At 44.5% G+C, this 144,179-nt stretch overlaps 3 protein-coding genes and 1 non-coding gene across 5 annotated transcripts in view; 1 reads left to right on the top strand and 3 right to left on the bottom strand.

The window, feature by feature from the left end:
* FKBP1A (FKBP prolyl isomerase 1A) overlaps nucleotides 1-23,309 on the bottom strand; it is a 23,731-nt gene extending 422 nt beyond the window's left edge. The window contains exons 1-5 of one of the 2 annotated variants that reach the window (XM_063101241.1): nucleotides 23,145-23,309; nucleotides 23,019-23,066; nucleotides 5,198-5,310; nucleotides 1,922-2,086; nucleotides 1-700 (exon numbers count right to left, since the gene is read on the bottom strand). The exon at nucleotides 1-700 is cut by the window's left edge and continues 422 nt beyond it. In XM_063101241.1, the coding sequence (XP_062957311.1) occupies nucleotides 1,958-2,086; nucleotides 5,198-5,310; nucleotides 23,019-23,066; nucleotides 23,145-23,181 (327 nt within the window). In that variant the 5' untranslated portion in view covers nucleotides 23,182-23,309 and the 3' untranslated portion in view covers nucleotides 1-700; nucleotides 1,922-1,957. The remainder of the gene's footprint in view (nucleotides 701-1,921; nucleotides 2,087-5,197; nucleotides 5,311-23,018; nucleotides 23,067-23,144) is intronic. The other variant, XM_063101252.1, reaches the window with a different exon arrangement.
* Nucleotides 23,310-90,524: 67,215 nt separating this feature from the next.
* On the bottom strand, nucleotides 90,525-111,660 carry NSFL1C (NSFL1 cofactor). The gene is made up of 9 exons (XM_063093397.1): nucleotides 111,520-111,660; nucleotides 108,945-109,042; nucleotides 103,368-103,442; nucleotides 99,837-100,002; nucleotides 99,099-99,191; nucleotides 97,920-98,029; nucleotides 97,316-97,453; nucleotides 92,715-92,879; nucleotides 90,525-90,935 (listed from the first exon to the last, which is right to left on the bottom strand). The coding sequence occupies exons 1-9, from the start codon at nucleotides 111,622-111,624 to the stop codon at nucleotides 90,773-90,775; spliced, it is 1,113 nt and encodes a 370-aa protein (XP_062949467.1). The 5' UTR covers nucleotides 111,625-111,660; the 3' UTR covers nucleotides 90,525-90,772.
* Nucleotides 97,747-97,807, top strand: LOC134365652 (U7 small nuclear RNA). The gene has a single exon (XR_010022138.1). It is a non-coding gene; the product is annotated as a U7 small nuclear RNA (small nuclear RNA).
* An 8,512-nt stretch (nucleotides 111,661-120,172) lies between the features above and the next one.
* On the bottom strand, nucleotides 120,173-131,929 carry LOC134371069 (signal-regulatory protein beta-2-like). Its single transcript, XM_063088108.1, has 5 exons — nucleotides 131,857-131,929; nucleotides 123,512-123,880; nucleotides 122,082-122,423; nucleotides 121,351-121,416; nucleotides 120,173-120,318 (listed from the first exon to the last, which is right to left on the bottom strand). Exons 1-5 carry the CDS (start codon nucleotides 131,927-131,929, stop codon nucleotides 120,173-120,175), a joined length of 996 nt encoding a protein of 331 aa, XP_062944178.1.
* Nucleotides 131,930-144,179: the final 12,250 nt, after the last annotated feature.

The raw sequence follows: 144,179 nt of genomic DNA, 5'->3' as shown, positions 1-144,179 counted from the left end.
AAATAAGCCAGGCCACAAAGAAGGCTTCAGAGGTCCCTGCTGGCCCAGGGACAAATACCTGTAGTGTCCAACATCGCAATGGAAATAATCTGCTTTCTAAAGGCAGAGGGTTGGGAGGGAGGGGGACTGGTGGAGGCAAAGGCTCTCTGCCTCCCCACTTCAGTTTTAGGTAGGGCTTTTAATTTAACCCAAGGACATCTCTCAACTTGGAGAATAATTCAGCCCTCACAGCGCCTCAAATCTGCTATGGCTTTGCAGCGCAGCAGCAAGAATTCTTAATATACAATAGATAAAAATTTCATCCAAAAAAACATAAAATAAAATAAAGATTCTTGCACCCCACCCCCCAAACACCAATTCCTATTCTAAAGTTAACCCATCATTTGTGCTGTTAATACTTGACCATATATTTAATTGGAAACCTAGATCCAAAAGACTGAAACTGAATCTTCACCCCCAAACGAAAACAAAATAAAATGAGTAACTTGAGGTTTATGGCATATAGTTTAGGTAAACACTCACACGAGGAGAAAGGGGAAGAGGAAGTGGATGTGTGGAAGCAAAGCTGAGTGACAGAACACATTCAGTCGGGGCAGATGTTTATACAGAGAGTGTAGTGGAACATCAGGAAAAGCTCCAACAAGCTCCGTATGGATTCATGTGCACGCGTCTGGAGGCACCAGATCCCTCCATGGCAGATCTGTTGGGGACAGAAAATATGTGAGTTTCAGCAGCTCCGTGTTCTCTGTATGCAGTGGGGACAGCCACAGTGCCATCAACCATGCCAAGTCACTTCCCTAACCGCTGAGAGGTCTGAGACCAAGCCACTTGTGTTCCAGCTAGAGAAAGCCAGATGGGCTCGGGCTGGGTTCCCAGGTGAGCAACCTTCTTCCTGCTTAAATTGGTCCACATGTTTTGTTTTGCTTTTTTGTTTTTAACCTAAGATTAAGTTTACTTTGCTAAGGACGGCAGGAGGGCTGTCCACCCACGCTGCTGACAATATGGGTCCCATTATAACTGGGTCTGCAACTTGGCCACATATTGGAATCACCTGGGGGCTTTCAAAAAACTCTTTCTGCCTGAATCCCACCCCATGATTGTGATTAACTGGATTAGGGTGTGGCCTGGATATCAGGAAAGTCTTAAAAGCTTCCCTGGTGATTCTCATATGCAGTCCAGACTGAGAATCACAGCCCCAAGCTGGTATTTGTCATGCTGAATAGACTTGGGAAATGTCTCCAGTATTCATTTATTCACTCAAACATAACTTTCTGGGTTTGCCCTTGGGCTTTCCTTCAAGACCTGTGCAAGATGCTCTGAGATGTTCTTTGGCAGTCAGCGGAGAGATTTAGGTCAGGGTCGCTGGTAGCCCTTCATCGTTCTCTCCCTTCCCTCCCCTCCCCCTACCCCATCAGGTTCACAGGTGGACCAAGGTGGTAACACGTTCCTCATGTCATCTAACAGACAGTAACCACAAACTGTGTGGCTAAGAGAGCTGCATAAGCTAGGACATGATGTTTCTGTTCAGAGGTGCTTTTCTCACTAGCTTCTAGAAACACAGGGTTGAGCAGAGTCACTTCAAGGGTCTTATTTAGTTCTAAAGAACTAAAATGTTGGCCCTAAAAATTGGGCCTATGTTTCTACAATGCCACAAATCAGCTTTAGTTTACAGCTACATATAAACACTTGCTTAAACAGCTACCATCCCCATGAATTCGTGCAGAGCATATGCTGTCCCTTTCCTTAGGTGGTCAAAACTTTTACATTCAAGATATAAACTAATTACTAACACTGAAAGGATATCCAGTAGAGGAAAAAAGGCCCCTGAGGCTTTTTTGTTCTCTTCCTACCCACCAAAGACTGGGCACAGCATAGGAGGAGCACAGGTAGTTAAAGGGCCTTCAGCATTAAGTTTCCTTACCCAAGAACAGGGAGCTAAGGGAGGAGGCCATTCCTGTCATTCCAGTTTTAGAAGCTCCACATCGAAGACCAGAGTGGCGTGTGGTGGGATGATGCCTGGGTGCCCAGTGGCACCATAGGCATAGTCTGGGGAGATAGTCAGCTTCGCTCTCTGACCCACACTCATCTGTGAAAAGAACAAAGAAGAAAGACTCAGCTGGGCACACTCCCCAAGTGTGTTTGCAAGAAGCGGAGCTGTTTACCTGGTGGTTCCTTGGCCAGCAGTGTTAATCAGGACATTTCAGTGACTTTGCATTTGCCCAAGTGTCAGGCACTCCCCGTGCAGGACTTGGAGACTGGCAGTCCACCTCCATGATCCCTGCATGTTGCTATAAGGGGCCCAATGGCCTTCCTGACTCCCAGGAGGGTCAGGCCGTCAACCTTTCCACCCAGGTCTTCAGCACCCCAGAAGTCTCACCATCTAGTCCTTCAGAGGCCCATCACTCAAAGGACATATTGTAAAGTTGCATCTATGCTCTTCTTGAAAAAGGAATACTTTGACCAAAACATTGCTTTAAAAAAACACACACACATACAGAAAGTAATATTTGGGGTAGTCTATTTTTCTGTACTCTCTAAATTTATATGCATACTCATATAGAAAAACTTCAAAAAAGACAACATGATTTTCTGGGGTACAAATAGCATGTATAGTATGCTATCATTTGTGACAATATTTGTTTGTTCCCACTGAATAAAAAGAAAACATCTTTGTAAGGACATTAATAATACCAGCATTCTTCTATGGGGCAAATAGCGTGGATAGGGACCAGTGTAGAGGGAAGTTTCACTTTAAAAAATGTATTTGCATATTTTTTCAGTTTCTAATCAAATACACAAATAAGCATAAATATCTATTTTCTGAACAGTGAGCAGGTTCTCTGCTGTATTTCCGTCCTTCTACCTATCTCTACTTTTACTTTCTGTGTGTGCATTCCTGGCTGTCTGACTCAGCCTCAGAGATGGTGACCAAAGAAGAAGCCACAGGCCGTAAGGAAGTTTCTAAAGCAACTTAGAATCCTTGCTTCCTATAGCTCCCCTCAGAAACTGGGACATGTTGGACCATGGTGGTAAGGACAATGAAAAGCATATGGCTTTATCTAAAAACATTCAAAACAATCATATCCTTTGACTCAGCAATTCTATTTCTAGAATATTCTGCTAACAACCCAAATATCCATCACAAGGGGAATGGTTTCACAGGCATATCCATACCATGGAGTAGCCATTAGAAAGAATATAGTGGCTTTAAATGTACTAACATGGAAAGATGTCCGAGATAAACGATTAGATGCAAAAAGGAAGATGCCAAAACAGTACTTGTGGTAGGACTCCATACCTGTGAACATGTAAAACCAAAACAGCAGCATCAAAAGAAAACAAGAAGGGGGTACAAGACAATCCCCCCACTTCCTGTGCTTTTTAACTCACTTGCTGGAGAAACACTCTGTGGAGGAGAGTTTAAAAGATGTTCTACATAAGTCTCAAACTATCCAGACTTCTCACAAGTGACAGGGCTGTGACTGACCCCAAAGCACTGGGTCAAGGGGGAGTGTGGGCATCCCTCACCAAGCCTGGCCAAGCCTGGGATGTGAAGTAGGCTGGTAACACTATCTCGACGGCAGCTAGAGCCCTTGGGACATACAACACAGTTATTGTGACAGTGCTGCATCAGTCCCAGCAGATGGGTTGTGCTGTGGACAATGGTTGGCACGGGAGATGGGGGATGGGCTATAGACCAAAGAGCCAGCCAGACTGAGGAGACAGGGGCAAAAAGGTATGGTTGGCAAGGTTTCCCAAGGGAAGCAGACTACAGAGATCTTCCTTGTACTGCCAACCCTCTGCCCCCGCACAAACAGAAACACAGACACCTGGGAGTGGAACACTTAAAGTTTCCAAAAGTGAAGCAGTTGATCTGGAGAGATAAATCAGTGAAAATAGAGGAAGTGAAACAATGTGTATTCTGGAAAAGACACAGAGAGATAGAAATCTTTCTTTTTGTCTTGGTTAAATTTCCACTTCTCCTCGGTGGGAAGGGAAGAAACTAATTACCATCATGCAGAGCCTAATCATAAAGCCCCTGGGTCTCAGGCCACTGTAAACATCCCTTTACCTGGTTAGGGCCAAGAATAAATTCCTGGGCTTATGGAAGAATAGAATCCAACTGAAATTTGGCAATCCTGGGTCCCCTACTGTCCCCTGGGAATTTCACAGTATTGGCAGAATAAGAGCAGTTTCCACAAATGCGGAGGGAAGAGGTGAGGAAACAGACATGAAATGACTTTCTTCATGAGTGGGACCTCTCAGAAGTGGCCTGATGCCACATGGTCAATAATAAGACCCACACAAATCAAAACTACACCAAAATATCACTTTCCACTCATCATACTGTCATGAGACCAAGATTTAACACCACACTGTGCTGGTGGGGCTGGGTGGGGTTAGTACCTTGGTGGCTGCCAGTGGCAGTTCAAAGAGTACAGTCCTCCTGGCTGGCGGCTTGGTGAGACCTGTCAGAACACAGTGCCCACCACCTTTGAACCACTCACCCTGCTTTCCAGAACTTGTCCCATGGCAACACTTGCACACATCACACAAGATTGTTTATGACAGCAAAATGCCAGGAACGACCCAAATGCCCGTCAACAGGGCACTGGTCAAATAAATTATAGCACACTCACCTGAGAGAATACGATGCAGCTGCACGAGGGAATGTCAAAAGCTCACGGAAAAATTGAATTAAAAAATAATGTGAATCTTTCCACAAACTTTTTGAAGACCCCTCATAAGAGAGTTTCCTCCTCTTTTATGAACTGGTATGGAAAATGTCAAAAATAGATTTAGTGGAAAAGTAAAGTGCGGAACAACATGTGTGTGTGAAGGCAAGAGAAAGAGGAGTGTATGGTCAGTGGAATATATGTTTAAAGAAACTCTAAATACAGGGAACATTCATAACAGGAGTTACTTGTTGGGTACAGGGCAGATGGGATGGGATGAGAGTGAGACTTCCCACTTAAACCTTTTTTTGATTTTTGAACCATATGAATGAGCTACCTATACAATTCTGTTTATTTATTTTTATTTATTTATTTATTTTTGTGGCTGGCAGGTACAGGGATCTGAACCTGTGACCTTGGTGTTATAAGGATGCACTCTAACCAAGCCAACCAGCCAGCCCCTATAAAAATAATTTAAAAGGTAGATACTAGGAAACAAAACAAAACAAACAAGAGCATACCTGGGCAACCCCTTCTTCCCAGCCTCGGATCACCTCCTGTTTGCCTAGCATAAACTTAAAGGGCTTGTTTCTGTCCCGGGAGGAATCAAATTTCTTTCCATCTTCAAGCATCCCTGTGAAAAAGGGCAGTTGTAACATGAGCAACAAGGAGTAACAGCACAAGGCAAGCCAGAAGCCAGCAGCAGAGCTCTCACTACAGCCGCCAGCGCGTAAGGGGCTGGCGGGGTGCTCTAGGCCTGGGAGGAGCCGCAGAGTCTAGGGAGGATTTCCTGTGACCTCACTGGGCATCTAAGAAGTTGGGACAGTCCCTCTACCCCAGATCTATGGGTGCTCTTCCCTGACTCCAAGCAGTAAGTTGACCATGAAGGGACCTTACCTACCAGAGGTGGGCAGCAGTCTACCTTGTCCCGGAGATGGGGAATCCCTCCTGCGTGACTTTCCCAGCACCCTGTGGGTTTCCTCCCAGACTAAGAACTGGGGTCCCTTTAGGCTCACTCAACAGCTGAAAGTCACATAGGGTGCAAGAAGCCACACTCATTCCCCAAACACCTCCATTACCTTTTACACACAAAACATAGGCATGCTGTGCTTCCACTTTTCAGCTGAGGCAAATCCCTCCACCCTCTGCCACCCCAGGATCTCCTTTCTTGTTCACTGACTGTGAGCCACACACATGGCTGCTTTCCAGGCCGTGAGTGACTGGGTGGTCATCAGAGGAGGGGAGAACTTGCTCAGCATCATGGGCGTGGAAAGAGAGAGTTTTCATTAGACTGGGGGCACTGGGGGTCTCGTACCAATAGGGAACCTGGGACACAAAGTTGAGCCCTTGCAGGCTGGCTCCTGAGTTGTCATAATCTTCCTGCGAAAAGTAAAAACTGACCTGGCCTGAAACCAGAGAAATGCCAGACAGAACCTGTGCAGCATTTCATCCCACTTACTTTATCCAGTGGTGCCCCAGACCTCTGAAGTACATTTTTGCACAGTTAACGCTTCCTATCAGAGATGGCTGGAGAGAACAGGGATAGTAATAAGGAGGGTTTAGCACCCTCAGAGAATTTTACTCAGCAAACTGCTAACGACTCTGCTGGCAGAGTTTCCACTGAGTCAGGGACTGGGCTAGGCGCCTTCCACACAATTGTGATAGGTGACCCTGAGAAAACTCTCACACTAGAATACCAGACTGGAAGGGGCCAGCCAGTCGTTGACATATAATTGACACAAAACTGATTTCATTGGAGGCTGAGGGTGGGTACCCACCATGGAGCTAAGCCTCACTGAGAAGACCCATCAAAACATAATTCTGTTGTGTGTGTGTCTGTGTATGTTTAGGGCAGGAGGGAAATCCTGACAAAATCCCAACCTAAAAAACAATGTCAACACTTGTAAGTAGGACAGGGAAGCTGGGATGAATTGGCAGTGTTATCACAGCCACCAGACTACGTGGACTTTAGCAAAATAGGAAATGGGGGTGGGGGGGTTTAGGGTGGGTGCTTCTGTCCTAACAGAGCAGGCGGGGAGACGGATGTCCTGGGGCAGAATGGGCACTGATACTGCCTGGGGTCTGGAGCTGGGAGCTAAGGACTAAGAGGGAGACAGGAAGGTGGGAAGTGGGAACTCGGCCCGGTTCCAAGTCAGTGCATAACCAGAACCGGCAAGTTGGTGTACACATTTAGGTCATTCCTTTACCAGAATACAATCATTACCTGATAAAAGAAATGACAAATGGCAGGATTTGAACAGTTTTCTATAAATGAGTAACTGGGAGAGGCACAGGTCTCCACACTCCACAATACCCACTATACACATTCCCTTTAGCCCACTTCCAGCTCTGCTTTATACACTGAACACAACCAACTGGACTCAAAGTCAAGGGTGACAGCAGGCGACAAATGGCTATGATTCTCAAAATCCTTTCCCTGGCCAGGCCGGGAGCCTTTCCATCCACCCTCATGTGACTGCTTGTAACAGAAACAAGAAAATCAACTCCACAGCTCAGTAACCTGCAGAATGTCAGAGCCAATGAGTGGTGGGGACTGGCTCTAGCAAAAGGCTTTATTTAGCCCAATGGGAACTGTAGGGCACAGAGGAGACTGATAACCAGAAATATCCTGGTCTGCGTTCTTTTGAGCAGACCTTGAGTCGGGGTCCAGGGCTTCCTGAGTAGCCATTGTAGACAAGACACTAGGTAAGGAAGCACCCTGGGAAAGGGCCAAGAATGGCAGCGTGGTCCCTGGCCACTGAGCCCTGTCTGCAAAGGGTGGCTGGACAAAACCCACAGAGAAAAACATGACCGGAGGGGCACCTGGAACCAAGGCTGTGGCACAATCCAGACCCAGCACCTCTACCCGTTTCTCACCGAACATCAACTTTCCAGGAGCAGCAATAGGCCAGACCAGGAGAAGTACTGGAATCAACCTAAGCCTTTCCTCTATGCCAGGGTTGGTGTGGGGCAGGCCTACTGGCAGTTTGGGCACTAAGACCTACTTAGTTTGGGCACTACTTCACCTACAATGAAGTCTACTGAAATCTGCCTCACGGTAAAAAGAAAAAGAGAGCCACTCAGGAAGAAAGCTCCTGCCCTTTCTTCTGTTGAATGCTGTCATGTGAGGACGTGATGTCTGGAACCTCAGCAGCCACAATGTGACCATGAGAAAGGCAACAGCACCACAGGATAGTCAGTCATTCCAGTTCTCTGAACCAGCCCCCAAGCACCTTCCTCAAGACTTGTGTTCTGCGGTGATTAAAAGTCTGCTTTGAAGGCAAAACTATAAAAACAGTAAAAAGACTGGTGGTTGCCAGGAGTTAGGGGTGGACAGAGGGATGGGCAGATGGAGCACAGAGGATTTTTTAGGGAAGTGAAAATCTCTTTATGATACTCTGGTGGTGGACACGTCATTATACATTTGTCCAAACCCATAGAATATACAAGACCAAGAGCAAATGCTAACATAAACTACGGGCTTTAGGTGATTATAATGTGTCAGTGTAAGTTCATCAATTGAAACACATGTACCACTCTGGTGGGGGATGGTAATAATGGGGGAGGCTGTGCATGTGTGGGGCCAGCAGATGTATGGGCAATCCCTATACCTCCCTGTCAATTTTGCTGAGAATATAAACAGCTCTGAAAAAATTAAGTCTTACTAAAAAAGAAAAGTCTGCTTTGTGTTAAGTCAGGTTTTCAGTTACTTGCAGCAGAATGTGATCTAATTGGTACAAGGAAAACCTTTATCTGACATTTACTTAGTGCACCCCTATGTAGTGCTGCCATGAGAGGAGTAACGAAGACATGGAACTCAACACCCAAGACCACAAAGAGCCTGACCGGTGTTCTGTGTCAGGACCCAGTACACACCATCCACATGCTGTGTAGAAACAAGACAATATTTACATGTAACAGTTACTACAAGGGATACTTTTCATTTTTAAAAGAATGCTGATTGTGACCCACTAAATTTCATGATACACTAATGGGTTTTAACCTGTTTAAAAAATACAATGTACATACAAAACAATTTTCCTATTTTTTTTTTTTTTTTTTTTGGTAACAGACTTTATTTTTATAGCAGTTTTAAGTTTACAGAAATAGTGGCAGAAAGTACCACCCCCCCACCCTGTTTCTCCTATTATTAACATCTTACATCAGTGTGGTACATTTGTTACAACTAGGAACCAATATTTATACATTATTGTTAAATTAAATTTACACTGGGGTCCCTCTTTGTGTTGTACAATTCTACGGGTTTTGACAAATATATAATGTCATGTATTCACAATTATATTATTCTACAGCTTCACTGCCCTAAAAATCCTGTGCTCTACCTATTCATCCCTCCTTCCCTGAAACCCTGGCAACCACTGATTTAAAAAAAATTTTATTACCTCAAACATTTGTCATTTTTTTGTGTTGGAACATTCAAAATCCTCAGTTCTGGCTAACTGAATGTATACAATAAATTGTTAGTAATCACAGTCACCCTACAGTGCTACAGAACACTACATCTTATTCCCACTGTCAAGCTGTACTTTGTATCTGTTAACCAACCTCTCACTATCTTTGCTCTTCTCAACCCTTCCCAGGCTCTGGTAACCACCATTCTACTATCTATTTCTATGCAATCAACAACTTTCTTAGCTTCCACATATGAGTGAGAACATGTGGTATTTCTCTTTCTGTTCCTGGCTTATTTCACTTACTATAATGTCATCCAAGCTCATCCATGTTGCCACGAATGATAGTATCTCATTCTTTTATATGGCTGAATAGTTTTCTATTGTGCACAGATACCACATATTCTTTATGGATTCATCTGTTGATGGACACTTAGGCTGATTCCACATCTTGTATTTCTTGTCACATTTGAACATGGCCCCAACCTGGACAAGATCATATTTTGATTGCAATGAAAAACTACAGGGTACTGAGACAGACTCCCTACACTTTCCTCTTATTTCCAATCAAATGCAATGCCGAGCAACCTCCAGATGTTATAGGCATCAACGCTACTTTGCCTAAGGTGAGATGCTTCAACTAGCTGCCTAGTACCTGGCCGGGAACACAAGGTGGGGCACAGCCTCTATTTGCCACTGAGCCAGCCTGGAGGCTCTTCAGTGCAGAGACTGTGAGTCTGTGACGATGTCTGTCTAATAACCCCAGCTCTTTAATCTTATCTGGGACATTGAAGGGTAAAGCCTCTCCCCACCATCTTATGAAAGTATACAAGCTAGGAAGTAGGATTTCTAAGTAAAGGCGCTTTATGCAGGATCTTTGCCTACACTGTTTATCTTATTCTCCTACACTATTTCAGATGATCTGTTGTCCCCGGGAAAGGGACATGAGCCATGCTCCAGAACTTCAGACCATAGTCACCATCTGTCGATCTCATCTACTTCCTCAGAAGGAGAAATCTTCACAGGGAAGGTTGAGTGGTGGTGGTGGTGGTGTTCCTTAGGCCTGAGGAGGGGATTTCTCATAATTTAAGTCCAAAAGCTAAACAATATCCCCAAAGATGAGCAGAGCAGTATGTGATTAAGTGGGTGTCAAACAATGGTATAAGCTATAGGACAAGGAGATGTCAGCAGGCTGAGAGAGGAGGTGATGCAGGAGGGGAGCCACTGTCTATTAAGCAGCAGGCATGAGAGTGCATGTAGTGTTTTCTGCAGTGGGGATTATGCTGGTCAGTGTTGAATGCAGAACATAAGAGAAGCGGTGATGGAGGAATAGGGATCAGCTTGTTCCTGAAACAACCAAAAAAAAAAAAAAAACCCACACAAAAAATAAGAGTAACGCAAGCAAAATAGCTAAAACAACAGTTTTCAAGACACTAGACATGGGTAACAGGACAGTAATCCCTGAGGGACAGGAAACCAACAAGGCGAGCCCTACAATTGCTCCAGTTTATATCCTTGGAAGATTCCAGGGAGAGGGAACTGGGATGTAACTCCAGCTAGCTAGAGTCCATAGGACACAGCACCAGGCAGGAGAAAGCTGTATAGACAGAGGGCCCCAGAGGTTTGCAGAGGACCCTCCTTGAGTATTCAGCAGAGTATTAATCAGTGTTTGACGAAAAGACTCAAACCTAGAAGAACTACTCACACGGGACTGGGAGCAGTGCCTGTTTCCACCAGCCAGACTGGAGTGCCAATCATGAGGCACCGGGTAGAATACTCAGGAAGATCTCACCTCAGTAGTGGCAAACAGCCCTAAAGTAAGCACTGCTCCAAACCTACCTAATAAATCTTACAAAAGCAAGATCCACAACAATCAAACTGTTACCAAGTAACTTAAATGTTTCTCAGTACAAGCTCAAGAAAATTTATAAGAATAAAAATACCCAGCATCCCAAACTTAAAATTCATAATGTCTTGCCTCCAAAAAGGCAAAAAGACATGGCCCACAATGAGGAGACTTATAAATCAATTGAAACCAACACAGAACTGACACAAATGTTAGAATTAGTAAAGAAGGACATTAAGACTCAAATCAAACTTCCAGAGATGAAGACTACAATGTCTGAAATGAAAAATACATTGGGCTGGAACAACTAGGTATTCATATATAAAAAAGCAAAAAACTGGATCCATACTTCACACTATTATCAAATATTAACTCGAAACGGACTATAGACCTAAACGTAAATGCTAAACCTATAGAACTTCTAGAAGAAAACACAGGAAAGAAATCTTTTTGACCTTGGGTAAGGCAAAGGTTTCTTAGATACATCAAAAACCACAATCCATAGTAAGTTGAACTTCATCAAAATTAAAAACTTCTGTAGTTAAAAAAAACACTGTTAAGAGAATGAAAAGACAAGCAGCCACAGACTAGAAGAAAATTTTTGTACACCATAAAAACCATCAAAATTCTACAATAAGAAAACAAACCACCCAACAAAAAAAGGCAAGTATACCTTATTGAAAAAGATATATGAATGGCAAGTAAGCACATGAAAAGATGCTCAACATTCTTAGTCATTACAAAAATGCAAATTAAAACCATGAGGAGATATGCCTTCTACTACTGATTAAAATGAGTAAAACTGAAAAGACTGACCATGTCAGGTATTAGTGAGAAAATGAAGGAACTGGAATTCTCACACTGCTAGCGGGAATATAAAATGCAGCAACCACTCTGGAAAACAGCTTGATAGTTTAAGTTAAACACACACCTCCCACAGACCCGGCCATTTTACCCCTGGGTATATTATTCAAGAAAAATGTCAGGCTGCATCCACACAAAGACTTGTACACAAATGTTCAAAGTAGATTTATCTATAATGGCCAAAAACTAAGAACCAACCCAAACATCCATCAACTGGTGAACAAATCAGTATACCAATAGAAAATTATTCAGCAATAAAAAGGAATAAACTACTGATACATGGAACGACACAGATAAATCTCAAATTAATTATGCCGAGCAAAAAGAAGCCAGACAAAAGAATACATACAGCATGATTTCATTTACATAAACCTTCAGAAAATGCAAATCTATGCTGACAGACAAGCACACCAGTAGTTGTTAGGGGAGAGTAAGGACAGGATTTCAAAGGGGAACAAAGAAACATCAAAACTTAAGAAATTGTAGACTTTAAATACATGCAGTTTATGCTTCAATAAAACTTTAAAAAAAAAATAAAGAGGAAAAAAAGTAGGGAGTGCCATTTACAAAAATCCTGCATTTGTTTAGCTCCTACATCCATTCTGGCAATGGATAAAAAGTGCTTCCTCTGTTTGGGGAAGGAACAGGTAAAGCAGGCAGCAAGTCAAGTCTCAGCAGCTGCTCCAATTTTAACTCTGGAAATCTGTGCCAGGACCTGGAGTCCCTGAACAGTGAAACCACCTGCCAAGTTAGTGCCATAATTTCCTAGAGAAAGCATGCTCTCCTGAGAGGAGGCAACTGAGGTAACAGTTCAGACCTGACAGGTGACATTCTTCAAGTTCTAAAGGCCATTCTTAGCATAAATCATCATCAGCATTACACTCCAGTTGCAGAACTAACCAATTTCTGACTATACACAAATCTATACCTCATGACTGAAAAACTGCCTGGAATAGCTCCATATTCTTGATTCCAAGTACTGAGGCTTGACTCTGACTGAATGCAGCTCGAGGTCACAGACCTGGACTCAGAGTTCCACAGCTCCGTGCACTCAGCTCACACCTGGGCACTCGTGACACTGGCACTCAAGAGTGCTTCTGCATTTGACTTATTTCCATGATTTTTAAGAACCAGTAGGCTTTAAAAAAATATGGGGGGAGGCATGGGGAAGAGTCTCAAGTCTGTCCCCCTCCTTGCAGCCTGCCCTTTCCTGCTGCCTACCTGTGTGAGAGAGTTCTTGTTCAGAAGGAATCAGCAGAGGCAGACTTGGCCAGCTGCTGCTGGGCAGACAATGCCCCTGGACTGTATTCCTGGTGCTCGACCCACACCACACAGGCAGTGATTAAGATCCAAGACCAGGACTTGGAGATTCACAAGGACCACTGGGTTATTATTTCACTACAGATTGAGTATTCCTCATCCATAATACTTGGGACCAGAAGTGCTTTGGATTTTGGATTATTGAATATTTGCAGAATATATATATATATACATATACTGGTTTAGCATCCCTAATCTGAAAATCAGAAATCCAAAATGCTCCAATGAGCATTTCCTTTGAGCATCATGTCAGTGCTCAAAAAGTTTCAAATTTTGGAGCACTGAGCATTAGGGATGCTCAACCTGTAATAACACAACAGAAACAGAGTCACTGCTAGTGCACGCTGCTCTGCAGAAGGCAGGGCACTCACATACCCTCTGCTGGGTAAGGTAAGGTGACTAAGAAAGCACCTCTACAGACTGTGGCTTCAGCGCTTGTAGTTAACGGTCATGACTCACAATGCGGTTTACAGTGTTCATGAATCTTTGCAGGAGGTTTTCAGAGGCAGCATTACACAGGGATCAAAATATGGAAAGTTTTAAGATTAATAAACAAAAAACTTAATCGTAAACCAGTAACAACAAAATAACAAAACATCTCAAGCCCCAGACCTTCAAAACAGAATAAAGTTCTCACCATTTACAGTTGGGAGAGGGAGAAAGGATTTCTATTTTCAATACACAGGTGAGTTTCTGAAGTACAAAAAGTGCCAATGACTCAGTGGAAGTAGAGGGAACCAAACTGAAAGACATTTTTTTGCAGATGTGCATTCAAAGCCTCTTAGAATATTCCCAGATGGGTGTCCTGCCTGTAGTCTGATGGCTCAGCTGTTTCCCTTCCTTCTTCTTCTTAGATACAGAAGCTCTCTTAGCCTAACTGCCTTGCCAGAGACCCCTATAAACCCACAGCCTGCATAGCCTGGAGTGGAGAAGAGCTCCCTCGTGCCTTGTTCTCCAGCTCATCCTCACTCCTTCATTTCCATGTCAATTTTCTGCTTACCAAGGGCAGTCAACAGCTGAGTTTGTCCCCTAACCCATTTATGGCAGTTATACTTAGTGTATACAGATAACGTTAACTAAACAGTATGTAAATCAATGAAATATGAGTGTGAACAGAAACAGTGGTCCTAGATGACTGCTTAGAGAGACTCAATAAAGGCAAGTTGCTAAGAAGCACTGCTAGTGGGACGAAGACTACTATATATGTGGAGAAAGAAATCTTAAAAATCTGGACAGGTTTGGTATTTAGATGATCTCATGACAGTCCTCACTCTACTTTTAAAAAAAGCCCAAATTGGTTTTCACAAAAACTCTGACAGGAAACTCCACCAGCAGAGCCACACTCAAAGAAAAAGACACGGCCCTTTAGCACATGATTTATGTTTGTGTTTCAAATAAAAATGTTTAGAGACATGATGTCACTTTTATGATTAACATGTCAGCTACCTACTTGTCCCAATCCTGATGGGTGAAAAGGGACTCCACTTACGTAGGTAAGAGGTATTAAATCAAAGCTTACGTTTTTGTTCCATTTCTGGGGCACTGTGGCTGCATTCCATTGCAACCTTCCTGAACTGGGGTTTTGAGAACCCCCGAGTGTGGTATGACCAAAAGTCAAGTGCCTTCGCAAGGAGGGAACCAGCTCCCTCCCCCCAGCATTTTCCTGAGTTCATAAACCGAGAGCAAGCACATTTCCCATAAGTAGTATGAAAATGCCTCTAACCTTTGGCTAAATCTCTTTAGAGTCCATGACCAAAAGTGTATTTTCAAAGGCAGGGCCCACAGTGAGAAAAACACACAGGATCCCAGCAGCAATACAAAGAACACAGACCAGAAGGTATGCCCTTGTGGGCAATCTTTCCATTTTCCATTTTAATCACAATATAAATAAGAGGATTGCCTCGTTGCATACAATATAAATAAGAAGATCGTCACGTTACATTACGTGGGGAAAGGGAGAAGAAACACTATTTCACAGCAGCCAGCTGGAAATGGTAGAAATATACATTTTCTGTGCAGTATAATGGTGAAAGGCATGAGCTGATTCTGGACCGCTGCTCTAGATTATTATTACAATTCCCTGCCTGGTCTCCTTGCTTCTGCCCTTACTCTCCTATAGACTTAACCTGGCATGGCAGCCAGATGGATATCCTTTTAAAATACCAGGCCCTATTACTCCTCTGCTAAAACCCTCCCATGGCTCCCCACCTCACTCAGAAAAGAAAGTGAAGTGCTTAAAACAGCCTACGAGACGAGACCCCGTAAGAGCTGCCACTCCCACCAGCATCTCTCTGACCTCCCCTCTGATTACACTCAAATTTCTCCACTCCAAGAACACTGCTTCCTTACGTTCTACATATACACCTGGGGCACTCCCACCCCAGGGCCTTTGCACTTGCTTTCCCGTGCCTAAAATAATCTTGCCCAAAGAGTTGCATGGATTACTCCCTTACCTGTTTCAGGTCTTTGCTCAAAAGTCACTTTCTTATTGAGGACTTTACCAGTCTATCCAATAGCTCATCCTTTTCCTGCCTCCTCCTTAGCACTCACTGGCTAATGTATTTTTGCTTATTAATCATATTTATTATCTGTGTTTTTCTCTACAGTGTAAGATCTATGAGGGCAGGTGCTGAGTCTTCACTTGTAAGCTCCTGGTACGTAGAATAGTGCTTTGCACATAGCAGATGGTTGATAAGTACTTGTGGAAAAATCAAAGGCACTTTTTCCCACTCCAGGCCTTTGTGCATACTTGGAAAACCCTTTCCTGCCGTCTGACTGAGCAATATACATCCAAGACCAGTTGGTGCTTCTTCCAGAAAGTTCTACCCTATAGGTGCCAAGTTCCAGCCTAAAACTGACCACTCCCTACAGGGCAAGCAAGCACCTTGAGAGCAAGGCTGAGGCTTTCCCCAGCTCCTATCACATTCGTTGAATGACAAGGAGAAGGTTTTGGTGTGCTGACCTAAGTGCAGTGAGTGCAAAAGGAAGGAGTGGTCACAATTTAATTATTCTACAGGGACTGCGCCAAGTCCAAAATGTTGTCAATATTTCCTTTTTCATTCTAACCTAGAGGAAGTAGAAATAGTATACCAGTCATAACAGGAACGTGGGCTTTGTCCACTCCAGCTAGAGTCTAATGCTAGGGCCTAACTCGCCACTCATTCAGTCACTGAATACCCACTCAACACCAAGTATTGATGGAGAGACCCTAGAGAACAACGCTGGTGTGGTTCTGATCTCCTGGAGCCTGCAAGCTGCTGGGGAAAGAGGAGATGTAACTACACACAGCCTGACTGTGATTAGGGCTTAGAAGAAAATGGACAGGTGCCTTGTCAAAGAATTAGGGCCATGTGTGTACACATGTGAAGAACCTCTTAACCCACTAAGGGGGTGTTGCTTACGTTACAACCCCTATAAAGACTAGGAAAGAGCCTGCCATGCGGTGGGAAGTGGGAGTAGAGACCCTCACGTGGGAAAGTCTTGGTGTGTTCAAGGAACTGTGAGCTCCTGGGAGGGAAGAGTAAATATAATAACAGAAGAAACAGCAGCATTCAGGAGCTGATTATTTCCCCTCCCCTTCCCTTTCCTCCTCCCAGTTTTTATACTGCTAGAATTTACCTGGTCACAATTAAAGGGGGCCGGGGAACGAATGGAGGGACTTGACTAAGCTCCTCAATAGGTAAACAAACAAACAAAACAGGAGAGAAGACAATACAGAAATAAAAACAAATAAACAAACGAACATTGCCATAAGCACCAAAGTGAGAACTGGATGGTACATGTCTAAATTATTCATGATACCCTGGCCTTTTCCATGGGAAACGCCAGGTGACAATATTTTTAGAGGAAAAAATGGGTGAATTTTATGATATGTAAATTATATTCAATAAAGTGTTTTAAAAAAAGTCTATGGGCCCCACTGAAGGGAACCAGAGCTCTGTGGACAGATACCAGGACTCAAAACCAAGGAATTGATTAAGGAACAGTAGGAGCATGCCAAAAAGGCAATGGAGCCCACTTGAAGGGGCTCCTACTAGCCAAACTTAGGACAATATTATCATCAAAAAGAATAATGAGTATCACTGATGTTTAGGTCCTGCGTAAAATTTATAATTCCATAACACACTAAGAAGGGATAAACAGAAAGAAGTCACTTGCCACCACAGGGGATGACTTTAACACCTATTCCTCACTTTAAAAACTGGTAATTGAAGGGAAAATTTTAGCTTTACTCTAGCATTATAGAATGGCAGCTAATAAATTTAGAAGGAATGAAAGAACTTTAAAAATTCCCACTTTGTGAATGCCAATAAAAACATTTCTTCAGGTAAGAATGATCAATAATTGGGGTAAATACCAGTGAAAGGTGAAAGGCTGACGAAGAACATGGAATCTGTGGGATATCCAAGCACTGCACAGATCACTGCCAACTGCAAAGGAAAAAATGGACCTTTACAAAAAAAATCAAATTTAGCAGCACAAAGAGTGATGTCCCCCTTGTGTGCTGAGGATGAAGTCTTCACACTAAAATATTAAACCAGAATCTATTCAGACATTTAAAACTGAATGTCCAGTTTACAGGAAATTAAGGCAAGGGAACAAGTTAAACACTATCATGAGAAAATGAGACAGCTATGGGGTATTCTATAAGATAATCAGCCTCTTTCTTCTAAAAATCAGGGTTGTTAAGAAAAAACAATGTGAGGACTCTAAATTGAGACTATGGATATTACCAATGAGTGAAGCTCAACTGAATTGTGGTTAAAAAGCAGAATAAAAAGCATTTTGGAGAAAACTGGGGTAGTTTCAATATGAATTTGGTTTTAGACACTATTAAACCATTTTATTTCTTAAATGTGCCAAGTAGGATGATAAGGAAAGTATTCTTCTTCTCAGGGTATGCTCAAGTATTCAGAAATAAAATGCCATGATGTTTGCAACTTAAAACGGTTCAGCAAAAAAATTATAGATCAATGTATATGCATATTATGTAAGTAGACAGAAATGGCAATATGACAAAATGTCACACATCCTGGAATCTAGGTGGTAGTACATGGGTATTCATTCTTCTTTTTTGATTTTTCTTTGTTTGAAAACTTCCCAATGAAGAGTTACACACACACATAAGAATGCTGTGGAGCCTCTGGTTCATTTAAGGCAGAGAACTGCCTTCTGCTCTTACCTGTGGAAGAGCAGGACGATAGCACCTGTGTGATTCTGTATTTTGGTAATCACAATCCCAGAGAAAACAAAGTAATGTTTCCATAACAAGGCCTGTTTTCAAAGTGTTAACATCTCATTGTGTTAAAGGAAACTGATACCTGAACCTGCTCACATAGCCAAGCCGGTACAGCCCACCCCTGCTCCTATCATACCCACCAAAACAAACCACTAAAAACTACTCTTGGTCCCCAAGTTGAAGAGAACAGCTGCAGTTTTCTCAGCCAACATATCCTGCAGGCAATGTGCAGACCTGTTGTAAGGTGAGTCCTCATTCAGTCAGCTCCATTCTCCTTTCCAGGCACCTATTTCCCCACATGGAAAAAAGGAGGAAGACAAGGCCTTAAGCCCCATCCAACTCTGCGAATCCTCGATTGCATCGAAGTTTGGGCCACTACACAGAGCTTGAGAGCCAAGACCAGGGCTCTGCCTTCTCCCACTCTAGACATCACAAAGGACAAGGGATACATCACCTGGTGCCTGGGACAGAGGGAACCTGAGTGACAGTATGTGTACTAATACCATCACTGTCACTGCCCTCCCAAAATGCACTTGCTCCCAGCTCTAAGGCCCCCAGCCACTCCCACAGCAGTGCTGTTATGCTCCCATTTTACTGACAGCACATGAAAGCTGAGAAAAGTGGGATGATGTGCTCAAGCTCTCACAGCCTGTCATATGACAGAGACAAGATCTGAACCCAGCAAAGGACCCACATCCTCTTTGGGGATCACTATCCACTTGGCACCATTCCTGCCCACTGCCTGGGCTGGCACACATTTCAAAACCAGCTTATAACCAGGGTCCTGTTTCTGCTTTTGTCCCCAACAGTCCACTGTCCACACAGTAGTCAGAAAGGAAGAGGTCCTGTTAAAATCCAAGTCAGCCAATGGCTCCCACCTGACTCAACATTCTCCTAACAACCTATAAGGCTCCACCACCCCCTCATCTCCTACCACATTTTCCCTCACAGTCCACTCCAGCCACGAGGTCTCCTTGCTATTCCTCTAAGGCTTACTAAGCATGGTCTTGCTCCAGGGCCTTGCACGAGCTCTTCCCCCCACCTACCTGGAGTCTTCTTCCCCTAGCTCCCCCAGAGCTCACCTCCAACTTCCTCTGAGTGAATGCTAACATGCCATTTCTTAGACAATAGAGCACCACTCCCCTTCCCATCTCTCACTCTGCTTTAATCTCTGCATAGCACCTCTGACTACCTGATGTTAGTCTCCTCACCATGAGCCCAACCAGATGAGGTTTTTGTCTATTCTGTTCACTGGTCATATCCCCAGTGCCTGCCTTGTTGCTGTTGCTCCATAAGCGTCTGCTGTAGGAAGGAAAAAGGGTCCTGTCGCAGCCCTGCACAGAGTTACAGCCTGTCTGCCTCACCACAGTACACACCAGGGGAAGCCATCAGAGGTGTCTCTTAGGGGTGAGCCTTCCTCCAGACGTCAGACCATCAACCAAGAAAGACCCCTCTGGGAAAGACGGTGGGGGAGGGGGATAAAGCAGGGGGGGCACAGAGGCTAAAGAAAAGCAAGGGGCTTCAGGGGGGCTGCAGCAAAGTGGTCACCCTTGTCCTGGGAGCCTCGGTGGCCCTCCAAGTGGACTCCTAAGGAGATGAGGGACTCTGGGTTTCTCTCAGTCAGAAGCCTGAAGGCTACGGATGACTTAAACCCAATTCCAAAGACAAGATGTGCAGCTACTTTTAAAAGAATTAAAAAAAGAATTCTTTCAGTCCACCTGCGGTTGCTCTCACAATGACAGGCACAAGGCCTTCTGATGTAAGAGGGAGATACACTTAGATTGCCAGGACAAGCTCATCAGTAACAATGAGGGAGCTACCTGGAGGCAGGGAAGGGCCATGAGAATCCACTTGATCCTCAAGGCACTTACTCAGCAGTCACCTTTCTCCCTCCTCCCACCCACCTCACTGCCTGCCACGCTCCCAGGAGATGCTTAACTGGTGCTGCTAGAGTCAGTCCGTGCTATGCATATCTCTGGTGGCAGAGGGGGGATTCTGGCCACCTTACTTCCACCACTCTTTCTTTGGATCTGCCCCCAAATCAGCAGTAGTGGACACCTGGCCAGAGCTGACTGGATCAGAACTGTTCACCTGACCCAAATCTGGGTCAATAAGATCCTCTCTCTTAGGAACTGTAATTACCAGAGTCACACAGCCAAGCAATCTGAGCCAGATATTCAAAAGAAGACAGAGAAAGTGGGCATGCGGAGCGGTGGGGGATGGGCATGAAGGGGACTTCCCCCATCCACCAGTTGGGAGAAACAGAAAAATGCAAATCTTTAACAAGAGACCATTGAGGCAGCCAGGTAGAGAAAAGCATGAGAATTTCTTCTCCCTTTTGGAGGACCAGTGAACTTCCTGCCTTTGAGGACCCCCCACCCCAAATCTTTATGATAAGCCTCCTTTTGATCATGTTCCCTCAAGATGGATTCTGTTCCCAGTGATTTAAAAGCCTTAACTGCTACAGATGAGATCTCACAATGCCTACCCCCTCCTCTCACGCCCCCACAGGTCTCAAACAGGTTCTTCCTGGGAAGCTGGAGGCAAAGACCCACGGGAACAAAGCCGCCTGCCTGCTTGAGAACAGCCTGTTCTGGGAGCATGAGGCAGAGCTGGCTTCTCACTAAGGCGTCTTTGTAGGGCTTATCAAAATGAAATAAAAAAGAAAGCTTTTGTCCCAATGCATGCCAGGGTCCTGCTGCTGTTCTGGGAACATGTGGGTGGGTGCCACCCGCGAGGAAAACACAGACTTGAAGAGGCACTGAGAGCCTTGATGGTGTTCTGGGTCCCACAACCATCTGTTCTCTTAGGAAAAGGCTCCAGACACGCTGTGGGGACATTCTACCAAGAGGCACAGTGCAATGCGGTCCAGGCTACATGCTGGTGTTCAGTCCTGACAGCAGCACCAGAACATGGGCGAGCAAAGGATGAAGGGCACAGACTTGGAAATGGGACAGATGTACCCAAATGCTCTAGTGTCCCAGTGTGGCTACTCACAAACCAGGGTGGGGAGGGGGTGCAACAGAGGGCAGCTTCTCACCTCTGAAGTCCATTATCTGCCCCAGTTGACTACAGACACTGAATGAACTGCCCACTCACCCCAGCACTGTAAATAAAAAGCACTGGTCACTCTCCTCATCCCTCCCATCAAAACCCACCAAACTGATGAGCTTTCATCTTCTAGACCTCTCTGGCTCAGGTGCTGACCACCGCCTACAAGGACAGCTATTTAAAACGTCAAAACCACTTTCCAGTTTTGTTCACAAACATGACACTGTTCCCTACAAAGATGGGTTTCAATACCTCCTCCTTCAGCAGCCTTTCTCAGGTTCTAGTCCTTAACTCCTTCCACATCCTACCCCCATTTCTACCAGTGGAGAAGGACCAGAGAAATAAAAGGGTATGGGAGGCAAGATGTTAGTTGCTTTTTTCCCCCTTCCCAGTGAAAGTCATTTCTCTCAACAGAGGTCTCCCCCCACGATCTGGGAGAGAAGCGTAGAGCTTATCCCTCAGTAGCTTGGTCAGAACTGCCCACAGCCCATGAGGAGGAGGAGGAGGAAAGGGGAGGGGGAGGAGAAGAAACAGAGGAAGGAAGAAGAACAGAGGAAAGGGTGGGAAGGGGGAGAAAGGGGAAGGAGGAGGGGGAGGGAAGGTTATTCCAACCAACAACTGTGCTTAGAGCAATCATTCTGCCCCTTCTAGAACCAACAGCCCACAGTCATGGAGTCTCCCTCGGCTAGCTCAGCGCCCCCCCACCCCGCGCCTCCCCGCCCCCTACAACCCAGGAGGACCTTGTAAGGGCATGGAGTAAAAGATGGTTCCAAGGCGCGACTTTGATGTTTGAATTCTGGCCGGGGGTCTAAAATTTCCTCTGGCTTACATCACTGTTTATTACCCTCACTGAACCCCCAGTTTCCTTATTTTTGAAACGGAGAGGAGAAGAATCTCTCATCCTAGAAGGGATGGGGGGCTAAATCACATAGGCAGCTTCCGGTCAGCCTGGGCCATCGCTGCCACTGAGGCTTGGATTTGTAAGTGACTCAGAAGTAAGAAGAGGAAAAAGTCCGTGCAGATCTACTTCCTCCAAGGCCAGACCAGCCAAAGCAATGACTTAGGAAGTGGGACGTTTCCCCACCCGCGGCCGACGGGGAAACTCCCAGTTGCCCGGGAGAAGGGACAACTCTGCAGACTCAGAACTACCTTGCCTTTCTTATCTCCACTGAAGGGAGGGCCAGAAGCGAGGACAGGGTGTCAATCCGGGCACGGAAATGGCACAAATCCTTCCTAATGGTCCTTGGCCAGGGCTCTGCCCATTCCTGAGCGTGACCTTGGGCAAGTGACTTCGCCTCGCCAAGCCTCAGTTTCCTCATCTGTACAGCGGGCATATGGCAGCATCTAAGGCCCAGAATTACTTTTGATGTACTAAGTAACGCCTAGCCCACAACGAACGCTCATGACCGCCGGCTCGGACCGTCCCGGGCTCAGCAGGCCCGAGGCTGCCCCCTCCGGGGCTCAGTCACTACTAAGGCCTCAGCCTTGGGCCACGCGGGCCTCGCTGCTGCCACGCCCTAGGTCCTGAGCCCCCAGTCCGCGGCAGTCAGCCGCACACGGGCCGGGGGCCGCGGCCCGGTCCCCCCACCCTGCGGGCCCGGCCCACTCACCGGTGTAGTGCACCACGCAGGTCTGGCCGCGCTTCGGAAAGGTGCGCCCTGCGGAGACAGACCGGCACGGTGAGCGGATGCGCGCGGCGGTGGAAGCACCCCGGACCGCCGGGCGCCGCTACTCACCGTCTCCTGGCGAGATAGTCTCCACCTGCACTCCCATGGCGGCGGCGGACGCTAGGCGGGCGGGCGGCGCGACTGGCGGCGTGGACCAAGAGCGGACCTGGCGGCAACTCAACGGGTCTGTTTCGTCCCTCCGCGCCTCGCCTGCGCACGCGCGCGCCCCCGCACTCCCCGCCCTGCGTGCGCGCCCCCGCACAGCGCGCACGTCCCGGAAGCCCAGGCCGCGGGGCAGAGGGACCGGAAGCCCCGAAAGCCGGAAGCCGCGAGTCCTCCGATGTAACCGTGTTGCGGGGGCCATCGTGCTCCCCCTCCTTACCTTCCTATGTTCTTCCAGCCAGGCAGGCATCTCCTTAACCAAAGAAATGGGAACAATAATAGGCGGTCTGCCGTTACTGACTGGGAGCCTTTGAGCAGGTTCACACTTCTAAGCGCACAGTTATTCATTCTTCCTGTAAGAGGATGGTTGTGAGAAGTCAGCACATGAGTTTCCATGTTAGTATCCAGTCTGGCTCAAGATTTTGAACTCTGGTTTTCTTTATTGGAAGAAGAGTCGGTATTTACAGTGCCCTGCATGAATCCTGTCCTGTCCAAATTCATTCGTTTACCCCTAGCTTAAATATATATATTATTTTTGAGCACCTACTATATGCTAGCACTGTGCTGGGGACTGGGGATACAGCAGCGACGGGAACAGACTCAGTCCCTGACCTCACAGAACTTACAGTCTGTGTGGAAGAGACAATCAAATAACCATACAGATAAATGTAAAGTTTCAAATCTGTAAGTATGTGAGAGATTGATACATGGTGTCATGCTATGAGGGAAATGTAACAGAGATGCATGTCTCAGCCTGGAGTATGGTGAAATCCTTCCCTGAATTAGCCAAGTTTAGCCAGGATCCGAAGGTGTTGACCATCTATGTGTGCGTGTTAGGGTGAAGGAACAGTACATACAGAGGCACTGTGACTCAAGGGAGCATTGTGAAACAGTCTAGGACCTAGCAAGGCAGATGTGGACTAAACCTTCTCTGGTCTCCCTGTGTGTGCTCTAGTAGTGTTTTAAACATGACCTCAAAGTTTGACACTCTTCCCCCCATCTATGTCCCCTTCCCTTGGATCTCAATGAGCTTGTGACAGTTTTGGTAATTTTTACATTTGTTAGGATACAGGCTGTAACAGAAACCAAATTAACAGTGGCTGAAATGAGACAAAAGTTGCTGTCTCTCTCATTTAACAGTCCAGAGGCAGATGGTGCAGTGCAGGTAGGACTTCACAGGCGTCCAGGCACCTGTGCTTCTTCTGCTTGTGCCTCTCTATCCATAGAATCCTACCCTCAGGCATGACCCAAGATGGCTCTCCAGCCACATTTTCATTCCAACCAGTGGGAAGTGGGAAAGAAGGAATGTGAGGGTACATCCCCTTCGCTTTAAGGGCATGACCTAGAACTTGCACACATCTCTTCTCCTCATACCTCCCTGACTACAACTTAGTGGTATGGCCGAATTTAGCTGCATGGGAGGCTGGGAAATATAGTCTTCATTCTGGGCAGACAAATGCCCAACTAAAAATCAGGAGTTCTGTGCCTACAGAAGAGAAGAATGGATACTGAGAGACAAAATTAAAAAGGGAGAGCCCCAGCACTTGCCAGGACATTGCCTCCTCACTAAAATCACCACCTAGAGAAAATAAGACTGCAGAGAAGATTAATGATGGAGAAAGAGAGCATGCAGTGGGTGAGAGAGTTCCTGGATCTAGTTTTCCCTGAAGGATGAGGCTTGCCTCACATTAATCCTGTGATCTGATGGTTCTCTCATTTTTCTGGCTTAGGTATCTGTTCGAAACATAGACCTGCCTTTGAGACAATGGCCATCCCAATCCACAGATATGAGACTTTGTTTACCTTTTCCTATAGGGATTCCTTAAGAACCTCGTGTTCACACCACCTCTTCCGCACTGCTTTGGGGAAAGGAAGGAAAGCGTGTAGGTACCATTTCAGTCACCAGTGGTTATATGCAGCACAGACCTGAGATGAATTGGACCCCAGGACTGATGTGTGTTATGCAATACAAGGGGCACTTATTTCACATTTATGTGCTTTTTGAAATGACTGGAAGAGATATTTTACAAATTGGTTTTGATTCTATGTTCATATACAGTGTAGTTATTAATCATTAGCTATGTTAAGTCTTTAAATCTTTTGAAATCATTCTTTAGCAACTAGAAGAACTAAAAACAGAAATAGTGAGTGACCCTAAGAGGTACAACTGAAAGGGCAGGAAATTCTGAATTTTCATTTCATACCACTCTGAACTGATTTAATTTAGTTTTACTCTCTACATTTATTATTTTTATGGTTCATAACAGGAGACAGTCTCAAGATCTCAAGGTGTAAGTATCTCTAATGACAAGGGTAATGACTCCTTCTTTGCAGTTCCAAAATATAAAAAGTGGGGCTTGGATTTCTTTGGGTTTATCCTGTTTGTGGTTCACTCAGCTTTTTGAACCTGTAGGTTTATGTCTTTCACCAAATTTGGGTGGTTTTTAGTCATTATTTCCTCAAATATCTTCTCTTGCACCACTCTATTTCTCTTGTTCTTCTTGGATTCTGCTGACACAAAAATTAGCTCTTTTGGAATTGTCCCACATGTCCCTGCAGTTTCTGTTTATTTTTTCTCAATCATTTTTCTCTCTGTTGTTCATATTGGATAATTTCTATTTTTCTGTTTTCAAGACAATGGCTTGTTTCTTTGCCATCTCCATTCTGCTATTGCACCCACCCAAGGAGTTTTTGTTGTTGTTATTTTATTTTTTAGTTCTAACATTTCCATTTTGTCCTTCTTTATATGTTCTATTTGTTTGCTTAAACATTCTATCTTTGCATTTGTTTCTAGATTATTTGTCTTACTTGTTGAAAGATTTTTCTAAAAGCTTCTTTGAAAACTTTGTCAGATAATTCCAACATCTGTGTTATTTCAGCATTGATATCTGTTGATTGTGTTTTCCCATGTGAGTTGAGATTTTCATGTTTCTTCATATGTCAAGTAGTTTTGGATTATATCCTGGACATTTAAAATATCATGTTATAATATTCAGAGTTTTTTTTTAAACCCTGTGGAGAGTGTTGGCATATTTGTTTTTAGTAGGCAATTGACCAGATTTGGCTCAGGCCGCAAGTTCCAACCAGGCTTCTGTGGGTTGGGACTTCAATGTCAGTTCTATTTTGAAAGGATTTCCAATGCCATTTGGATCTATCTTGTATCTGCAGCACTCATAGATCTAGCTGGGATCTGGGCAATGATATATCCTTTCATTAAGTTCTCAAAGTCTTTGCAAGATGTTTAGTGTTTAATTCACACATGCAAAACAAGGGGATAAGCCCGGAAGTTCATAACAACTTTATTAGGCTGCTTTCCCAAGCTCTGTCTTCTCTGTGATCTCCTCAATACATTTTGGTTGTTGGGTGCTCCTCCTTTTTGGTCGTTAAATTGGAAATCTGGGGCCTTTTTTACCCTGTTAGGCCAGCCACTTCCCATACTATACTAGTGTTCAGCACTAAGCACTGAGTGAACAGAGAGAAAGAAAAAGTAAGAGAAGTTTGCCCTACCTTCTTGGGACCATGGCTCCTCTGACTGGAGCCATGGACTCCATTTCTCAGTTTTAGGCTCTGCCAATGCAGGACATCGTTGCTGTTGCTGTTGCTGCCACCTAACAAGGATTTCTTGGGGGCTGGGGCACAAGTGAATGGGGGAAAAACATACTTAGGAGATTTTCCCTGCTCTGGGCATTAGGAGACCTTTTACTTCTCCTCAAACCAAAATTGGAGGACTTCTCCAGGTGCTTTCTCTGTCTGCCCTGTTATGTACGTCCAGGTTTCAAGCTGCATTGATTCCATACTGGGAAACTCTAGAGGAAAAATATGGTAAACTCACTGTTGGGTTGGTGGGACTTCAAATTCTGGCTTTGTTCCCCAATCTATCTGCTACTATTTATTTTTCAGAGTTCTTAAATAGCTACTCTGTGCATTTTGTCCAGGTTTTACCATCACATCCATTTTGAGAAACAGGGTGCAGTGTGCTTACTCCATCTCCCTGAGCAAGACCCTGTCCCCTTTGATTTTATAAAACATCTTTATAAAAGTGTAAAATACTAACAATTGGGAATCAGAGTGAAGGCTATAATGGGAAGTTTTCTTACTATCTTTTGTAACATTTTTGTAAGTTTGAAAATATTTTTTAAAAAACTCTGGGGAGGGCTGGCCCATGGCTCACTTAGGAGAGTGTGGTGCTGATAATACCAAGGCCAAGGGTTCGGTTCCCTATATAGGGATGGCCGGTTCGCTCACTTGGGAGAACGTGGTGTTGACATCACCAAGTTAAGGGTTAAGATCCCCTTACCAGTCATCTTTAAAAAAAAGAAAACCTCTGGGGATAAAAATTATGACTGGTGTAGAAAGTCTTTATTTAAAAAAAACAATAAAAAAATTTTAAAAAGAACAAAGCTGTTGCTTGCTTCCCAATCCCCCTCCACAAGATGGCATCTGAGGCAGGTAAAGGTTTAAGGTCCCTTTGGAGTTGGGGGTGGGAGATGCTGCCCTGGGTGTTCACGTGAGATACCCATGGAGGGGTGGTCAGTCTAATATTCCTCCAGGCATCTGTGGCTAAAGATGTTTCTGGTTATCTGTAGCCCCAAATTTAGTGCCTTGAAACAACAACTATAATTTTGCTCATAAGTTTTCAATTCGAGCAGGCTTGGTGGGGAAAGCTAGTCTGAACTCCATGCAGTGTCACCTGGGGTGGCTCAGAGGCTGGGTGTGACTCAGCAGCTGGGGGCTGAAATCAACTGAGGTTTCACTCACACACATGTCTGGTAGTTGATGTGAACTGTTGCTAAGATCTCAGCTGGGACAGTCAGCCAGGGTCTTAGTCAGTTCCACTTGCTATAATAAAATATCATAGACTGGGTGGCTTAAACAACAGACATTTATTTCTCACAATTCCAGAGGCTGGGAAGTACAAGTTCAAGGTGCTGTAGAGACTCTTGGTGGGTGTTCTTTTCCTGGCTTACAGATGGATGCCTTCTCACTGCATCCTCACATGGTAAAGAAAGGAAACACTGCTTTTCCTCTTCTTATAAAGGCACTAAACCCATCACAGGGACTCTACCATCATGGCCTCATCTAAACATGTAATTACCTCCAAAAGGCCCCACCTCCTACTACCATCACATTGAGGGTTAGGGCTTCAGCATAAGAATCAGTGTTGGGGGTGGGGGCGAGACATGAATATTAAGTTCATAATAGCCAGATACCTATATGTGGCTTCTCCGTGTGGCTGGGTGGCTTCCTCACAGCATGGCAGCTGTGTTCCAATAGGGAATGTCCCAAGGGAACCAGGTGGAAGCTATATTACATCTTACAATCTAATCTTGGTAGTCATTATCGCATTACTTTTTCCATAGTCAATCACACTATCCTCCCTCCCAGATTAAAGGAAAGGGAATTAGACCCTATTTTTCAATGGGAGGAGTGTCAAAGTCACATCATTGAGAAGAGCAGGTGGAATGGGGGATATTGTTATGGCCATTTCTGGAACATACAATCTGCCACAAAGATCTTAATTATTATTAAAACACTGAAATACCTCCAAAACATTTACTGCATAGTAGTGCCCTGAGTCCCCCATTACCCTTCTCCATATTCTCCCTTTGGACACCCCCTCCTCAAACCTTCCTATGATCCAACAATTAAAGAATTGATAACATGACACAGTAGGGACCCCCAAGAACTTGCTTCAGCCTAGAACCAAAGTCTTATGATTGGCATTGTCTTGCTAGTTAAACTTTCCGAGTATCACCTCTGGTATTGAGGCATCCTCCTCTGGTAGGCTCCTCAGCCTGACCTAAGGGCTTGGTGAAAACTTGTATGCCTCATCTAAGATGTAGAGCTTTATCTCCTAGTGTGATTCCCATTCCCAGTGCTTTTGACTTTCCCCTTATCCTATTATAACCCTGCCTTCTCCAGTATTTATACCCTCAGTAGGGGAGCCAGGACATGTGAACATCTACCTACCTGCCCCTATCCCTTTGTGACCTCCTCCCTTCTCCCATGGCAGATTTTTTTTTTTTTTTTTTTTTTTGTGGCTGGCCAGTATGGGGATTTGGACTCTTGACCTTGGTGTTATCAGCTGTGGTGGAATCTTTTCCATCACATGCCCCCTTCCCTGTGACCATAACAGCAGCCAGAGGAGAGACTGGCAGGTGCCTGGGGAAGAATTCCAAAAATATTATCCCTATTATGTGGGCAAGGTAGGAAGAGGTGAGCTGAAATAAGACAAAAAGACTCAGGTGACCTTCATGATAATGTGCTTATTAGAGAAGGGAGAGAAGAGACAATGGGGGAACATTGAATAGGGCAGACATAGGACTGGGAGGTCCTGGAGTGAGAGCAACATGAAAAGAAGATTTTTACAATAATTTTCTGTGTCTTTTGAAAGTACACTCCCCTTGGTACTACTATGGAATACCCAGAAATACTTAAACTACCTTTCAGTTATTTGGGGTTTTATTTTGTCTTATTCTTTGTGGTTATGATTTGCATTTCTCTATTAAATAATGATGTTAAGCATCTTTTCATTATTGGCAATTTGTATATCTTCTTTGGAGAAATGCCTGTTCAAATCCTTTGTCTATTTAAAAATTGGTTTATTCATCTGTTTACTGTTGTGTTGTAAGAGTTCTTTATGTATTTCAGATACAAGTCCCTTATCAGATATATGATTTATAAATATTTTCTCCCATTCTGTGGGTTGTGTTTTCATTTTCTTGATGGTATCTTTGATGCACAAAAGTTTTAGTTTTGTCGTAGTTCAATTTATCTATTTTTTTGTGACTTGTGCATTTGCTCTTATATCTAAAAAAACATCGCCTAACCCAAGTTTACAAAGACTTATTCCTATGTTTTCTTTTAATTTTCATAGTTTTAGCTCTTATGATTGACGATTTTGAGTTAATTATTGCGTATGATGTGAGGAAAGGGTCCAAATTAATGACTTTGCATGTGGATATTCAGTTTACCCATCACCATTTATTGAAAATGTCTTGAATCTTGACCCAGGGCGTTTGCCATTACTTCACCAAATCCTCCAGCAGAGATTAGGTGGGCAAGGTGGAGAGATGGCTCCAGACCTGAGCTGAGTCCCAGGCTTATTTATTGACTGAGGCATATAATCTGGTCATGTCTGATTTGGAGCCCTTGTGCACTGTTGGTGGGAATATAAAATAGTACAGCGCTGTGAAAAAGAATATGGTGGCTCCTCAAAATGTTAAAAATAGAATTACCCTGCGATTCAGCAATTCCACTTCTGAGTATACTCAAAAGGATTGCAAGCAGGGTCTCAAAGAGATATTTGGATGGTCGTGGCAGCATTTTTCACAATTGCTAAAACACGGAAGCAAGCCAAGTGTCCATCAACAGGTGAACGGATAAGCAAAATGTGGTATATACATGCAATAGAATATTATTCATCCTTAAAAAGAGAGGAAATTCCAAGATATGTCACAACAAGAATGAACCTTGAAGACATTATGTTAAGTGAAATAATCCAGTCATAAAAGGACAAATACTGTATAATTCCATTATATGAGGTTCCTAGAGTTGTCAAATTCATAGAGATGTAGGGTGGCGGTTGCCAAGGGCTGGAGGGAGGGAGTATAAGGAATCATTTAATGGGTACAGTTTTAGTTTTGCAGGATTTAAAAAATTCTGGAGATGATGGTTGTATAATAACACGAATATACTTAACACCACTGAACTGTACACTTTTAAATGGTTAGGATAATAAATTTTATGTTATGTGTTTTTTACCACAATAAAAAAGGAGGCAGGGTAATTCAGATACAAGACTACCAGTCCAAGGAAATAAGGTATCACTTTCGCATCCCAACATGAGAAATTATGTTTCTGTGATCTCTAAGGAGCCATCATGCTGACCTAGCCGCGCTGCTCACTGGTGACAAGGTTTGGCAGGGCACATGCTGGACAAAACTTTGCTAATGTAGAAATGCATGAGCAGCAAGGGAGGATGCTCACCTCCAGTCCCTCTGCCCAATAATGAGCCAAGAGCTCCAAATCTGGGCCTTCTTGCCATTGTAGCAACTGGGTCAACCTGTTGTGACTGCCACGCAGAATTGCAACACTCAGTTTCACATACGCAGCAGTGAGGCTGTGTTTCTAAGCCAAGAGACAGAACCCACAGCCCCTGAAAGCAGAATGTGCATTCTTTTGTCCTTTTTTGTGACCGTGCTCAGCTGGTGAGTGAACTGGCCATCCCTATATAGGATCCGAACCCGCGACGGGAGCGCTGCTGTGCTCCCAGTGCCGCACTCTCCCGAGTGAGCCACCGGGTCGGCAGAATGTGCATTCTGAAAGGCTCTGCAAGTGTGAAGTTTTGGAAACATACCTGAGGTGGATGGGGTCTGAGACCCACTCCCAAGGCAGAATTGCCCAAATTCCCAAACTCTTTTTCCCCTTGAGCTTCCATAGCCCTCTTCTCCACTCACTGGAGAACCTTCTGGATTTTTAAAGTATCAAATTTATAAGTGACTGATGGTATCTTAACTCTATATTTTAAGGGTTTATACAGCTGGTCCTCCGTATCTGTGGGTTGTGCATCTGTGGATTCAACAAGCTGTGGATCGAAAAAACTAAAAAAAAAAAAAAAAAAAAAAAAAAAAATTGCATCTGTATTGAACATGTACAGACTTTTTTCTCTTGTTGTTGTTCCCTACACAATACACTGTAACAACTATTTACACAGCATTTACATTGTATAATGTATTATAGATAATTTAAAGTATACGGGAGGATGTGTGTAGTTTATATGCAAATAGTACAGCATTTTATATAAGCGACTTAAGCATCCACAGATTTTGGTAGTTGAGGGGGGTCCTGGAACCAATCTGAGGGTCCACCGTATTTTAAAGGTTTTGAGATCTCAGGTTAAGGAATAGTTTCTAATGGTGAACTTTCAGGCCTCTGCCAGTAGATGGAGTTCATACATTTGAACCTTCTTGAAGTCTTGGAGGCTTGGGGAATCTTGGAGACATGGCCTCCACTCTGCTCAAATGCTTGAATCTCCTCAAACAAACATCCAAGAGACTGGCAAGGTTCTGCTTGAATACTCCCACTCACAGGGAACCCACTACCTCCAGGAGTCGAAACTTTCACCTTCTGGAGAGCTCTGTGTATTGAGTGAGAGACCCTGAAATGGGAAGAAGAATTGAACTGGCTTTTCTGCTTGTGGAAGTGGGTGCAGGAGCCCAACTCTGAAGGTGCTAAACGTGATGGGAAGCAGGACAGCGAGGTGAGATGCTTTGCTATATCAGAGAATGACTGGGACTGAGCTTTGTACTGCACAAAACAGCAGGCTCAGGTGAAACTAGTCGAACAGAGATGCTTAATTAAAAATCTTCTGCTTTGCTATGGTGGACATTTGGGAGTGTTTGTCTTTTCTGGTAACAGCACTTTGGTTTTCATTTGGGGGACCAGTCCTCCTCCACTCTTCAGTTGTAATGTTCGAATGGGACTAAGGCCACTCTCACCTCCAGGGGTTGGGCATGTGACTGAGGCCTGGCCAGCTAGAGCCGAGTATCTCTTTGGATACAGTGATTGATTTAGGGATGGGTATGTGTCTTAGTCCATTTGGGCTGATATAACTAAAGACCATAGGCTGGGTGGCTTATAAACAACAGAAATTTATTTCTTGAGTTCTGGAGGCTGAGAAGTCCTAGATCAAGGCAGATTCTGTGTCTAGGGTGGGCCTGCTTTCTGGCTCATAGATGGTACCTTCTTGCTGTGTCCTGATATGGCGGAAGGGATGAGAGGTCTCTCTTGAGCCTCTTTTATAAGGGCACTGATCCCATTCAAGAGGGCTCCAACTCCATGACTTAATTACCTCCCAAAGGCCCCACCTCCTAATACTATCACTTTGGGAGTCAGGATTTCAACATATGAATTTTAAGAGGGACACAAACATTCAGACCATAACGATATATGATCTAAATGAGTGTCTTAGCTTGATCTGCCATAACAAAATACCATAAACTGGGTGGCTTAAAAAACAGAAATTTATTTTCTCACAGTTCTGGAGGCTGGAAGTCTGAGATCAGGGTGCCAGCAGTTTTTTGTTCTGTTGAGGGCTCTCTTCCTAGCTCACAGAGGCTGCTTTCTTGCTGTGCCCTCATATGGGGAGGGGGGTGGAGGGAGGAGAGAGAGAGAGAACATAAGCAGCCCTCTGGTGTCTCTTCTCATAAGTGCACGAATCCCATCGTGAGGACCCCACTCTCATGACTTCATCTAAACCTAATTACCTCCCAAAGACTCCATCTCCAAATACCATGACATTGGGGGTTAGGGCTTCAACATATGAATTTTAGGGAGACACAGTTCAGTTCATAGCACAGAGTTAATCCTGGAATCTTGTGGGTGCAGTGACTGATTAAAACAGAGCCCTAATTGTAGTAGATCCAGTGGTGTCTGAATCTAGATGACCCTTAAGCTTTCTATTACATGGGCCAATAAATTCTTCCTTTTGACACTTTGAATCAGACTTTCTACCACTTGCAACTAAATGATTCTTGAGTAATATGATCCCCAAACTCACAGATCACTTGATCTCCAAAGGCTGCACTTGCTGGTTAATCAGTTGCCTTGTGTGTGTGTGTGTGTGTGTGTGTAATGACTGTAGTGTGTTCTTAAACTTAAGCTGCATCAGAATCACTTGGAAGACTTGGTAGAGAGTGGATTGCTGGACTTCACCCCGAGAGTTTTTCATTCTGTACGTCTGAGGTGTGACCTGAGAATTTGCATTTCTAATGAGTTCCCAACAGAAGCCCCTGATTCCTGAAATGAGGACACCTGGAATCTTAGTGATCCAAGCTTGGGACAAGAGGGAAAGTGGAGCTTCAATGGGAGAGAAACATTTTGGTATGTCCCAGGAGTCCATGGGAAGTTTAATCCCACTTTTAGCTCCCAAAGGGAAGGTATGACAGTTCCAGAACAGACTTTCTTAGAAAACCTTTAAAAATGTCTGTTATGAGTTTCATGTCAAGATGGTGGTGGTGCAAAGATTCCAACCTGTAACCTCACAAGAGGCCCCCGGTCCTTACAGGTCCTTAGAACAGTCAGCGAGAGATGTTTGTGCCTCTGGAACATAGGCAAGGCCAACATCCATGCATGGTAGGAAGTAGTTTCAGAAGAATGAGACCTCCGGCCCCTTTCTCCTTAAGATTAAGGAGGATAAAATCTCTCAGGGGGGAATGAGACAGAATAGGGACTGGACTCAGACCCCTTACCCATGACTACAAAGGGAGGAGACAAATAGTTTCCCAGCCACAGGAATCCAACCCATACCCAGTTAAGGGACGGTTAAGCCATATATCTCTGAAGCAGTATCTTGCAGGAATGCTGGAGCAGGGTATTTACCTAAAACAGAAGACCCCGCTGCAGGAACCGGACCAAACTGGACTGTCAAGATGGACTCCAGTGCTGAACTTTCACTGACTTTTTCCTTCATTGTAACATTAAAAATCATGCTCAGGAGCAGATATTTAACATGGTAATGAGACATGTGATACATGAAGAAGCATGATCTTCAAATGCACAAGTGCCATGAAATCCCCACTTCCGCATACTTAGACATAACCCTTTTCCTGCCTAAGCCCCTTTAAGATTCTCCCCAATCTCCCTCTCTGGGAGCCAGGCAAAGGACCTCCCTTCTGTACTGTCTCCTTTGTGCCTAGGCACAAGCTCTAATAAAGCCTTGCTTGCTCAGGAAAAAAAAAAAAAATGCCTGCAGGGCTTTTCTATTGCACTCAGTAAAATTCAGGTGCCTTACAAGGCCCTGCATGATCTGGCTTTCTTGAAAAATGTGGAAGAGAACAGAATCTTCTGTTCCCTTGACTCTCCTCTCTGTGCTATTTCGACAGCTACGTGCTCACACAAGCTGAGATTTCCTGGGTCACCCTGACAGCAAACTTTCTGTTCTGTTGTCCTCCTCAGCTCTCTAAATGTCTAGGAAATTCCTATTCTGTGTGGATCTAAGCTAAGCTATATCTCTCAGATGGCTTTGGTGAGCAAAAATTGTCCTTAGACTCGTGTGCTCTCATATATTTGGACTGGGAATTGTGATCAGTAGATCATGATGGCCACAAACAGTGACCTACGGTTCTAGGAGTAGTCATAAAGCAGTATGTACCGAGGGCCAGGACAGGGGTCTCACCCTCCCCTGGGGGTCAGGGAAAGGGCTCTTCATCATCTGTCAAGGTCACGGGTAGCTGACTCAAGTGCAAGCACTGCAGTGGTAGGTGTTTTGCATACGTGGTTTATATAATCTTCATCCCAACATCACTGTCATTAAACCCCTTTTACAGAAGGGAAAGCTGAGGCTTCGTGACAATGGGTAATTTGCTTGAAAAATAGCCTTCCAAAGAAATCAGGTCCTAATTCCTGGAGGCTGTTAACATTACCTTACATGGAAACAAGGCCTTTGTAGGTGTGATTAAGTTAAGGATCTTGAGATGGGGAGATTACCCCGGATTATCAAGGTGGGCCCTAAATGCAATTGTATGTGTATAAGAGGGAAGCAGAGGGAGATTTCACTCCCTTACCCGCCCTGCTACACACACACAGAAAAGAAGGGGATGTGACCATGGAACCGAGAGACTTGAAGATGCTGGCCTTGAATATTGCAGTGCTGCCAAGGAAAGATGACAGCCGCCCAATGCTGGAAGAGTCAAGAAACAGATTTCTCCACAGAGCCTCTAGGGGGAACATGGCCTGCCAACACCTTGGTTTTACCCCAGTGATACTGATCTCAGACTTCTGTCCTCCAGAACTGTGAGACAATCCATTTTTATTGTTGTAAGCTACCGTGTTTGAGGTAATTTCCTACAACAGCCTCAGGAAACTAATAAATCCAGGTCTGTCTGGCTCCAGTGGCTCTGCTATTTCCTCTGCCTGCTGGAGCCACAGCAGGAGAAAACAAATGCTACTCCCCATAGTCTGCTCTCATGGAGGCAGTGTGGGCAAGAGGACCCACCTGGACCATTATTTGGTTTGGTGAGCATGGTGTGCTTTTTAAAAAATTATTATTATAAGATTGTCTTTGCTACATGTGGTAGCCTGAAAAAGGCTCCTTGGTTCAGGCTTCTGAGTAATCAACCCTGGATCCTATGGGCCCCCAGTGGCTGGATACTGAGGAGGGGTGGTGGGCAGGGACAACTCAGGATGAGGGAAAGTGCCACAGGTGGCCCTCATTAGGGACAACCATGCTGAGAGAAAAGTAACACTGCCAGACCGACTGGCAGATTCTAAGTATCAGAAGCTGCTGGGTTAGCTTGCCACTTTGCCATAGATGTAGCTGGCAGGAACACATCAAGCCCAAAGGGATGGAGACCATTTATTACTTACATAGACAGCAATTACTTAAGTAATTACTTACATTATTACTTAAGTACAAGATAGTAGTGGTGTCAGCTCCTCATGTCCCTTGAGCACAGGATGACACTGACACGGAAGGTGCCAGATGACATGTGACAGGAGTGATGGGGTGCCCTTGCTGAGGATCCAATGCCATGCTGCAGCTGCGAGGTTTTATAGCCTGCAGCTGTACCCTAAGGGGAAGAGGCGAAGTGGGAAGCCCCATCTCATCAGAGCCAGTGAGGCAGATGAGAGACGGCCAGCGACAGTCTCCTTGGAGGTAGGGAGGTTGGGGAGAAACAGCTTTGTGGCAGCCCCTCACAAGCCCCCCTGACTTCCCGTGGACAGGTGGTCACAGGGCATTCCACCAAGGAGTAGGTCAGCTGTGGTTAAGCCTTGCCCCGTGGCCTCAGTGGATATGTGCAAGGTCGTCCGGGCACCAGCAGTTCTCCCCCAAATGTGAGCCCTTCACATCAGGAGGAAACACAAAAGATCCTTTGAAAGTTTCTGGGTGAGGTGGGAGATGTAGTGGGAAGAGTCGTGGGCAGGAAGACAGGAGTCCTGGGCTTTGGATCTGGTGTTGCCAATATTGCCAAGTGATTCAAGAAGCTCCATTTCCTTCCCTCCACAGAAGAGAAGGGGCTTGTCCAGGGTACTGGAAAGGGCCTGCCAAGGCTGCAATGATTGACTCTAGAACAGTGCCCGGCACATTGTATAGGCTCAAACGGGGGCTGGTGAATGAAGTACAAGGGAGGGATCTATGCAGGGGTGGGAGATGGTATGCACTGGGGCCTCCTCCCTACTGGTGGTGAGGTGGGGTCAAAGGAGATAGGGACTGGGATGTGCTACCCCCTCTATAAAGCCCCGTGTGCCCGAGAGGCTCTTGGGAAGGGCTTGGAGACATTTCTCAGTCATTCTGGACCACTGTCAATTACAGAGGAGCTGGAATCTATCCCAGGGGTCAATTTCCAAACTCACTGTGAAAGGCATCAATTCAGAATGACTGTGTTACTCTTGACAGGTCTTCAGAAGGTTCCATGATGGAGACCCTGTGCCTCCTGTGAGTTCAACAGAACCGGTTTGTCCCTCCACCTTGTCCTCAGGCAAGCAGCAGGGGAGTCTGTGGTGTGTGTGTGATATGTAAACCCACAGTTCTCCTCCATGAATAAAATGTTTTCATTCTGAGGGGCAAGGGACGGAGTCCCGGGGGAAGCAGACTTTTGCCTCTCCCCTGATGCCCAGTGTGGAAATTGACTACTCTCCCAATGGTCAGGAACTGCAGTGGGCCATTGCCAGAAAGTGTGACAGGGAGGTGGGAGAATGAACATCTTCCAATTTAGAGAACTCAATAACTAAATGGCTAAGATCATGATTAAGGTGGCCTAAACAACCGTAAGAAATAGACCCATAATGTAAGCACTTAAACACAACAGAATGTTTATTTCTCTCTCATGGAACATTCCAGGGCAAATGCTCCAGCAGGGAGGGGTGGAGGCTCTGCTCCACATGGCCATTCAAGGGCTCAGGCTGCTTCGAGTCTGCCATCTTCAGCATGTGGCAGCCAAGTACACTCTATCATTGCCACTTCAGCTCGAGGGGAGGGGGAAAGAGTGTGGAAGAGTCAGCGTGGAGGCTTTCTGGCCAGGTCTGGAGTGGTACTAATCATTCCCACTGGAGAGAATACAGTCACATGGCTACACCCAACTGCAAGGGAGGCTGGGGAGTGCACCTGGCAAGGAGAGTTAGTGGCCTCTGTCACACCAGGTATGTTTCTCAACAATACATTTTTGTAGGGACCTTCAAAATTCTGCAAAAGATTTTCACCTTTACTTTTATTTTTTAGTGGCTGGCTAGTACAGGGATTGAACCTGGGGCCTTGGTGTTAACAGCACCATAATTTTCACCTTTAAACCTTGCTTCCTGAGTCAGAAGCAGTGACACAGACATAGACACACACGATAAGCACACCATAACCACCTACTGTCACTGTTTTTAGCTGACTCCCTGGTTCTGAATCAAAATTTATTAAGAAATCTCATAAGTTATCTCCCCATCTAGATTCATCCACTGGGAGGGAATGCCTTAAAACCAGTGAACAAGCATATTTGGTTTACTGGATAGTTAGATTTTGTGCTAGATGTTGCCATCTACCCAAGTCCCTCCCTTCTTCCTCACAAATATACCAGATTTTGTGCAGAGCAAAGAAGCACTTGTAAAACTCCAACTCACAACTCCTCCTACTCCCACACCCTTGTGCAGGCTCTCTTGCAGCTAGGGGTTGCCATGTAAACAGCTCTGGCTAATGAGATGTAAGCAGAAGTCTCCTGGCTGGGGCTTCTGGAAAAGCCATTGTATTCCAGCTTTAAAAAAGGAAAAAAAAGTAGACTTGGCTGGTATTCTGCTCAGTTTTTCACCCATTGCCCTTCTTTCTGCCTAGTGTACTGCTTTCTTGGAGTGCAGTAGCCACCTTGTATCCCTGAGGATGAACATCCCATGCCAGGAAGTTGGAAGGAGCCTGGGTCTTTACGATGTTGGTTTCACTCCCCTGAACCTGGAGTGCCTACTTCCAGACTTGTGTGAGAAAAGTAAACCCCTTATTTGATTATGCCACATACTCAGATTTTGTTACATTCAGCTGAATGGAATTTTAACCAATGCAAGTTTCTTATTGAAAACTATATATCTGTGCCTGATTTTTACATTGGTCTCTGCTAAGTTTATTATCAGTCTTTCTCTCTACAACTCTCAGAACCCAGCAATTGGATTCTGAACCACCAAAGCTGATAAATCATAGATCTTCAATGGTGGGTTCCTCGAGCAGGTACTGCTGCCCTGGGAGAATGGACCACTCGTGGAGGGGCTGGACTTGGAGGCTCCTGCAAAGATGTGTTGTTATCCCCACGGGACCTCAAGATCCAAGGTTTGGATTTCCCACTGTCGTGTCCCAGGCTCCCCTCCGAGGGCATTTCCTCCTTTGAGTCTGCTCTGGTCAGGATCCTCGGGGAATGAGGCAGTTTGTCTGCTCATTAGTAGGGTCTGAGGGAAACATGATGCCTCCTGTTCTTGGTTCCTCAACTCTTCCCCGTCCTCAAGGTTTCGGTGACTGGAACTTTGGCTTCACTTGGTCAGACAAAATCTGGCATCACAGCTGATGGCAGAGCAAGTCCCTGGAGAAAAAGTATGAGAGGTGGGTTGATCTCAAGGGCTGGGGCCAACTCCCTTGAGCGAGGGGACACCCTGATGGTATGAACTGGAGAGCCTTTCCCTTCTGGGCTGAGGGCTTCTCCCACACCAAATGTGGTCCCACCTCAGAGCCTTTGTACCTGCTGTTCCTCCTGCCTAGAACACTCTTCCCCCAGATCTTGGCATGGCTGGTTTCTCATCATTCAATGCTCAATTCCAATGTCACCTCCTCAGGGAACCATCCCTGACCATCCTGTCTAGAGTAGTGCCCCCTACCTGCCCACCTAGTCCCTCTCAGCCCGTTTCATGTTTTCTGAGCACTTACAACTCTCTGGTCCATTCTCATATATAGAGTTGTTTATTTTGAGTTTTCCTTGGCCAGAATAAAACCTCCAAGAGATCTGCTCTTTGTTTTGTTCTTCTGCTATATCCCAAGGACAGAGCCTGGTATATAGTTGATGTCCAGGAAGACGGTGTGTTGAAGGGAATTAGATTCTGCTCATAAAGCTGGCTGCAGTGGGATGCTCCTCAGATAAGTTCCTGCCTCTACTGGCCAACCAGACTGACTCCTCTTGCTTTCTGCCCAGTTGGGGAGGATGAATATGCCCTGTGTGGTGTGGCTTTGTTCCTGGGATCTATAAGGAGGTGGTGTTGCTTCTTTAAGTTAGGGAATGATTGGGAATGATTCAGAAAAGATGTCCTAGAAGCAGCAGGGCAGGTGATACTTCCTCCCCATGGAGGCTGCACTGACTAGAAACTGGTTTAGCCCTTCCAGCAGCCCTCTAGCCCTCTCACCATCACACACGTGTCTGTCTTGAAGGTCCCTGCAGACCACTGACATCCAACACATGCTACATCCAGGGAAATTGAGGAAGAGGGAGAAAAGGGGCTTTACCCAAGGTCACACAGCAAATCAGTGACCAGCAGCCAGTCACAGAGCATGGAAGGAGGGGGCGGGCACGAATGTGGAGTCTGGGGTGGGCTCATTGCCCCAGGCATTGCCCCTACCCCAGACAACCTTTAGGCCTCCAGGTTCACTTTGCCTCCTCCATCCTGGCCTTGATCTCCCTCCTGCACTCCTCACTGATGGGGTAGAAGCAGAAGATGGTCAGACCGAGGAGAAGCAGGCCAATGGACACAGGCACCAGGAGCACCTGCAGCATGAGGAGCACGGCAAGGTTTGGCCTGCAGTCCCTGGGATGGTACCCAGCAAAGCTGGGGGGCACAAGCATGTGCAGCCTCAGCTTGGAGCTGGGAGTCTTCAGTCCCCACTGACTCCCCTGCCCTGACTGGCCCTATCTTGGGGCATTCTCGGGCCTTTGGGGAGGTGGGGATGCTTGAGCAGCCAGGTTTGAAGCTCATAGTCATACAACCATGGCTCCCCTCTAACACCTCCCACTCCTCCCTGAGTCTTCCATCTCAATAAATGATCCCATCAGCAGTCCAGGAGCTCAGCCCCCAAAACCAGACGCCCTGTTTCCCACATGCAGCTCATTGCTAAGTTTCTGTAGTCTCACTCCATAAAACACATATCCACCCTTCCCCCTCAGGGTAGCCACCATCATCTCTTGGGCTGACACTCAGGCCTTCCCGTGCTCCTTCTCCTCCAGCATCCACTGGGAGCTGTTAGAAATCTAGACCAGATTGTGTCTTTCCTCTGCTTAAAACCCTCCAAAGGCTATCCACTGATCTTAGAATACAATCCAAACCCTTTGTGTGGCCTGCATGGTTGTGCACAGCCTGGCCTCTGCCTTCTCCCCACCTCCTCTCCTACCTTCTCCCTTCCCCCTTGTATTTCCAGCCACCCTGGCCTCCTGTGGTTACTGAAACTCCCGTCCTGTCTTTGCTTCAGGGTTTTTGTGTTTGCTCTCCTCTCTGCCTGGAACATTATTCCCATATATCTTGCATGGCTGGGGGCTTCTCACCATTTAGTCTCAGCTCAAAAGGCCCCTTCCCAGTGAAGCTTTTCCTGACCACTCTGGTTAAAGAGTTCCCCACCCCAACCACCCTCAGGTCACTTCTAAGCATCTTACTATACCTATTCTCCCCTTGCTCTTGTGGCTCATATATACTTAAATTCTTTGGTTAGGATGGTCTCCCCTGGCTAGAATATAAGCTCCATGACAGCAAGGATCTACTTTGTCTTGCTCACTGCTGTATGGCCTTTCACTGTGTTCAGCACACAGTAGGTGCTCAATAATTTCTTGTTAGTTGAATTAGTAAATATTCCACCTGTAAGCCACCCACTTCTCCCTCTAGACATGGCCATCTCCATTCTTGAGAAATGCAGAATGGACTGGGGTTAGTGACCCTTTCCAAGCCTCCCTCCATAGGCCTCTGTCTGGAAAGGTCAAAGCTATCTTCCATTCTGATTCACTATGACTGTGGTAGTGGGGAATGAGGTGAAGGATAATGAGATGGGAGAGTTCCGTGTGTCCATCCTGGCCTGGTACCCACTTCAGGGACAGATGTGACATCTCATACCAAAAATCTACCAAAAGGTCCTTCAAATTCTTAATAGAGCTCCCCAGTTCTTATCCAAATGGAAATTTATTTATGCCCCAATAAAGCCCTTTTCTCTTCTTCTCTGCAGGAATATGTGCAGCAGGAAGCCCCAATGGTCCTCACCAAACCAGGCAGAAAAAGGCAGGAGATGCCCACACACTGTCCATAGTGGAGATCCTGAGGGACACGAACCCCCCCTTCCCCCAGCAAACTTGCTGGAGAAGATGGAGAAGGAACAGAAGAAGGCTTCCAGGCTGAGGCAGTTGAGGTTCTTCAGCTGGAAGTCCTCCATAGTGGCCGGCAGCATAGATCTGCAGAGATAACTCCAGGAATGATGGCAGCTGGATGCTGCCCACCCACTTCTGGGGGCCTGAGGCAGGACAGGCCCACCTCCAGCAGGCAGCCCAGCAGGAGGTGAGGAGGAAGACAGGAAGAAGGAAGGAGGACATTCTGGAAGAGAGGCATGCAGGCTGGGGGACGAGAGCACTGAGCTCTAGCTGCATCTCTCCCCGACTTATTTTGTCACAGTGGGTATGTCCCTCAACCTGTCTGGGCCCAGTTTTCTCATCAAAAAATGGGACAATAGGTTTCTACCTCACAGTCTGTGGGGAGATGAAGCTATTCTATTCATGTGAAAGCACGAAGGAAAGGTGGGAGCTTCAAACAGATGTAATGTAATGACACTCATCCCATTTGGCACTAGACTGCACAGCAGGCCACATGATGTTTGCAGATGTGGCAACTGAAGCCCAGAGAGGGGAAGGGGCTTTCTAAGCAAACTGCTGGTTTTCTACCAAATCCATGAGGCTGAGCGTGTGCCCCCTTCATCTAGATTTATTCTATATTACATACCTAGCTAGATTACATTCATCAGCCATGTTAGATGTGGCCATGTGACTAAGTTCCGGCAATGGAACTGGAGCAGAAGTGATATAAGCCACTCCTGGGACTCAATCTTAAGACAATAGGCTAGTGTCTTCCACTATTTCCTCCTCCCACTAGCTGGAACCTTGACACAGAAGCCCAATTTTTATTATGGGGATGACAGCAAGGCCCTTGAGGATCACTGGGCTACCTTGCCAGCCTGGGGTCCTGGATGACTTCATGGAACATGCCCGCCTACTTGCCCTGGACTGTTAACATGAGAGAAAGATAATGCTCTATCTTGTTTAAGCCACTTCATTAGGGAGCTGGCCTTTACCCTAACTAATATAGTCACAGACAAGGATGGAAATAGAACCCAGGCCTCCTGACTCCCCAGGCCATCCCCACACCATAGCACAAATGGTAGTGGAATGCAGGAGAAAGAGGAGTGAGTGTGGCAAAGCCAACTTTAGTGGTAACAACAGAAATGCCTACATTCTTGCTTTCAGGCTCGTTCTGTTGCTGAGGTTTGGGCCTCAGCATCTCACTCCTGAATGTCTGCAGTGGCCTCCTACCCGGTCTTTGTACCTCCAGCCTTTCTTATGCCGACCCACTCTCCACACCAAAATTAGAATGGTCTTTCTGATGCCTATGTGTCCTCTGGGAAAGACACTTTATCCAACAGCTATTCTCTTCCTACTTCTCCCTTCCTCACAGAGCTTATCTTTTAAGATAGAGGCTAAAATGCCAGTTACTTATTCTCCCAATCTCCCTTGCAGTAAGGATCGTTCATGTGACGAGGGAAAATCTTCCAGGGGGCTTTGGAGAAAGAGTTTTCTTCCTAGCAAAAAATAAATGAGACAAAGACATTACAAGAAAAGAAAACTACAGACAAATATCCCTATGAATAAAGATGCAACAACCTTCAACAAAATAGCAAACTGAATCCAGCAGTATGTCAAGGCTGTACACCATGACCAAGTAGGATTTATACCAGGAATGCAAGGATGGTTTAAATATCCAAAAAACCAATGTAACACACAACATCAATAGAATAATGGGGAAAAAAATCACATGATCATCTCAATAGACACAGAAAAAGTATTTGACAAAATCTAATATTCTTTTATGATAAAAATGCTCAACAAACTAGGAATAAAAAAACTTCCTCAATTTGAATAAGGGCATTTATGAAAAACCTACAGCTAACATCACAGTTAATGATTAAAGACTGAATGCTTTCCTCCCAAGATCAGGAACTAGACAAGGGTGCATATTATTACCACTTCTATTCAACATTATTCTGAAAGTGCTGGCTGGTGCAATTAGGTAATAAAAGGAAATAAAAGGCATCCAGATTGGAAAAGAATGGGTAAAACTATCTCTATTTGCATATGACATGATACTGTATATTAAAAATCCTAAGGAATCCACACACACACACAAACTATAAGGGCTAATTAACAAGCTCAGTAAAGTTGCAGATACAATATGAATGTACAAAAATAAATTGTATATCTATATACCAGCAATGAACAACCTGAAAATAAAATTAAAAAACAATTCTTTTTATAATAGCATCAAAAAGAATAAAATAATGAGATATAAATTTAACAAAAGAAGTTCAAGACTTGTACACTGAAAACTACTAAACATTGTTGAAAGAAATGAAAAGATAAAACCAAACTGAAAGACATCCCATGTTCACGGATCAGAAGACTTAATATTGTTAAAAAGTAATACTCCCCAAATTGACACAATGTTTATCAAAATCCTAATAGTTTTATTGGCAGAAATGGAAAAACTGACTCTAAAATTCACATAGAAATTCAAGAAACCCAGAATAGCCAACACAATCTTGACAAAAAAAAGAAAAAACAAACAAACAAACAAAAAATCCCACCAAGTTGGAGGACCCATACTTCTTGATTTCGAAACCTGCTATAAAGCTACAGTAATCTAGGTAGTGAGGTACTGGCTCAAGAACAGATATATAAATCAGTGTGATAGAAATGCGACTATGAAAAATAAACCTTGTATTTAAAGTAAATTGATTTTTTGAAAAGAGTGGCATGATGGCTCAGTGAGAGAAAGGAAAAAAACTTTTCAACAAATAATGCCAGGACAACTAAATACCCACATGTATAATTGTAAAGTTAATTACAAAAAAATTAATTAAAAACAGATCATAGATCCCCAATGTAAGAACAAAAGGCCATTGAAGTCTTAGAAGAAAATATAGCAGTAAATCTTCCTGACCTCAGGTTGAGCAATAGTTTTTTAGATATGACACCAAAAACACAAGCAAAAATAAAATTAGTTTCATCAAAATTAAAAATTGTGCACCCAGAATGGGGAGAAAATATTCATAAACTGCATGTCCGATAAGGTTCTAGTATGCAAAGTTTATAAAGAACTCTTAGGACTCAATAATAAAAAGACCAATGGCCCAACTGAAAAATGGGCAAAGGATCTGAACAGACATTTTTCCAAAGAAAATTTTCAAATGGCCAATGAGCACATAAAAATATGGTCAATATCACAGTGATTAGAAATATAGAAATTAAAACCACAATGAAATATGAGACACATCCATTAGGATTGTTATAATAAAAAAGACAGGCCCTGGGCTGGCCCGTGGCTCACTTGGGAGAGTGCGGTGCTGATAACACCAAGTCAAGGGATAAGATCCCCTTACCGGTCATCTTTTTAAAAAAATGAAATAAAATAAAAAAGTAAAAAAGACAGGCCCTTCTCTGCCTGCCCTCTTAGGTTCGTTCTCACCATCCTGCTCTTCCTGCACCTAGGCATGGCAGTACTTTACAACTACTGTGCTATCTCTCGTCCCCCCAAACTGTCTTATGTCCCCTTCAAGTCTTATGCTAGATATATCAGTTTGTAAATATTTTCTCCCTGTCTGTAATTTATGCCTTCCCTTTAAAAGAAAACTGTTCTTTCTGACCTAAGAAAACTTTGCTTAGCTCAAGGCTGAAGGCCATAAATATTTTATTCTGAGATTTTTATAGCTTAACCTTTTAAATTTATTTATGTGACACATTTTGTATTGATTTTTATATATGGTGCAAGGTATAGGTAGAGGTTCAATTTTTTGCATTTGTTTGTTGAAAAGACTACCCCATTGAATTTCCTACACACATTTATGGAAAAACAATTGTTTATATATTTGTGGCCCAATGTGGATTCTCTCTTCTGTTCCACCGATCTCTGTGTCTACACTAAGCCTATAACACACTGTCTTGAGGCTACAGCATTATCCTAAGTCTTGAAATCAGGTAGTGTGATTTATTCAACTTTGTCCCTCTTTTTCAAAATTATTTTCTTATAAACAGTGATTTATCATAGAGCTTTATAACAAACCACCCTTCTCAAAATAACTGTTTCCTCATAAATAATTCATATATGCTAAAACCTCTCTATGCTGTCTGTTCTAATGGGTAATTGCATCTAGCCAGGTCTGCTGATCCTCCAAGACTCAGCTCAGGTGCCTTCCCCTCCACAAAGCATTCTGCCCATTACAGGTATGGATGCTGTGCCTCTGTGGCTCCTACACTCCCTTGGGCTAAAGCCTTCACAGCCCTCGCTACCTGGCCTTGTGACTGCCTCGGGTACTTGTCTTCTCCGCCACTAGACTGTGAGCTCCCAGAGGGCATGGCCTGACTTGACTGATTTCTGGGATCCCAGCATCGCTCTTCACAGGGCATGGCAAAACTAAGGAACTTAGGAAAGAAGACGGGAAAGTAAGAAAGAAGGAGGGAGGAAAGGTGGCTGGAAGGAAGGTGGGAAGGAAGGAAAGAAGAAAAGTTAGAAGGAAGAAAGGAAGACATGAAAGCAAGGGAGAAAAGGTTAGAGGAAGGAAAGAAGGAGAAAGGCAGGCAGGCTGGAGGGAAGGACTATTGGAAGGAAAGGAAGGCAAGCAGGCTGAGGGCAGCCTTCCTCCCCGGTCCTGCAAGATCTCGCATTCTTCCTCCCCTACCAGTGGGACCTCACCTACCGAGGCAGCAGGAAGACCACTGCTCGACTTCAGCCCACCAGGATCATGGTCAGGGCAAAGACCCAGAAATTTCATTTCACTTGGACGAGGAAGATGACAGCTGGAATTGTGATCTGTACAGCAGGAACGGGAGGTGGAGAGGAAGAGTGATGTGTCAGAAACACAAAGGGGATGCCTACAGTGGGGACAGTGGGTGTGGACTGGGGGAGCCCTGCAGCCAGTTCCTTTCTCTGAGGCCAGACAGACCTCAAGGTGTCTCTGCGCCTTAACTTCCCCCACCTGTGAAATGGGGCTAAGCATACATGGCTGGCACCTGCATAGACCAGTCATCACAGAAGAATCACAGATGATCAACCGGCATTCTGAAATGAACTCAGACTTCCCAGGAATCATAGAAACCTCACTAAACCACACTGAGATGCCACCGTTACTCGTCAAGTGCTGGTAGGGAATCGGCGTTCCTGCAGCGGTAGTCAGGGGGTGTCAAAGGCAGGGAACTTGCTGAGGGCAAGCTGACATATCACATATCAAAAGCCTTAAAAATGTGTGAAGGACTTAGCTCAGCAAAGCCACTTCTAGGAGGGAATCGAAGGAAGTAATTTAAGTTGTCTACAAAGATGTTCATCACAGGAGCATTTTTTTTTTTTTTTTAGTGTAAAAAATTTTTTTTTTTTTAATTTTATTTTGTCGATATACATTGTGGCTGATTATTGCTCCTCATCACCAAAACCTCCCTCCCTTTTCCCTCCCCCCCCCAACAATGTCCTTTCTGTTTGCTTGTTGTATCAACTTCAAGTAATTGTGGTTGTTATATCTTCTTCCCCCCCCCCCCCGGTTTGTGTGTGTGTGTGTGTGTGTGTGTGTGTGTGTGTGTGAATTTATATATTAATTTTTAGCTCCCACCAATAAGTGAGAACATGTGGTATTTCTCTTTCTGTGCCTGACTTGTGTCACAGGAGCATTTGAAAACAACCTGAATGTCCCCATTAGGAAAATAGATGGAGAAATCAGACTGAAAAAAGCTCAGAAAATAAACACTAAATGGCATGGGGAATGCTCTTCCTATCTTAATTGAGAAAAAAAGGACATGCTGGACTCTATATAATGTAGCTATCCATCCATCCATCCATCCATCTACCTCCCTACTGTTTTCCTAACAGAGACTCTCCAGAATAAAGCTTGACCAAGTTTTCCTGGCTGGAGGGAAAGTGCAAAAGAGACCCTGATTCTCCACGGGGCTCTACAGACAGTGGAATCGCGCTGTTGGTCAAGGCAGACAAAGGACTGGGCTAGCAGGGAAACTGACGTGTGCTAAAACCCTAACAGAGGACGCATATGGGGGCAAGACAAGGGTAGCTTTTTAAAAAATCTTTTCTATATTTTCCAAATTTTATCTTATTTTATGATTGTTTTTATACTTAGTAGAAAAGCAACCTCAAAAATAGTGGTCATTGTTGTTTTAAACACTGGATAAGGGCTGACTGGTTAGCTCAGTTGGTGAGAGCTCAGCGTTATAACACCAAGATCTAGAGTTCGTATCCCTGTACTGGTCAGCCACCAAAAAATAAAAAAGTAATGAAATACGAAATAAACATCATAAGGCTTATTTCCTGGAGCTGCCTGCGGGTGGGTTGGCAAATAAAAGCCCTCCTGAGATACTGTTTTTCATATGCCAGATTGGCAAAAATCCAAAAGTTTGATAATGCTGTCCCCAATCCCCCATTGGCGAAGCTGAGCAGAAAAAGGCAGTTTCATAAACTAGAGGTATACAGATTGGTGCAACTGTAGGATATGGAAAGGCTTAAAGAAATTAGTATATGCAGAGCACTTAGGACACTGCCTGGCCCAGACTGAGGAGTGGGTAATGTTAGCCAGTATTGTTACTGTTGTTACTGCAGTATTACCTAACAGATGGAAGTGCCGATGCTCAGTTACTAGATGATCAGTTACTAGTTACAAAGCGCTGTGCTTGGTTACTAGACAGTGCAGTCAGGACTTGATCCCGGTTTGATTCCAAATATAGGCTTCTTCCAGCTGAAGGGCTGAGGTTCACTGACCTTCCACATGGCCCTGGGCAGGTTTAAGAGGGACAGCCATGAAAGAGCCCTGCAGTACGCACTGGTCCTTCACCCCTGGAGGAGCAGAGGAAGCCAGCCCACCCGGGGACCCCGGCGGGAGCACTCACCAAGAAGCCCACCAAGGTGGAGGTTTTTTTGTTTTTGTTTTTCTTTTCCCAAACTTGACCAGGAACCACTGCCAGAGAGGATGTAGAGAGAGGCCATGATCTGGAGAGGAAAGAGGGACAGACCCTGGTCCAGGTGTCCTGGAGGAGGCAGCTCTGTCAAGGTCTGGGTGCAAATCCCCTGCTGCTGCCGACATGCTGGGTGGCCTTGGCTGTGATGTCCCGAGCCTCGCCTCTTCAGCTCACACTGGTGGTTTGTGGTTGCAGAACACATGCTTCCCTCCTTGAGGTGAGATTTAGACTTCAGCACGTAAAGGGCTAGATTAGTTCCCAGCCCCCATCACACTCCCTCAGTCCATCTCCTCATGCAGCCTGTTTAAAACATGAGCTGGATCATGTCACTCCTCTGCTCAACCCTTCAGGGGCTGCCATTTCATTCACAGTAAAGACAAAGTCTTCACTGTAGCCCACAGGCCCATCATAGCTAGCCCCTGCCTATGCTCCCCACCAGCACACTTGGACCTCAGGGCCTTTGCACCTGCTATTCCCATTGCCTGAAAGGCTCTTCCCCTATGTATGCACACGACTCACCCAGAACTTATTTACTGATGGTCCTCTGCATGCCTGATGGTGTTCTAGGCTCTGGGGATGGAGCAGTGAATGGAGTGGAAACAGTTCTTGCTTACATGGAGCTTCTGAAAAGAGACAGAAATTAACATAAATGTATGTAATACATCAAATGATTTAAAGTCTAGGAGGAAAAATAGGGCATGGCAAAGGAAAGCCAGGGATGGAGAGTATTATTTTAGGTGGTCAGGGAAGGTCTCTCCAAGGAGATGGCATTTGAGCAGCAACCTGAATGGAGTTAGGGGATGACGCCGTGCAATGATCTGGTGGAAAACCATTCATGGCAGAGGGAATGGCAGGTGCGAATGCCCTGGGGTGTGAGCTTGCTGGGTTAATACAAAGAGCAGCCCTGATTGGAGAGCAGAAATGGGGGTGGGGGTGTAAAATTAAAACACCTCAATTAAAACTAGAATTAGTTTTCATTCTAATGTGATAGGAGCCATTGAATGGTATTTTGAGCCAGAGAGAGCCAAGATTTGAGTTGTTTTTAAAAAAGATTTCATAGCTATTTCTCACATTTTAACCAAACTTGCAATCTATCAAATTTGTTAAAAACATGGGTTCTCTGAATGATCGGGATTGTTACTCCCGTTTTACAGGGAAGGAAACTGAAGTCCAAAAAGGGGCAGTGGTTTTCCCAGTGGGATCGGCTCAGCTGGGATTGGACCTGGTCCTCCAAGCTCTCCTGGGTCAGTGCCTATTTGGCCACAAGGTGCCTGGATCAGTCCCCCAACCCCCACCCCAAGGACAGGTGGCAGCAATCACCAGCAACATGCAGGAGTCCTCATGCTTGGGGAACTTGAAGCCACACTTGCAGTGGTCACAGTGGCCTGGAGCTTGAAGTTTTCTAACACAGACACTAGTGGGCTGGAAGCGGCAGGAGCAAGGGCTCAGGGCAGGACATGGTGCCAAGGGCCAGGACATGGACGTCCAGATCAGAGACATCCCCTCTAGCAGCTCTGCTCAATGTCAGGTCCAGGTCTCCTCCCACTCCCAGTTCTCCCAGAGCAAGAACTCCCAGGTCTGCTCTCCCGGCCAGGCTGAGAGCTTCCTGGAGCACTAGGAAACGGTGCTGAGCATGGCTGCAGCAGGTGGGATGTCAGGGGGAAGAACACAGGATTTGGGCAGGACCCCACATTGTCAACTTGCCCCTGTGCGGCACTGGGCAGGTGACCTGATTCTGGGTGTGAGTTTCCTCATCTGTAAAATGGGAATGAAAGGCATCCTCATGCACTGTTTGTGGGAATATATATTAGAACAGCTTTTCAAGAATGCAGTGTGGCAAAACAAATCAAAAGCCTTAAAAATGTGCTGGTCTGGATGAGATGACATAGACCCACTGCTCCCTGCTCCTGCCTGTTAAGCACAACTATAAGGCAAGAGGCAACCCCAGAACTCTGAAAGGTGGTAAGAAGAAGGCGAGCTGGTTTGGGACCCCAGGACTGGAGAAACAGCACAGTAGCAGGGCAGCATATGTCTCCTCATCCAACAGAAGAAGGGACCTAGACCCAGCACTTGCTGACCCCCACCCTGGCAACAGAAGGCAGCCCGGGGAGGCTTCCCTGGATTGAGTGGAGCTCTTCTGACAGTGTCAGGTGAGGCCAACACTGCTGGCAACGTAGACTGACGGGGGCCCCTCTAAGGATAAGCATCTAGTGGAAGCTTCATCGCAGGCAGATGATGGGGTGGGCAGGTGGAGCTGGCAGGAGGGACCCAGCTACAACACCCAGCCTGGTCCAGAAAGCCTCTTCAATACTGCAAGATACCAAAATATGTGGGATGCAGCTAAGGTGGGGCTTCAAAATTTACAGCACTAAATGCTTAATTAGAAACGATGAATGGTCTCAAATTAAAAATCTAAGTTCTCACCTCAAGAAACTATTAAAGCAAAGCAAGCCAAAGGAAAGAAACTGTAAGGATCAGAAAAGATATCAATAAAACTGAAAATAGAAAAATGATAGAGAAAATCAATGCAAAAACTGGATTTATCAAATAAATAAAATTGAGATAAACCTCTAGCAAGACTGACAATAAAAAGAGATAAAACACAAATCGCCAATATCACAAGTGAAGTGGGACATGTCAATATAGATCCTGCTGCCATTAAAAAGATAGTAAGAAAACACTGTGGACAACTTTAGGCTCATAAATTTGGCAACTTAGAAGAAATGGACAAATTCCTCAAAAATCAAAAACTTCCAAAACTCAACAAAAACCTGTACATCAATGTCCACAGCAGCTTCACTCATAGTAACCAATAATTAGAAACAACCCACAAGTCTTACAGGAGGAGCCTGAAGCTCTGAGAGGATAAGCCACTTGCCGAGATCACAGAGCTGAGAAGGGCTGAGCCAGCATTGACCCTGGGCTGTTCTGGCTGCAAGGCTGGTGGGCCCCGGCAGAGTGGCTGTACGTTGGAGCCACCTCTCACATCCTGGACGTACAAGCATGATGATTGCTGGGTACTGGAAGCTTCCAGCTAGGCCCACAGTGTGAGTGCAGAGGAGGCAAAGATCCCTTGAGGCATCTGGGTGAGGAAGGGCAGAGAACGACAGGCACAGTGACATGTGCTGGCCATGGCCAATGCACAGAAAGGTCTGAGCTGGGACCTTTTGGGGGGGTGGGCTCTGGAGATAACTGAATCTGGAGAAAATATGGGGGATGTGGAGGAAATTACCAGCAGCCCAGCACAGGGCTCCAGGGGTTCCTGCCTTCCTGAGGTGGAAGCAGCCAGAGAAAGCTTGAGGCCTGCCTCAGTTTCCCCATCTATAAAATAGGAGAAGTTACCCTTTGCCCTTCCAGAGATCCTGCTGAGACTGCAAGATTGGTCTGAAGGAAGAAGTCATCAGGCCTTTGCCAACGGGTTCCTGGGGCCCAGAGAGGGGCAGGAACTAGCCCCAGGTCACACAGGGATGCTTGGCTGAGCCAGGGTTGTGTCAAGGCTTTGGACTCCCAGCCCAGTGCTCTTTCTGCTGCCCCGGGCTGCACTCATGTGCCTCCTTCTCACCTGGAAAGCCAAGGAGATGAAGAAGCCACTAAGCAGCAGGGGGTAGGGTCGATGGAGGAGGATGTGCTGTAGGCTGGGAAAAAAGAGCAGCCAGGATGCCACCAGGGAGCTGAGGGATCCTGGGAGTGGAGGGTGTCTCAGTCACATCAGGTCTGGTGTGCCAGGCACCTGTGGTCTCAGTCTCATTGTCTCATCTTGTAGGAACAGCACCCAGATTGTCCTTTGGGGAGCCCTCCCCCACCCCCTGTGTTCACTCCGCACTCCCAGCTTCAAGGTCCAGCCAGTGAGCTTCATCCCCTTGGCCACAGTGATAGGTGCAGAAAAGGTCACATGATTCCATTTGAGCAGTGAGAGCCAGCTCCGGGATTCCTGCTGGAACCTCTGTGAAAGAGGACCTGGGCTGGAAGGATGCAAGACTGTAGCTGCCAGTGGGCATCTTGTCACCACAGAAAAAGCCTGCGAAGAGGCCAACACAGTGACAGCAAGGCTGAGAGCCTGAGGGAAGGACAGATTCCTGAGGACATTGTCTGGACACCTGGATCCAACCATACCTGAACACCAGTGGGATTTTCAGTTATGTGAACCAAAATACTCTCCTTTTAGTTAAGGCAGTTGGAGCTGTTTCCATCATTTGCAACTGGAAGCTTCCTGCCACAAAGCCCTCTCGGATCTGTATTTTTTCTTTCAAGTGTCTTCCACCGTTAGAGTTCTAGGTTTTTCTAGAGGGTAAGGGGGTAAGAATGCTACTCAAAATTCATTTCTTCATTTAATAAGTATTTATTGATAACTTCCTGTGCTTCCCATGCTCTGTTTTCTCAGTGGGGAGCAAAAGAGAAGTTCCCATCTTTGCTTCTGTTAAAAAAAAAAAAAAAAGAACAAGATACAAACAAATGAACAAGCTCATGCACAATGATTACAAAATTGTGTTATGCGAAGGAAAAAAATGCTAAGAACGAATGATGAGGTGGTAGAAGGCTGCTTGAGCCTGGGTGGTCAGGCTGAGCGTTGAGAAAGGGAAGGAGCAGCCAGGAGGGTGTCTGGGAGGAGCGTGTTCTAGAAGGCAGAAAGAGCATGAACAACCAGAGGAACAGGAGGAAGGCCAGGGAGGCTGGAGAGGGACAGGGAGGGAGAGGCTGGGGAAGACCTGGCGGCAATTCAGTCAGGGAAGCCACCGTTCTGGCCTCCTCTCCCATAGTGAAAGACCTCCTGGTTTCTGTCCAGGCACACGAGGCCTCTGATTATGGACATTATTTCCCAGACTTCTGTGTAGCTGGTTGTGTCCATATGACTAATTCTAGCCATTGGGATGGGAACAAGTGTGATGTGTGTAATGTCTGGGTCCTTCCTCTAAAGGGCAGAGAAGTGCCCTCCGTGTCCCCTGTTCTCCCTGGAGGGGCTGGCATGTGGCATGGTGCAGAGTCATCTTGAACCACAGCAGGAGGGTAGCACCTTAGGGACAGCTGAGTGATGAGCCGGGCGGAGCCTGAGCTCCAGACACTTCCTGGAAGAGCTGCTTTACAGGCTGGCTTGTTTTTGAGAGAGAGACACAGAGAGAAATAAACCATCTTCTCTAATCCACTGTTAGTATTGGGCCCCTCTGTTAATGAAGCTGAACTTGTACAGAGGTGCTTAAGGCCATGAGTTAGGATGAGACTCCTAGGACGGTGGGTGGTCTTTCACATGTGGTTTGGAGAGCCCTGGGGCACTTCAGGGGTCTTGAGATGCTTTCAGAGGGTCTGTGAGGTCAAAACTCTTCTCATAACAATACTAAGATGCTCTTTACCGTTTTCACTCTCGTTCCGTCCCCAGGTGTGGTGGAGCTTTCCAGGAGCTACGTGCGTGGGATAGAGCAACAGAGTGCATGTAGAGCAGACATGAAACTCCACGTGTCTTCTAGTTAGCCAGGCAGTGCAGGAATCACAAAAACTTACAATGTCACTCTTCTCACTAAATGCTTTATGTTTTGGAAATACAGTTGGTTTTTAGAAAAGATTATGTTAATATGTAATGCATTTACTATTATTTTTAAATTAATAAGTATTTAAAAATTTTCTCCATTTTAATTTCTAACATGTAAATATTAATAGATATAAAGCCACATAACCGAGTGTTCTTTGGGGTCTTCAATAATATTTAAGCCTGAAAAGGGATCCTGAGATCAAAAAGTTTGTGAACCACTATCTCCTCTGTCTGGATGTTTCCACAGCCTGGGCTCCCCAAGGAACACAGGCCCTCCCCAGAGCATGAGGCCGCTCCTGTCCCTCTCAGTCCCATCAGCCCCCTTACCTGGCTGTTCCTTGACCCGCCCCCAGAACCAGCAGCAGGCAGGAGAGGCAGAAGGGACGACCCAGGATCGAGGCGGCCATCACGTACGCCCTCTGCTGGGCAACACGAAGAAGTGCGTTAGGCTGGCGCGCTCTGTCCTGCCTCCACCCGTCTGTGCAGTGACTCCCGCCTGGAGGACCTTCGATTCTCCCCATGTCCCACCTCTCCAAATCCCACCCCCTCTTTGAGACCTAGCTCAAGGCCTGCTCTTTCTCTAATGCCTTCTGTGTCCCTGCTTGTCTCTCTGCCTGCTCTGGAACACTTTGGTACCACGGGTGATCTCATATGCGTGTCACACCTGACTTCCTAACTCCTCTGCCACTTCCCTGAGGGTAGAAGTAGTGACTTCTTTTTCTGCCTCCCTACGGAGCCTAATAACAATGACAACGATCATAATAATAATTGCTAGCAATTATTATACAGTTACTATTGTATTAGCTCATTTAATCTTTGCAGCAGCTCTCTAAGGTGGACTCTACGATTAGCCCCATATTACGGATGAGAAGACTGAGGCTCAGAAACGTTAAGGAACTGTCCAAGCCACAGAGTCATAAATGGAGGACAAGGTATCGGGTAGTCCAAGTCTGATGGACTGTTGTTAGGAGCCAATGAATAAAACGTTCATAAGGCTCTTAGCACAGTGCCTGGGGAATAGAAAGTGCTTCATCACTTAGTAAGCATTTTATTGAGCACCCACTTTGTGGCACACACTGTGCTAGGTGTGTGGACTCAGCTGCAAGCAAAGCAATGTCCCTGCTCTCCTCACACTCCTGCCTGAGCCTTCCCTCTGCTGTTCCCTCTGCCTGCAATGCTGTTCCCCCAGTTTCCTGTGAGGCTCTCTTCTTCACTCCTTCAGCTCTCTGCTCAAATGTTGCCTAAAATCACAGCTCGCTGTACCCTTCCCTGCATCCTCGCAGCACACCCAGCCTGACCCTCCTGCACTGCAGGCTCCACTCACTCCTGTGTAATGTCTGCCTCCCCTATGGGATGTCAGCTCTGCGAGGGTGCAGGGTGTCTGTCTCTTCCCTGCTGCAGCTCCAGTGCACAGCATGTACCTGGCTCAGAGAAAGGGCTCTATAAAGATATGCTGAATGGGCAGATGAATGTGGCATAGGATGAAAATTGTTATGAAGCAAAATAAAGCTTGTTGGGGACAGGAGCCTGGGCACCCTCTTCCAGGAGGTGGCACTGGATCGGAGACCTGAGTAAAGTGCGTGTGTGGGGGGATGGGCCACGCTGTGTTACAGGCAGAGAAAAGGCACGTGCAGAGGCCCCGAGGTGCGAGAGTGCCAGGCATGTGTGAGGACCCGCAAGGAGGCTAGTGTGAGTTGAAGGGTGGGACAGGAGACAGGGGGTTGGGGGGCTCATGTAGGCCCTGTAGACCATGCTGAGGGACGTGGCGTTTACTGAGTGTGAGTCACAAAGAGTCCACAAGTGCTAGCCGTTATTACTATTTTTCAAGAGCCCACAGTGCACCAGGCTGGGGCAGGCCACCTTATGCACACTCTCTCATTTGATCCGTGTGTCAGTGCTACAGGCTTTCCTGTGCCCATTTCACAGAGAGGAAAGCAGAGGCTGATGGGCCCCTCCTTATTGTGTTCTCCAGAGCATTGGCGAACTACGCCGGGAGCCGTTATCCCATGAGTGGTGGTGATCCAAGCAGCCCTGGCTCATGCTGCTGTAGACGTGGCCTGCCAGCCGCCCCTGGACGCTGGCACCCACCAGTGTGCTGAAGCCCTCCCTGCCCATGCCCACGGGGGGATGTGGCCAGGCCAGCCGAGCCCTCGTGGGGCTCTGGCCTGGCTCCCAGCTGGGGACATTCCTCTGCACAGGAGGCCGTGGGCATCAGCTCTGAGGGTGAGGCGGGGCACCCAGGAGGCAGGAGCTGGAAGGTGTCCCACCTCTCCCCTTGCCACTTTCTTTTGATTCACAGCACAACTCACTTGCTACAGGGCCCTGTGTACCTTTGTTCATCCATTCGCTTTCTGGGTTCACCACTGTATTGCCAGCACCTTGAGTCCCCCCTGGCACATAGTAGGTGAATGACAACTTTGTTGAATTAGTAAAAGAATGAATGAAAAAATAGCAGCTCCCATTTACTGAGCCCCTACTATGTGCTCAGTGCTGTGGAGTTTCATCTCTGATCCTCACCTTAGCCCTGGGAATTAGGTCCTATTATCACCCCCACCCTGTAGAGGAGAAAATGCTGAATTGCCTGAGGTCACACGGCAGGAAAGAGGGGAGCTGGGATTGAAATTCAGCTCTGTCTGACCTGACAACTGACCGCATCTTCACAGGCATCTTCATGAGGCCCTATGACTCCCGGGCCAGGTCAGACTTCAGGGGCTAGGAGCCCGCTAAGGTGGGGGTGACATGCAGAGGCATGACTTCCTCCCCAACTTATGGAATGCAGTAGCTGAGTCCCAGTTCCCCTGAGTCCCTCCCAGGAACATGGACAGCAAGGTATATGGCACATGGGAGCACTGTGGGCCAGATTCGAGGAAGCTGAGGGGCCTGGCCTTGGCCTCCCCCTCCCCATCAGCACCTCTGCCCTCAGGTCTCCCATTGTCTCCACCTCCAGGTCAAGGCTCTCACCCCAGCTTCTTCTGATGAGCCACGGGGCTTAGCCAAGTCCCCTCTTCCCTCTGGCCTTAATTTTTCCATCTGCACAATGGACTGAATTCAGGGTCTCAAGCACAGTGAAGTTTTCAGTGAATAGAAGTCATTCCTCCCAATGGAAAGGCCAGAGACCCTAATCAAGCCAGACTGAATCCATTTTAGGGGAGGGGATCATGAGGCCCAGAGAGGGGCAGGGCCTTGTCAAGGCCACCCACAGCAGAGCAGGGTCTAGAGCCCTGATCAGGACCAGAAATCAAGACCAGAGTACCAGCCCCAAGATGGCAAAGCCCTGTCTCCCTGACCCCAGCCCTCAATGCCAGCTGCCCCTCCTTATGCTCAGACACATCTGCAACAGACAGTATGTGACCAGGTACCAGAAGAACCTCACATTGACAGGCAGGGAATTGCTGTGTACAAGCCAGAGCAGGCAGAAAAGGGTGACCACGAAGGTTATGGAGGCCAGGATCTTGCTGGCCAATGGACCAGAGGGCCATGAGGAAACAGGGCTGTGACTCGGGCCTGGGGGTACTGACCTTGGCAGGACACTGTCCTCTCTGGTTCTTCCTCCTCATGTGGCCCCTGGTTTTTAAACTATTTTTATTGGGGGGGGGGGAGGGAGACAAACCCTTGACTTTGGCTGTGCTCTAACTGAACTAACCAACCAGCTCCCAAAACTTGAACACCTAAAAGCTATGCAGGTATCAGAAGAGAGAGGAGCAGGTTCCCTGTGAGGTAAGAAATGTGTTCTCACCTCTTTTCTTAATATTCAACACACTGTTTTTCATAAGAGACACGGTTTCAGCACAGGCTTTGGAATTCTTTTGATAGTGGCTCACAGTACAGAATATATTGGTATCACGACATGCACGTGTGTATTATCAAGGCACCATTCCAGCTTTATGTATACTAACTCTTTTATTTCACACAAAGGCCATATATATTCAATATAATTATCACCCTATTTTACACATAAGGAAACTGAGGCACACAGAGACTAAATAGCTCACCCTATTATTCATTATTCATTATTCACCTAGTTGGGATCTGAATCCCAGCACTCTGGCTCCTCAATGCTCTTCTAGAAATCCTCATATTGATTCACTTTTTTCAAGAAGCCAGAGATCTAGACAGTTTTTTTTATGTGTAAACTTTCCTGTAAGAACTTGATACGAATTTTTTGTTAAACGCCACAGGATCAAACAAAACAATTGCTATTTGGCGACATGAACATTCTAAAACTGGCATATGCCTGCTCAGGATCCTGGGCTCACTTCGGGCGGAAATGGGGACTCTGGCACGGTGGAAAGATTCCAAGTCAAAAAGGTTTCCAAAGTCCACAAACCCGCAATTAAAAGAATAATAACTCAAGGGATTGTAACACATCAAATATATTTAATTCCACAACTTCAAGACAATACTCAAAACAAAAACATAAACAAAATCTCACAGAACTTCCTTGGTCACGTCTGGAGGATGCTAGAGACCCAACCCATTATTTTCAAAACTAGAAAATGAAAGGAAAGGACCCAGCACTGTCCTGCATTTACATGCGACCAGTGCCTCAGAGTAACCGAGCTGTTGTTGAGGGGAGGTTTCCCTGTATGGAATTATTCCAGCTAATCAATGAAGAAGAAATGATAGAATTAAAGGCACCATTCTGCATGCACTTTGAGTTCATGGATCTTAGATACGTTTGTGATCTTCCACGACTGCCAGCATCACCAGAAGAACCGTTGTGTGCCTGTGGATGGACGCGCACAGTGGTCTTAGCGAAAACCCCCATACCCGACCATGACCAGGCTCCAGACCATGCCAGTGAACAAAAAATAAAAGAAAAGAGGAGGCTGGCCAGTTAGCACAGTGGTTAGAGTGTGTTGCTGATGCCACCGAGGTCCAGGGTTTGATCTGTGCTGGCCAGCCGCCAAAAATAAATAAATAAATAAATAAATAAAATAAAAAATAAAATTTTTTAAAAAGACAGGTAAAATGACAACTTGGGATGGAGTCAGGGATGCAGGCTGGGAAAACTTAGAAGATAAATGATCTGGTTTCTCCAACATCAACAAAAATGTAAGGATAAAAAAAGATGAAAGGGAGGTTACATATTTTTTTATTTTTACTTATTTTTTTAGTTTCTTTTTTTCATTAAAAAACATCAAGCAAGGGAGTTTATATATTAAGAGAGAAGGCAACCAACCGCGATATGTGAACTTCCTACCCCTCAACTGAAGAATGCTTACATTAATTGGGGCAGCATGAACACTAGCAGGGCCTGGTGATGTTGAGGAATTACTGCTGGTTAGAACGGGTCCCGGCCAGCAGATGTCACTTTTATGCACTGCACATCTATTTCTTTATTCTGTTTGCGGCTTCCTTGGAAAGATGAAAAACACGCATCCTGATTCTCGTCAAATCAGTTTGTACCATAGGAGAACTGGCAGCAAAAGCCTCCGAGATGTATCGCCATAGGAAAGAAAAAAAGGGGCAAAACCAGGATCCCATATAAAAAAAATTCATATTGTATTTACACACATAGATGACCCACTAGTTAGTTAGCCTAGTTACCTACACTCAGTAGGTCGTGCTTAAGAGCCAATGCTCTATGTTTAGATCCATAAATGCTGAGATCATGTTACAACTGCCTGCAGTATTCAGTACAGTTGCATGCTGTGCAGCTTTGTAGTCTGGGAGCCATAGGCTGTATTACATACCTAGGTGTGTAGTAAGCTGTACTATCTAGGTTTGTGTAAGGGCACCCTGATATTCACACGACAAAACCACCAAACAACGCATTTTTCAGAATGAATCCCTGTTGTTAAGCGACACGTGACTGTATGCCACATTTATTACGTATGTTGCCATTAATGAGAATTTAGGCTGTTTCCAGTTTAAGGCTACTGAAGCGTCTTTTTTGGACATATGCACTCATTTCTCTCGTGTATACACCTAGGAGCATTCATTTTCCCAGGTGGTCCTAATGACGTATATCCGCATTCACAGTCTATGTGCTACCAAACCGTTCTCATCCCACAGCTGGTATGATCTCTAACCGGCATTACAAGCGCATGATTCATAATTCTAAAGTACAGATGCTCCTCGACTTATGAGGGGGTTATGTCCCAATAAACCCACTGTTAGTTGAAAATAGTGTAAGTTGAAAATGCCTACCCTACCTTAAACATGCTCTGAACATTTATATTAGCCTACAACTGGGAAGAATCATCTATTTTATAAGAAAGTGTTGAATATTTCATGTAAGTTATTAAATACTCTACTGAAAGCGAGAAACCAAATGGTTGTATGGGGTACTTGAAATACAGTTTCTACTGAATGCGTATGGTGTTTGCACCGTGGTAAAATTGAAAAACCATTAGATCAAATCATTGTAAGTTGGGAACCATTTGTACAAAAAAACCCAGGCAGTGTAAAATAAGTCCCCTCCCCACCCTGTCCCTCAGCCACCAGTTTTCCCACACCCCCTCCCCATAACCACTATTACTCTTTAGTGGGTCTTTCCAGAGGAGAACTATACACATAGGAGCAGAGATATATTTATAAACGTTTTATTTTATATGGATGGAAACAAACTATGCATACTTTTCTGCTGGTTTCTTTTTCTTTTTCTTTTCCCTAGTGAGAGAGAGAGAGAATGGTCCAGCAGTTAAAATCACAGATGCTAGAACTGGGCCCTCACGGTCAATACCCTTCTCCATGCACTGGCTATGTGATCTTGAGAACTAGTCTACAGTCCATGTCCCTGTTTCCTCTCTCCCTAATGGGGTTGGTGTGAGGATCACCAGTTAATATTTATAAAGTACTCGGAACGGTGTCCGAAATCTACTTAGCAGGTATCTTGGAGAACACCCATTTTTATACAAGTGCTCACTCTTTATAAACGACTGCATTGTATTCTACTATGTGAATGTACCATAATTTACTTAACTATCTGGGTTGATGGACATTTGAATTTGTTTAGAATCTTCTTATATTACAAAGAGTGATCCAGAGCTCTTCATTCCTTTATGCATGCATGCCTCGCTCACTTCCTACAATGAGCTCTTGGCCTTTGGCCCTGCTGTCCCTCATCCCAGAACAGTCTTCCCTTACTCTCGAAGTACCTGGCCAATTCTTGTGCAATATCCAGTTCTTGGCTCCAAAGTCTGCTCCTCAGGGAAGGTGGCTACATCTGCCTGGGATAAGCCCCCAGAGCTTGTCTTGCCTTTGCCACCTTACTGTCCTGTAGTTATTGTCTCTCTTGCCTGCAGACCTCACATGGGGTGGGAACCCAGAGGAGCCTGGGGGCTCATCATGCACCCTAGGGTCTGGCACTGAGCAGGTGCTTACCAACCCTTGTTGACTGACTGATGAATACCACGGAGTCCTTTTCGCTTCTTTGTTTTAATATCCTAAATCTGCAAAAGACCTGGATTTTAGAAAACACATTTTCTTGTGCTGAAGATCTGAGCTGCCTCTGGCAGCCCTGAGGGCTGTCCCAAGCTTGTTGTCTGGGCATCACAGCCACCTCCTTCCTGCTCTGGTCCTAGCACCTGCAATGCTCAAGCATGAACCTACAATGCGTTATTTCATTTCATTCTCATAGTAATGCTCTGAGGTAGATATAATTATTATCTTCTTTATAAATTAGGATATTAAGGTGTACAGAGAGGAGCAGCTTGTGTAAGGACACACAACCTGCAAGGGATGGGGATTCAAATCCACATACCGCTCAGGGCCCTAGGCAGTGTCTCCTGCTCACTTCTGCCTGTGCCCTTGGGGCTACAAGGCCTTGGTTTAGATAATCCGCAGGCCTTTGTGATAACTCTCACCCCCAGTGCACTTCTTTTTTTAAAATTTTTTTAATTTTTTATTTATTATTTATTTTATTTTATTATTTTTTTAAACCCAGTGCACTTCTAATCTCTGGCATCTGCCTGGTGAGCTGCGGGTGGTCAGATGGTCAAAGTCTCTCTTGAATTCTGGCCACCATTGAGGATTTGGGGACGTGTCTTGTCTGCTTGGAAGAGGTGCTGTTCCATCTCCTTAGGGTTGAGGGTAAGAGCCTGGCGACAGCCTTCTGTGTCTCAGCTAATTGGAGGCTTGCCCTCCAGGTTCTTGGTTAAAAGTCATCCAGAAAAGGATAAACTCCTGGCCCAGGGAGAGAGGTGCCAAGAGATCACCTGAGCCAACCTGCCACCTTGTTGTTCTGAAATCTTCTGGCACACCCCATCACCCGTGGGGAGTTCAAGTGTCCCAAATCCTCCCTGGAGGTTGCAATGTGGTTGTCAAAACCAACAACAGTCCTGGCTGATTTGGGGAACTCAGAGGTTTGGGAAAAAGTGTTACTCACACAGGTTACTGGGTGTTATGTGTGTCAGTTCCTTCAATCCTACTGAGAGCCCGTTTTACGGATGAAAAAACTGTGGAATATAGAGAAAGGTGAGTCAAGAAGGAGGGGTTTGAACCACGTCTCTGGGTTCCATTCTTGGTTTTGTCAGTCTTCTCCCATTCCTCAAGTCCTAAGAGGGATCTACTCTTGTCCCTCAGTAGGACAAGATGCTGTCACCATCACTGGCTGCCTTTCAGAGCCCAACTGCCCAGACTTTGGCCACAGGGCCGGCCACCACTCACCAGGGAATCAGTTTGCTGCATTTCCACGGGGGACTTTTGCTCACCAGGAAGCCGATCACTGGTCAGACACAGCATCCCAGGCCCAGCGCAGGAGGAGTATGGATGAGACACAGAAAGGGTCCAGCTGGAATGGAGAGAGGCCAGGGTGGGGTCAGCAGGAGGCCGGCGATCCTGAAGACAGAGCCCTGTGTCCTGGCTCTGCCTCCCTCAATCCTGGGGACAGTCTGCTGGCCTTTGAGGGCTGCGGGCTCTTGGATAAGTCCCTACTGCTCTGCGAGCCATCACCCTCAAGTGTGAAGTGCAGAGAAGGACCCAGATCTATTTGCACTTGCTGTCCCTCTGCCTAGAATGCATTTCCCGCAGAGTTTCACGTGGCTCCCTCCCTCACTCCTCCCAGTCTCTGCTCATATGTCACTGTCTCAGGGAGGCTGTCCCTGACTAGCCTAGGTAACAGCGGTTCTCAAAGTGGGGTCTGGGGACCCCTGGGAGCCCCCAAGACCTTTTCAGGGGGTCCACAAGGACAGAACGCTTTTCATAATAATATTAAGACATTATTTGCCTTTATCCTTTCATTCTTTCACAAATGTAAAGAGGAGTTTTCTAGAGGCTACGTGAGCTGTGATGTCACAGCCAGTTGACTGTAGGAGATGTGCGAATCCAGCTGCCTTCCAGTAAGCCAGACTTTATAGAGATTTGCAATAATGTAAAACAATACCACTCCTCCCACTAATTTTTTTGAAAACATAGCTATTTTCATTAAAACTATGTTATCTATATTAACATGTGATGGGTTTATTATTGTTATTTTAAATGAATCAATAAGTAAGTGTTAAATTTTTTTTTCTTAATTTCTGATAGAGTAAATGTTGACATATATAACCCACATAAAGAAAAGCTCTTAGAATCCCCAACCTTTAAGAGTATAAGGGGTTCCTAAGGCCAAAAAGTTTGAGAATTGCTGCCATATAAGATAGGGCTATACGCCCAGCCTCCAGCACTTCTCAATTCCTTGCCATGTTTTACTTTTCTTCATAGCATTCATCACCACAAAAATATATCATAATTTTAAGGAAATTATCTGTCACCCTTACTAGAATGCCAGCTCTAAAAGGAGAGGGACTTAGGCTTTTTCATTTATCGCTGTATCCTCAGCACCTGGAACGGAGTCTAACACGTGAGTAGGTGCTCAATAAATATTCATAGGTTGAATTATCAACCTAAAGAATGGTGACTTGGCAAGATGGAAAGTAATCACAACCTCCCTAACAGATCTCCATAGATCCCTGAGTCTCCTCGAGGAGTGTGTTATTGTTCTCATGGAACGGGTGTGGAAATGAGGCTCAGGGAGAGGGTGTCTACCCACGGTCGCCCAGCTGGGTCCAGGTAGCTGCAGCTGGTTCCACTGCATCAGCCAAGGGTGGGCACAAAGAGAGGCAGGCTCAGCAGGGAGGGGAGACCCCCTCAGCCTGGCTGGGCCAGCAGAGGGTCCAGGGCACCAGTTGGTGCATGTGTTGGGGAAGGCGATACTGTCTTAACAAACCATAAGAAGCAGCCCAGGCTCCCTTCACAGCCCGAGAGCAAGGGGTTGAGTGCAGGGGTGAGGGATGGAGTCCAGGAGAGGGAAAGGGAGTGGGGAGGAGGAGGGAAAGGAGGCTCTGGGAGCCCCAGCCCCTGAGAGGTGGGAAATCTGGGGAAGGTTTCTCCCAGAATGAGCCTCAATTTTCCAGTGTTTATGGCAGATTGGGGGGCAGGAGGAAAATCCTGACTTAGGAAGGAAAAGAGGAGGCACAGCTCCACGAGGGTCCCGTGTCCCCACCCCTGGCTCTGAGACTGGGCTTGGGCAGTTAGGGCCAGGGTTGGAGGTCTGGGGGCTGAGCCCAGGGAAGAAGGGGACAGCCCTCAGGCTTCACTCCCCCACTGTCCCTCAACCTGGGGTTGGCTCTCTGCCTTTCCCTGGGGGTGGGGGTGGGCACTCAGTCAGGCTTTAGTGCTGCCTCTGTCTCCACGTGTGACTTACTCTGGGACTCCATCCCCCCTGACCCCCACAAAAAATTTACAGAGCACATACCACAACCAGACCTCTGCTAAATGCCTTATAGAACTCTCCCACACAGGGACAGCCCTATGATGCAGGGCCTCTTTTCATCCCCATTTTACAGAGGAGGAAACAGGAAATGGCTTGTCCAAGTTCTCACAGCTGATCAGAGATGCAACTGTGATCTGTTACCTTCAGATGGGGTACCGGTACTGTTTACTGACTGCTATGGGTCAAATGTGCCTCACAAAGGTTCGTGTATTGGAAACTTAATTCCCACTGTAACAGTGTTAAGAAGGTGGGAAATTCTATTATGCAAACCTTTCAAACAAAGGTGGGGCCTTTAAAAGGTTATTAGGTTGTGAGGACTGTACCTTGTGAATGGATTAATTCATTTATGGTTTAATGGGTGGTAATGGGCATGGTCCTGATGGCTTTAAAAGAAGAGCAAGTGAGGAGGTTAGCTCCCTCTCACTCAGGCCATTTACCATGTGATACCCTGTGTCACCATAGAGTCACCACCAAGAGCAAGGCCCTCACCAGATGTGCCCCCAGGACCATAGACTTCCCAGCCTCCCAAACTGTAAGAAATAAATTCTATTTCTTTATAAATTACCCAGTTTCAGGCATTCTGTCATAAGCAACAGAAACAGACTAATACACTGACCCTCTATCATGGCCTGAAATCAGAGGTAGTCTCTTGGAGAAACAGAACCTGGAGCCTTCCTTGGGGGTACCAATTCTGCAGATTTGGTCCTGACACTCAAGCAGGTATGGGAGCCCTGATCTTATCCATCCTCATGATCTCAAATTCCTGGAGACTGGAAGGAAGGACAGACATCAGAAAAACTTGCTCCAACTCACACAGCTTAGGCAGAGGGTCAAACGTACCAAATCCCCAGAACACTGTTCTTCCAATAATAAGAATAAAAATAAGCATAATAAGTGACATTTATTAAGCACCTACTATGTGCCAGACCTTGTGCTAAGAGCTTTCCATAACTAACTCATTTAGTTCTCATGACACATTCCATGAGGCAAGTACATTATTCTATCTTGACGTTAAGATTATCACACCAAAAGCATGGAGAATAATGCAATGACCAACCGTGTACCCACTACCCTACTGAAGAAATAAAATGTCTGCAAGACAGGGAAGCTCCTGTCCCTGTCCCAATCCCTGGAATTTATGAATATGTTACCTTACAGGGCAATAGGAATTTTGCAGATGTGATTAAGTTAAGGAAGAACCCAGTGTAATCGCAAAGGTCCTTATAAGAACATGTAGAAGGGCTGGAGATGTGACAGCAGGAGAAGTCAGGGAGCAAGAGCACGTGCGTCATGTGCATGGTAGGAGCGTGGGGAGAGAGAGTTGAAGATTCTCTGCTACTGGCCTTGAAGACAAAGGAAGGGGCCCTGAGCCAAGGAATGCAGGTGGCCTCTAGAAGCTGGAAAAGGCTAGGAAATGGGATCTCCCCTAGGGCCTCCAGACGGAGTGCAGTACTGCCGACTTCTTGACCTCCAGAAATGTAAGGTAATACCTTCATTTTGCTTTAAGCCACTGAGTTTTGGTCAGCAATAGGAAACCAACACAGCCCTGCTGTGCCCCATCCCCTGAGGTAACCAGGATTTTTGTTTGTTTGTTTTTTTAATCATTCCCATGCTTTTCTTTATCCTTTTAGGTAGGTTCTATTATTAGGCCCATTTCATAGATGAGGCAACTGAGGTGCAGAGAGGTTGGTAACTTGCTGGGGGCACACAGCTGTAAGTGGAATGGCCAAGACTGAAGCAGATGTCTGGTGCAGAGGTCCTGCTCTTTCCAGCCCTTCTCACCACCTTTGCCAGAGGAAGGCAAGGGAGTGTAGGCTCTGGAGGCCAATGGCTGACATTTGTGAGCCAGCAGCGCTGCGTGGTCTTGAATCTGACTGCTCACTCCTCTTGTATTTGTTTTGTTTTATTTTTTTGAATCTGAAAATTGGAATTCATTCCATTATGCAGGAAGCCAACAAATTTTGCAGACCATAACAATGGTGTGCAAATATGAGTGGTCCTTTGGGGTGGTCATGGAACCTTGACTTTCTCCCTATGGCTGGGTTGCTTCATCCCACCCTGCCCTGGGTTGGCTCCCAGTCTTTGTCCCCAGCTCCTCACCTGCACCACATCCAGGAGGAAGATCTGGAGGAGGAAGCCCATGGTGTTGCCTGTGAGCTGGTACGTGGTACCCCCCAGGGTGTAGCAGACCTTCCTTATGGTGGATGGTGATTCCATCTCCTGGCACCAAGATAGAGTCTGAGGCTGGGGCCTCTGCAGCAACTGGTCACTCAACACCTCCATTTCACAGATGAGAAAAAGGTGGCCCAGAGGGGCAGGTGCCAGAGTCGGTCCTAGGATCACCCTTGCAGAGAGAGTGTGGCAGTGCCTGTTACCTGCCCACAGTGGCTCTGCTTACAGAAGTGGGAGGATATGGAGAGGGACTCTGCCCACCCACAGAGAGCCATGCGTTTTAGACCTGGGCCAGAAGGAGCCCTGAGCCTCTGCCGCGAAGGCACACCCTCTCCCTGTCCTGCGCTAGGCTTCACAGACTCCATGCCCTCATGCCCACTCTTCCCTCCGGCCTGTAAGCCTTTACCTCTCCTCTCTCCACCTAACCATATCCTGCCTTTGAAGCCCGATCAAACTGCACCCCCTTTAATAAGCCCTCCTAGATTCTCCCAACCCTTGGGGTCTCCCACAGCCATGACTGGCCCCAAGTCCCCAGAGCTGGGAATGGTCACCTTCTTTGCATAAGAGTGTAATGTGTTTCTCCAGATAGACTGATCCCAGAAGGGGCAGGTCATTTCCAGATGATCTCTGGCCTCCTACCCCCAGGTACTAAGGCAGGTTACAGCAACACTGCATTGAGGGCACAGAGTCCTGGCTCTACCCCTTACTGGCTCTGTGGCCTTGAGCAAGTTACTTCACCTCTCCGTACCTAAGTTTCCCCTGTGTAGAATGGGGATGGTAAGAGAGCCTACCTGATAAGTGTGATGAGGATTAAACAAGTTAATGCATGCAAAGTGCTTAGAACGTGGCCTTGTCATTTCTCCTCTGAGCATTTCAAGTATCATTAGTCCATTTGTCAGATTGGGAAATTGAGGATCGGGGGGAAGGACATGCCCAGGGTAACACAATTGATATGCAAGAGGAGTGGGGTGGAGGCCCACAGGGTAGGGCCAGGCTGCTCAGAAGTCGTGTTCATTTGGGCTCTTTTCCAGAAGAAGGTGGGAAGAGCCATTCCAACGGAATCCAGGGCACCGGGGCCAGGTTTTTTCTCTCCTTCTGCGGGATTCCAGCCCGAGATTCTGGGCCCAGTATCAGGATGGCCTTTGCCCAGCCAGCCAGAATGGCCTTGTTTATCCTACTGGGTACAAACAGCCCCCAGTCCCAACCTTTAAATAAAATCAAGCCCAGTCAACCACACAGACCCTTACGTGCCCATTATCTCATGAGGGCTGATCCTCTGGGGATTGGGAGAAGCCCCATGACAGGTAGAACCCCAGCTGAAGAGCTGAACGTCACCACTCTTCTCTTAGCCACGTCCCTCCTTTCCTGGAAGGAAAGACAATAAGGCTCTGTCCCCTCCTAGGGCCACTAAGGCAACATGACAGGACTGTATGCAGCAGAGCACTGCAGGAAAAGATCTGCTTAGAGCATCCAATGAAGGCAAGGAATTATTATTGAATAGGAGATTGCAGTGAGCGTCGTCATATGAAATACACCAATGGTACTACGGATGAGGGTACTTCAAAAAGAGTTCGTGGAGAAATGGAATGAAGAGATAGTGCAAATCTTTTCACGAACTTTTTGAAGACCTCTCGTAGGATGGCATTCATGTATAAAATAAAACACAACACCGTACATATTTCATGCCTCTGGACCAGTGTTCTCAGCTGTGGCTGCAAATGAAAGTTATCTGGGGAGCTTTCTTTTTAAACTTTTTGCTAAGACAAATTTCAAACATGTCCCCAAAGAATGAGATTAGTACCATAAACGCCCATGCACTCACCTGCAGATCTGTTTGTATTATATCGTTTATTCACTCATCCCCTGTTGTTTTTTTGTGTTTTTTTTTTATTTAAAGCAAACACCAGACATGATGTCATTTTACCCATGAATACTTCAATGTTCAACTCTTTCTGATGATCTGACAATATCGAACTTGTCAAAATTTCTCAATGTCATCTAGATTCCTCAATGTCATCTAAACTCCACTCATAATAAAATTTCCTTGATTGTTTCAAGTATGCTATTTAACGGTTGGTTTGAATTTGTCTGAAAAACAGGGCCGCACATGTGTCTGACATTGTCTTACATTTCTTTGGCTCCATAGAAATCTTCCCTGACGTTTTCTCTTCCTCTCTACTTCCTTTTCTTCCTCTTTCTTTCTCTCTCTTTTTCATCATTGCTTGGTGGGACAGAGTGAGTCATATGTCCTGAAGAATGTCCCCCTTGTGGTGGTGTCCCCTGCATTTCCTGTAAGCTGGCAGTTGGATCAAAGACTCAATCAGATCTAAGTTCAACTTGTGGGACCATGTCCTTCCTACTGCACCAGCCCTTGAGGGGTGTAGTGTCTGGTCCCAGCCAGCATCAACCTCCAAAGTTCCCAGGGAGAGTTAAAAAAATACAGGCACCTGGCACTACCCCAGAAGAACAGAAACAGCATCTCTGGGGCTGAGGCTCATGCAGCAGGTTTTTGGAAACACTTCCCAGGAGGTTCTAAGATACAGCCAGGGATGAGAATCACCAGAGGGAGAGATTCAGGTAAGACCTGCTTAAAACTCATTCCAGCACTTGCTGGCAGTGTGACTGGGGAAATCATGCCCATTCCCAGACCTCAGTTTCCCCATCTTTCAAATAGGGGTGATAATCACACATACTACATAGAGTCTTCAGGGATTCCACAAGCATCGGTTGAATGCCAGTGTGTGCCCAGCACTGGGCATACATTATCTCCTTTGCCCTGCAGGCTCGATGATGGCATTTCTCCCCACTGAGCAGATGAGGGACACAAGGCTCAAAGAGGTGGGTGATGCCCACACTCACACAGTAAGAGCAGAAGTTGAATGCAGGTCCACCTGCCTGGCGCTTCTCCAGGTGCTGATGCAGTGGTGGCCACAAAGTCACTCCCTGGCCAAGGACTGGGCCTTCGTCTTCTCTTCTCTAGCTGTGACTCTGGCAGAAAGCTGCTCCAGGTGCTTGGTTTACTCTCTGGACAGGGCCCAAGACCATTCTCAGCACTTGAATAACTGCTTAGAATCTCACGACAACTGAAATATTAGGTGCTAATCCCCTTTTATAGATGAGGAAACTGAGGCACAGAATGGTTAACCCACATATCCAAAGTGGCAGAGCTGGGACTCCAATGCAGGTTGGCTGACTTCGGAGTCTATATTAACTGTTGCCCTCTTGATGCCCATTGGGAAGAGGCTGGGTGCCACCAGGGAAGTGGTTTCATGGCGTGATGATATGCAAGGGCTGTAGACTCTCACTGGGCCAGATCTGAATCCCAGTTCCACCTCTGGCTGGCTACACGACCCTGGAAACGTCTTGACTGCTCAAGAGCCTGCTTCTTCATCTGTAAAGTGGAATTAAGTCACCTATCTCTCAGAGTCATTATCAGGATGAAATGAGATGACATGTGTGACATGCAAACCAGAGTCTGGCATGTAGCCAGTGCTCAATAAATGGCAGTCATCCATCCACCCATATATCCACTCACTCAACAGATGTACACAAATATTTGTTGAATGAACAAATGAATGAACAATAGTTTTTAGTAATAATAGCTACTAATTACTGAGCACCTACTATGTGCCAGCCACTGTGTGCATAGCCCTGAGGTCCTCTAGGAGAGCTGTCTGTCTGTCCATCAGGGCTCCCAGGGCCTTCCCTTGACCTCTCTTTCTGTAACTCTTTATCTACTCCCTCCTGGGGAGCTCAGAGCTGCTCCCGACAGAATCAGGAGCCCTGAGCTGTAATGTATCTCTGTGTCCTTGTTGCCAAAAGCATCCCTCCCTGGGCCTCTACCACTTCCTTCTCACGGCTTCGGCTAAAAGTTGAATTTAGTGAGGATGGAGATATGTCAACTTATAACAGAAAGACCCAAAGTAATAGTGGCTTAAATGTCCCCTCTTGCAGAAAAGTCCAATCTGCTATAGCAGCTCTGCTCTGCAAGGTTGCTGTGAGCTCACTCCATCCCTAGGGTATTGCCCTCCTCTGCACAGTCTGAGATGGCTCCCCACTATGTCCACACTCCAGCCAGAGGGAGGGCAGAAAGGGGACGGGGGTAGGACACTGGGTGCGCTTCTGCTCACGTCCCATTGGGCCAGAACTTTATCCCATCGCTACTCCTGAGTCTGAAACCCTTGTTTCCCATAGGAAAGTGAACAAAGGATATGAACAGAGGTTCATAGAAAAGAAAATACAATAGCTTCTAATAATCAGGAAAATGTTAAAGTAAACTACACTGGGGCAAGATCCAGCTCTGAGCAAGATGGAATAAGAGGTGCGTGCACTCAGCCCTGCCTCTCCCACTGAAGGCAGCTGTAAAATCTGGGCAGGATTGACAGGGCAGCTATAGCTATTTGAGGACTCTGAAAAGTAAACAGTAGCAGGTGAATTGAGGAAGAAGATCAGAATTCAGAGAACCATTGTGAGTTTGCCTTTTTCTGCCTTCTGGTATTACTGGCCAGAACAAAATGTAGCCCAGAAGTGGGGCCCAGGCAGAAAACTTCAGAGGAAGCCCACTGTTTCTGGCTCAGGAACAGGAAAGAGAATCCCTAACACCCAGAGAGAATAGGGGACCTCTGCTGCCACCCAGTTTCTTTTTCTTGCTGTGCTCCCATGCCATAGCCACCAGGCAGACCCCAGCAGGGACAGCAGAGGACACAAGGTAATGGGAGCCTGCGGGAGCCAAAGCTCTGAGGGAAGGGAATCTTGTTCATGGATCAGCAGAGCTGTGCTGCCAAACGAGAGGGGCAAACCCCTGTTGCTTTTTCCCGTCTGTCCTCCTGCCACTTGGCCTCTGCCATGGAAATGTGCAGCAGAGCAGGGTGCTGAAGCTGTAGTTTTCTGGCTGGAGGATGGAAAAGGGAGCCTCAGGAAACCAGAAAGTACCAGGGAGATTGTAAAAAAGGAGGAGCTCACAAAAGCAACCCCATAAAGTTGTTTATGAACTCCTCGGCTCACCCCTGAGCTGCACATGTGGGATCTAATCATAACCTGTATATAAAGACTCAGAAATGAACTAACAGAGACACCACTGCTCAGGTCCCAGACTCACTGGGTGATGTACACGTGGGACAGATCCAATAGTCCAGCAAAGGCTTTGCAAACCCAGCTGATGTTGGAATCACTTGGAACTTGATGCCTGAACACAAACAGGCTGACTGCCTGCCAAAACAAAAAATGTCAACGTTTTCCATAGAGTTTAAACAAGACCCAGAGTCTCAAAATATAATATGTAAAATATTCAGAATACAATCCAAAATTACTCGGCATATGAAGAACCAGGAAAATCTGAACTATACTTGGAAAAAACAATCAACAGATGTCAACTCTTAGACGACACAGATGTTGGGGTTATCTGACAAAGTCTTTAAAGAAGATATTATATACATGCTCCAATGAATAAGAGTGAATATTCTTTTTGTTGAGATGAAATTCAAGTAACATAAAATTAGCCATTTTAGTACATTTACAATGTTGTGCAACCACTACCTCTATCTAGTTCCAAAATATTTTTATCACCCCCAAATAAAACCCAGGGCCTATCAAACAATTACTTCCCGATCCTCCCTCCACCCGGCCCCTAGCAGCCATCAGTCAGCTTTCTGTCTCGATGGATTTACCTATTCTGAATATTTCTTATAGATGGAATCAACCAATGTGTGATTTTTATGTCTGATTTGTCACCTAGTGTAATTTTTGAGGTTACCCAGAGTCAGCTAAAGTTCAGTTTACTCTTTGGACTGCCAAGTCTGACTCCCAAGACTGATACCGATTGCAAGTACAGGGCTTTTGTAAAACCACCCTCAGTTTGTATAGTTCACTAGAAAGACTCACTGAAACCTGTTACATGCACATCTATTTTTATTATAAGAAAAGGAAACAAATTAGAACTAGCCAAAGGAAGAGACGCATAAGATGGAGTTGGGAGGAGTCTAAATAGAGAGGTTCTTGTGGTCCTCCTCCCATGGTCATGGACAGAGTTACTTCCATCTGGCCATGAGGTGTGATAACATGCATAGAGTATTGCCAACCAGAGAAGCTCACTTGAACTTTGGTGTCTAGAATTTTTATTTAAGCTTCATTACTTAGGCATGATTGATTGACTGAACTCAGTCTCCAGCCCATCCCAGCCCCAACACTGGAGATAAAACTGGAAGCCCCCACCCTAAATTGTATGTTTGGTCTTTCTGGTGTGGCTAGTTCCCCCACCCTAAGACTATCAGGCATGGCCAGCCCCACCATGAGTCATCTTGTCAGCATAAACTATCACGTGTGGTCTGAGGGACACACCATGAATAACAAGAAAACTCCTATCACTTGGAAAATTCCAGACCTCTCTTTGGGTGAGGCCAAATTCCTTAGAACACAGAGGTTCATCCATTATAACGTGTATTATACTTCATGTGTATCATACTTTTCTGTGGCTGAATAATCCATTTTATGTGTATACAATTTGTTTATCCACTCATTTGTTGCTGGACATTTGGATTGTTTCCACCTTTTGGCTATTGTGAATACTTCTGCTGTAAACATTGCTGTACAAGTACCTATTTGAGTACCTATTTTCATTTGTTTTGGGTGTATACCTGTGATGGTTAATTGTGTGTGTCAACTCGACTGGGTTATGGGATGCCTAGATAGCTGGCAAAGCACTATTTCTGGGTGTGCGTGTGAGGGTTTCCTTGAAGAGATGAGCATTTGAATCAGTAGACTGAGTAAGGAAGGTCTGCCATCACCAACGCGGGCAGGCGTCATCCACTCAGTTAAGGGCTTGGTTAGAACAAAAAGGTGGAGGAAGGGCAAAGTGTCTCTCTCTTCTTGAGCTGGGACATCCAGCTTCTCCTGCCCTTGAACTCCAGGACTCATACCTGCAGTCCCTCCCCCAACCCCCATGCCATTTCTCAGGCCTTTGGCCTCACACCAGGAGGTACACAAACAGTTCCTAGGATTCATATGCCCTCAGACTCGAACTGAATTACACCACCTGCTGTCCTGGTTCTCCAGCTTGCAGATAGTAAATCATGGAAGTTCTTAGCCTCCATAATTGTGTGAACTGATTCCCATTATAAATCTTCTCATATATCTATGTGTAGCCTATTGGTTCTGTTTCTCCAGAGAACTCCAACTAATACAATACCTAAGGCTGAACTTTCTAGATAATGTGGTAATTCTATGTTTTGCTTTTTGAGGAGCCACCAAACTGTTTTCCACAGCAGCTGCACCATTTTACGTGCCCACCAGTCGGGCACAAGGGCTCCTGTTTCTCCACATCATTGCCAACATTTGCTGTTTTTCATTCTTTTAATTACAGCTATCCTAGCAGGTGTGAAGTGGTATTTCTGTAATTTTGATTTGCATTTCCTTAATAACCAATGGCGTTGAACATGTTTTCACGTGCTAATTGGTCATTTGTATATCTTTGTTGCAGAAACGCCTATTCGAGTTCTTGCCCCTTTTTCAATTGGATTGTTTGTCTTTTTGTAGTTGAGTTGTAAATGTTCTTTATATATTCTGGATATGTGTCCCTTATCAGATATAATTTGAAAATATTTTCTCCCATTCTGTGGGTTGTCTTTTTACTTTCTAGATAATATCTTTTGTTGTATAAATGGTTTTACCTTTTATGAAATCAAGGGTAAAATAAAGTAATTTTCCTATTTTTTTCTTTTGTTGCTCATGCTTTTGGTGTCAGACCTAAGAATCCATAGCCAAATTTGAGGTTATGAATATTTATCCCTGTTTTCCTCTAATAGTTTTAGTTCTTATGTTTAGCTAATTGATCTGTTTTGAGTTATTTTTTACATATGGAGTGAGGCAGTTCAACTTTATTCTTTTGCATGTGGTTATCTATTTGTCCCAGAATTATTTGTTGAAAACACTATTCTTTCTCCATTGAGTGGCACTGACACTCTTGTCAAAAATCAACTAGCCATAGATATTTGTATTTATGGGCTCCCAATTATATTCCATTGGTCTATATATCTATTCTGATGCCAGCACCATATTCTTTTGATTACTTGTAGTTTTGAGTAAGTTTTGAAATCTGAAAGTGTGAATCCTCCAACTTCGTGTTTCTTTTTCAATAGTCTGGCTATTTGGGGATCATTAAAGTTTTTTTTTTTTTTTTAATTAAGAATACTTTAACATTTACTTGTACATATTTGTGGGGTACAGTATGTTGTTTCAATACATGCATATACTGCACAATGGTTCACTCATTCAAATTTACATAAATTTGAGGTTTGGTTTTTCCATTTCTTTAAATAAGGCCACTGGAATTTTGATAAGAGTTGCATTGAATCTGTAGGTCATTTGGGAAGTACTGCCATCTATATTAGTCCATTTCTGTTGCCTATAACAAAATACACAGAACTGGGTAATTGTAAGAAAATGAAATTTATTGCTTACTGTTTTGAAGGCTAGGAAATCCAAAGTTCAGGGAACATATTTGGTGAGGGTCTTTGGGGTGGCGACAGTGATGCAGGGTATCACACTGTGAAATGGCAAAGCAGAGAGAGAGCAGAAACTAACCTCACTGTGCACTCTCCTTTTAAAGCCCCCAGAACCACGCCCCTGACCACCATTATTAATCCATTCACTGTGGCATGGTCCTACAACCTAATCACCTCTTCAAGGCTCCACCTTTCAATTACTATAATAGGATTCCACACTCCCAACAGTTAACAGTGGGAATTAAGTTTTGGGGGACATTCAACCCAAGGCACCATGTTAGCAATTAATATTTCAATACATGAACATGGGATGTCTTTCTGTTTACTTAGTTCTTGCCGAGTTTCTTTCAGCAGTGTTTTGTAGTTTTTGATATACGAGTCTTTCACCTCCTTGACTAAATTTTTTCCTAGGTATTTTATTCTTTTAGATGCTATTGTAAATGGAACTGCTACTTAATTTCCTTCTCAGACTGTTTATTGGTGCTGTATAAAAGGACAACTTATTTTCATGTTTTGATCTTATAACCTGCAACTTTGCTGAATTTGTTTATTGGGTCTTATAGTTTTGTGCATGTATGTGTATTGTATGAGATTTTCTGTACTGTATATAGACTCATTTCATCTTCAAATAGAGAGTTTTACTGCTAAAACTTTTTAATGTTTATTTATTTATTTATTTATTTAAATAATACAAAAATGTATTATGATGAACTCTTGAAAACGGAAATGTTCTTAACCATCTGATTTAGAAAATTCAAAACTGTCACAAGAGAAGAGATGCAGAAAAGAAATAAAGGAGGGCTGGCCCGTGGCTCACTTGGGAGAGTGTGGTGCTGATAACACCAAGGCCACAGGTTCGGATCCCTATATAGGGATGGCTGGTTTGCTCACTTGGGAGAGCGTGGTGCCGACAACACCAAGTCAAGGGTTAAGATCCCTTTACTGGTCATCTTTTTAAAAATAAAATAAAATAAAATAAATAAAGGAAAAAAACTTAGATCATAATGAGAAATGAGTTTTGAACTTGATTTCAATCTCCCATAACAAAGTCTGTCAAAGAAAATGAATGATAGTTACATATTTAACAAGTTACACAAAAGACGATTATATCCTAAAAGAATTATGTAAAGTTAATGTTTGATTAAAATATCTACCTCAATGTTGCCTGTAGACTGCTTAATAGTCTGGTTTTTTTTTTTTTTTTTTTTTAATTCTTTAAAAAATTCAATGAGGGTTCCAGTCAAGGTAGCGGAATAGACGGTCCCCAGAGTCACTCTCTTCCACAAATCAACCAATTTACAACTATAAAAATATAACAACAGCCAAGCTGGGTCCACTGGAGCTCAGGGGAAGAGGAGGAGAGACCTACGGAGTTTATGAAGGTAGGAGAAACCATGATGAGAGAAAGAAAAAACTGCTCAGAGTGTTTCAGGCTGTGACCACTTTAAGGCTGGAGCTGCAGAGCACATGGAGCAGGAGCTGGCAGAAGCTGCAGCTGTGCCCTTTGGATGGAGTTACTTAGAGGCAGCAGGGAAGAAGAGGGCCTTGGTGGCCTCTAGGACAGCAAGACCACTAATAGGGTTCCTGTGGACCCACGCAGAAGTGAGGAGCCAGAACAGCTGAAAAAGGTGAGCCATTCAGAGGCTGGTGAGTCATTGCAAGGGACTGGTGCAGGGATCATCCCATGGGAATTGTTTGGAGCACAGGCAGTGGGGGAGATGGGCCCACCAGGAGAACACTGGGACACAGGAAAGACAGCTGATCTGCCCCCCAATCAGCTCAGGGCCACTCAGAGGAGACTGGTCGGGAATGCAGAATTGCACGGGGTGCAGTTTGATGAAAAAACTCAGGCCCAGATCAGAGTTTCTACACAACCCAGGTGCACCAGGTCTCTGGAGAGCTGGAAGTACCTATAAGGTCAGCCATTAAACCCTGAGCTGCACAAAAAGCCTTCCCTAGGGAATCAGCAGCAAAGCAGCAATTTAGCTCAACCACACAGCTCAAGTACTGGTTCCCACAGGAAGTCCCCCAGTTTTAGAAATAAGGACAAAAAGTTAGTTCCTGCCCAGGCACAACACCAGTGCCTCAGGGCATACCTGGGGGTTGGGGGGCTAGGGCACGGAGCTGGGGACTGGACCCCTCGCCCACAGCCAGGCACACATGCCAGCACCGAGGAGCATGCTGAAAACATCACCTCCATGTGGGTGGCCCACCACAGCCACTACATTAACCACAGTTGCCATGAAAGTGACTAGATGTCACAACCACCATGTAGATGGTCCGCCAGCCACTGGAGTGCATTGACGCAAGGAGAGTCACCAGCAGAGATAAAGAAAAGAAGAGGATGTCTCTCTCCACAAAGCCCATTCCAGAGTGACAGAAGAAGCATCTGCTCTATGATAATATTGGGGGACCTGAATACACCTTTTAGCATTGGACAGATCATCTAGGCAACAAATCAAGAGTATCCATTACTTTTTCAGAGGAAGAGAAGAAATTTAGGGTTATCAGTGGTGGGAGGGGGAATAGGGAGAGATTGGACAAGGGGCATAAAGAATAAGCACAATTTGTAACAATACACATACTAGTAATATTGATTTGGTCAACATATGTCAGCATTGAATCCCAAAAATATGCATAATCAATTATGATTTTTAAAAGAATCATAAAATTTGCAAACCTTTATCAAGATTGACCAAGAAAAAAAGAGAGAAGACAGAAATGACTAAAATCAGAAATACAGCAGGGGCATGGTAGAGCAGTTGCTTCTTCTATTATGCTGGAATGGGCTTTGAGGAGACAGACGTCCTCTTCTTTCTCCGGTCTCTGCTGGTGACTCTCCTTGTGTCACTGCAGTTGGGTATCTGGCGGGCTGCCTACATGGTAGCTGTGGCTGCTGCTGGAATGTCGAGCCGCTTTTGCGGCAGGTGTGTGGCTGTGGCGGGGGCCATGGTGGGCCACCTGCGAGGCAGTGGTGTTTTTGGCATGCTCCTTGCCTGCTTTCTGGCAGAGGGGGCTGGCCCTTGGTTCCTGCCTGAGACCCTGGGAGAGCTCTGTGTCGTGACTGTATGATCCGGGTCAAGGGGGCTGACCTTAGGCTTTTCACTGCTTCCTTTTTAATTTGGATGTTGTTTATTTCTTCTTCTTGCCTCATGGCTGTGCTAGGACTTCTAGTACAATATTGGATAGCAATGGTGAAGGCGGGAACACTTGTCTTGTTTCTGATCTCAGCAGTAAAGCTTCTAGTCTTTCACTATTGAGTACAATGCTAGTTATGGGCTTGTCATAAATGCACTTTATCGTGTTAAGGAAGTTCCCTTCTATTCCTAGTTTACTGAGTGTTTTTAATCATGAAAGGGTGTTGAATTTTCTTACATGCTTTTCCTGCATGTATTGACATGGTCATGTCCTCTTCCTCCTTCCATTCTATGAATGCGGTATGTGACACCGACTTTCTTATTCTGGGCCTTCCTTGCAGTTCTGGGAGAAATTCTACTTGGTCATGGTTCATCATCCTTTTCATGTGCTATTGGATTTGGTTTGTTAGTATTTTGCTGAGGATTTTTGAGTCTCTATTCATAACGGATATTGGTCTGTAGTTTTCTTTTTTTGTGGTATCTTTGGATTTGGTATCAGGGTAATGCTGGCCTCATGGACTGTGCTAGGAAGTGTGCACTCATAATTTTTAAGCAGAGTTTGATAAGGATTTGTACTAATTCTTCTTCAAATGTTTGGTAGAATTCACTTTTGCCCACTTAGAAAATTGGGTGGTTTGTCTTGTTGAGTGTAAGAGTTCTTTATGTTTTCTGGATACCATATCTTATCAGACATATTTTCTCCTATTAGGCTGTCTTTTCACATTCTTAATAATGTCCTTTGTGCAAAAGTTTTAAATTTTTATGAAGTCCAATTTGTCTATTTTTCTTATGTCACTCATGCTTTGTTGTCATGTCTAATGATCTTTTGCCAAATCCAAGTTCATGAAGATTTCCCCCTATATTTTCTCCTAAGAGATATGTAATTTTAGCTCTTATACTTGATTGATTTCATTGATCTGTTTTGAGTTAATTTTGTATATGTTGTGAGGTAAAAGTGAGCACGCTTGAAACAAATAGAAACATAGAAATTCTCAGCAAAGAAATAAAGGCTAAAAGGAAGACTCAAATGGAAATTTTGGAATTGCAAAATACAATAACTGAAATTTTAAAAATTAGCTTGATGGGCTCAATAGCAAAATGGAACTGTATTAGGGGTTGAATTGAATCCCCCCCCAAAAGATGTGTTGAAGTCCTAACTCCTAGTACATGTAAATGTGACCTTTGTTAGTAATAGGGTCTTTGCAGATGCAATCAGGTTAAGATGAGGTCATACTGGATTAAGGTGGGCCCTAATTCTAATATGACTGGTGGCCTTATAAGAAGAGGAAAATTCAGACCTAGACACACAGACACAGGGAGAATAGCAAGTAATGATGGAGGCAGAGACTGAAGTGATGTGTCCACAAGACAAGGAATGCCAACCATTGCTGGCAACTGCTAGAAACTAGGAGGAGGCAAGGAAGGATGCTCCCTTAAAGTCTTCAGAGAGAACCTGATCTGCTAACCTCTTGATTTTATATTTCTAGCCTCCAGAACTGTGAGAGAATAAATTTCTGTTGTTTTAAACCACCAGGTTTGTGAGACTTTGTTACAGCACCCCTAGGCCACTAATACAAGGTGATAAAGGAAAGAGTCAATGAACTTGAAGATAGGTCAAAGAGAAATGATTTAATTTGAACAAGGTGAAAATAATCTAAGAAATAAGCCAAACCTCAGGGACCTGTTGGACAACAAAAGGTCTAACATTCATGTGATCAGCATCCTAGAAAACGAATTGAAAGAATGCAGTGATAAAAAAAAATTTGAATAATGTCTGAAAACTTCCCCAATTTGGTGAAAAATAAACCTACAAATTCAAGAAGCTCAGTGAACCCCAAACAGGATAAACTCAAAAAAATCCACACCCAGACAGATCAAAATCAAACTGCCGAGAAATAATGGCAAATGTGCAAAAGTAATTCTAAAGAGAAAGAACAGTCTTTTCAACAAATGGTGTTGGAAAATTTGGTCATCTATATACAAAGGAAAAAAAAAAAAAGCCCAAACCAAATCTCAACCTAAAATTTACACTTGAAATGAAAAGTGACTCAAAATGGGTCATAGATCTAAATGTAAGCATAAAGCTATAAAACTTTCAGATGAAAACATAGGAGCAGACCTTCTCAGGTAGAACATCAAAGCATAATCCATAAAAGAAAAAATGATTCATAAATTGAAGTTCATTAAAATTAAAAACTTATGCTTTGCAAAAGACACTGTTAAGAGAATGAAAAGACAAGCTACAGACTGGGAGAATACTTCTGCAAATCACATATTTCACACACACACACACACACACAGACACACACAGACACACACACACACACACACACACACACACACACACACTCTGGATATATATTCTTGTATCCATAATATATAAAGAACTCTCAAAAGTCAACAGTAAGAAAACAAATATTCCAATAAATAAAAAGGCAAAGACTTGAACAGACACTTTACCAAAAAGGATTTCTGGATAGCAAATAGCACTGGAAAAGATATTCAGCATCATTAGCCATTAAGGAAATGCAAATTAAAATCATAACCACACCTGAGAGAGAGAGTTATCTCGCAAACTGTGAGAGATAACGACACATCTGTTACAATGACTAAAATTAAAAATATGAAAATACTGGGCCGACCCCATGGCTCACTCAGGAGAGTGCGGTGCTGGGAGCGCAGCGGCGCTGGGAGTGCCGAGGCCACGGGTTCGGATCCTATGTAGGGATGGCAGGTGCACTCACTGGCTGAGCTCGGTGCAGGCGACACCAAGCCGAGGGTTATGATCCCCTTACCGGTCACACACACACACAAAAAAGAAAAAAAGGAAAAAAAAGAAAATAACCAAGTGTTGGTGCGGATGTGTAGCCACTGGAACTCTCACATATTGCTGATGGAAATGTGCAGTGGGACGGCCACCCTGGGAAATGATTTGGTAGTCTTAAATAAAGTTAAACATACACTTACCATATGATCCAGCCACCCCAGACCCTAGCCATCTTTAAGGGTATTTACCCTAGAGAAAGGGAAACTTAATTTCACACGAAAACCTGTACATGAATGTTTATAGCAGCTCTATTTCTAATTGCCCCAAACTGGCAACAACCCAAATGTCCTCTGATAGTTGAAAGAATAAACAGATTATTGTACATTCATGCCATGGAATATTACTTGATGATATAAAGCAATGAATTTTTGACACACACACAGCTTGGATGAATCACAGAGGCATTATGCTGAGTAAAAGAGGATGGTCTCGAAAGGTTAAATAGTGTATGATTTTATTTTCATGGTGTTCTGGAAAAGACAAAGGTACATTGATGGAGAACAGATCAGTGGTCATCAGGGGTAGAGATGGGAGGAGGGTGTGACTATAAAGGAACAGCAGAAGAGAGATATTTGGGGTGATAGAACTGATTTGTGTCCTGATCATGGTGGTGGTTACATAAATCTATATACGTGTCCAAATTCACTGTACACAACACAGTCGACTGTACTACATGATGATTTAAAAAGTAAAATTAATTAGAAAAATGTTAACAGCTAATACTCATATAGCCATACATATAACTTTTTTCCTCACTGTTGACCTGTGAAGTTGGTTATACTGACACCCCCATTTTGCAGATAAAGGAGGCCCAGAAGGCTGTGTGGCTTGCCTAGGACCTCAGAGCTAATAAGTGGCAGAGCTGAGACCCTGATTTGGGCATTGGCATTTGTGTTTATTGTCCATAACCTCTTCACTGACTTAGATGGGGGCTCAAAGCCAGATTTGTCTGAGTTGTCAGGTAATGGGTGACAGCTTTTCTTCAAATTTCCTAGGATTTTTTACAATTTATCTACATGTTTTTATGAGGGTGATAAGAACCCCTCACCCTTTTTTTTCAATTTAGATTTTCAACAACTGAATTTCCTAAAATACAGGGTGGCTGATCATAAGTGTCTTCAAGAAAAAAATGTTTTAAAACTCTAATAAATAAAATTTGTGAAAAATTATGTTCTTATCTGGGCCATTTGATCAATGAAGATCAAAGAACTAAGACAACTCAAAATGCATTCCAAAGATGAAGGAAGTTGTCTGTACAATGCAGGGGATCACAGGGTCTCCAAAAGAGAGTAATGAGAAGCCCAGCCCAACAGTGAAGAGAGACAGGCTCATCAGGGAAGCCAGCACTATCTGAAGAAAGGAAGGAAGGAAGAAGTGTTCCAATCAGCATATTTTTCTTTGAGAACATGGATAGCAATATTCATCAATTTGTCATACCCACAAAACATTCTAAAGAAACACAGAAAACAAGATAGAAAATCAGTAACTGCACCCAGCAATATCCTACAGGAACATAATTATTTGCTCATATATCTGAGACCTAAAAAAGTGAAACGATATATATTTTAGCAACTCACCAAAGATTGGCCATATAGGATTAAAAGTATGAACATCATCCTGAAGCTAGAAATGACTATAATTTGCAATAGATGTTATGATCAGTCATAAAGATATACATAATGAAGATGAAGCTAGGATACATCAATCCCAGGAAACCCTAAGTAGGAAACATGATACTATTCAATGCTTTATGCACAAGTAAATGTTTGGGGAGGCAATATGCAGAGTGGCTAGGATTGCAAGCTCTGAAATGAACTGTATTGGGGTTGTGGCTCTGCATATCCAATAGGCATGTTGCATAACCTCCATAACCCTCATCAGTAAAATGGGGTTAAAATCAATACCTGCCTCTTAGGGTTGGATTAAATGAGATAATGCACAGAAAGGATTTAGCTTATAATGAGGCACAGAAAACTGCTCAGTAAATGGTAGCCATTATTAACACACAAAAAACTACACTGGGAATCCATTACTCACTTACCTGATTGGCAAGTGCCCACCGCATACCCTGCTGGCAAATCTGTGGGAAACAGTCTCGCTCATCCATTGCGGGTGGGAGAGTAAATTGGTCAACGCCCTGACCCAGCATTTCCACATCTAGGAATTTACTCTCACTATACATTTGCAGGTACAAGCTGCCCCATTGCAACACTGTTTATAATAGCAAAACACTGGGGACACCCACACGTCCTTCACAACAAATGATCTCCAATATCTACTGCTAAATGGAAAAAGATGCAGACGGTGATGGGCAGGCTGCCATATTTATGAACAAGATTCACTGCAGAGTCATTGCATTTAAGACACCAGGGATGGCAAAGGCACTATTAATTTATGTGCCACTAAGAAAGACAGGCAGCTGCTGAGTAAAATGACACAATGCTTAGAATTTTATGTTTGAGAGCTCATTTAGACTTATTTAGACAAGAATTTCTATCATATATCAATTTTGGGCACAGATTAAAAGGAAAAATATAGGCAAAATAAATTTGTTAAGATATTCAGTGACATCAGATTGTATGATGCATTCTGATTTAAGAGATGTTAAAATGTGGGGGGAAATGTATGTCAGAATAGACATAGAGTATTGGTTTGTATTTAGGAACTCTGGAAGGATACCTAAGAAACTCATAGTGAGAAGGGAAAGAAGGCAATTGAATAAATAAGGGACAGGGTAGAAGGGAGATAGGTAAAAAAAAATTTTTGAACCATGTGAATATTAACCATGTGAACAGATTTTTTTTTTTAAAGGCCATTCCTATGTCATAGTCAAAACTTCCAAATTCATTCAGAGGTACAGCTTCTCCCCCTCTCTCAGGGCTAAGGTCGCAGGAGAGGCAAGGGGCAGGAAAGCGCCTGCTGGCTTCCTGTGGCAGGGGCAGATGCTCTGAGCTCCTCTCTGGAGTGCATTCACAGGCTCTTCAGATCGTGATCCACTGCAGGGAGCTCTCACCCACACTTGAGGAGGCTAATGTAAGTCTCTGGCTCGCTGCTTGTGTCTCTTCCCTCAGTCCTGGAATCCAAGGTCCATACTCCACTGAGGTCCCTCTGTTCTTCCAGAGCAGGACCCCAGACTTTCCAGTCCAGCTGCCTTGTGGGGCCCACATCGGGCTTGTGGGAGACACTGTGCACCCTTTGGTTCCACAGACTCTAGGGGTACAGGCTCTCCCAGGCAGCAAGTTCTTCTAGCTCCGGCAGCCTCTTGCTCTTGAGATCACTCAGGTGTCAGGCAGATGCCTGGCACCGTCATAATTTCAAACTCTCGGGTGGCCTCCTTGAGACCTCATTCACTAGGCTGGTGGGGGAGGAAAGCACACTCTCTCCTCCACTGGGAACTCAAAGCCCTCCAGCAACTCCCTTCAAAGAAAACCCTTCTCTGATCTCCAATTTGATCCTTTCACGTCCTTGGTGTGACAGCTGGTTTTCAACCCCCTCTTTGTAAACCCTGTGTGTGGGCAGTATCTCACCTTGGGAGGTGGGAATGTCGGGCCCCCTGTTGTCTTGGGACCCCAGCCAAATCAGGACGGAAATAGGTCCATCTTCGTGTACTGTCACATGGGTGATCCAACTAAGGAACTTCCCAAGGTCACATAGCTAGTACCCCACAGCCTGACTCCCAAGCCTGAAATTTTCCTGCTGCATGAGGTTCACCCAGAATCTGATTTAAAATGAGCTTGTACAGAGGGCACGAGGATGGAGTTAGATGGCTTTGGGTCAAGTCTCGGCTGTCATTTATTAGTGGTGTGTTCTTGACAAGCTTTCTCCTCTCCGATTCTCAGTTGATTTATCCAACAGATATTTAATTTACAGGGTGCCTACTATTTACGAGATACTTAGTTTCCTCCTCTGTAAAAATGTGAATAATAAAAGCACCTGCCTCACAGAAGTGTTAATAGTCAACAAGATCATGCTTAATAAAGTGTCTAACAAAGTGCCTGGCACATGGTACAGACTCAATAAATGGCAGCTATTATTATCATTTATAAAGTTCCTACTATGTGTCAAATGTTTCACAGACACCTCTAATCCCGGCAGTGTAAGAGGTAGAAACTACTATTAATCCCTCTTTTGCAAACGAGGAAACCAAGGCTCAGAGAAGCTTAGGGTCTTGTGTAAGGCCTTACCTGGTAAAAGAATGAACCTGTTCAAGGCCAGATCAGCTTGTCTCATGCCTTTACATGCCCACCGGGTCTGTTGTCTTTTAAGGAAACGAAAACCTTTTGCCTTTTTCTCAAAGAACCAACCCCTAATCATGCTTCACAATGCAGCTCTTCTGAGAAGCCATTCTGTCCTCCCTCTCCTTTCCCCAGTCCTAGTCATCCCTCCTGCCTCTGAACTTGGCCCTGCCTTTTTCACAGGTAGAGCCTCGTAGTCAAGAGCCATGGCTTTGTAGTCAGGGATTCAAATGTGGTTCTGCCTCTTACTCCGTGTGTGACTTCAGGCAAGCCCCTTCGCTGTGCTAAGCCTCAGTGTCTTCTTCCATAAAATGGGCTAATATATGGTACCTTCGGGTTGTTGTCAAACTAAATGAGGTAAGGTACATGCAGGGCCTGGCACAAAGTTAATGCTCAAATAACAGCAACTACTATTGTTATCAGTGGGCCTAGTCCTGGCATTGAGGGTCTCAGGTGCGCAGTATGGTGGTAACTTGCCCTTAATAAACCTCCTACTCCAGCTGAGGCAGGTGGGGAAGGTGCTGGGGGGCATTCCCTTCACTCCCTGCTCCCCACCCCCAGATACACCTGTTTTTGCTCTCTCTTTTCAGCACCTGAGCAGGAAGAACCTGCAGCTATAGGCGCCCTGCAGAACAATGACCCTGTGGCTGATGGGGAACCTGCTTTGGGCGGGTAACTGCAGTTACCAAGCACCTGCCATATGAGGGAGCTTTAAGTGATATTGTCTTCCATCCTTTAGATAAGGAGGTCATATCTCCATTTCATAGCTTCATGCAGCCAGTTATTGTTGAGGATCTACGATGTGTCAGGCACTGCGCCAACTGCTCAGGACACAGGAGTGAAGAACACAGAAATCCCTGCCCTTGTGGAGTTTATAATCTAGTGGAAGAACAAAGGAAACAAACACATAAATCAAGAGCATATAACGTATCAGCTGGAGGCTAAGAAGGAAAGTAAAGTGGGGCAAAGGGACAAAGGGTGACAGGCAGGGGCCACGGACTGGGAGGCTCTTTGTGTCTTGGATGTTTCCAAGGGTAATGGGAAGCTCCTGAAGGCTTTAGAGGAAGGGAGTAACAGGCTGTGGTTAGCGTTGCAAAAGGAGCCTCCCTGCCTGGATGGGACTAGACTTCTGTGGGACAAGGGTGGAAATTGGGGGACCAATGAGGTTACTGTGGTAGGTATGACAGATGATAGATGCTGGCGTGGGAGATCACAGGGGACAGATGACAAGTGGCTGGATTGGGGATGCATTTGAAGCAGCACTGGAGGACTTGCTGATGGACTGGACATGGTGTGAGGGATAGGCCACTGAAACAGGTGCAGTCACACAATGCGGGAGCTGGCTCACACTCGGACCCAGGACAAATGCTGCAAGTCAAGGATGTGTTTTCTACTCTGCTTACCTGTCCTGGCAAGAGTGTGGGAGGCTACAGACACAGGACCCAAACCCATTTTAAAGAAGGAAGGCCTCCTTTTATTTGGGCCTGGGAAGGATTCTTGAGGCTGCAGTTCCAAGATGCTGATGGTTAGAACAGAGGGAGCAGCAGGGAAGCCACGTTTCTGCACCAGCTATTCCCCCTGAATGAGCTCCAGGTCACCTTTAAGTTGTGGGCAGCAAAGGGCATGCTTTGTACTGTTTGTGGGCATGCAAACAGCTGCTGCTCCTCTGGAAGGCACTTTGGCAATGCCACCCTAAGCCATAAAGATGTGCCTAGCTCTCTTCCTACATGCCTGCTCCCTCCTGTAGCCATCTACTGAGGAAGTGGCCAGTTGTGCACAAAATTCTACCTACAGGATGGATGCCTGGCTTGGTTAACAAGACCAACCAAACAACAATCGTGCCACAGTACAGACTAGTTTCAACTGCACTTGTTAGAAAGGACATCATGATAGTTAACTTACCCTTTTCACTCTGAAGAATTACTGATACCTTTTTCCCATTAGGACATGTCCCCTGCATTGCAATATATCCTTGGCCCAGCCCACTTAATGCTGGGAGGTTCCCTTACTCCCCAATTTTTGGGATGATCCAAAATTCCCCAGTTAAGAACTGCCCTGAATTCAGAAGTGCCAGAACCAATGGTTGTTGAGTAGCCTTGAGTTTTGTTCTTTTAAAACCTGTGAAAGACTATCTGGGTGGATGGACCTTTCCATCTAGGCCACCCAGAACAGAAAACTAGGGCAGGAAACATCCCTCTCCAGCCTGGAGCTAGACCAGTGAGATCCCTGACTGTGGCCAGCAACCCTTCTGACCTTGGGCCAGGCCTGGGACTATCCAAACTGTGGTGGTTGCATCAACAGGGCAACAGCAGTAAGATCACCTGCCTTGTTCACTTCCCAGAGTTTCTAAGAGCCCTTTGCAAACTATTCTAGCTGATGCAGGTTCTAAGTGGGTGTTTTTACTATCTCTTCTGGTACATACTAATCAATGTAAGCAGAAAGACTGAGAAGGGGATAGGAGGGCATTGAGTGTATGTATACAGGGCCCAGTGGTTGGGGATGGAGAATATGCATACAGGGGCATGGTGGTTAAGACTGTGGGCTTTGGAGGCTGACAGGCAGCACCTTACCACTTACCAGCTGTGACCTGGGCTTTAGGTTTTGCAGTGAAGTGGGAATGCTGTGAAGCACTGAAGTACTTACGACGGCTGCTGTTAATTACCTTCAAAGTAAAGCATTAGAAAGTACAAAACTCCATCATCCTCATTCTGGTTTTTAATGGTCAAGGTGACAATAACTTAGTTTTTCCAGACGCACATTTAGTTTCCATTTTTACCTCCAACTGCTGGAGGAAATACTGGCAGATGCTGCAGCTCCGGCTGGCCACTGCCAGTTTGGGAAGTTTGGGATCGGAAGCACCAAGTCCCTTTCTCAGGATAGGTCTTGGTTATGCCAGAAGCCCTTGCGCAGCTCTGAGTGGATGGTGTGCATTCTTGGCTCCTTGTGGTGGGTGAAGTGGAAAAGTGAAAGTGACTGGTGATGACTGCTTGGAAAGAGGATCGAGGCACGTTTATGATTCAACACCAGGAGATTCCAAGTCAGTGTTGATTCTAAGTCTGTGGTTCATTTAATAGGGAAGGGGAAAGGATTCCATCCAGAAGCCCAAGGCTCCTCCTCTCCCAAATTTGCACAGAAAGCCAATTATGGAGGTGGAGGGTCTTTATCAGGCTGGGACTACTGCCAAAATGTCTGCAAGTCAAAAGTTAGTGGGCAGAGAACAACTGTGGAGCAGAGCCTGCAAACCAAAGCCCCGTGCTGATGTTTCACATACCCTCAAAATTCCCTCAGCAGAAGCTTCTTGCAAACATCAACACAGTAAAAAGTGCTTGTAGCACAGGAAATCCACCCCTTCTTCAGCAGCTGATTTGCCACACACCATTAGTGAATAGCTCAGTGGCATTTTGATTCTGTTTCTCTAACCAAGATATACTGATTCTGAACTTCTGGGTTGGCATGAGCTGTATTCTAATGAACAAATACCTCATCTACCTCCTAGGTACACTTAGACTTCTCCATGTGGAGTAAATAAAGCAATGGCAGAGCAGCCTGGATAATGAGGAAGAAAGGGCTGGGGCGGACAGGTAGTGTAGAATCTCAACTGGCCAAGGTCTGGGGAGCGTTGATTTCCCAAGGCTTGAGTGAAAGGAGCATAGGGAAGTAGTTATTTTCCCCTGAAGGAGTTGTGTGCAGCTAGGTCTGACCTCACACTTCAGGCAACTCTTGCTGCTGCCCAGTTTTATCTGTTATATATTCTTGTTGGAGCACATAGCTGTAAAGTCTCTACACATCCTCCCCGACCCGCCCATAATGGGGGATATCCTCCACATAGTCATCTTTGGGGGTGGTGGGTGGGACACACAGTTTGGATGAGTGTTGTGTGCCACGAGCAATTTTTATGCAAAAAGATGGAAGGTTCCACCCCACATGTCCCCAAGGTAAGTATGAGTTTAAAGCAATCAAGCCTGCTTCAGTGGGAGAGTTTCTGTACAACATGCTGGTGATATTCCTTCAATTTGTTTGGTTGTTTTTATTTTTTTTCTTTTCATTAAAGTCCATTGATCATCACAAAAACCCAGGAAATGCAACTAAGGAGAAAACAAATGTCCAACCAAGATCTAAGAACCCAGAGCTACGAAGGAAACGTGGCACTGGACTGCTGGGTGTGCACAATGGGGTGGGAGAGGAGATGCCCACGGACATAGCTGCCGGCCGTGGGAAACAAGGAGGGTGGTGAGGCAGCCAGTGGGGTGGTTATGTTAACCGCTGCACGATGACAGCATTGAGCAAGTTGGCTTCCTTCAGGGTCTGGCTCTCGTCAGCCAGCTCTTTGTTCGGGAAGGTAGTCATGAGGACAAAGCTGGTGGCAGCCATGGCTGGCCGGGCATCCACGATGAAGAGTCGGATGTCGCTGATCCTGGAGGAGTGGGGGTAAGTGGGGAGGCGGTGAGCAGTGCCCTTCTCTGCCATCTACAACCCCCACCCTGCAGAAGGCTGAACATCTCCTGAGTCCCCTCCCCACTCCCTCTCAACAGTCAAAGCTATCATCTAGAAGCACACTGGATCATGTCCTTCCCCTGCCAAAAGTCCTTCACTGTTGCTTCCATCTGCTTTGGGATAATAAACACCAACATCCTTACTCTGGTCCCAGGGGTACCTCATTTTATGCCACCCCCCCTTGTTCTCTCTCCCTGTAGTTCTTCCTCAAGCCGCTCTCCCTTCCACACTGGGGTCCTTCTTTCCAGAGACTCCTCTGCCTGATCCCCTTCCTGTAATCTTAATCACACTTAAGGCCTTGGCTCAAATACCATCCCTGCAGGGCAGCCTTCCCCAGCTCCTGGTCTCCATCCCCTGACCCTCCTGCCATGGTACTGATCAAGATTGTAAGCAAACATTTCTGGGATGCTCTGATTACTGTCTCCTCACGTAGGCCAAGAACTTCACAAGAGCAGAAAATATGTCTCTTTTGTATGTCACAGGAAGCACTCAAACTATTTGTCAGAAAAATTAACAAAGGTTAGCAACTCCTCAGTGCCAGGAATCCCTTCTCCAGACACTGCTTGTCTCCTGAACCTGGTGACCATATGAGAACAAAATCACCTGCAAACAGGCAGCTTCCTTCCCTAGGGCATGTCAATAGAAGTTTCTTTCTGCCCCCACCCCTAAAATTTATGCAATCTACAATGTGGCACATCTAAAGGCTTGGACATGCAAGATGAAGCCTGAGGCCTTTAGCCAACAAGCCCAGCACTCTGTATGGGCTATTTACCCTGGGAGTGAGCAGCAGTCATGCTGGGGTTAATAAGTGAAATAAGTGAAGCAAATAATTCAGATCAGAGAGATCTGAGCACCTGAAGTGTAATGAAGGATCCTCATGAAAAAAAGTATGAACAAGCCTCCAGATGCTCCTGGCTCACACCTGTGGCTTACTTCATGCCTTTAACCCACAGGTGAACCAGTCAATACTCAAGAATCGTCAAACTCTTTACTAGCCCCATATGGGGGTTCTGGCTTAGTTGGCCCATGACTGATGAAACTTAGATGCCCCTATACTTGAGAAAGGAACTGCCAAATATGTTTACTGGCAATAGTAATCCAGCACCTCCCCTGCTAGTCTCTTCATTTGGTTGTACCTCAGTTTCCTCATTTTTAACATGAGGGAGGCACAGTTTGCCCCGATCCAGCCCAGATGGTCTGAGACAGCAGAGCAAGTATTCCTAGAATTCTCAAAGGCCATATACATATTGGAGAGACCCTAATAGCCTAGTGGTTTTCAGAGGCCCCACTTGGAGAGGGAGGTAGAGAAACCCATGTGGGTGGGATGCTGGCACTGCACCCCTCTCCCCTCCATCAACTGCAGCAGTTCTAGTTCTATCTCTTCTACAAGTGGGCTTTAGGAGACTCCCTTTGAACAGAGTTTGATGGCTAAAATACCCTCAGGAACCCAGCCCCTTAATTTTACAGATGAAGAATGAGATCCACAGGAGGAAAGTGAGCAGCCACAAGCCACACCAATGAAAGTGGGGGCAGAACCAAAGGCTCCAGACTTGTAGTCCTTCCCAACCAACTGCCTCCTTCAGAGAGAGCATGACATGCCTGCTGATGATTAGGAGGAAGAGTGGCTCCCTGATTCCCACACATTTGCAGGAGTCTCTGGGACACTCCTAGAATAAGCCAGACCAGCAATGCAAGGTACCTGTGGCTGTGGTTAAATTTCTGCACCAGTCTCCCACCGTCAGCAAGTCGTATTTGGATGTTTGTGGTAGGCTCTGACTCGTTGATTAAGATAGAAGAGCTGGCTTTGGCTTCGTTTTCTGCCTGCTGGGCTGGAGAGCTGGTACTCAACAACTGGGGGGCAGTGCTGAGGAGAGAGGATCATATCAGGACAGGAGTAGAAACAAAGCCCCAGCAGGAAGGAACTCCCTTTTCGGGTTTTTACTGAGCATTTGCTGTGTGCTTCGCACTGTTTGGTGCTGCTGATATAGTGACCTAGACAGACAGAATATCGGTGCCCTGACAGAACTTACAGGTCCAGCAGAATTCACCTCAAACCCTGAGTCATCTGTTGCTGTTAACTCCCTCACTCCTGAGTAACCCTGGGCAAGTTACTGAACCTTCTTCCTCCTCAGTGTCCTCACCTGAACAAGGGCTGAAAGGGAGGAATGCAGTACACAGGACAGCCTGTGGTGAGAGAGATGGGATCATGAGGCTGGAGGACCCAACAGACCAGGATAAGTCTTGGAGTTTTATTAACCAATGGAGTGAATGAGGGTAGCACTCCATATCTGCAGCTGAGGCAGCCTGCACACAGCCTGGCAGGTGACTGGTGGGATGTAAGGGTAGCAATTCAGACTCTTGATGGAATCTTCAGGCCTATATCCCCTGGTGCAACCTCATTTACACTCAGGCATCAACTATGGGGGATTGTGGGCAAGATTTCGCAAAGGCCAACTCTGTGCTAGATACCACGGGGATTAATGATTCAGTGAAATGGACATGGTGTCTGCTGCAGTGTTGAAAGTGCAGATCTTAGAATCAGATAGACCTAGGGTTTGAATTCACCCACTAGCTATGTGGCCTTAGGCAAGTTACTCAAGCTCCCTTAGTTTCAACAAGGATTTTTAATAAGGGTTAAGGCTACCTGCCTTGCTCAAATTTTGTGAAGATTCAAGTAAATAATTAATTACATAAAGCATTCAGGGTGGGTGACAAACAAAATGCACATAGGACTTCCAATTCTCCACAACCATTTGGAGCTGTCGTTGCTCCTCTAAACCACCTATCCACCTCACTCTCAGCCTTTCCTCAGCAGATGGCCCTGGCCTGGACCACTGCAGAGAGGAGAGGCCATTAGATGAGAGTTTGCTCACTTCCACACAAAGCGTCTATTAGATCAATTCTTGTACCTCACTCTTGCTTCTGATCTTTAGTCTAAAAAGGGCACACATAGCAAATGTAACTGAAAGTGCTTTCCAAAGTGTGTTCCATTGAATCCTAGTCCCTTAAGATATCTACAGGAAGGTTTAGGCAATGCCACCTATTATACCAGCAGCATCAGAGGCCACTAGCATATTAAAAGTCTTGAGAGATCATGCAGTTAAGGCAAACTTGTTCAACCACCAGGCTCTTTTTTTCTCCATGTTATACTTGTTAACCTCCTGGAGAAAAAGTATTTTGTGGAACCCAGTTTGTGCAACATGGTTCCAGAGCATATACTAGCAAAGAATCACTGAAAAGTGAACTTATTCTTTTCTGTGAATGTGAAATATATGTGCTTAGAGAATTACAAAGTGGAGCTCAAAGGAGAATGCTGGCTACACTTACTAGTTTCAAGAGGAGCTGCTTCTATTCATCAGTGTCACAGCATGTGGGACTCAAACGTGGGCCAGGACATGATAAATTATACCTCCACTGGCCTCAGCAGTTGCTTGGGAATAGTGAAAAGTTAAATGTTACACGTGTAAATGCCTAAGATTCATTATATCCTGTTTAGTTCATGACTTTTACAGGCAATAGGTCAACTCTTCAATTAGACTTTAGGCAGCCTGTCCCTCAACTGTTTATAATAATTCCAAATATAAAACAGGTACTCATGGAAGTGACTGCCTGCCAAAAAGGGAGCTATCACATTTTCAGTCATACCTATGATGAGAAAGCAGCTGTTACTCCAAAGTAGCCAACATCTATTCAGGTAAGGGTGAAGAACAGGGAAAACAGGAGTAACATTTATACCTACTTTGTACAGGCATTTAACTAAGGGGGCTTTTACATCCACAGCCTCACTGAATCATTACAACCAGGACTGAGTGATTTTTGAGGCAAACCTGAGAAAATTTTCTTAAACTTTTGGCTTTCACTGTGGTTCACAAGAAAACAATAGAAAACATAACAACATTTATGGGAAATGCTAAAGAAACTGTCCATCTGAGTTAGACTAAGAAGCTAAAATCCCATCTCACTTAGCTATATAAAACTTTTTTTTTTTTTTTTAAGCTCAGTTTTCATAAAAAGCCAGAACTGAAATAAATGCAAGTGGAAGTGGCAATGACCACTGATTCGGCTGACAAACAGCACACCTGATTATCAAAGCTCCATCTCAGCTTGCACTCATTCTCCAGACTAGTATTTATTTTCGCCCAGCTAAAATAGGAGGTACTCCAAAAGTTCACAGAAAAACAAAATTAAAAGATAATATGAATCCTTCCATGAACTTTTGAAGTACCCTCATAGACTTTCTCAAAAATATTTACATTTTTTGAGATGTGGACTCTTGTGCATATAATATAGTTAGGTTTCCCAACAGTAGACGTATTTCCTGTTAGAATTATGAAATCAAACAAACCCAAACTTCATGGCATTCTGAGTCCTCCCTTATAACTGATGGTGGGGGTAAAAAAAGAATACGACCTTTCTGGAGGGCAATTTGACACATTAAAAATATAAAAAGGACTTTTAAGCCAACAATTTTACTTCTAACCCAAGATTAAGGAGTATGCAAAGATTTAGTTTGCAGAGATATTCACTGTAACATTCATAACACTGGCAGCTGCCTAAATGTTTGACAGGTTAACTGGTTAAATCATAATACAGCCAAAGGATAGAAAATTATAGAAGCATTATAAAAGTGCAGAAATGCATTTTCTAATATGCAATGACAGCCATACTTCAATGATCAGGCAAAAAACAGGCAATAAAACAGCAAATTTACAAACACACATTATATAAGTGAATAAGAGTGGAAGATATACTCCCTAGATACTAATTAGATATTTCTGACTGTTAAGCTTGAAATAGTTTTTCATTCTTTTTTATTCTTTATTTGCATTTTTCCATTTTTTTTTTTTTTGAAGATGAACATGTTTTACTTCAATAATAAAAGAAATGAAATTATCAGGTGCTCTACAAAGCTCACCATAGCTGACAGGGCAGCTCACTCTGAGAATAGCTGTTCTGGGCTGGCCCACAATCCCCAGTACGGTAGATGAAATGATGAAAGCAGGGCTGAAGTAACTATTTCGGTCCTGGTCAATCACAATCTATTGGTCTCTGACGTCCTGAGCTCTGACTCTTATTCCTGATGAGGCATAAATGGCTGACAGGGAGGCGGGGGGGTTCTAGGAGGGACAGATGCAGAAGCTCAAAGGGCACGGCTGCAGGTAGACCACACTCTGAGCTGTGCAGATGGTGAAGTGAACAAGGCAGTGACTAGCTTGACAGCTGCTAGATCTAGGGCAGAGAGGGTGTCTTGCTGTGCAGACCAAGCGTGGGAAGGAATGTCAATCAGAAGGCCTGGGTTCCAGTCCTGGCTGTGCCACACACTGGCCATGTACCCAAGGGCAAGTCCCTAAAGTCCAAGAGCCTCAGGTTTCTTGCTGCAAAATAAGGATTGTACTGGCAAAGAAGGCCACTATGCTCTGAGTGCTTATCATGTACACAGTTCCCTCTGAAGAACATTGGCCAAGTGACGCCATGGCCATGGCTGAAGCTAAGTGGGCTCAGAGAGAAGGCAGCCTACCTACGGGCCCGCCAAGAGTCTAGAGGGAAAACTGTGCCCATCAGGGATAACAGTGACTATTAACCAACCAGATCCCATCAGAGTGTTTGAATGCAACAGAGAATATCTGTTGGCTGAGGGCACAGAAATGAGAAGACAAGGCAGTGGCAGAGGACAAGAGGCAGAAAAAGTCACAGGAAGTGACAGTGTCAGGAAGGGACAAAGAAGTAGAGATAAGAACTGTTGAGCTGCCATTATGGTGGAGCACCAGCCCACACAGGAGCAACAATGTCCTTGAGCTTCCCTGGATCCTGAGCAATGCCACTGCAAGGCACAGCTGGGCAGGAGAGTCTGAAATTCCTTATTCCCCATTTTAGCCTTAGGTCATCAAGGAGATCACACTGTCCCTGAACACCCTAGATTACTGAGTCAAAGCAGGAATTAGGTTACACATACGGCTCACACCAACTGCTCACCATGGGGCAGTGCTCTGTATGCATCAGCTCATTTATTTATTCCTTGCAACAATAATCCTAGGAGGTAAGGACTCTTATTAGTTCTATTTATAGTGGAGGAAACTGAGGTTATATGGTCCAAAGCCACACAGCCAGAAAGTGAAGAAGCAGAGATTTAAACTCAGGTCTGTTAACTCTGCAGCTCACGTTCTCCATATTCTTCCTCCCATAAAAATAAAATCTGAATTACTTTGCAAATAGAGCTATCGAAAGTGAGCAATACACAGTTCTGCTGGACTCGACAGGTATGACTGACACAGTCCAGCTCCCAGCTGTGCTGCTCCTTACCTGCCCAGTTTCTGACCCTCTCCAGTGAAGGCTTTAAAAGCCCCCTTGGGCTTCACGAAGTCCTCATCCCGATGGTCTTCCATGTCCAAGTTCACCTGCCCACCATGGGCTAACCTCCGCAGCTCTGCTGGCACCTCCCTGAAGGAGAAAAGGCAATGGTAGGGTCCACAGAGAACAGGATGGAAATGACAGTGATGGGGTGAGGGGAGAAGGAACCTCTCAGTTCCAATGGTGGAAATCACTGGGTCTCCACAGGGAGCCAGCTACTCTAAGTGGCTGCCTCTCTGCCTCCACCTTCTCTCTTGCCTGATCGGTCACAGCAGACACCTATTTCTTATTTGGCATAGGCCCAGGAGGGAAAAATGGACACACAAGGGTTTTGGAGCAGATCTATGAATCTGTATCTTGATTGCTTCAAAAAATTTACTTCTCAGTATTATAGCTCTTTTGGAATTTGTCTAGCAGTTTTCTGGTCCTTACAGGAAAACCCCCTCAAAAACAAACAAACAAAAAGCTTCTCAAATAATAAATATTCTGCCTCTTCTTTTCCCAACTGCCATCTCATTCACTGATTCAAGACCTGGAGGAGGACTTTTCTACTCACCCTCTGCGGATAGACTCCAGAAACTGGGCATTGGATGGGTCTTGGTAGCTTCTGAGTTCACCATTGTCCAGGCTGAATCCATTCTTCCAGAGCTTCAACACTACATGAACCTGTGATGACAGGAGGAAAGCGGTTAGTACATTGTCAGGAACCTGGCAAGCACACCAATTTGAACCTGCAAATTAGCAGGTTTTTACTATTTCTTTGTGTTGCTATTATTAAAGTACAGACGCACACATATGTAGGTGTGTGTGCAAAGGGAAATCAATCAACAACCAAACCAAATAAGCATTAACCTCAAATAGAAAGGTGATGTAGCACAGGTTAAGAGCATGGGCTCTGTTTTAAGGAGATCCTGGGTTTGCATCTTGACTTTGCCACTCACTAGTTGGGTGGCCCTAAGTAGGGGACTCAGCCAAAGCTGTGGCTTCCTTATCTGTAGGGTTGCCACTATGCTTGTTATGTAGCTCGGGTTCAACTAAACTACCATGGCAGATCTCATAGACTATTTTACAGTCATAAAAAGTGTTATCTACAATTTCCGTTAACAACAATTCCTCACACATATTCACAGAAAAGGGTAAAAACCAGCATATTAGCAGTTGCTGTCTCAGGTACATAGGATTTTAATTTTCTTCTTGCATGAATTTTGGAATAAAAACCAAAATGATTTAAACATACATTACAGAAATTAATGGTCACAGGGCACAAGAAAATGTTGCATAGTATTAAATTTTAAAAAGATTCAAATTTGTCCATATACACTTATGTGGGAGTTTACACAGGGGAAAAAAGTACTGGACAGTAACAACGAAAACTTAAAATTGCACTTCAGGTCGTCTCTGGTGGTCTGAAGACCAAGTGCTTCAGCCATATCCACACCACCAGAGAAGCCCAATTTAATCTTCCTCTACCTGAGACATGGAATGCACAGAAAACTCCTTCATTTGTACATCTCCTTCCCTAAACCATTCCCACCAGCCCCCTCCCACAGCCAGAGAGAACTGCCTTTGATTTTTCAGTAAGCCTCCCTGTGCATGGACCACAGCAAGGGCACTGACTCTGTAGGCTTCCCTTTCAGAGGCTGCTGATTCATGTACAATATGTGACCAATCCTTTCCGAAAGTGGCAGAACAAACAGTCCACGAGCTTCCCTAAGAAAGGTAGATCAACACTCACATCTTGGCTGGAATGCTGCCTCCTTTCTCCTGCTACATAGGCAGACTCTTCCTCTGGTGCTGCCCCAAGGCGGTAGCCACCCCCTGCAAATGGCTACAAAGGACAAGTTCATAAACACTTGAGGGGTCGGTCAATAGCGGTGGGGTTACTCATATACAATGATGTATTTTAGATAAGTGGAAGAAAGAGGACAGGGTTCCTGATCAAGCTTAACTACTAGATGCACTTTCTGTATGAATCAAACTCAGTGCCCACAGGGCCAAATGAACTGAATGGCCAAGATTGGGGTGAAAGCTGGAAGGGGTGGGGGTGCCTGGCTAAAGGGAACAGCTGCTACTAAGCTCTTGTTAATCAAGGCAGTAGAATTTGGGTGTAGGATAATACAAAAGACTTGATTTTCCCAAAGATGAGAGTAACTCGGATATTACATAAAACAGGTGGATACTAATCCAATTAAGATAAAATGAAGCAAAACACTGAGTAGGTCTAATTAGACAGACGAACAAAATATGTTTGCAGGACCTGATCCACCAGACCATAGGCGGCAGGTTTGAAAACTTTGCCCCAAATCTTGGTATTTTGTTAAAGGGTAAGAGAAACTACATTAGTCTTCCACATGAGAGACCAAGTGAGCAAATGATAAAAACACAAACAAAATCAGTCACAACTGGAGTGAAGAAGGCTTTCTTCCCCCCTCTGGAACTTGAGTCCTGTGGGCACAATGATCCTTATGCTCACTCTTGGTTTACTGGTTTCCCCAGGGCTCTTGGTCACTCGCTCCACAGCTACAGCTCCATGCTCCTTGGCACCTTTAAAGAGATCATCCACCAGCTCATTGGGACTTTTCTTCCTGGGAGGGCCAACAATCTGCTGTCCACTTCTTTCTGAGCCCCCAGCATAAAACCTGTGTAGAAAATACACCTCTAACACCAAACACACTTGGAAAACATGAGTAGAGCATGCGCTAAGTTCTGGGCTAGGTGCTGGGTACACTGAGGTGAAGGGTATGATGTCCATCTTTAAGGAACTTACTGGCTAGGTGGGATACATGTAAGGAGGCAGGCAGGTACAGTGAGGTATGAGTAGCAGCAGATGTCAGTAAGGGGTCTCTGGGAACACTGAGCTGGGGAGAACAGCCAAGCCTTCCTCAGAGGGTATCTTCTGGGCTGAGTCTTGAGGATGATGATGAGTTTATCAGGTGAAGAAATCAGGAAAGGGCATTCCAAGCATGCACAACAGCATGTCAGCTCACGAGAGAGCCTTAGCTGGGAATTATTCATCCAGTAGCCAGCACCTCTCCAGGAGACAGTGACTATGATCACAGTCAAAAACAGCTACCACTAGTAGCTGTGGATTATTGGTGGCAGTGGTGTGGTTAGTACAAGCAGCCAGGCTCCAGTCCTGGCTCTGCCACTGTGTGACCCTGGATAAACCAGTGCACTACTGTGCACCTCACTTTCCTTGTCTTTGAAACGGGAAGGAAGAAGCACATGCCCTACCTACCTGCTCCTTAAGTCAGGCCCATGAGGTTCAAATCAGCAGATGTATGCAAAAGAACAAGCAGAGTAATGCACACGTGTAAGGTGGTGTGGTATAGTACCAAGAGCTCCCCCAAGCCTGAATCACCTTGCCATTCTTGTGACACACACTAGGAACACTGAGGAGAGGGTACCAGAGAAGGTCAGGGAAGCTCCAATCTCAGATGCAAGCCCCAAGACACCCACACTGGACTTTGCAATAGGCTAAGCATGGCTTGAGATTAAGTTAGTACTTTTTTTTTTTTTTTTTTAACCTGGATCTGAAAACCAGTTGTCATGTAGCCTGGCCAGCTGCCTCCTTATCACTCCTATGTACAGCTAAGTCAACAGCATTTCCCCAAGTGGGGAGAATTGAGAACCTATAAAAATTAGTCCCAGCCCTCTATTTCCTGACATTTGCCAAGGAATCTGAGGCAAAGCCACAGGCCCTGGCAAGAACAACAGTACCAGTGTCCTTTTAGGTATGAAATGCTGAGGGCCCAAGGAAGTAATGGGGATGTGAAATAAAGGAAAGCCATTGCCTGGACGATGTGACTGGACAGGAGGAGGAGTTCATTTAGGAGCTGGACATTCACATACTTGATGACACTGTCTTTCACTCAAGGAGTGTAAAACCCTAAAATTAACATATATTTCTGGGCCTGTATATCTAAAAGGTTGGTTCTGAGGCAGTGTGAAAGTCACAATATGGATGAAAACAGAGAACACATGCAATTTCTTAGCCCACTTCCCAAAGACTAACCATAATGAGGTAACTGCATTTCCGTAACGGTTATTGTACACTGTTCCTTAGGAATGTCTGACAGACTGAGGCAGATCCATGGACAGCCAAAACCCACGCAATGAGGTTGTAGTCATTTCATTCTTGTTCATTCCAGGTAGATTAAGTTCTGCTCAATGGACTGTAAGGTCTTTATTAAGGGATCTCAAAGCCTCGGCTCTTAAGAACTAGCAGCCTGTGATCAAAAGCCTTAAAAATATTCACGCCCTTGACCTGGTATTTTCATTTCTAGGAACTATCCTAAGAAAATAATCTAAGATGTGGTCAAAGATCAATACACAAAGATGTTCACAGCACTGATATTTGCAGTGGTAAAAAACTGGAAACAACTTAAATGTTAGACATCCTATATGATGAATTATTATAGCCAGTGAAAATGCTTACTAAGAATTTTAAAGATATGAAGAAGTGTTTAAAATGTAGTGTTAATTGAAAAAAAGAAAGAAGTAAAATAATCTAACTTCACCATGTAACATACAATATAAAACAAAGTATGTTTATACACAGAACAAAGAATGAATGGAAATATGCCAAAATATTAACCATAATTACCAAAGGGAGATGAGTGTTATACTTTTTCATCAGACTAGTCTGTATTTTCCACAATAAACATTAATTTTATTATAACATTCCTAAAAATTAAAATCAGTAGGGGTGTGTGGGGGGGAGGGGGGATTACATTTATAAGTCTGTTATTCTATTAATTATGTAAAGTATTAATTTTTCAATTTAAAAAAAGGCTGAAAAGAAATACACCAAAAATATTAATAACTGGTTATGTCTGGGTTGTAATATAATGACTTTTTTTCCTTCTTTTCATTTTTTAAATTTCTATTGCAAATTGATAATTTATAACTGTATGTACTTATGGGGTACAAAGTGATATTCTTTTTTTTTTTTTTTTGTCTTTTTCGTGACCGGCTCTCAGCCAGTGAGTGCACCGGCCATTCCTATATAGGATCCGAACCTGCGGCGGGAGCGTCACCGCGCTCCCAGTGCTGCACTCTCCCGAGTGCGCCACAGGCTCGGCCCACAAAGTGATATTCTGATTTATGAGTACAATATGGAATAATTAAGTCAAAGCAGTTAACCAATCCATCACCCCAAATACTTGGCATTTTTTGTGGTGAGAACATTTGAAATTTACTCTTAGTAATTTTGAAATGTGCCATACTCTATTATTAACTATATTCACACACTGCAACAGATCCCTCCACCCCCACTAAAAACCATATTTCTCTTGTCTGAGATTTTGCACCCTTTGAGTATCATCTCCTCATCACCTCCCCCCTAGCCTGTGTAACCACTCTTCTACTTCTTACTTCTGTTTAATTTGATTGTTTTAGATTCCACATATAAGTCAGATCATGTATTTGTCTTTCTGTGGCCTGGCTTATTTCATTTACCATAATGTCCTCCAATTCCATCTATGTTGTTGCAAATGGCAGAATTTCCTTCTTTAGGGCTGAATAGTATTCCATTGTGTATATATCCCACATTTTCTGTATCCTTCATCTGCTTATGGACACTTAGATTCCATAACCTGGCTATTGTGAATAAGCACAGGAGTGTAAATATTAAATATGTCTTTGACAAACTGACTTCAAAAGTTTTTGGGTAAATACCTAGAGGTAGGATTACGAGATCCTTTTTTTCCTTCTTAATGATTTTGTTTCTCTCCCCCTAATATTCCTCAATAAATACACATTATTTAAATAATTTAGAAAACAAAAACAAACCCAGACCACCACAAAAAAACAAAAAATAGTAACAGGGGACAAGGAATCCCTTCACTGTTCCTAGGATATAGCCCACCCAGGTTAACCTGTAGTAGTAATGGCCAATAATAACTGAGCGTGTTTATCAGATCCTGTTCTAGGCAATTCACATATTACTGCAGACTTTCTGTGGACTATCCCCCCTACCCCATCCCAGCCCTCAAAGACTCACCTCTGGCCTTCCTCCTCCTCCTCTTCCTCCTCTTGGTCATGAATGAGGTCTCTGAAGGATGTCACCCTATTATCGCTAGAGATACAGAAAGGAGCAAAATGATAGTTAAAGAAACTCCTGTCATCAGCTGCTAAGGAGTTAAGGATACTGGGGTTACATCTTCTTTTTTTTGGTGGGGCTGGAAGAGAATATATGTGAAAGAAGGTTAACCTCGTTAAGTTTATATGTAAAATAATGTGGCATTTATTTCTTCGAGGTCACACAAGACTGAGAATAAATTAAAAAGTGCTACTGTAAAGTAAAATGAAATCCAATTTAAGCTGTCCTGGCGGAGGGGTAGGAGAGATGGGGTCTGTACTATCTTAAAAACTTTCTAATGGACATCTACTTTCATCATATAATTTTTAAATAATGAGGGAATACCTGTATGCCAAACACTGAACTAGATGCTAGGTCTATAAAGATAATCAGACACAGTTCTTACCCTTGAGATGCTTAATGGCTAGGGGCACAGATAGGCAGAAAACCATCCTTAAGGCTGTGCAATAGCGCTGTGACAGAGGGAAGTACACAGGGCCGTGTGAGCACAGAGCCTCTTCGGCTTCCCAGAGAAAAAAATCTGGACTGAGTGCCAAAGACTGGTGGCCAGTCAGTCAGGTGGATAAAGAGTGGAAGGGCTGGTAGAGAAAGGAGATAGGTATAGCATTACAGGAAAGCAGCACACACAAATGTACAGAGATGAGAGAGAATGACACATTACAGAAAGGACAAGCAGTCAAAAAGTAGAAATGAAATGAATATGTGGGTGTCAGCACTGGAGATAATGCCCTGTCTGCTTTTGTTGTAGATTAGTCAAGAAAAAGTATTTATTACTATTTAGGGAAAAAGCAGTGTTGTGTGGGGTGCAGTGAAGATGGGCACAACTAAAAATGAGGGTGAGAATGGTTAACTCCCTCCTCTGACATTGTCTGACACTGCCACTTTTTTCCCAGTTTCAGCCTGTCCTCAAGGAACAAGCTTAGGTTTTCAAGGATGACACAGAAGTTTCATAAAGATAAAAAAAATTTCTATATCTCTTAGAGGGAAAAAAGTAGCTTCCCTATAATATGAAAGGAAGAGGGTAATAAAAGTTGAATGAGGCTAAACAGAGAAGAGGAATTATTTACTAGGAAGAAAGCTCCAGCTCAGTCTTGAAGATTTATTTCAACGAGACAATCAGGGGACAGAAGGGGCTTTGAGGTGCCATCAAGTAGAAAGGACAAAGACCAATCAATATAGCAAATACACTCCCTGTGTGAGTTAGCTACTGAGAGCAGCCTCCTGGGTATTGCTTGAGGCTCAATATGACTTGAATCAAAAGCATCCAAGTGATGAGAGCTGTATTAGTGCCTTGAAAGGCTAGTTACACTCACTCATCTTCCCAGGTGGAGTTTCTCACACATGCTCAGCCCAAAGTCTCTTCAAATGACTGGGCTCAGTATCTATGGGAAAAAAAAAAAACCCTCTATCTCCTTGTTGTTAAACACCTTCAAATATACACGTGTACACCTGTTTGAGCAAACCATTTGCTCTGGCTATGGGTTTGTTTCTTTCCCCCCAAATTCACACACCCAGACTTTGATGGTATCTGACAGATTCTTGCGTTCACGTACCTGATTCCAATCATAACTGCTTCCTGACCTGGGATCTTGGGCATGCAATTAAATTCTCTAAGCGTTCATTTCCTCACATGTAAATGGAGCACCAGCCTCATGGGCTTTCTATGGACAGTCGGGGTACCGATGTGTGTAAAGCCCTCTGCATAGTGTGGCACACTTAAATACTACTCTTGAGCAGTGGTTCTCAAAGTGTGGTCCTTGTACCGAGAGCACCAGCATCACCTATGAACCTGTGAAAAATGTAAATCCTCAGGCCCCACCGGAAACCTCCTGAATCAGAACTCTGGAGGAAGTGCTCAGAAATGTGAATTTATGAAGCCCTCTACGAAATTCTGATGCACACTCAAGTTTGAGAACCACTGCTCTGGAGTAATGCTTCGAGTTACCTTATGGCAGATGTCCTGGGGACATTATCAATTTCAGAACACTCTGTCCTCTGGTTTCCACAAATTGGCAAAATGTCTCTGAAATTTCAATCTTTCGGCATTAAAATTCTATCTTTCAGGCTACCCTGGCACCTGAAGTGGCACAAAAGTCCTTTGTCAGATCACTTTCTGCTTTTAATCTGTTCACTTTAGCTCTGTGGCAGCACTCTTCTGTGACAATGGAAACGCTATAGCTGCACTATCCAATAGGGAAGCCACTAGCCACGTTTGGCTACTGAGCACTTGAAATGCAATTAGTGCAAATGAACAATGATATCTGTCTTATTTAATTTTAAATAATTTAAGGTAGTAGCTTCTGGCTACCTTACTGGATAGTGTAGTTTTAAGGAATCAGGCAATGGTGGTCCCTGAAATTCTAAGAAGGTACAATTTTTGCTGGATGAAAGAGAGAAAAAAGGAAAAAACTGTTACCTCTCGCTTGACCTGTACACAAGGGTAGGAGGTCCTGGGCAGGGAAGTAGCATGTGTCAGTAGATGCAGCTTTGGATTTAGATAGACTTGGGCTTGAATCTGCCATAACAGCAGCTACAAGTTACTCAACCTTTCTAATACTCAGCATCCTGACCTGCGTAATGGCGAGCACCCCACCTACTTCCAAAGCTACTGAGAGGTATAAGAAGAGAACACAACACAGGTGAGAATATCTGGCAGAGCTAGACAGATAGTCAGTGCTCCTGAAAACTAGCCCTCCCACTTCCAGGAATTTACAATTTACTTAGGAAGAAAAATTAAGTTAAATATCAGGAAAAGAGCGCAGGACAACACAGGAGATGTTACCCAGTAGTACATGGTCAAAGAAGTGAATGAATTATAGTTGAGACTGGAGTTCTGAGGAACAGGATTGTGGTGTGCTGCCTAGTCAGGGGTAGGGGATAACATGCTCAATAGAGGAGTGGGGATGGAGGGTAACACAGAAGAATGCACGGGATTGGATAAACACAAAGCAAGAGAGTGGGCATGCTCAATCAGAGTCTCAAACAAAAGCCGGAGAACCAAAAACAAGGCAGAATTGGGACACCAAAGAAACCAGTTTGGCTGGAATGAAGGAATTCAGAAACAAGGAAAACTGCGTCAGGTTAGGAAGGCAGAGTCAGGACAAACTCTGGACAAATTTGAATGTCCACAAGGAGAGGCAGTAGTCATTGTGGCTGACAGCAGAGTTGCTGGAAGCAGAAATAGCCCTGCACTTAAATCCTTATTTTACTAGCTGTGCGATCTTGGGAAGAAGTCCAGCTTTAGTGTCCTCGTCTATAAAATGGAGACAACAGTACTCACCTCACAGGGTTGTTGTGACGACTAAAAAGATGTATATGTAAGGGCTTAACCCAGTGCCTGGCACCTATTAAATACTCAATAAATGACAGCTGCTATTATTGAGGAGTTTAGACTTTCTCCCACAGCAATGGTTAACCTTTTATGTCCCCCAGCACTTTGAGAATCTGATAAAAGCCACGAATTCTTTGCCAGAAAAAACACTTCCCAAAATATACACAAACTTGTGCCTACAACTTCAGGTAATTTATAGACCTTCCTACATCACCTAGGGTTCAGGGGCTCCACATTAAGAACCCCTTTTCTAGAGCCAAAGAAGAACTCACTGATAAAGTGTTGTTCTGCAGCAGCAGTGACAACATGAAAGGGTATTTGTGATGATGGTGGAAAAACCTAGTAGCAGGCTAAGTGTCCTACAACAGCCAGGTCAATGTGGGGGAGAGAGGGGAAGGCCCTGCACAGAATTCCTCTGAGGTGCTAGCACAAGTTTGGCTTCTCCTGAGAATGTAGTCAGCATTTTTCCTCCTGGACAAGCACAAAAATGTAACAAACTGTGCCCTCCTTCCCCATTTTTCTTGGCTTCACCTAAGCCCAGCACCAAGTCTGAGGCTAAACCAAAGCAATAAGACAAGGCCTTTGGGCCTGAATGTGTGTCTAGTCTTTTACTCCCTTCGGTCTTAATGTTAAACTCTATTTCCTTGATTCTTTTACTTTCATGTCTATTTTTTAATATACATAAAAAATACTTGTAGAATGAGGCAGGGGATTGGGAAGATGAAAATGGATGCTAAAAAGGATAATAATAAAATGACAATAGTAGCAGCTAACACGTCGTACTGTGTTTTAAGTGCTTTGTGAGTATTAACTCATTTAATCTCCCATGGCAGACACTATTATCATTCCCATTTGACAGGTCAGGAAAACTAAGGGACTGAGATTTTAAATAACCTGCCCAAGGTCACAAAGTGCCCAAGCAGCAGAGTGGGATTTGATCCTAGGCAGTCAGGCTCCTGGGCCCATGCTCTAATAAACCACTGCTCTAATAGGACTTTGGGATTACTGGAGAAGAGAGGTGTGAACATGCGATCTGCATTAGAGGCCAAGCTTCAATTTCTCCTCCTCTGTACTTCTGACACGCCAACACCCCAGCAATAACCTGAGGTATCTGTCAGAAACTCATATGCTAGGAAATCAGCCATCTCCGCTAGCAGCTGCAAGAACAGCCCTTATGTTAACAACTATGTTCCAGGCAGTAAAATCCCCATGTGCCATCAATCACACCTCACAGTTCTGCACCTGCAAATAATTGAAAGATCACTTTCTTACTACCTCTTTACTCTGAAGATGGGCATTAGGGAAAGCAATGAGATCTGGGGTTAGTGTTCCTTCTTCAAAGGGAGGAAATGTACCTTAAACCTCAGATGCCCTTAGAGAGAAACATAACTTACTACTTCATGGCAAAGAAACACTACACCTGTATTCTGGAGTTGAATTTAAACCCAAATACAATTTTCTAGCTAAAACATAACAGAGAGTAGAAGTACTCAGGCTAAAGCAGAAAGGGGTGTCATAGTTAAATCCTTTGGCAGGAAATGCCCCTGCTTGTCTCCTGGAAGACCAGCACTGTCCCACTCGTGGGAACCAGGGAGGCCGGTATAAGGGATGCAAATGAGATCACAAAGGTTGATACTGTTTCATCTAATAAAATAATAAATAAATAATAAAAAAGGTCTCCCTAATCAACTTGGGAAAGGGTTCGTTACACAGATTTATTTTGTACAAGACTTCTTAATAGGGTAATGGGCATACTAAAATATCAAAAGAGCCTTCCTAAAGTCATCTGGCCTAATCTTTTACATCTACAGCACCCCTGGAAGGAAGTCCTTTGGCTTCTACTTAAAAACTTCCAGAGATAAAATGGTCACTCCTCACATTTCATACATAAAAGACCCCCGAAAATCTTAAAAGTAGGTTCTGTGGTTTCCCCAAGGATTGAACCATAAACTGCACTCAGGTAACAATAATGCATATTTTTACAGGAAATGACTGAGGGTTGCAGGGAATTACTACTCATCACTTAGTCTTACTTTCTCACTCAACCCTCCGGTCCACACACCCAGGTCTGAGCCCTCTGTCAAGTCAGAAAATAGCTCATCACGGCTGGAAATACTCATGTAGCAATAATTGAAGTTGGCCCTTACCTGGGGGCTGTGCCTCTGGACACTGAACTGGGGGTTGCCTGCGAAATGGTCACAATGTCTTCATCCCCTCCGTCCTCATAAAAGCTCGCTAGCGCGATCTGAAATAGAGAGGTTGTACCTTGGGACCCTTAAATAGGCCTTCACCTAAAACATATCTCCTTTGAACACAAAGGAACAAAGACATAAAGCCATGGCCCACACCTATGAAGTGGCCTGTATTTGGGGACCACAGAAAATTAGACCAAAAGATAACATCCCAACTGTTAGTCTACATATCACCTGAAACAAATTCCACCCACTAATGGGAAAAGAAGGCAAGAAGGAAGGGTGAGGTGGAAAACACCTCATTCTCATTTTATGAAGAAATACGATCTAGTAAAAGCAGCATACATTTATTGAGCATTTATGTGCCAGGTTTTTCTCTACACATGAGCACTCTACATGTGTTCATTTATTCAATTCTTACAAAACCCTATGCCATTATTACCATTATTATCTCATTTTATAGTTGATACATAAGCACTAAGAAGTTAAAAAAAACTGCCCAAGGTTACACAGTTGGTAATGAGTAGAGCCAAGTTCGATCTCAGACCCTCTGCTCGGGCCTTTCACTTTCTACTTTTTGGTAGCTAGCCAGTACAGGGATCCAAACCCCTGACCTTGGTATAAGGCTGCACTCTAACCAACTGAGCTAACCCGCCAGCCCAGGCCCTCAGTCTTACATTATAGCCAGGAGTCAGAAACTGGGGGGTCAGTCCTGGTTTCTATTTTTCCTTCATTTTCTTTTTGACGGCTGGCCTGTACAAGGATTCGAACCCTTGACCTACTTTTCCTTTCTTTCTGAAGCCCAGTTTCCTAATCTGTGAAAAGGGGACATCCATTGCACCAACCATGCATTCTGGATGAGATTATCCACTCAGATTTATGCATAGTCATGTCTTAGCTCTATACACATAGAAGGAACATGAGAGTCCTTTGGTCATTTGTGACTGTATGTCCCTCTCACCAACTCAACCAACAGGTATGTAATCACTTACTTTGCACAAAGAAATAAGAAAAAGCACTGAGGTCTACAGAGATGAAGACATGGCTCCTGTCCTCAAGGTCATGTCATGAGACGTACCTAGCCTGAGTGTGCCTTCATGAGATATAATCAGCCTGCTGGGAGTCAGTGTGTTGTCTTGAGACATGAACTAAACTGACATTCAGGGAGCCTACATTCTAGTCCTGGCCCAAGCCAGTCACATGAATGAGCTTCAGTTTCCCCACCTATAACCTGAGAATGGGAGAGATGACCTGTTGACCATAATGCTGTGTGCTTTTAGGTCTTTCAGGCAAATGCTTTTGTTTTGTATTTCTGTCCAGCATAGGGGCTTCATCTGCACTCTGCATCCATACAGGTGTGATGCTTTACCAACTCTCTTAAGTTTGGGAAGCAATTTAAATGGTGGAATCAGTCCCAACTCAAATCCCAACCCCACTACTTACTGGCTATGACCTTAGGCTCATCCCTTGTCCCCTGGGCTTCGAATTTCTCTTTCGTTTTATTGGGTTAGTCTTCTTTACCTCACAGTGTTGCTAGGATTAAACCAAGCATCATATATAAAGTGCTCGGCACATGGTAGTTAAGAGCTGACTGGAAGCAGACAGAACTGAGTTCTAATCCTCTCTTCCACTTGGTAGCTAGTGAGGCCTTGAGCAAGTTACTTAACCTCCCTAAACCTCAGCTGCAAAATGCGAAGGTTAAATGACATAAGACATGTAAAGCATTTAGAACAGCCCCTGGCTCGTGGTAGGTATTCAGTAAATATTAGTCATCATCATCTACCTAAGACGTAGGCTGGCCGAGAACATTTATGCAATTCTTTCTACAATTACTTCCTTAATGCTTATGATGTGCCAGACATTGTTCTGGGCACTGGAGATTCATCAGTGTACAAAAATCGTTGCCTCGTGGAGTTTATGTTACGTCTTAATTAATTAGCAAATATTTAATACTTAGTACGTGCCAGTAAATTCCACGAGACTCACATCTTACGGATAAATCAACTAAGAATGGTTAAGAGGCTCAACCTGGCGCCACCACCCAGAGGTAGCTTCTCTTAGCAATCAGGTAGGGGGCGTGGGCCAACTCCTGGGCTGGGCCGGGCTGCGAAAATAGAAGTGAGCGACCACCTCGTCCCGTGTGCTGTTCCTCCCGGGAGCCAGTCATTCAGAACAGCCCGGCTTACAGCGGCCACTCGGCGCGGCAGCCACGCCCCCGAGCGACCCTTCTCCACGAGGGCTGTGGCGGTGCCCAAAGTCCCGCTGACCCCGCAAGCGGGCGAGGCAGAGGGAGAAACTGAGGCTCGGCAGAGCAGGCCGGGGCTGGCCCGCGTTTTCTCACTCCCAAGCGCAGTGGCAACGCCTAGCAAGCGACCCCAGGACCGTGAGGCCTGAGTCGGGCCCCGGCCGGAGCTCGGGCCGCGGCCGGGAGGGGATGACTGTGCGCTTCGACTGCCTCGGGCTTAATGGGCCGGGCGCCCGCACCCCGCAGTCCCCGGCCCGCCCAAGGCGACCCGCTTCGCAGCGCTACCTGCAGGTCCCAGCCGGCCGACTCGAGAAAGAAGCGGGCCCGGTCCTCTTCGGTGCCCGTCACGGCCACGAACTCCCTCAGCGCGTCCTGTCGTTCCGCCGCCATCTTCGCCCCGTGCGCTTCCCAAACCGCTCCGGCTGCTGCTGCACAGCCCCAGCCCCGCTGTTGCGTTCCACTTGTCGGTCGACCTGGCCTAGCCGATGAGCGTCCCACGCGGTGCCTCACGCAAAGCCCTCCGTGCAGGAATCCTCGCCGCTCTGCGATGTCTGGTGGTTGCGGCGCGGATCGCAGCCTAACAGCGGGGGTGGGAGCTGCGCGGAGGATGAGAGGCGGGCGGGTTTTCCACACGCGTGTGGGATGAAGGATCCCCGAAGGAGTTAGATTCATAGCTATTCATTGACTCATCCCCTCATTTCATTAATTTATTCATTCGTTCATTCATTTACTTGTTCAAACACTTACTGAGAGCCATCAATATCCCGATGCTCTTCCAGGGCTTTGAATATGGCAGCGAGCAAAACAAAGTTCCCGTTCTTTTGTTGCTTACATTCTAGGGGAGAAAAGCAGACCTCGAACATGTCACTCCTCTGCTCACAACCCTTCCATGGCTCCCCATCTCACCCAGCGTAAAAGACAGTGCAAGGCCCATGTGAAACTGGCCAGCTCCAACCGCGTCCCCACTAGCTTCCTCTACTCCATGTACCTTGTCCTTCCTGCTGTCCCTGGAATATGCCAGGCACGCATTTGCCTCATGGCCTCTGCGTTTGCTTCTCCCTTTGCCTGGAGCACCTTTCCTTCACCGCGGGCAAGGTGCTCCCTCGACTTCAGGCCTCTGCTCCAAGGGCACCTTCTCAGACACAATCCTGTCTTTTAAGTCCTCAGCTTCTTTGCCCTCTTGCTCCTGCCACCCTGCCTGCGACATTACCTTACTCTTCCCTTTGTCAGCTCCTGCTTCCTCTTCAAGTCTCTGTTTAGGTGTCGCCTTCACGAGGAAGCCTTGAGAAGGTCCCCAGGCTCATTTAAAACCCTTCTTAGTAAAGTCATGAACAATACAAAGTCCAGTCTTCTCTTGAGCGACACAGTAGTTGCTTTTCTAGAAAATTTGGCGTATATTAAAACCGTCCAAAAAATACTTAAAGTTTACATGTCGGGAGAGTTAGGGTCTAGGTTCAGGTTATTGTGAACAGGTTTTCAGCTGCACTAAGTCTTGGCAGGACATATAAGAGGAGAGGCCATTCTGGTGCGAGACTCTCCTTTCCATTGCAAGGCCACCCATTGCCAGGCCTGGTCCCCAGTCTTTGCTCCCTTCATCACTGTGTCAACCCAAAATGCCCCCTAACTTCCCACGAAGTCCAGGAGGCTGGGGGCTCACTCTGGACCATGCTCATGCGTGGCTACCAGCAAGGTCTTTCCACCATGGAAACTGGCAACGATTTATCCTAGCTTAAAGATCTGTGGGTGATCGGCTCCCCAAGATCCATCTCCTTGGCTGGTGTTGGAGTCTCTGAACCTGGTTGTCATCCCCTCTTTACTTTTGTGCCAATGGGAAAAGCTCTTTTGCAGGCCACGGGATCCCTGATCCCTCCTCCGGAGGTCTCAGGTTCATCCTTCCCTTAACACTACCTGGCAGCTAATGTTTATTGAGCACTTACTATACCCCAGGCACTCTTAAAAGAGTTTTAAATACACTAACTCATTCATCCTCATGACAACCCCATGAAGTGAGTTCTGTTGTTATCATTTGTATTTTAAGATGGAGAAATCTAGACTCCTAAATTAATTTGAATCCAGATATCTTACAGCTCTTGAGTCAGGGTTCCTAACCATTGCACCACTGTGTCTATCTCTGGCTGGCAAGACTGTTCTGGTCAATTTCCATGTCTGGTTTCTGGAGGCAGCTGTAAATGATCTGACTGGAGGAGTTTAGGATTGGAAAGGGATGTGAAGGCGTGAACTTGAAGCTACATTTACATAAGGAGGGGGATGCTGAAGGCCTAGCTCCAGCTCAACCTTTCTGCCTCCAACCACACCCCCTAACCTCCAAACACACCCTCCAACCCCCAATCCCATACACATCCACATCCCCAAGTTCCACCACCACTGCCACCTCCAGCCTCATCCCTACCTCATAGACCCACCACCACCACCTCCTGACCCACCCAGCCCTACTTCCACCCCAACTACATCCCTTGTATTACATGTACCCCACCATCCAAGGCCCACCTCTACCCCGAGTTTCACCCTCAGCTCCCTCCAACCTCATCCCCACCTTCCTTCTCACACTAGACTCACCTGCAGCCCAACTCTTTAGTCCCAGCCTTCACCACCTCCAGCCCCACCCCACCCTTCCTCTGGCACCCCTTCTGCTGTTTCCTCACTGATGGTGACTTCATTGTGAACAGTGGCTGTGTGTCCTGGGACCAGGGTCTCCTCCAATCTCCCCCTTCAGTCCTCCAATCTCTACACCCTCTATTATTTGGCAGCCCAGGGAGAGCTGCTAGGTGGGGCAACCTCTGGATTTCCCAACTCATTCAAATCTTCAAGAGGCTTCTATATGCAGAAGCAGCTAGTATCTCTCACCCTTCCTTACTACCACTGCCTCGGCAAACTTGGGACTATTTCTCTTTTCACAACTTCCCCAACCAACTAATAACAATAATAATAAAATAACAGTACCACTAACCTGTGTATGGAAAGATGCTCAGCCGCGTTATTCAGCAGTGAGACCCACTTAAAACTGCCATGACGTGCCCTTTCGCTCTATCCAACTGGTAAAAAATTGTACAAGTCTGACCATATGCGCGCGAGGCAACAGGAATTGTCCTGTGTCTGATGGGAGCATATGTTGGCTCGACGGCAGTGGAGCACGATTTGGCAAACCTAGTAAAGTTGAAGAAGCACAAAACCTGTATAACTTACCAGTTCTACTTGCGGGTATGTTTATGCACTAGGGAATCTCTTGTGTGAGTACACTAGGAGATACAACGAAGCTGTCTCTGTGATAGTGAGCACCTGAAACAACTTAGGTCTCCATGTATCAACAGAAACCACAAATGCAATATATTGGCACAACGGAGTACTATGCAGCTGTGAAGATGAATGAATTAGAGTTACGGGTAACCAACCTGGGTAAATCTCAAATGCTGGGCCAAAAGGCAGGGTTGAGAATGATCTGTATAGCAAAGTGCTAGCATCAGAGCCATTTATATCGTTTACAAGCATGTAACACCATGCCGACTATGTCTGGCATCTGTTGCTTCCCTAAACCAAAGACATACGCTCTGAGCTGTTTGTCATGGCTGGAGGATGAGCATTCATGACCAGGCCTGACACCTCCTCTTGTCCCACCCTGACACTGGGTTGTCAGGATGCAGGAAGCCCCTGTGAGTGGAGTCTGCCTCTCCTCTTGCTGCAGCTCTAGGCCTTACCTGCAGGAGAAAGTGGGGGCCCTCAAGGCCCCAGGGGAGCAATGTGTCTCTCAAAAGCAGCTGCCATGGATTCTGAGCCCTGGGCAACCTTGATGGGGGCTCCTTGGGGGAACAGGAGGATGGGGCAAGAACGATGAGGGAGGGGGGAGGAAAGAGATGAAGAAGAGCATCAGGAAAGGAGAAAACAGAAGGGGAGGGAGAGAAACAGAAGCTCGCACTCAGCGAGGCCTGGAGTGCAGCCACTGACCTCCCGTGGTTCGGATCCCAGGGCCTAAGCAGGACATGTAAGAGTAGCCCGTTGGCCCTTAGGGCAGGCTGTGGCCACTCTGTGGCCTGCCCCCTTCTCCACCTTTGGTGGGTCATATCGCCCATGCAGTGCCCTGGGCCCCAAAGTGGCAGAGGGGCCGGGCTGAGGATCTTGGTCTCCCCTTCACTCCCCACCGTTTCAATCTGTCCACTGAAGGTTTTCCTGAGTCCCCACCAAGGGCCATGAAGTGTTCATCTTCTGTTTTCTTTGCCAGCACCTCCTCCACGTCTCTTGGGGACTGCTTCTCCCACCCCCATCCCCCTCACCGCCTTGTCCCTGCTAACCACTTGCCCTGAGCAGGCCAACTTTCTCTAGGATTTTCCACTTGAATCTGAGGAGAGTCAGGGCCCTCTGGTGGTGGAAGTCACAGAATGAGGGGCCCAGGCAGGTAGGTTGCCACCCTCCCTGCCATGTGGAGGACGTAACAGCTGCCTAACTGCAGTACAATCACATGGCAATTATCCCACGCTTCCCACGTGCCAGGTGTAGTTAATGCTTTGCATGCAGCCATGTGTTTTAGCCTCAAAACTATCTAGCAAGGGAGGTACTAATTATTACCAGTTTACAGATACGAAAACTGAGAGAACAAACTCACCCAAGAGACAAGTATGGGAACTGGAATTTGAACCTGCATAGCCTGATTCCCAAGACCATGAGCTTCACCTCTACCCTGTCCACCCCTCTGATATTTATGGGGGTCTAACACGTGCCAAGCATTCTGCTCAGCATTTGCTGTTCTCTTGCCATGTCAAGCACCCTCCTGCCTCAGGGCCTTTGCACTTGCTGTTCCTCGTGCCTATTAAGCTCTTCCCCTGGATATCTGTGGGGCTGCTTCCCTCACCTCCTTTCGGTGTCAGCTCAAATGTCACTTTATCAGCAAGGTCTCTTTTGATCACCCTAAATATGAGGGTTCTTCAAAAAGTGCATGCATAGAAAAATGGAATTAAAAGGTAATATGAATCTTTCCAGGCACTTTTTGAAGACCCCTTGTAAAACAGCATCATCTCCCTCTAGCTCTGACACCTTCCACCCCTCTCATCCTGCCTTATGATTGCCTTCAGCCCCCACTACCATGTGGCTTATTCCCCATTGATGGAGTTTGGATGTGTTGTCCCCTCCAAAACTCATGTGGAAATTTGATCTCCAATGTGGCAGTGTTGGAAACTGATTGAGTCATGGGGGCGGATCCCGCATGAATGGATTAATGCTCTCCCTGGGGGGGGGATTAATGAGTGAGTTCTCGCTCTATTAGTTCCCACGGGAGCTCGTTGCTTAAAAAGACCCTGGAACCTTCTCTCTCTCTTGCTTCCTCTCACCATGTGATCTGCTTGTACTCGCTGGCTGCCTGCCACTTTCTGCCATGAGTAGAAGCAGCCTGAGGCCTGTGTCAGATTCAATCATCCCAGAATCGTAAGCAAAATAAACCTCTTTCCTTTACAAATTAGTCAGTCTCAGGTGTTTCTGTTGTAACAACACAAAACGGACTAAAACACTCATCTATGTCACTTGCTCATTGTGTGTCTTCCCCCACGGGAGGTAAACGCTGAGAGTGCATACTTTTCTGCTTTACTCTCAGTGCACTGATGAGCACTTGGCACACAGCCCGCCCTCATCTGCTTCCCAGGACTGAATGACAGTGGCTCCAGTGGTGGAAAGTCAGGTTCCTGCCCTCAGGGAGCTCAAATTCTAGTGGGGACAACTAACAACCATCAAGGAAACACACACACGCACACACCACACAGCATATACACCACAGCACACATATATACACAGCACACACACAGCACATACACGCTACACACACACATACACAACACACACAGCACATACACACACAGTGCACACACATACACAGCACACACACACACTACACACACAGCACACAGACACACAGCACACACAGTTTTTCAGGTAACAGTAGTGCTATGAAGAAAACCTCGGTGTCATAGGGTAAATGAGAGTGATGAAGGTGTGTTTATGAATGGAGTGGTCCAGGGAGACCTCTTGAAGGAAACAGTTCATCAGAAACTTCAGTGAAGTAGGGATCTTGGTGTAGTCCAGGTATAGGTGGGTGCTAGAGCAGAGTTGGATTAAGGTGTGGTGGGAGATGAGGTCAGAGGGGCAACAGGGAGAGGGTCAGGAAGAGCCCTGCAGGGTGAGGAGATTTGCTGGGCAGATAGGGGACTTACCTCCCATGATTTTGGAGGCCTGACTCCATGCTTCCCTGCTATATTAGCTTCTTGGGGCTCCTATAGCAAAATCACCACAGACGTGGTGGTTTAAAACAACAGAAATTTATTATCTCACAGTTTTAGAGGTCAGAAGTCTGAAATCAAGATGTCAGCAGGGCCCTGCTCCCTCCAGAGGCTCTGGGAAAGAATCCTTTCTTGCTTCTTCTGGCTTCTTGTGGCTGCTGGCATCCTGTAACTTGTGGTCATATCCCCCAATCTCTGCCTCTGTGGTCACATTGATTTATCCTCTTCTTTTCAAATCTCCCTCTATCTCCCTTATAAGGACACTTGTGATTGCATTTAGGGCCCACCTGGATAATCCAGGGTAACCTCCCCCTCTCAAGACTTGTAATTTAATCATACCTGCAAGGTCTTTTTTTTTTTTTTTTTTTTTTTTTTTTGCCATATAAGGTAATACTCATAAGGTTTCAGAAATTAGGATGTGGTTATCTTTGGGGGGCTGGGGGCATTATTCAGCCTACCATACCTATACTTTCTGAGGTATGGCAAATGAATGATTTATTCAATTCTCAGACTAAATTCATGTTCTCTTTGTCTTGTTCAAGCTGTTTTTCTGTTTGTTATAATGTAAAACATCCAGACTAATCCACTTCCCCCCATAGGACATGCTAATAAATGTTTGCATGGAAAGAGAAAAGGGAATTCACATGTATTCAGTGTACACAGTGCACGCAGCACAGATTAGACCTCCGGTAAATGTGGAATTGAATTAGTTCTTATACAATGCATGGAAGTCCACATTATTATCCTCACTGTCCTGCAAGGTAAAGTGACTGGTTAGTCACTAAGGGTGCACAGTGAGGGAGCGGAGGTTGCAGGGTTAGAAGTCAGGTGTGTCTGACTCCAGGGCACACACACTTTACCCTACATCAGAGCTTTGCAACCTCAGCACTACTGACATTTTGGGTCAGATAATTCTTTACAGTTGAGGGCTGTCGAGTATGCAGTAGTCCCTCCTTATTTGTGGCAGATACATTCTAAAACCACCAGTGGATTCCTGACACTGAAGATAGTACCAAACCCCATATATACTATGTTTTTCTCCTATACATACATACCTATGATAAAGCCTAACTTATAAATTAGGCACAGTAAAAGATTAATAGCAATAACAAACAATAAAATAGAATAATTACAATATGATAGCATTGCTACTTTGTACTTTGGGGCCATTATTAAGTAAAATAAGGGTTACTTGACCATGAGCACTGTGATACTTGCTAGTACATCTGATCACTGAGACAACTACTGAGTGACTGTTTGATGGGGAGCATTTATAGTCGGATACGCTGGAGAAAGGAATGATTCACATCGTGGGCTGGACACAGCTGGGCAGAGTGAAATTTTATTATGTTACTTAGAACAGCATGCAATTTAAAACTTATGAATTGTTTATTTCTTGAATTTTCCATTTAATATTTTCAGACTGTGGTTGTTGGGGATAACTGAAACCACAGAAAGTGAAACCACCAATGAGTGGGGGTACTGTATTATAGGATGTTTGGCAGCACCCCTGGCCTCTACCCACTTCATGGCAGTAGCATCCCCCAACTTGTGACAACCCCGAATTGTCTCTAGACATTGCCAAAAGTCCCACGGGGGGAAAAATCACTCTTCTTGAGAACTATCACCCCACATTATGCTGACCTAGTGGAGGTGAGGGAGGGAAGAGGTGACAGACAGGTGCAGTTGGTCCAAGGTGTCCCACATAACATTTAAGAAGCTGCCTTTATGCCACTGTGGTGGGGATCACTGGTCATACCCTGATATCTACCCGCTGGTTTTCTAGTGAAAAATTTCAGTTGGGCACATTGCTGCTAGAATAAAGATTACATTTCCCATCCTTCCTTGCAGCTAGATGTGAACATGTAACCATATTCCAGTCAATTAACAGTATGCAAGGTAGGCAAATTCTTGTATGTGCCTTTAAAGGGGCGGGGTCGTGCTTTGCTTCCCTACCTCCTTGGTTCCCACTGTTGCTGTCTGGAATGTGCACCTAGTAGCAGCAAGATCAACAAGTCCTGGTTCTCGATACCAGGGAGCACCAGTATTGCTTGGCCTGCTTATGGTCAGATACTACTACAGAAATCAACTTTCTTCTGGTTTAAGCCACTGTTATTTAGGAGCCTTGTAACAGCTGTCAAATCTGCATTCTATTATGACACCCACCCAAGCCAGCCACGGAGGGAAGGAAAGAAGGCAGAAAGGAGAAGAGAAAGGTGTAGATAGACAGGCACAAGGCAGTCTGGCTGGGTGAGCTCAGAGACGCTCAGGGAAACTACCTGGGAAGAAGACTCTGAGTTGAATATTGAAGGACAAGAAAGATGTGGAGAAGTGGAAAAAGGGGGAGAGCCCTCCAGAAGGTGCTGTAGCAGGAGCAACGGCATTGAGGAGGGTCCCCAGTGAGTGAGGGCTTGCAGGACAAGGAGGAGTTGAACAGGCAGAGAAAAGAAAGGGAAACCCATCAGAGAGAGCCCAGTGCAAAGCGGGAAATCTCCCTGGGTGAACAGAAACCAGATATAGGGATCTAGGATTTTGTCATGAGGCCTGGGGGGCATCTGGAGGCTGGGATTGGAAGCAGAGAAATGGCTGAGGAGCCCTGGCTCCTCTCTGACTCAGATGTTCCACTCTGGGGCTGACCACTCGTTCTCGACCCTCTCCCCATACTAAGATGCGCACAGTTCTGCTGGGCCTAGGGTCTTGATGGCTTCATACCCAGGGCTCCTCCAGCGGACAGCCAGGACTAGTAGGAGTGCAGCCAAGGTCACTGCCTTCAGCCCCAGGACCACAAGTGTAAGTATGTACAGGAGGCCTGGGGGACAGAGGAGAGAGCTCAGGAAGGACCCCTGTGAGCACCCCAGAGCCCACACCTCAGTGCACCTGCACGCAAGTTTAGGCCCAGCTGCTGTATAACTTCTGGAGCCATGTACTCTCCACATGGGGAGAGGAGATCAAAGACCACCTCTTCCTCTGTCCTGACCCCAAAGAAGCCTTGCTCAATATCCTACCTGTACCTGCAATCATCTCAACAGCATCCCTGTGAATAATAAAACTGCCTTCAATTATTGCCTCCTCTGCCTCAGACCCTGAGCCAAGCACTTCCTAATTGCCTAATATAATCCTCAAACTAAACCTACGGTGTAGAATAGCGATCCAATTTTTATAGATGAGGAATGGAGAAGTGATTTGCTCAGGGCCATATTTGTCAAAGAACGGATGGGACCCAGGCTGTTCAGCTCCCCTGAATGGCATCAGGGAGGTTAATCTGGCTATTTCTATCCCAACCTCCCCCCAGTCACCGAGTGTCCCAAGTGTTAACAGGTGATGTGCCAGGCACAGTTCTGGGCACTTGGCACATGGGATCTCATCAGATCCACACAACCCCAGGAAATAGGCTCTCTGATTCTTACCACATTCCCTTCTAGTTCACAGAGCCAGACACCAGAGACTCAAGGAGAGAAGCAACCTGCCCACAATCACGCAGTTAGAAAGGGTTTCCATCCAGGAGACCTGACTCCAAAGCCGCGTTCTCTAGCAGTTCTGTGCATGGCCCTACAGTGTATCCACATGCTCTGACTCATGGAGAGCTCACTACCTCTCAAGCAAGACTGCACACTGAACAGTTCACACAAGAGTTAATGATGGGTGTTAGGACGTCCTCCCTTTGAGCTGTTATAAGGTTCCTCAGGTTCCTGGGTCTGTTGCTGAGATGGAGTCCTGGAACTTTCTTGGTGGAAGATGAGCCCCAGAAGGCTGGGACTACTACCTTCCCGTGGTCAAACCATCTGGGCCCCCCCTTGCCTGTGGGGCACTCATGAACTCCACTGGAGGTAGGTACACTCACCTGTTGTAGATAGCCCAGCTTCATGTTCACCGGTGAATTCTGCCTCCTGGGAAGATGTGGGTTTTGCTGCAAGGGAGAGAGCCTTTCTCATACTTCCCCTTCTCTTTATCTCTTGTCACTTCCTGAGCCCTTGCACTGGGAGCTGGGGTCACTGAGATGAGTCTTCCAGTTTTTACCTAGGTGGGAGCTATGCAACTCTTTTATTTTTTTTTTCAGCTTTTATTTTATTTTATTTTATTTTATGTTTTTTTAAATTTTATTTTGTCGATATACATTGTGGCTGATTATTGTTCCCCATCACCAAACCCTCCCTCCCTCCCCCCGGAGCTATGCAACTCTGAAGGACTAGTTAGGCCTTCTGCTTGAGCATCTCTAGGGTACAGACAATGTCTGATTTATTGTGGTATCTCCAGCACCTAGTATAGTGCAGGACCCTCAACAGGCACACAATAGATGTTTTTGAATTACCAATGGTCTATTTAAAGTTCTGTGGATCCCAGAATGGAGCAAAATTAACCTGTCTGGGAGGAGAAGAAAGTTTCACAGAGGAGGGGCTGTTTGCTCTGGGCCTTGAATCCTCCAGAGAAAAGAAGAAAGAATTCCAGGTAGAGCGAACAGCTTTTGTGAAGACATGGAGGCCGAGAAGAGCTGGCTCTTTTGGGACATGGTGAAAAGTCCCTTTTGGGCCATCTGCCCCCCTCCCGCAACACCTCATAGACCACCTGTCTCACCTTTCACTCTCAATCTGGTGCCCTGTCCAGACAGGTATTGCCTGTTGGGTTTCCTCTGAAACTTAATGCAGTAGTAGGTGCCTGCGTTCTCAGTGGAGACGCCTTGCAGAAGAATGCTGAAGTCATTGTTGGAGGTCTGCACTGCTGACGCATTAGGGTGGGAGATGCCTCCAAAGTTGTAAACAGCCTCCCGGCTCAGACCAGCTCCCCGAAACCACCTGATGGGTCCGGGGGGACCATTTCCACGTATTGTGCAGTTCAAGAAGACAGTGTCTCCAGTGGTCACCAATACCAACTCGTGGGGCTGGATGATCCAGAGGTCTGGCTCAGGGTCCCCAGCTCCTGAAGTCAAAGGAAGGGTCCTTGTTGAATTCCCTCTCTTCCTCTACCGTCTGCTGATTTCCTCCCTCACCTCTTCCTTCCCTTCCCCCTTCTCTGATTTCTTCTCTTGGCTACTCCCTCCCGCTTTCTTTCATTACTCAGTAGTTGATTCATTCAATAAAGAAGTTCTGAGTACCTACTATGAACCGGTGTTGGGACTGGGGAAACAAAGCTCAGCAAGAGACACAAAGGCCCTGCCCTGAAGTCATTCTCAGCCTCGTGGTGGGGATGGTTAAGAAAATCGCCCTGAGGCTGCAAACCCAGAGGACTGCAGGACCCCAGAGAAGGCACCACTGCAGCTTGGAAGGAGCCACAGAAGCCTTCTCGAAATGCTGGCATCAAGTTAAAATGACTCCCCCAACTCACAGATACTCTTCATGTCAACAGTTTACAAAGTAGTTTCACAAGCATTCATCCTTTTTTTTTAATCCCCTGAATGACCCTCAAAGTTGCCAATTTTCAGGTTAAACACTTGTAGTATGTAGAGTCATGTGATGGTTTAAGAACACACTGCTATTGAATGACAGACCCAGGATTTGGGTATTCAGGTCACCATTGATGGACTTATGGAAACTGTGACTGATTACTTAGGGAATGTGGTGGACTACATTATCAGCCCCAGGTCTCGACTCCCCCTCTGATAGTATGGTAGATGTGCACTCTTGCCATGGCCTTGTGGTGAAAGACTATACTTCTTTGTCCCTTCACTTGGAGCTGAGCCATGTGACTTGCTTTAGCCAATGGCTTGTCAGCAGACACAATGTATGTTGAGGCTTGAGATGTGCTTGGGGAGTTGGGACTGGCCCTCTTGAGCTTCTGCCATCTCCATGAGAAAAACACATCCCAGTACTGCACCTCTCCAGCCTGGGCCCTGGTGTGAGACATGAGGAGCAGAACCGTCTCAGCCACCTGTGAATGTGCGAGTGAGATAGAAATACGTATTGTTGCATGCCACTGGGATTTTGTGTGATAGAGGGTGATTGTGGATAAAGGTGACTGACACAGGGAGACAGCAGAGTAATGTGTGACCTGCAGGGCCTGACACTCACCCTTCACGAGTACCACGGTGCCCTCGTCGTCAAGCTGCTTTTCTGAATACTCTCTCATGTCATCAGATCTCACACAGTGGTAGGTTCCAGCATGCTCCCTGCTGACATTGTGGATGTAGATGGAATAATCGCAATTAAGTGGCTCCAATGTCTGCTGGATCAAGGGTATCACCCCGGGGAAGAAGCCATGTTTGAAGTTATAAATTTCTTGCTGGTCCTGAGTGCTCACCTTCACCCATTTTATCAGGTCATCAACGCAGGAACCGACCACTGTACACCTCAGTAAGAGTGTCTCACCTTCTGCCACCAGCATGGGGCCCTCGGGCTGTAGCACCTGCCACTCACTCCCACTGCTCTGCTCAGAGGCTCCTACAACAGAGGAGGAAAAGCCTTGTGCTGGAGAGGACTTGGAGCCCTGAAAGGCAAGCTTAAAACAACTTAATCGTTATCTAGCCAAGAACAATTGCTTAGGACAAGAGAGGGGTGCTGTTAGAGAAGGAAAGGAAAGAGGGGATGAGGTGGCTGGCTGCAGAGAGAGAACAGAGATATCTACTGGAAAACATACAAATAATAAATAGCACACAGTGTTCAGCATGTGCTGGGTACAACATGCATTGTCTCATTTATTCCCCACAATGCTCCTGTGAGGTAGGCAGCATCACCCCCCCTTTATGATGGAAGAAGCTGAGGGTCCAGAAAGGTCAGGTAACTTTCCCAGGATTGTTTGCTAGAGGCCGAATTGTGTCCTCCAATTGCGTATGTTGAAGCCCAAACCCCCAGTATCTCAGAATGTGACTGTATTTGGAGATAGGTCTTTGAAGACAGGACTAAGTTAAAATGAGGACATTCAGGTGGGCTCCTAATCTAACAGGGCTGGTGTCCTAATAAGAAGAGGAAATTTGGACACATAAACAGACACCAGGGATACACATGCAGAGGAAAGACCATATGAGGACACAGCAAGAAGGTGGCCATCTGCAAGCCAAGGAGAGAAGCCTCAGCAGATACCAACCCTGCCTACATACACCTTGATCTCAAATTTCTAGCCTCCAGAATTGTGGGAAAATACATTTACATTGTTTAAACCATGCAGTCTGTGGTACTTTATTATGGTGGCCCTAGCAGACCAGTACATCACCCAGTAAGAATGTGATGAGCCTTGATTCAAATTCTCACAGCCTGTTTCTGAAGTCCTGACACTTAACCCTCAAATGCCATGCCTCAGAGATGTAGGCTTATGTGCCTAGGTGTTCGGTGTAAATATCCTCCCTACCTCCCATGAATTCTTCAGCAAACATCAGTTCTTGCTAATGTATTGTGAAGTGGGTCTATTTTGGGAATAGGTTGAACCATTGAGTCTGGCTTCTGTGTGGGTACAGAAAAAGAGGGTTGAGGCCTCCGGTGGAAGTTCTTCTACACCTGGGTTATGAACATCATCACAGTTACTCCTTGCAAGAACTCTATGAGGTGGCTGTTATTATTATCTCCATTTCTGAGATGAGAAAGAAAACTAATGCTCAGAGAGTTGAAGAAACATGAGGTGAACCGTGCATTCAGTAGGTGTCATGGTCAGATCTGAACTCAGATCAGCTGACTTAAGATTCTGCTCACCTCGAGGTCATCAGTGTTGTGCTCTGAGTTTCCCTTTGGTGTTCCCATCAGGCCCTGTGAGTAGCTCAGTCTCACTCCAAGATGTGGGTTTGCAGTATACTGTGGTGTTTCTCAGCTATGTGTAAGGCAGGGGGAGTAAAAGAGGGAAAGGAAACATTGCCTCTGAGAGGATATAGGGAAGTGTGTGGAATTTCAAACTCTTTTTCTTCCTGTCTTCAGATGGGCATGATCTACTAATCACCAAGAAGAACTGCCTTACAGTTGTGACCAAGTAATACCCCATGGTCAATCCTATGGATTTATTTTGTCCTTAGTGTCCTTAGTTCCAAGAAGTTCAGCAACATCCATGCCCAAACATTATTTGAGTAAGTCAAACCTGGTATCGCTAATGCTTTCTGTTAGCTCTTTTCCTGGCCTTAGGTAATTTCCCCGCATGCATGCACCAAATAGTGCCCATCACTCAGCACAAAGCTGAGAATCATGCCTATTCCCACTAGCCAAACTGGTAAACCTCATGATTGACAGGGCACTGGGGAGATTACAGTGAAGAGAGTACTCTATCCAAAAAGAAGTGCTCTGGTCCACTGTGGGGAAAATAGAGTAGTTTAGTCAGGCCCCACGCCTCCAGTCTGGTTGGGGGTGGTGCAGCACATTTTTTGTAAACAAGTTGTGTGGGGGTGGAGTTAGTGGCATGCTAGGCCCCTTACTTTTAGCTTGTTGCTATTCTTGTATGTTCTTCAGTGTGTGAAGCTGCTGCTAGGCAGAGCTCGTGTCTAAAAATGGAGCATGTTTACTTTGCTGACAGCTGCTCAGTTTTTCTTTGGACTTTGCCAGCAGCTGCTCAGTTTCTCTTTGGACTGCCTAGCTCTTTGACATGTGTGTGCTGAATAAAGACTATTATTTCTTCAACCACGGCTCCAAGGACCTTTTCCCTGTTACCTAGCTCATGGACCTGCGCGTGAAGGGTTTGTGACCCGGTCTGGACAGTGAGCTCGAGGGGTCTGTGAGCTCCAGACCCAGCCCTAGCTCTATATCCACCTAACAAATCTTAAAATCAAGGCCCCGAACTAAGCATCATCATCATCATCATCATCATCCTAACATCCTATTGAGAGGCTTATACCACATGAATAAGTAAAAGTTATGACAACAGAACAAAGACTGCGAGGTAGAAAATGTTAGTATATTATCATAAGGTTCTTATACTATATGTGAAATGATATGATATCACATTAAGATAAACTGTGATAACTTAAAGAAGTACACTGTAAACCCCAAAGCAACCACTGAAATACAAAATAAAGACATATAATTAATAAGTCAATAAAGAAGGCAGAAAAATACTATAAAATATTTAATCACCAGAAGAAGACAGAAAAAGAGGAAAAAGGTGACAAAGAATAAATAGGACAAATAGGAAAGTAATAGATTTAAACCTACTCATATCAATAATCACTTTAAATGTAAATGGTCAAAGTGCCCTAAGTAAAAGGTAGAGATTATCAGACAGGATAAAAAAGTAAGACCCAATTATATGTTGCCTATAAAAAATGTACTTTAAATATAAAGGCACATATAAGTTAAAAGGAAAATGATGGGAAAAATTATACTACTAACACTAATCAAAAGAAAGCTGGAGTGGCTATACCAATATTAGACAAAGTAGATTTCAGAGCAAAAAAAATCTCCAGGGATAAAGACTTCATAATGATAAAGAAGTAAATTAATCAAGAATACATAAAAATCCTAAACATATATCCACCTAATAACAAAGCCTTAAAATACATGAAGCCAAAACCAATAGAATGTCAAAGAAAAATAGACAAATCCATAGTCAGAGTCTGAGATTTCAGTATCCTTCTTTCAATGGTTAATAGAACAAATAGTCAGAATATCAGAAAGAGTATAGAAAGACTTGAAAAACATTATCAATCAACTTGACCTGATGGTCATTTATGGAACACTACACACCCAAATAAAAAAAGTCTCCATAATTTTAAAAGAATTCAAGTCATGAAAAGCATATTCTTTGATCACAATGGAATTAAATTAGAATCAATAACAAAAAGATGTTCAGAAAACTCCCATATATTTGGAAACTAAATACACACTTCTAAGTAACATATGAGTCAAAAAAAAAAAAAAGAGAGAGAGAAATTAGAAAGCATTTTGAACTGAGTGGAAATGAAAACACAATATTAAAATTGTGGGATGCCACCAAAGCAGGGAGAAATTTATAGCATTAAATACCTATATTAGGAAAGAAGGAAGGGCATAATAGATGACCTATTTTTCACCTTAAGAAACTAGATAAAAAGAACAAACTACACCCAAAGTAAGAAGGGGGAAAAAAAGGGAAATCATCAAGATCTGAATGAAGGTCAATAAAGTAGAAAGCAAAAAAAAAAGAAAGAAAAAAAATTATGAGAATAATAAAATCTTTGAGTAGATCAATAAAATCTATTGATCAGAATGAAAGAGGTGATACCACTACAGATTTTACAGATATTAAAAGGATAATAAGGGAATATTATGAATAACTTTAAGTCTATACATATTTGACAACTTAGGAAACATGGACAATTTTTTTTTTAAATACACAAACTACCAAATCTACTTCAAAAAGAATAGATAACTTGAATAGCTCTACTATCTAGTAATTTTTATGTTAAAATCTCAGAAAGAAAACTGCAAACCCAGATAGACTCACTAGTGAATTCTATACATATGTTAAAAAAAATACCAATTTTAAACAATGACTTCCAGAAATTTGCAAAGAAGGGCATACTTTTTAAATTACTCTGAGTCCAGTGTTACCCTGAAACCAAAGTCAGACAAATTCCTTACAAGAAAAGAAAACCAGTATCACTCATGAACATAGATGGAAATTTTAAAACCAGATTTTAGTAAACCAAATTCAGAAATACATAAAAAGTATAATGCATCACAACCAAGCTGGATTTGTTCCTAGAATGCAAAGTTGGTTTAACATTCAAAAATCAATCAATGTATTTCGCCTTATTACTTAACTATCACACATACACACACGCACCCATATGATCATATTAACAGATGCAGAAAAAGCAATTGACAAAATCCAACATCCATTCCTAATAATAACTCTCAAAAGGCTAGGAATAGAAGGAAACTCCTTCAAGTTGATAAAGGGCATCTGAAAATCCTACAACAAACATATCATATGCTTAATGGTGAAAGAATGAATCCTTTCCCCCAAGATCAGGAACAAGACAAGGAAGCCTCTTCTTATCATTTCTGTTCAACAGTATAGTGGAGGTTCTAACCAGCGCAATAAGGTAGAAAAAGGAAATAAAAGACATCCAAATTTGAAAGAAAGAAGAAAATTATATTTATTTGCAGATGACATGATCAAAGTTGCAATGCAAATCTTTAGAAAAAGCTACCAGACCTAATAAATGAGTTTAGCAAGGTTGCAAGATACAAGAACACTCTACAAAAATTATTTGTATTGCTATATACTAGCAACAAACAGTTGAATTTTAAAAATTACTATCATCAATGTCATCAGAAATAGGAAATACTTAGAGATAAATTTGATCAAAAATGTGAAGAAATTCTAAACTGGAAACCTACAAAATATTGCTGAGAGAGAAAAAAAACTAAACTAAATAGAGAGATACACACTATTCATATATTAAAATTGTTAATGTTGATAAGATATCAATTTTCCTCAAATTGATATATAGATTCAATGTAATCTCTATTCAAATCCCAACAGGCTTTGCTTTAGAAATTGAGAAGCTGAATCTGAAATTCCTAGAATAGCCAAAACAATTAGAAAAACAATGAAGTTGGAAAACTAATACTACTTGATCTGAAGACTTACTACAAAACTACTACAATCAAGACAGTGTAGTATTTGCACAAAGATAGGTAAACATATCAATGGAAGTAGAGTCAAGAAACAGCCCACATATTTATAGACACCTGATTTTTAGCAAAGGTGCAAAGACAATTCAGTGGAGAAAGGAGAGTCTTTTCTATTATTGTTCCTAGAACAACTGGACATTCATACGCAAACAAAGAAACTTGGGTTCATACCTTCAACCATATACAAAAATTAACATAAAATGACTCACAGAACTAAATAGAAAGTGTAAAACTATACAACTTCTAGATGAAAACATAGGAAAAAATCTTTGTAACTTTGGGTTAGGCGAGGATTTCTTAGATACAACACCAAAATCATGATTCAAACAAGAACAACTTGATGAATTGGACTACATAAAAAATAAGAACTCCTGGTGTTCAAAAGACACTTGTGAGAAAAAAAAAACAATCCACAGCATGGTAAATCTTTAGAAAGCATATATCTGATATAAGGTTTGCATCCAGAATATGTAAAGAACACTCAAAACTTGATAATAAGAAACACTTTATAAATGGGAGTTGAATAGACACTTCACGAAAAAGTATATGTTCAGCATCATTACACATTAGGGAAATGCAAGTTAAATCCACAATGAAATATTACTACACACCTGTTAGAATGACTAAAATTAAGATTGACCATTACAAGTGCTGATGAGGATGCGAAAGAACAGTCATCCTTATACATTGCTGATGAGAATGTAACATGATACAAGGGCTTTGGAAAGCAATTTGGCAGTGACTTAAACAGTTAAAACATACACCTGCTAATATGATCCAATCATTTGATTCTTAGGTATTTTCCCAAGAGAAATGAAAGCATATGTCCACATAAAGACTTGATCCCAAATGTTCACAGACAGTTTATTTGTAATAGCTCCAAATTGCAAACATCCCAAGTGTCTGTTAAAACGTGAATGGAAAACCAAACTGTTACATCCACACAATGGACTGACATGAAAGGCACTGAACTATTGATATGTGCAACATAAATGAATCTCAAAATAATTATGCTGAGTGAGAGAAGCCAGACAAAGAGGAGTACAACTGTATGATCCTTGTTACATAAAATTCTAGAAAATGCAAACTAATCTGTAGTGACAGTAAACAGATAAATGGTTGCCTGGAGACGAGGAGCAGAAAGGATGAATCACAAGGGACCTTTAGTGGGTGTTGGGTATGTTCATTGTCTTGATTCTGGTAATGATTTCACAAGTGTGAAACACACCCAACACCCACAAAACTTATTGAATTGTATACTTGACATATGTACAGTTTATTGCATGTCAATTCCACCTCAATAAAGCTGTTTTAAAAAAGATAAAAACATTGATGAAGATGAAGCCTGGGGGGTGGGGGAGAAAGGGGCGGTTAATGGGGGAGAGGCAGTGGAAGAACTGAGGACTCAGAAAGTGTGGGCAAGTGGAACCCCAGGGAAGAAGCTAGAGCCTAGAATTTGTCCTGTGCCCACAGCCCTTCCCCTCCTGCTCCCTTTCTCAAGTCTCCTTCCGTGTCAATGCATGGGCTTTAGGAGGTGTCCTGGGATCTCTGCTTCTGCCTATCTGCAGAGCTGGACAAGCCCCTTCCTCACAGCTCTGGGATTCCTTCTTATCTGTTTTCCTTCTGCGTCCTCTGCCTTTCACAGTTCTTGTTGAGGGACTCCCTTTGGAAGCCTGGTAGAAAATCAACATTTTCAAAAAATATTTGGAAATATATTGACTCTGGGTAGTTTCGGCTTGTGATTTTCTAGCCTAGTGCCTCAAACATAGCAGACACTCAATGGAATGGGGGATGAGGAATTACAATTTACATTGTTACAATCGAAACCATGAGTCAGATAGCTAGTGAGCAAGGGAGCACGTGGGTCTGACCCCACACCTGGGCCCCACCAGGACCTCTTCTGGGGATGACAACACTGGAGGACCCAAGGTGTGATGAACAGAATCTAGATCTCAGTAGGGTCTGGGGCAGAGAAGCCCAGATAGGCAGGAGATGGAATGAGCCTACTGAGAGCCAAGTATCCCACCTGGTGGGTCAGAGGATTCTGGACTCAGAAGCTTAGCTATTCACTGGAGCTCCAAGACTCACGGGCTAAACTGGCCTGACCTTGAAATATGGGAGACCTGGTATGATAATAACAACAGCTAACGGTTATGAAATCTTTATGTTATGCCAGCTATTTCTCCAAACAAAATTATGAGGTGGGTCCTATCGCTAGCCCCATTTTACAGATGGGAAAAATTGAGGCTCAGAGAGAAGTTACTTAAACAGGTCAGTAGTGATGTTTGCGCCCAGGTGCGTCTCAAGCTGAGCCAGGGCTGGCTCATGGGTACAGTTGCACAGAACACCATGCTTAGAAGGACCCCATGCTTGATTTAATGCTCTGCTGTGTTGCTTAATAATTTTTGAACAAGGGATCTGCATTTACATTTTGCACTGGGCCTCACAAGTTATATAACCTGTCCAGGGCCAAGCCTCAGAGCTTTTATATTTAATACACACAGTACCTCTAAAGAAAGGTGCTATGAATGTCCCCGTTTTGAAGGAGAGCAGATGGAGGCTAACAGAGCCATGACAGTGTTCAAGTCAGGACCCAGTGGGTATGAGCGCAGAGCCTGGGAGCTTAGTCACTTCATTATGCTGTTTCCAAAGAAGTCCTGTCTTGGGACACCGGATCTGCTCTATGCTGGGTTCAGGAAAGTCTTTAGTGTACCCCTCCACACTCCATGTTGGTGGGGTCAAGCCCCTCAGGCATGCCAGAGCACTTGGCACCCGTCTCTGAGACCAGTGGAGGTGGACTCTATTCTGTCCCAGATCCCACTCACCTGAGAGGACAAGGAACAGTGCCAGCAGCAGGGAACAGTGAGGCAAGTGGGCTAGACGGCGGGGAGTGGGCATCGTGAGGGGCACAAGATGTCTCCGGCGGTCCTGAAGACTGGCCACTGTTCTGCTCTCTGGCGGGTGGTGAAGTCTGAAGTGGGGCCTGTGGATGAGGCCGTTTCTGCTTCTCTTGGCCACGGCTACTTGAGGAAGTGTTTTTTATTACAGCAAGACAAGCTAGTGCAAGAGGAAGGAGCCTGGTCAAAGGGTATCCGGCTTTTGGGTCTAGGTCATAGTTCCTGTAATTACTATGTCAAAACCTTATTGAGTCCTTGCCTAGGGCCCTGTCCTAGGCAGCCTGGGAGGGAGATGAGCACCACTATCACAGAGTCCACTTTGGAGTCAGCCAGCCTTTCGATCAAGTGTGGGTCTGTCTCTTACTGGCTGTGTGAGCTTTCAACATCACTTGCCATCACTGAGCCTTTGTTTTCTCATCTGCAAAATGGGAACAGCAACTTCTGGTCAAGATGGTAGAACAGACGGTCCCCAGCATCACTCTCTCTCACAAATCAACCGATTTACAACTATAAAAGAACAATGACAACCAAGCTGGGGCTGCTAGAGCTCAGGGGAAGAAGAGGAGAGACCTACGGAGTGCTTGAAGGTGGGAGAAGCCATGATGAGAGAAAGAAAGAACTGCTCTGACCATCTCGAATACCAGCTGCTTCCAGGCTGCAGCTGCTGAGTGCATAGAGCAGGAGTTGGCAGAAGCCACAGCTGTGCCCTTTGGATGAAGTTGCTTGGAGTCAGCAGGGGAGAAGAGGGCTTTTGTGGCCCCCAGGACAGCAAGACCACTAATAGTGTTCCCGTGGACCCATATAGGAGCGAGGAGCCACAACAACTGAAAAAATGGAGCCACTCAGAGGCCAGTGAGTCATTGCAAGGGACTGGAGCATGGCCTGTCCCATGGCCCATCCCATGAGAAGTGTTTGGAGCATGGGTGATGGGGGAGATGGGCCCACCAGGGGAACACTGGGGCACAGCAAGGACAGCTGATCTGCCCCCCAATCTGCACAGGACCACTCAGAGGAGACTGGTCAGGAATATAGAATTGCATGGGGTGCAGTTTGATGAACAGACTCAGGCCCAGACCGGAGTTTCTACACAACCCAGGCGCACCAGATCTCATGAGAGCCAGAAGTACCTGTAAAGACAATTAAAACCTGAGCTGCACAAAATGCCTTCCCTAGGAAATCAGCAGCAAAGCAGCAATTAGCTTAACCACAGAACTCAAGTGCTGGTCCCCATAGGAAGTTCCCCTATTTTAGAAGTAAGCAAAGGACAAGAAGTTAGTTCCAGCACAGAGTTTAAGTGGTGGGAACCGCAAATATTCCAACACAGAACTGAAAGAAAGTACAAAGTATCCACAATCAGAGACAACATTTGATATTAACTAGTAAAGGTCTAATTTCACCAAAGAATACCTATAATACCTAGAAGGACCAGAAGTCCCCTGGGCTACCAAGCCAGAAAGTGGGGAGGGCTAGGGCCTCAGCCATGTCCCCGACACCCACAACCAGTCCTGAGGGTGGGGGCCTCAGGCCTCGGCCACTCCCCCTGACACGTGCAAACACCCCAGCGACAACCACTGAGCTGCCACAGGAAACGCCCCAGGCTCTCCTGAGCCCGGGCAGTGGGGGGCTGAGGGCCTCAGCCATATCCCTCTACACATGCAACCAGCCCAGTGATGACCACCGAGCCACAGCAAGAAGGGCCCTGGGTTCCTGAGCCGGGGTGGTGGGCGGTGAGGGCTTTTGCCACACCCCCCGATATCTGCACCCAGCCCAGCAATGACCAAGCCACTGCTGGAATCCCCCTGGTCCCCCTGTGAGAGTGGTGAGGGGGGTGCCACAGGCCTCAATCCCGCCCCTCCTCCTTCCTCCTTCTTCCATCCCATTTCCTTCCCCTTTCCCTTCTCCCCCTCCCTCCCAACTGCTCCACAGCAACATCATAGAATGTAAAAAAATAATATTAATTTAAAAAATTAAAGAAATAAAAATAAAAATAAAAAACAGCTGTGATGAAGGGAAAGAAAATGGAAACAGCAACAACCTCCTCCTCAGAAAGGTGTTGTGAGGATTATATGAGCTAATGTACATGAGGGCACAGAATGATGCAAATACTGAGCATACTAGCCATCATTTTTTACGATACATATGAAATAGAGGAGGTGACACTTGCTTATGAAGGACTGATTATAAAGCAAGCCCCATGGAAGCCACCTCTGGCACTGCAGGAAGGGGACAGAACTGCTTCCCAAATGTATAACCATGGGCAACTCTCTAAACCTCCATTTTGTGGGGTGTGAATATAACACACTCAGATTGTGCAGAAATTTGTGTTTGTGACATGTTTATTTCTTGTAATGGGTCCCTAGATGTTCTCAGAAGCCCCCTCGTGCTGGCTGTCAGGAAGGAAAAGCTTAAACCTGCTGATTAAAGCCATCCCAGGCTCTTCCAGTTTCCAGCAGCCTCCTCAGCTAGATTGTCTGGGTTCAAATCTTGGCTTCACCCAGATCTGGCCATGTGACCTTAAGACAATCATCTGAGCACTTTCTGCCTCAGTTTCCTGATCTGTAAAACAGGAATGAAAATATGGTAGCGTGTATGGGTCAGAATATGCAGTGTATATGCTGCCACGACTCTCTTTTAGGTTAACTCAGTCTTTTCCAGAAAACAACAACAACAACAACAACAAAACCCTCAAGCCAGGCTTTCAGTGCTTTCCTTCCTCCCTCTTACTCCAGATGGTCCTGGGTGCAGAGGAAGCTGAAGTTTCTTCCTGGGGCAGGACGGCAAGCCTCAGGCCTGAGTATGTCCTCTGGGTCCCCAGAGTCTGGTGTCTGCCATGAGGAGGTTGGTCTGGTCCCTGAGCGCTTTGCACTGAGTCTGCTGAGGTGTGGCTGGTCCTGTCTGGACTTTTGGGTCCTCGCATCGGCACCACTGCTAAATCCCATGGCTCCCTCTACTTGGTGTCCTGTTGAGGAGACGCATGTATTGGAGCCTCTTTGAATTGACCACAGGCCTAGACAATTCTACCAGACCCTCAGCACCTGCACAGCACCCTCACAGGGGAACTTCTGAACCACCTGCTCGTCGATGCAGATTCCTTTCTTAGCTATTTCTTTTCTTTTCAAGTTTTACTTAAAAAATAATTTTATTTTAATAGGTAATGTATTGTATTAGTTAACTATTGCTACATAATAAACCACCCCCAGGTTTAGTGGCTTGAAAGAATAACCATCTATTTAATTCATGATTCTGTCGGTTGACAATTTAATCTGGGCTCAGTTTGGTGATTCTTCTCATCTCAGCTGATTTTAGCTGGGATTGCTCATGCACTTGAGGTTGGCTGCAGGTTGGCTAGGTGGCTTTATTACTGGGGTTGGCTGATTGTTGACTGTGGTACCTCAACTCTCCTCTTTGTGGTCTTTTATCCTCCAAGAGGCTAGTCTAGGCTTGTTCACATGAAAGTGGCAGTTTTGAGAGAGAGAGAGACAGAGACAGACAGAGACAGAGAGGACAGAGCAGAAGTTACTGGTTTCAAGGTCACTTCTGCCACATTCTTTGGGCCAGAGCAAGATACAAGACCAGACTGATTCAAGGGATGAAAAATAGACTTCACTCCTGATAGGAGAAGATGCAAACTTACATTGTAAATGTTATGGATACAGCAAAGGGGTAAAAAATTGTGGTCATTTTGTAATTTATCTACCACGGGCATCCACAGAGTATAAAATTCACAGGATTCAAAGTCTCCTTTACAGGGTTCTCAAACATTACCTTCCTTAGGGTTAACCACAGTCACCAGTTTCTGGAGCTATTCAGTTCCTCCACTATTTCTGGTCGAATGACCAGAACCAGGTTGGACACGGTCCCTTTGTGATGTCTGTGGTCTGTGAACACCCAGGGAATCCAGGCCATGGTTCTTTACACTATAGGAATTTCTACACATAACTGGGGGTTCTATACTCCATTCCCACCCCACCCCAGCATTTTAGCCCCATGATCATGGGGGTGCCAAGACTGTCCCGCTCCTTCTTTTGTTTTCCACCTCCACCAAATCATATGGGAGGATTTCCCCTTCTACCCTCCTGGTAGGGACTTTCCTAACCTCAGTCCTCTTCCAAACAGAAGGCCTTCTTTCTTCTAGCTAGAATCCCTCCTGCTCCCTCCTCGAGGCAATGTGTCTCACGCTCCAGCTTTAATAAGGGAAAGAGCTACAGGGGAAGGAATTGGACTACTGTGAGGAGAAAAAATGCACAAGGAAGTATTTAAATATTTTTAAAGTTATATTTCTCATGCTTCTCTGTAAAATGCATGAAATGTAATGGCGTGTGAGGCACTGGCTCACTGTAATTGCTCAAGAACTAGGAGCAATGACATTCCTCCTGGTCACTGCAGTTGGGTGTCACATGAACAGCAGTGTCTGTTACTAGCTTGAGTTAAGTTGTCCACAACATATGTATGTTCTATACATATCCCAAGGTATATATAGAACACAAGTCTACACATAAGTTAGCTTTTCCCTCTACAAAATGGAACTTTGTTAAAATAACAGCTTTTTCATTGTTTACCATAAAATGGAAAACAGTAAATAAGTATAGTGAAAACATTCGACCTCATCAGCAATCGAGGAAATACCAATTTAAAAAATAGCAACACTGGTGTCTTTGCAATCAGCATTTCTCTCCACTTCTTTCTCTGTTCTCTTCTTTATTGGAAGGGCTAAAAGCTTGGGAACTACATTTTCTAGAATTCCTTGTCAGCATCGTTCTGGGTTAGGTTAGACCAAGGAGAGGTGCTTGTATTAGATTTGGAAGGTGAAAGAGAAGAAGAGGCAGGATTACTCCCCTAGCGATGGAGAGGGGCCAGATACACGGAAATCAGCAGATTTAATTTATGCAAATGTGAAGTTTTATAGTATCTCCCCCCTTCTGTAAATTACCTCTAAATCACAGGCAGCTGTGGCCATTAGTGGCAATTTCTGTGAGTCTCTCAGTTTCCTGTTTCTCTAAGAGCTAGCAGTGAACTTGGAAGATAAAGCATGAGGATTTCCAATGGTCTGTATGCACCAAATCCTATGTCTCCCATGAGAACAAAGCAGAAGTACATGACTTTTTATGACCCAACCTCAGAAATCATCTAGTATCAATTCTGCCATTCTCTTTATTTAGGTAAAAGCATTTGGTGTCTCATTAATACCAAAGCCTCTAAGGTCCTTGAACCTGACTTCCTGGTATTTGCAACTTATCCTGCCTTGTGGCTTGGTGTGCCTGTCTTGCTTCCTTTTCCCATTTTATGTCAAAAGAGCATGACATGCTTTTTAGTGATGTTTTAAATTTTTATTGAAGTATAACTTGCATACATAAATGTGCACAAATATTAAATGTGTGAGTCAACTTTTAGACTTTTTATGTCTGCCATGCCCACGTGAGATAAAAAGTGCTCAGTTCCCATGGGTTCAGGTTACAGGACCCATCTCTGGGTTTCAGGCCACTCCCCAAGGTCTCAAGCCCCTCCTCTTGGACCTCTGCTAGAGGTCGGTTACTGATGCCTGCAGGACCTATTTTTCAGCACCAACACAGGGAGAATGAGACCACAGGGGTGGACTTATGCAAATACAGTAGCTGAGCATGCTCAGTAAAAGGAATTTATATAGGTTATGTGACCCCAGTGACTGAGCATGCTCAGTGGAAGGGAGTTTATCCTTTGAATGACCTTCCACTGGAGGTGCTAAAGAGCACAGAATACTCTCGAATATGTTTAAGGCATGGGACAGAATTTGACCAATGAGCATGACCTGAAAGCAGACCAACTGAGCATGTGCAAGACTAGATTACATATCAGGGAACCACTCCCTTAGTTGAATTTCATTAGATGTCATGAATATGTACTAGATATTGAAACTAAAAATTGTGGAAACCTGGTAGAAGGCTGGAATGCTGCTTACTCTCCTAGAGCCAGCCCTCACTTCACCTGAGGTGAGAATTTCTTCCTTTTTACATCAAACTTACCTTTAGCAGGCTGCTGTTCACTCTAGAGACACCCCGTACTAGCTCTAGCGTGAACAGCAGCCTGCACTTTGTCTGTGAATGTGTATTTCTTACTTTTGTGATAAACATGGTGTGAGTCCTGCTCAGTCTCCAGAGCTAGGCTGCACTCTCTCTGTGAAATCCGTATCTCTTATTTATTACATTAAACCTGTCTTTACTTTCTGCTGTGACTCTGCTCTTGCATTCTTTTCTGTGGTGGAGTCGAGAACCTGGTAGAGGACAGGGTGGGTTGAGGCTGGCCATCTGGCCTCCCCAGACCCTCTCCTCCAGTATCACTCCAAGATATAGAAGGTTCCTTCTTGCCCCTTCCCATTCAGTCTCTGGTCCCAGAAATAACCACGTCTCTGATTTCTATCACCATAGGTTGGTTTTGCTGTTCTTGAATTTCATTTAAATAGAATCATACGGTGACAGGTATCTGGCTTTTCTCACTCATAAAGTTTTCTTTGTGTGTGTGTTTTTAAAATTGTGATGAAAGCACATATCATTAAATTTACCATCTTAATCATTTTTAAGTGTACAGTTCATCAGTGTTAAATATATTTACATTGTTGTGCAACAGATCCATGCAACTTTTTCTTCTTGCAATACCGAAACTCTATACTCACTAAATACTAATTTCTTCTACCGTTCTGTTCAGCTCTTGGCAACCACATTTGTATTTTCTGTTCCTATAATTTTGACTACTTTAGACACTTCGTATAAATTGAATTATACAGTATTTGTCCTTTTGTGGCTAACTTATTTCACTTAGCATAATGTCCTCAAAGTTCAACCATGTTGAAGCATGTGACAGGATTTTCTTCTTTTTTAAGATTGAATAATATTCCATTCTATGTGTATACCACATTTTTCATTCATTCACCTGTTGATGGACTTGTGGGTTACTTCCACCTCTTGGCTATTGTGAATAATGCTGCCATGGACATGGGTGTGTAAATATCTCTTTAAGTTCCTGCTCTGAATTCTTTTCAATATATACAGAGGAGAGTTTGCTGGATCATATGGTAATTGTATTTTTAACTTTTTGAGGAAACTACGTACTGTTTCCCATAATGGTTGCACCATTTTACGTTGCCACCAACAGTGCACAATAGTTCCAGTATTGTTCTCTGTGCTTTTGAGAGTGGTCCTCATAATGGATACGAGGTGATATCTCATTGCCATTTTGATTTGCATTTCTCCTATGATTGGTGATGTTGAGCATCTTTTCATATGCTTGTTGTTCATTTGTATATCTTCTTTGGAGAATTGTCTAGTCAAGAGCTTTGCCCATTCAAATTTTTGTTGTTGTTGTTGTAGAAGTTCCATATATATTCTAGATATTAACCCCTTTTCAGACACATAATTTGCAAATATTTTCTTCCATTCTTTAGGTTGACTTTTCACTCTATTGATTGTTTCCTTTGATATGCAGAAGTTTTAAAGTTTGGTGCATCACATTTGTCTATTTTTAATATCCTGAAGTTTTCTCCTATAAGTTTTATAGTTTTAGGTCTTTAATGAATTTTGAGTTAATTTTTGTATATGGTTTAAGGTAACTGTCCAACTTCATTCATTTACATGTGAATATTCAGTTTTTCCAGTATCATTTGTTGAAGACATTGTCTTTTCCTTATTGTGTAGCCTTGGTACCCTCATCAAAATCATTTGACCATATATGGAAGAATATATTTCTGGGATTTCTAATCTGTTCCATTCATCTGTATATCTATCTTTATGCCAGTACCACACTGTTTTGATTACTGTGGCTTTGTGGTATGTTTTGAAATCAGGAAGTGTGAGGCATTCAACTTTGTTCTTTTTCAAGATTATTTTGGCTATTCAGGGTCTCTTGAGAGTACACATGAATTTTAGGATTTTTTTCTGTTTCTGAAAATATACCATTAAGATTTTGGATCTGTAGATTGCTTTGTGTAGTATTGATGTGTTAACAATATTGAGTCTTACAATCCATGAGTATGGGATGTCTTTCTACTTATCTGTATCTTCTTTGATTTCTTTTAGCAATATTTTGTAGTTTCTACTGTACAAATCTTTCACCTCATTAGTTGAGTTTATTCCTAAGTATTTCATCCTTTTGATGTTATAGTAAATGAGATTGTTTTACTAATTCCCTTTTTGGATTGTTTATTGTCAGTGTATAGAAATTCAACTTATATTTGTATTGTGTTTGTGTTGTGATTTTTGTATCCTGCAACTTTGCTGAATTTGTTTATTAGTTGTAACAGTTTTCTGTTTGTGTGTGTATTGAATCTTAGGGCCTTCTACATATAATGTCATGTCATCTGTGAACAGAGATAATTTTACTTCCTTTCCAATTTGGATGCCTCTTATTTCTTTATTTTGTCTCATTGCTCTGAGTTTTGATGTTTTTTATACATTGACTGTGGGCTTTTTATACATGGCTTTTATTATTTTGAGGTAGTAACCTTCTATTCCTAGCATGTTGATTTTTTTTTTTTTGTTTAATCATGAAAGGGTGTTGAATTTTGTCAGATGATTTTTCTGCATCAGTTGAGATCAATTGAGATGTACTTCGTCATTCAATTTGTAAATGTAGTGTACTACTTTGATTCATTTTTGTACATTGGACCATTCTTGCATCCTGGGTTAAATTTCACTTAATCATGGTGCATAATGCTTTTAATGTGCCATCGAATTCATTAGTATTTTGTCGAGGATTTTTGCATCATCACTACTTTTCAGGGATATTGGACTGTAGTTTTCTTTTTTGTTGTATTTTCATCTGGTTTTAGTATCAGAATAATGCTGGCCTCATAGAATGCATTTAAAAGTGTTCCCTCCTATTCAATTCTTTGAATGAATTTGAGGAGGCTTGAAGTTAATTCTTCTTTAAATGTTTGTCTTAGTTGGGAAGTTTTTGATTACTACTTCAATCTTCTTACTTCTTTTAAGTTTGTTCAGATTTTGTATTTCTTCATGACTCACTCTTCATATGTTGTGTGTTTTCAAGAACTTATCTTATAAGTTATCCAATTTGTTGGTATATAATCATTCATAGTAGTCTCTTATAATCCTTTTTATTTCTGTGACATCAATTGTAATGTCCCCATTTTCATTTCTAATTTTAGTAATTTGAATCTTTTTTCTTTTTTTCTTAGTCTAACAAATGGTTTGTTGATTTACCTGATCTTTTCAAAAAACTAATGCTTGGTTTTGTCAATTTTTTCTTATAGATTTTCTGTTCTGTATTTCATTTATCTCTGCTCTAATCTTATTATTTCCTTCCTTCTTCTAGTTTTGGGTTTAGTTTGTTCTTTTTTAGTGCCTTCAGGTACAGAATTAGGTCGTTGGTTAAGATGTTTCTACTTCTTTAATATAAGCATTTACCACTCTAAACTTACCTCTTAGTACTGATTTTGCTGCATCCCATAAGTTTTGGAGTGTTGTATTTTCATTTTAATTTGCTATAGGTGTTTTCCCATTTCTTTTCTGAGTTATTTTTTGAGCCATTTGTTGTTTCAGAGTCACATGTTTAATTTTCACATATTTGTGGATTTTCTTGTTTTCCTTCTGCTATTGATTTCAAATTTTATTGGGGTTGGCATGATTTCAGTCTTCTTAAATTTGTTAAGACATGTTTTGGGTACTAACATGAGGTCTAATTTGGAGAATGTTCAATTGTGCTTGAGAAAAATGTGTATTCTGCTGTTGTTGAATGGAGTGTTCTGAATATATCTGTTAGGTCCCATTGCTCTATAGTGTTGTTCACTCCTTATCTCGAAGGCTTCTGCTATTATTATGTTTCTGTGTATTTTCTCCCATCAGTTTTGTTAAATGTTTGCCTCATGTATTTGGGAGCTCTAAAGTTAAGTGCATATACATTTATAATTGTTATATCTTCCTGATGAATTAATCCTTTAGTCGCTATATAATATCTTTCTTTATCTCCTGTGACAGTTTTTTTGTTAAAGTCTATTTTGTCTGATATAGGTATGGCTACCCCTACTCTCTTTAGATTCTTATTTGCATGGAATATCTCCTTTATCCTTTCACTTTTAGCCTATGTGTGTCCTCAGATCCAAAGTGAGTTTCTTGTAGATGGCATAAAATAGGATCTTGGTTTGTTTGGGGTTTTTTTTGCCTTTTTTTTTTTTTTAAATCAATTTGCCTGATCTGTTTGGCCTTTTATTTATTTATTTATTTATTTTATTTTATTTTTATTTTTATTTTTTTTTTAAATTTTATTTTGTCAATATACATTGTGGCTGATTATTGCTCCCCATCACCAAAACCTCCCTCCCTTCTCCCTCCCCCCTCCCCCCCAACAATGTCCTTTCTGTTTGCTTGTCGTATCAACTTCAAATAATTGTGGTTGTTATATCTTCCCCCCCCCCCGGTTTTGTGTGTGTGTGTGTGTGTGTGTGTGTGTGTGTGTGTGTGAATTTATATATTAATTTTTAGCTCCCAGTGGCCTTTTAACTGGGATGCTTAATCCGTTTAATTTTAATTACTTATATGGAAGGATTTACTATTGTTACTTTGTTTATTTTTTCTGTATGTCTCAGAGCTTTTTGTCCATCCTTTCCTCCCTTGTTTCCTTCTTTTGTGTTTTGTTGACTTTTTTCTTTTTGGAGTAACATGTTTTGATTCCCTTTTCATTTCCCTTTGTGTATATTCTATAGATATTTTATTTGTGGTTACCACTGCAACTACACATTTAAAGCATTTTAAAGTTACAGTAGTCTATTTTAAACTGATAACTTCACTTAAATTGCATATAAAAATTCTACTCTTTACATCTCTGCCACCTCACTTTGTGTTATTGATGACACAAATTGCCTCTTTTTAAATCATGTATCTATCAATGTAGATTATAATTATTTCTTATGCTTTTGTTTTTTAAATTCTATACCAAATTTAAATGTGATTTACACACCTACACTACAATATAACAATATTCTATATTTGCCTTTATGTGGGGGTTTTATATTTTCATATGGTTTTTGTTGCTGTTCATCATCCTTTCACTTCAACTTGAAAGACTCCCTTTCCTTTAGGGCAGGTCTGGTGGTGATGAGTTTGTGGTTTGTTTTGAAGGACAGTTTTGCCATGTGTAGTATTAGTTTTGGCAGTTTTTTTCCCTTTCATCACTTTGTATATATCATTCCACTCCTTCCTAGCCCACAATGTTTCTTTCTTGACTTCCATGATGTGGATGCTGTTCCACTTGATGGTGTTGCATAAGTTCCCTTATGCTCTTTTCACTTTTCTTAATTATGTTTTTCTTTTTGCTCCTCTGCCTTAGTAATTTTGAAAGCCCTGTCTTTGAATTCACTGATTCTTTCTTTTACCTGGTCGATCCTGCTGTCCAGTCCTTCTAGTGAATGTTTCAATTCAGTTATTGTATTCTTCAGTTCCATAATTTCTGTTTAGTTATTCTTTATATATTTTTATCTCTGTCGATATTCTAGTTTTGTTCGTGCATTGTTTTTCTGATTTCATTTAGTTATCTTTCTATGCTCCTTTAATTAATTAACAGCATCCTATGACTGTTACTTTGAATTCTTTGTCTGGTAATTCATGTATCTACATTTCTTTAGGGTCGATTTCTAGAGATGTAATTTGTTACTGTGAATAGGCCATGCTTCCCTGTTTCTTTATATGTCTTGTTATCTTCTGTTGGAACTTTGGCACTTGAAAACTCAGCTATGTCTTTCAGTCTGTCTTTGTTGTCTGGTTTTGTACAGGAGAGGACATTTTCCAGTCAGCGCATCTGGAGAATGTGGAGATTCTCATGCCTTTTCTGAGGATGCATCCTCTTTGGGCTTTTTCATGTATTCTAATTGAAGAGGTTTGCTGCTTTGTATTTAGTAGTTCCCTTTGGAATCTGTGATGCTGCAGCCTCGCTGATACTGTGATAAATCATGGTACTGGAGCTCCACCTACTGTCTGTCTGTGATACTGCAGATTCTGGTGCTAGACCAAGCTGTATTGATCATCTGTGTTAATGGCTCCAAAGTTGGCCCCTGCTCCTGTCAGCGTTTCGACAGAAACCAGTTTCTCGGGCAGCACCCCAAAAGTCAGAACACCGAACCACTCCTTTCCCTCCCCAGGGAGAAGTTGGGAGTTGGGGGTTTCCTCCCAATCATTCTGCCCTATGCTAGGGGCAGGGGCTCTAGCAAGTACATGCCGGAATTTTCCTACAAGGTTTAAATTTGGTTGGCTTTAAACTCTTTGGGGTGCAGC

Source organism: Cynocephalus volans, chromosome 1, assembly GCF_027409185.1.
Source record: "Cynocephalus volans isolate mCynVol1 chromosome 1, mCynVol1.pri, whole genome shotgun sequence".
Classification (NCBI taxonomy): domain Eukaryota; kingdom Metazoa; phylum Chordata; class Mammalia; order Dermoptera; family Cynocephalidae; genus Cynocephalus; species Cynocephalus volans.
Note: the sequence above shows the minus strand (reverse complement) of the source record. Positions and strands in the feature narration are given on the sequence as shown.

Bases quoted from the DNA above. Each gene is read 5' to 3' on its own strand.
- NSFL1C (XM_063093397.1), bottom strand. From the start codon at position 111,624: ATGGCGGCGGAACGACAGGACGCGCTGAGGGAGTTCGTGGCCGTGACG. The intron at 109,043-111,519 runs GTAGCGCTGCGA...TCTCTATTTCAG, and splicing joins CGGCCGGCTGGGACCTGCAG to ATCGCGCTAGCGAGCTTTTA. The intron at 99,192-99,836 runs GTGAGCATAAGG...TGTCCTTTGTAG, and splicing joins GGGAAACCAGTAAACCAAGA to CCATTTGCAGGGGGTGGCTA.
- LOC134371069 (XM_063088108.1), bottom strand. From the start codon at position 131,929: ATGCCCACTCCCCGCCGTCTAGCCCACTTGCCTCACTGTTCCCTGCTG. The intron at 123,881-131,856 runs GTGAGTGGGATC...CCTCTGTTGTAG, and splicing joins ACTGTTCCTTGTCCTCTCAG to GAGCCTCTGAGCAGAGCAGT. The intron at 122,424-123,511 runs GTGAGTGTCAGG...CTTTGACTTCAG, and splicing joins CACCGTGGTACTCGTGAAGG to GAGCTGGGGACCCTGAGCCA.